At 43.9% G+C, this 108,382-nt stretch overlaps 3 protein-coding genes and 1 non-coding gene across 9 annotated transcripts; 1 reads left to right on the forward strand and 3 right to left on the reverse strand.

Annotated features, from left to right (window-relative positions):
* Positions 1-1,179: 1,179 nt before the first annotated feature.
* Positions 1,180-29,371, reverse strand: FBXO31 (F-box protein 31). Of its 6 annotated transcripts, none has more exons than XR_012044056.1 (11): positions 28,959-29,371; positions 21,492-21,563; positions 18,869-18,955; positions 14,254-14,330; positions 12,705-12,872; positions 11,912-11,986; positions 10,077-10,186; positions 9,184-9,337; positions 8,173-8,537; positions 4,007-6,980; positions 1,180-2,038 (listed from the first exon to the last, which is right to left on the reverse strand). XR_012044056.1 is itself a non-coding variant. In XM_072871848.1 (11 exons), exons 4-11 carry the CDS (start codon positions 18,921-18,923, stop codon positions 6,758-6,760), a joined length of 1,227 nt encoding a protein of 408 aa, XP_072727949.1. In that variant the 5' UTR covers positions 18,924-18,955; positions 21,492-21,563; positions 23,327-23,686; positions 28,959-29,085; the 3' UTR covers positions 1,180-6,757. The 6 variants fall into 6 exon arrangements, 5 of the variants coding, with proteins under 5 accessions (XP_072727949.1, XP_072727945.1, XP_072727950.1 ...); XM_072871848.1 differs by adding an exon at positions 23,327-23,686 and having other exon boundaries at positions 1,180-6,980; positions 28,959-29,085; XM_072871844.1 differs by having other exon boundaries at positions 1,180-6,980.
* Positions 29,372-29,732: 361 nt separating this feature from the next.
* TRNAM-CAU (transfer RNA methionine (anticodon CAU)) lies at positions 29,733-29,805 on the reverse strand. Its single transcript has one exon. It is a non-coding gene; the product is annotated as a tRNA-Met (tRNA).
* A 7,669-nt stretch (positions 29,806-37,474) lies between these two features.
* On the forward strand, positions 37,475-47,218 carry MAP1LC3B (microtubule associated protein 1 light chain 3 beta). The gene is made up of 4 exons (XM_072872522.1): positions 37,475-37,615; positions 40,489-40,544; positions 43,050-43,156; positions 45,273-47,218. The coding sequence occupies exons 1-4, from the start codon at positions 37,576-37,578 to the stop codon at positions 45,445-45,447; spliced, it is 378 nt and encodes a 125-aa protein (XP_072728623.1). The 5' UTR covers positions 37,475-37,575; the 3' UTR covers positions 45,448-47,218.
* Positions 47,219-48,145: 927 nt separating this feature from the next.
* Positions 48,146-104,006, reverse strand: ZCCHC14 (zinc finger CCHC-type containing 14). Its single transcript, XM_072872250.1, has 13 exons — positions 102,809-104,006; positions 88,916-89,039; positions 65,726-65,799; positions 62,861-62,932; positions 62,541-62,650; positions 60,531-60,625; positions 60,384-60,438; positions 58,625-58,898; positions 57,156-57,247; positions 55,607-55,734; positions 55,066-55,206; positions 53,515-54,987; positions 48,146-52,391 (listed from the first exon to the last, which is right to left on the reverse strand). Exons 1-13 carry the CDS (start codon positions 103,370-103,372, stop codon positions 52,336-52,338), a joined length of 3,258 nt encoding a protein of 1,085 aa, XP_072728351.1. The 5' UTR covers positions 103,373-104,006; the 3' UTR covers positions 48,146-52,335.
* Positions 104,007-108,382: the final 4,376 nt, after the last annotated feature.

Consider the following 108,382-nt stretch of genomic DNA (forward strand, 5'->3'; position numbering starts at 1 on the left):
TAAACATGTTTTACCATTTTCCCTTGCTAAGGCTTGAACGACCGTGTCATCATATGTAGAACACTTCACGTAAAAGAGTAGGGTCAGATGTGCCTTCAGCACCAGAAAATTAACACATGGGATTAGGGGAAGGTATTGGTGGTAAAAAAAAAAGGGGGAAATGGAAGAGGTCACACATTCACAGAGGACTGCACTCGAGGAGCTGTAACAGCGCACTCTGGCCTTGATTAACTACTGGCATTAAGGCAGAAGCATTTCCAGATTAGAAGTTCATGCGTGAACTTTGGTAGTTTAGTGCTCCATAGCCAAGGTTTGTTCTCAAAAATAATAATGTGCCAAGAAACTTACTGGCAGAATTGGGTTGCATAACTGGAAGCACAACATCCACTCCAGCAAAGGCAGGACTCGGGCCATTCACACCGAACTGGGGACTGCTCCGTACGTCCTGGCACACGACCAGGCACGAGACCTGCTGCACGAGGACAAATGACTCCTCGGTGGCAGCTGAGCTCACGCCACAAATTCTCCCATTTCAACATAATCACTCTTGTGGAAAAGCAGTGAAAGCAGTTCAGATCCGAGTGGGCGTGAGTTTGAAGGGAGGGGGGGAAAACGTGGAAAAAAGGCGTAAGAAATACAGACGACTCTCGGCCCGATTCCATAAAGAAGGGGGCTTACACCATCATGCTGCCTCCCCCTCCTCATTCCTCGTGTTAGTTTTGTGCCAGCTGATCTCTTTCAGGCTAAGTGGAAGGAAGAATTAAAAAAAAAAAAAAAATCAGGATTACCACGTGCTTCCCTTCAGAAAGAGAAAGCTGTGGCGGGGAGGGCAGAAAGACATCATCGGGGCTCAGGTCATTAGCTCTGCTGGCCCCAGCATCCGCTGCGGGAGGGAGCCAGGCACCAAGCACCGCGGGGCAGGAGCTGTGTGTGGCAGATGCAGGGGGAAGAACAGAAAACAGGCACTAGGGAAGAGTTGGGATTTCACAGCATGAGGTGTGGGGGTGTGTGCCTCGCATCTTCAAGAAATCAGTTTAACTGCTCACCAAGTACCCAAACAAGGGAAAATTAATGGTGGAAGACAGGCTGCTGCACATCAGAAGGGTGGAACTCACCCGCTGCTCTCCTTTGGAACAAAAGAAAAAAAAAAAAGGAAGCAAACAGAAGTAAGTTCACAAAACTTTCCTTTTTATTATTTGAAACTGGAAAAGGCTCCTTGGGTAACAATGATCAGGTGTAAAAGTAACACACGCGTTTTGCTCAGCTTTCCGATACCTGGGATGAAGTAGGCCAAGTGTTGCAAAGTCACATCTGGCTTTTATACAGCCTGTTCCCCTCAAACCCACAAACAAAAGTACAGGTAAAACCCCATCCCTCAGACAGGGGAGCAGACCGGGCAGGCGAGTTGTTTAAACTACAGTTAATCATGTTCCACATGGATGTTTGTGGCATGAAACCGAGGTGTTTGATGTCAAATGGCATTTTAGAAAGAAAAGCTCACCTTTTTCCTCTGCACTACCCTCTGTGTCAAGCAGGAGTCTGGTGTTTCACCTTCATTTTTACTAAGTACCACGGGGTAATTTATAGAGACTTCTTTACACTCAAAGCCTACAGGAGATGCCCAGATTAATCCATCGGTGTCATGTTAAAGTGGTGAGTGCAAAATACACACAGAAAACAGGGTACACCTGCTTAGGGGAAGTAGGAATATTAATCAATGAAAAAAGTGCAGATTGCTTTAATCAAGCTAATGAACACAGCCAATCTGAGTGCTCTTTGCCTCAAAAATTAAAAAGACTGCAATCCAAACAAAAACCAGAATCATAGATTTTAATTTAGCACACAGAAAAAAAAAAAAGTCAGTGGCACTCACAGTTTGGTAACTTATCTTCCACTCTACCGCCTGATCACACATCTCAAATATTTCACTGTCCAACTGGTAAGTTATGCTGTCTGTCTGGCCTGCAGCGCGAAGGCCAGCACGCAATCCTTTGGCAGCTGAACACGACAGAAGATTATTGGCCATGTGAGCAACCAGCTACAAGACAGAGTTAATATATTATCATTTCCTAAACTAGCAAGTTGAGATTATACAACCCATTTCCACACAACACCCAACACTCCCATTAAGTTCCACTAGTTTTAAATTAATAAAAAGCAATAAAAAGTCATCTTTGTTTAAAAGTAAACATTGAGCCAGCTGCATTTTGGTTTTTTTTCCTGGTAGCTTACACCTCCAAGCAAGCTTGCACATGAATTTGCTTTCTTCCCCACTGCAAGTTTCCTAAATAATTGCCATCCGGCCTCTGCTGTCCCATTCCAGAGCAGCCACAGCAGCACTGCACTGCTCACTCCAGAAGTAAGCTGACAGCCCAAGTTACAAGTAATTCCGTCCCTTTTCCTCCTCCTCAATTAAAAAAAAAAAAAAAGCCTGACAAGTCCACGTGGACTGCAGTGAGTCTCCTACAACCACAACGCCTGATCATAGCACATTTATAGCTATGAAATCAGGCCCAAGGCAAACAAACTGGCTGGATGAGGATCTTTGATGCTTCTGTTTTCCAGCTGGCCAAACCCATGTGTTTTGACAAGACAGAAAGCGTGATCTATGAGCACAACACAGCCCGAGCACGTAAGCCAGTCACTTGCTTATTGCTCCTGAGCTAGAACTAAGCCCTAGGTTTTGCCGTGGCTATTGAGGCAATACTGCTCCGCAACCTAAATGCAAGCGCTCTGTTTATTCCAAAAGGCTTCTGCCAAGAGAGTATTCCTACCCCTGACAAGTTGTTTGCATCTTCCCCAGCACTTTCCACCCATCTGGGATCAAGAAATAAAGCCAATTGTCCCCAAGATTTTTCTACAGAGCAAACGGGACGAGGACACGTCAGCACCAGAAATTTATCACCATCTGCAAGGCACCACCACACATTATCCCTGTCAACAGCTCACAGAAATATCCCAACAAGCTGGACAACTAGGGTTCAGGAAACAAGCAGGGTGCAGGGTACGCGCTGAGAAATACTGCGCAGGGGGGTGGTACAGCCCGTACCAAACATGAACAAGTACAGCACAAGATTGTACCGTTAGCACTGCTTCCCACGGGTACCACGAGGGAAGGCAGGACCGGGGCTGCGGTTGCATCCCTCTCGGCCACGGGCGATGCTCAGATCCAAACAGCCTGCCACTAAATCTGGCTGCACTCCTCTCGTTCGTTCCCCTCTCCCAATGCTTTCAGAGCTGCAAGTTATAACTCCTCATCGTGTTATTCTGCTTTTCTCTGAAAGGACTGATGTAGCCACGCACAAAGGAACGAGCAAAGGCAGAGGAGCACCCAGAGCGTTTATGCCAGTCTCTCCAAATTCGCTGTCCTGACAGCTTTCCTCACCCAAAGCCAAATCAGAGGGAATTTTCTTCTGAAATGCCACAAAAGCCTGCCAGGCTTTGAGGAGCAGAAGGTGAGAAGAGAAGGCAGAGGAGGAGTATTAGTACAAAATTTGCTATTTTCATTGCCTTTGCTCTAGACAGAATAAAGCCACGGTGTATCAGCAGTTTTGCCTTTAATCGGGACTAGCACATTCTGACATTTTGAGGCCAATCAGGTATACTATAAATAAAAAGATGCTACTACAGGGGCAAAGCTGAGCTGTGAAAAGTTCCTGCAGGGCATCAAGCCTCTTCAAAGCCCTTCTTTCCAGCCAGCCACGCAGGTCTCACCTTTGGAAGGGAGACGCTTAACACAGCCACTGAAAAGGTTCAGAAGGGACAAGCCACAAGCAGAAGAACCGCTTTAGCCTGGAGAACAGGAGATGCACAGCCTGTGCCAACAGCCAACCAACAGGTCCTCGCCCAAGTGACAAAGCAGACCTGTATTCAGCACCGAGCAAAACACTCCTGCCATCTGCTATCCGTGGGTTTGCGCTCCCCAGCAGACTCCTGATATCAAGGGGAATTTAAGCTGCAGGTAACAACTACTAAAAGCATTTTATGACACAGCAGTGGAACATACCTACACCACCTTTACACACTCAGCCAAGCCAACACAGCAGGTTACAAGGAGGAGACTGGCTACAGAGTCAGCGTCTGTACTTAGGAGACAGTGACTTGGGTCTCAGGCCAAGTGCTTGTAGTGCGTTCAATACTGTCTGGATTTTCAACCTGATTTAAAAAAACAAAAAGCAAAAACTATTAAGTTACTTATGTAAAACTTCAGGATTTTTATTTTTTCAGGTGAGTGGGGACATTGAAAGAAGGAGAAATCCACGATCAGAACTATGTGTCCATTTGCAGCTGAAGCAGAGCTCGTTTTAAGGACAAGTGATCGAAACAGCTGCCCAAGGGGACCTCTCTCATCCCTTTGGGCTGTTAGGGAGAATACAAAGCAGCCACACACTGGCTGCGCCAGCCTAACAGCAAGCTCCAAGATAAACTGGCCACCCAGATGCCAACCAGACTCCTAATGTCTTTAGGTATCCCAGAAATCTGCATCATCAAGCTGGAAATCTCTGTCTGCACGATTAAGCACACGCTCTCCTCCTGCACACAGCTCAGCAGCTGCAGCAAAATGCTGAGATGCCCGATTTTAGCTTCAGCTCACATCTCTGCCCACACACTCGGAGAACTGCCACCCTTCCCTTCTCCCGGCCCTGCGTGATGGGGTGAGATCCAAGTCAACTCTTCCCTCTGCTGATGCCGACAGGAATACCTCTAACAGGCTGCGCAGAAGCAACCTACTTTTTACAGCTTATTCACTAGAACGGTAATAGCACTTCAGATCCTCACCTCTAACACTGCGGCAGGTTTTCCGCTACTAACAAAGCGGTAGGAAACAAAGAAAAAAGTGCCCCAAATCACCTTCCAATTTCCAGAGGTTTGTAAAACTATATCCAAAGAGACAGGAATTAATCCTGTGAGTGACGTGACCTTCTGCTCAAAGTCTCTGCTGGAGACTCGGTTCTCACGCAGCTTGAGGGAACGCTCAAGAGCCAGAAACAGCAAAGAGCCCTTGTGAGAGTGAGAATAAAAGCTGCTCGGAGTCAGTGAAACCAGGCAGTGACTGAAACTTCTCCACAGAAGGGGCCTGAATCCTCCCAGCACAACACATGTACAGACACATTTACAAACCAAAACCTGAAGAAGATGTAAAGGCAGAGTTTTGTTAGACACTGATCCGGCTGGTAGCAGGAAAAGAAACCTGGAGTTTATCATCACAGCCAGAGAGCAACTGCAACAAAGGATGTATTTTGCCTGTAACCAAGAGCTTCTTTACAGTGCTCTTCTCTCCACACAAGGGTCCCTATCGTCTCTTCCTACACAGGATTAATAACACACGCTGATGCAAATGCTGATGGTTTATAGCACAACTCACAGTATATTAGCACTGGCCAGGATTTTCCTGCATAGGATAGTCTATGGGGAATCTGCTTCCTCGCCTGCAGCCCACACTTCCCAGTGGAGCTCAGATCTGCCAGAACACAGGTATCGTGGAAAGAAATTAAGCCCAGGAGCTTTCTGTGGAAGCAGCAATCATCTGGGATGAAACAAGTGCGACCAGAAAGGGAACAGAAGGGTCCTGTGAGTGGAGCAGCAGCACCCACCTGTCAGCACCAACCGTAAAAGGTGCCAGAACAAGCCACAGCAATATTAGGAGAATCTCCCATCGCTCCTTCAGACTGCATAGGGCAACCTGATACAAGAATGACACTTAACTGGGGTGACATCAGTACCAGCAACACATGGCACCTTCTGCTGCCCATCACAGACAGGAGTCAGTAGGCTGCATTTGGGTTTATTTGATAGTTTTCTTTTTTCTCCTTCCTTTACATTTTCAGGCCCAGTTTAAAAGATCTGAGGTGAACCTTTCAGGTACAAAACCAGTTCTGAATGCACCAGCTTCTGCAGTTTACACTCATTTCCAGTTCCCTACCCAGCTCCTATAAGAAAGAAGAATCACATCCTCTACACTCAGGGAAACACCCAGACCTGGAGCCCCAGGGACAGCACATCCACTAAGCTCTAGAAGCCAGGGCAATGCTACGCACACTGTCATTTACAGTGGGAATCCTCCCCTTACTGCCAAGCTGAGGGCATTTCTCAAAAGGAAACCACTCACTCCAATTACTAAGCCAAGGACGCAGGTATTACACCAGCCTCTCTTGACAATGCTGCACCCAGAGAAAGGTTTCCGGAGAGGAGGACGTGCTTTGTCACTGCTGATGCAATTTATCATTAAGCAGCCAGCCAGTCTGCAGTGGTGGACCACACAGGTTTTCAGGAGGGTAAAGCAAGTCTCCCAGGAGGACAGATCAGCCTAGAGCACAGCAAAGGCTTAAATGAGTCCCTTCCCTGAAGAAGAGCTCTTTCCACAGGAGACTGCTAATGGTCAGAGCAGAGGGCTTGTGTCCATCCAGTCAATTAGATGTTCTTCTGATCCAGCTCTGACCTTGAGCTATTTTTGTTCCAATACATTCTTTCTGCAATAAGAAAGGTCTGTTTCCTCCTCTGCAGGATCCCTTCAGCTATACAAAGCTATGTGACAGACTGGGTAACGAGGACTGCTAGGGAGCAGTGTGGGGTGGCAGGGAGGAAAGGGCAGTCATGGATATTTTAACCGGGATGTGTACATTTGGGGTAAAAAGGCTTTATTAAAAGTGCATGCTTTTTTTCAGAGGTACCGAGAGCAAGGAATCCCCATCCCAGCCCTGGCTGGGGAGTGCAGCAGCCTTTGCAACCCCGAGCCCTGTCCATCACCAATCACCCGTCAAGTAGCCAGCGACTGAATGTTCTTCAGCATTTCATCAAAAGCCTCACGGGAAGGCGCTTCGGCATTCTGGAATGAGACCTTGATCCGGCTGTAGAGACTGAAGGACTTCAGCTCCAGCCAGATGAATCCAAAGCGATCCTCATCAAAGAGAACAAAAACACCTGGTGTTCGCTCGGGGCTGGTGAAGCCATGGCCAGCAATAAGCCCCGTCCCATAAAAACTGCAAGGAGAGAAAAATAGCAAAAAAGATGGGAGAACAGCCATAATTACCCAACATTTAAGAAAAAAAATTTAAAAAAACCAAACACAAAACTATGATCAAGCCACTGTCAAACACACTGCCAGGTGCTACAGAACAGGGAGTTTCACACTCAGTCAGCTCTTATCACAAAGCACAAAACACCGTTGATACCACTTTAAGAAAAGAAACTCTCCACTGCTATTTGGAGGTTGCTGCTTTTGGCTATTCTAATTAGCACCTGCACACCAAGGCTGAATTTTTCTGTAGTTCAGCCCAGTAATCCATCTGAGATTTACTTCTGCAACTCAAGGATCAACCCAGGCCCAGACAATCCTCACAGAAAAGGAAAGGCATGTTGAGAGGGTGACCAGAGAGGCAAACTTTGCAACGAAACCCAGGGGAAGGCAGAGAAAGAAAAATCTAAAAAAAGAAAAATCTAGCTGGAGCTGGGGAGGAGTAAAGGTCAGCCTAATCTCCAAGCAAGCAGCAGGTGGAGCAGGGTTTTATTCAAACACAACTCGGTTGTGACAGCAAGGGCCTTCTGGGATTAACCAGCTAGTGGCAGGTTTTTCCACGAGGACAGATGTTTGGCTGAAGGTCACCTGCCTAAGCTTCAGTTTTTGGGCTCTTTCTCCACACTTCATTTAGTGTGCTGCTTCACTGACTCCAGGTCCCATTCAACAAGGCTCTCTGCATACTTGCATCTACTGCTTAGGGTGCTCAGCACCTTCCAGAGCTGGCCCCAAGGCACCAGAGGCCAGGGAGGGGTGGGAGAGAGCACTGTGTTCTGACAGCCAAGGAACACAAATGACACACACAGAAACAGGAAGCAGCTAGAACAAATCTCTATATATACTAGCTGGGCAGCTCTGGGAAACAAAACATAGGAAAAAAAAAGGGGGGGGAGGTGGAACACAGGAGAGGTGCTAGCTTTAGAATTAACAGGATAGAATCTAGCAAGGAAGTGGGACAGCAGATGACAGTGTGAGGAGAGGGAGCAAACAGTGTGGGAGACAGGGCAGCAGCGGCAGAAAATCTGAGCACAAGCAGCCGGGAGATCCACATGCAGGTGAAGGGCAAGCAAATACAGAACGCGCCTCAAAGACATTCCTCCTTCCATTTCAAAAGGTGACTGGCATGACTAGGCTATAAAACCACTAGTCCTTGTTACCAAATTCGGCAGGTCCGGGGATAGTCTTCATTCCTCGATATGACTCCCATGGGCAGCACAAAGGGCTGGGAAGCTGGTGCCTTGTCCTGGGTCGTCCCCTCCGCCCCAGCTGCAGTCTCTTCCCCCTCGGCACCTTCTCCTCCCAGGGGCTTTGCAGCAGGCTGGGAGGCAGCCTGCTGGGAGCGGTCCTCTTCCTCCTGCCGGTGTTCCTGCTCTTGTTCCTCCCGACGCACCTGCTCCTGGACCTCCAGGACGATGCGAGAGAGCTCACTGAAATCACGAAGGTTCTCGATGTCGGGTAGCTGAAGAGGATGCGCCAGGTCAATCTCCACAGTCTGCTGCCCAGCTGGGATGTTGGGATCTCCCTAGAGAGAGGAGGCAACAGCATGGCTGCAGAGGCAGGGTGCTACAGAGTTCAGACCTGTATCCTCCCCACGTCCATCATCTGACTTCTATATACTTCACCCCATCCTACAATCACCAAGTGGGCAACAAAAAAAAACCCCCTCGGACCTTGGTCATTGTTCCCTGAGCTGTCTACTTGACCTCTGCTTTCCCCTCCCAGAAACAGGATTTTGAATCAAAAGCTACGAGCCAGGCTGTACTTGCAAGGGTGAAAGAGAGCGAAGTCAAAGCTGCAACTGCATTTTGTCAGAATCCCTCCCTGCAGAGAGGAAGGAGCTCGCTAGCCTGGCTTCAGTGAAGAGCTGCCAACATTTGGTACCTGCTCCTCAGACACGTGCGAGTGATGTCCAGTGACCTGCTACCAGCTGCTCACAGAAAGCAGCTGGAAGGGAGGGAAAAGGAAGGGGGAGCCAAGGTGGCATCATGAGAAACTTTGCAGAGCAGGTTCTAGCTACTCTGCATGTGTTAAGATTCACCCAATGCCACCAATCCCCACGAGCAACACAGTTTGGGGTGGCAACAACTGACTTCCTCCCAGACAGAGATCCATGGCATCAAGAAGAGAATACTTTAACAAGCATCTGAGAGAAAGGAAAATGCACTCACGGTGATTTTAGTCCCCTTCGCTTTCTTTCCATGAAAGCTCAACATGACAATCTCGAGCCCATGGCTCCCATATGTTCCCTTGAAGAGACCTGGCTTTATAAGGTCATCAGGGCTGCTAGGAGGGAGGTAGATGCGTCGGTATGTCAAGCAGTTGCTGTGCACAAAACAAAAGGTTAGAGATGTTAAGAGAGAATCCCTCGACACAAAGAATGTGTTTGCAGTCTGCTCCTCCACACAGCTTTGGGATGTCGTCAAGAGATAGGCAGGATCTCTGTTTTTAGCAATATCAACAAGCTTAACATTTTGCTTTAGACCTATGCAAGCCCTCCCTTCACTTCTCTCTACCAGTCCTTGTTAGCACGCCAGGAGGCTCCTGCAGCAAGGTCACAGTAAACCTTCACATTCCCTGGGATTTCCAGAGAACCTAAGAGTGAAGCATATTTAAACACCTGCTACAGCAAGATGGCTGCTACTAGAAGTTTGGAGTGATGGTTAAAAAACCTCCCAAGTTCTCAGGGACCGTCTGATTTCTGCCTAGCGCACTACAAAGCATATTGCTTACTAATACCGATAATAAGCAGATAGCTCCTTGGGATCACGGGTATTTGCTCTGTCTTCAAATTAAACACAGCTAAATCACTCAAAACGATCTTACTGTGCACAGTTATTGTAAAGAACTTGGAACCTTATTATTACTGCTGTCCTTACATCTCATCTCTCCGTACAACTGGAAAGCACTGTACTTCACCATATCTTTGCACAGAGCCTGCAGAGACAGAACATTCCTCTGGCTGTTAAAGCCCACTGCAAGCACCCCATCTTTGGAACAAATGATCCACTGTGCTCTTGAAGTTGCATCAGCCTCAATACCTAGGAAGAGCTGGTGCCCTTACTCATATTGGCTGGTGTAGATGAACTTCATCAAGATGAGCTCTTGCATGTGTTCATGGAAGATGTCTTCCAGAGTCCGACCCCATTCTTCCCTTAGCCACGTCCGGAATTCCTGCAGCACAAAGAGAAAAGGGGGAAGATAAAGGCATTTCATTTGCGACAGTGATGTACGCCAACGTGACTTCGCCTCGTCAGCACGATTCACTGGCAGAGCCACAGAGAGGGCATATGCTCTGCCAAAGACAGAGGATCATGGCTGGATTTGGGAACAAGCACGCGTTGCTCCAGAGCTGGCTGGGAAATATGCTTAACAAGCAGTGATAATGGTAACTGCCCTATACTTGCTGGACTCCACACGATAAACATGCTTCCCTTCAAATAAACTGCAGTTAGAACCAATATGACTCCTCAGAATGAAAGCATAAGCATCACCTCTTACTGCAAAGTAGCTGATCTACTACTTCTTTACGTCCTGACTTACCTTGCAGTAACTCATTCGTGTGCCCAATAAGCTGACTCCTGTGCCCTATCCTGGCATGTTAAACATAAAAGGGGAAGCTTTTGAAAGGCACTGAAGATTTAGGAGCTTAAATCCTGCTGATTTAATACTGATGCATCTAAATCCAAAGGGTCCTTTGAAAACATCTCCTGAAGTACCTCTACACCAGCTCTGACAAGTTAATACCCTACCACGAGTTAGCATGAGAACAGCTTACACTAAGATTGCAGCCTACCAAGTGATATTCCAAACCTGCTTTCTTTATCTTCTAAAGCCAGATCCTCCAATTACCATAATGCCACGCACACTTAACGCGGTGCTTTGAAAGTATTAAAGCATTTCTCATCTGCTACAGAACCAGAAAACACTTAACTAAACCTTTCACCCAGCTGTTTCCCATTAGTAGACAGACATTTTAAAGCATTTGTTAGAAGCAACTGAACTATCAGATTTGTCACGTTTAACTAGCTGACAGCAAACACCACTACCTGGAACAGGTATTAGCTGAAGGTTTTCATCCTGACATTTATACCTGCACCTTAAAACATGTAGTTTGAGTCAGCTATACCCAGCAAGGCAGATTCCTGACACAGACACGGAATAAACAACCAAATGAAGCTTTTAATCCCTTGACCAAGACGACAAGCAGTAGAAAGCTGTCCCACTGACAAGCAGGTATTCAAATGCAGCTGGTGCTCAATATTAGGCCTCTGTCTGAAAGTCTTAATTATACAGACAGCAATACCACAGAGATCAGTGTCTGGCGAGTGCTGCATGGTGTACAGTGCATGCTGCTGTGGACAATTCTTTGGACAGGCCTGCTGTCGAACAGGAATGGTGTCACAGCACAGGAAGAAAAAGGGTGCTGGGGCTCAAAGAGCACCTTGCCACACAGAACTGCCTAAAACAGTTTTTTGCTCAACAGGATGGACGTAACAGCCTGCTCCAACACTCTGCTACACATTGAGGTAAGGCACAGGGTCTCCACCCAGACATTCTGCAGGTGTAACACTGAATTGATATCCCATAGACTTGAGCCTTAAACCACACCTGGGCAAGTACAGAAGACATTCCCCAAGATCCTGCAATTCTTCAAATGTGGCCACTTGAAGTTTTGTTGCAAGTCACAGATCAATTCTACTCACTTAAAGAAGATCGTAGTAAATTGGCCAGAGGCTACTAGCCTGGGTTTTCATGTATGTTCAGATATAGAGAAGGCAGAAGATCACCTCCCAGACCCTAACGTTAGCTAAGAGCTTAGGTAGGCAGCAATGCTTTATCTTCAGAAAGGGGACATACAAGCAGCCTTAATGCAGACTCTTGGCAAAGCACTCTTACCTCTTGCCTTCCACCTGACATCCGATGATGATCTGTCTGGTTGCATTTCGTGGAGAACTCATCCTTCTTTACAATCTGTAGTTACCACAGAGGAGAATTTAACAGGTTACAGACCTGTTTAGGGATGCCTCGGATGATGTAACTAAGACTGCTTAGAGTAAATGCTTTACACAACAAGCGTTACTGAATTTGCTACAACAGAGAAATTATAAAGTGATACCGAGTGCATCAGCTACAGAATAGAGGAATAAAAGCAATAAAACCCCAATGCATTCTAATGAAAGATACTAGTTTTAAGTTGCTTCTCTATTTTAGCTTCCTTCTTCAAAGAAGAGGAAACAACCTCTCAGGAAGCTTTTCAAAGCATCCAATGTACTGAATGGATGCTACATCACCTTCTCAAAGTCTCATCTTAAGAGAGAGCTGTAAAACAGAACAGGTCTGTGTGTCTGCTTGGACACATTCACCAGCTGCACAAGGCCATTTTATGTATCCTTTCCCCCAGCCTGCACACATACTGGTGCTTCCACCCCGTTCCAGCTCAACAGAAGACAGTATAACAGCCTTGCTGTACTATTGCCAGTGAACAAATTCAGAGTGGGGAACAGCCCACACAGCTTGTCAGACACATAATGAGCGTAAAGCTGGCATCCACACATACTACAAAGTGGTGAAAGCTACGTCCCTTAAATAAAATTCTCATACAGTTTTTTGCTGAATCCATTTCCAGAGCCAATGTGCATGCACGCATACTGCACCCAGGACAGATGTTGAAAGTGCTAGAGGAGCTCACCTGGATATGGCCGTTATGAGGTCCCTTATGACCATACATACACTCAACCGTTGCACATTTCCTCTCCATGAGATGAATCCTGAAGAGAGGTTTGAATCTCATGGGATCATCAACATGAGGGTCATGAGGTGGCAAGTACATCCACCCGATGATGAACAAACCGTCTACCTGCAGAGCGATGGGAGACAAAGCATACAAGATCAGCCTCGCACGCTTTCGGTTGAGTTTGCAGCAAACAACCCCAGGGCCTATTCTGCAACAGGACAGGAACTGTAGAACAGCTTGCTGCATTTCCAAACTGCTTTCCAGCAATTAAATCAGACCATATGCACTCACAGCACACCCTTGGTGAAGAGGGAGAGGGTTTCTTTACAAGGCTTTCTGCACCACTGGAAAATGATCAGGCCTTTATTACTGCAAACGACTTTGTGACGGATGCTTGGTGCGCAGGATCCAGAGGGAGAGACTGCACTGAAGAGACTACACAGCTAGTCAAACTCTAATTGGTTTGAGAGCTCATGCTGGCAGATACTCGAATTGACGAATTCTGCTTCTCATGATTATCCATGCCTTTTGGACAAGGAGTTATTTGGCTCTATTGCTCACAGACAGCACAGAAAGCAACAGTCTCCTCTGCTGAGAGGTACAAGTTCCAGCCCTCTTCCTGCATGCCTAACAGAATCCTTCCCCTCAAGCCCCGCAATTCCAGAGAAAGGGTATTTTCTAAACAGAGGGATCTGAGACAAGAGCAGAGCAGTGCCACAGAGGCACACTTGTCTTTATAAGGTCACAATATCATGTAAGTATTGGTGCACTTAGATGCACTCTTATACCAGTTCATGGAACAGAATCTAGCAAAGCCCAAAGGCCTCGTGATTTGTTACGCTTCAACCTGTTAGCTATTGAACCTTGGTGCAAAGAACAAGGGCTTCAGGCAAACTTCTGGCCCAGCTCTCACCAATGCAGAGTCAAGCGCTGTTCATTAACTGCTCTCCCCAGCAGCATGAGAACTGACAGACTCCACAGGTCTTACACCAGTCATGCACCAGTATCACTACATCTGATGGATTAGTCTTAGACGCAGCTGATGAAAAGTATAGCGAACTACAGGAAGGAGAGGTGCATGAACACAAATGCAAAACCCTTTGCAAAACGTTCAGCCGCAGGCCAAGATAATGCAGTAAGTGACAGGCCAGTGCTGAAACCTCTGCTGTACTTGATGCACAAGGAATGGACTCCTGTGCCAGCCAGACTCCTGTGGAATATCAGCACTAAACTAAATCAAGCCTCTCCCTGAAATATTCCTCCTGTTTTCTGTGTGCTCCTGTGGCTGTTTGGAGTACAGCTGAAAAACCATCAGGACTGTCTGGAGAAAGGTGGTGATGATTAAAAGATCCCAGAAGCAACCCCTGGGTCCCAATCACTTGCTTGAGGGTTGGCCGTTCAGATTTCTCAATAGCACGGAGATGGCAACCAGATCTAGAAAGCAGTATACAAAAGACTCATCAGGCCTCGACACCACAGCCCCCAGAATGAGGTACTCACTCACCACCACGTTCAGCAGTCCCCCATAGGGCCCGATGTCCGGCTGCCATAATCCCAGGATGTGTCGGTATCGGTGCAGCACTAAGGAACAGGGAGACACTGAAGTGAGCACATCAAGCTAAGGAATTGGGATTTGGGGAAAAGAAAGAAAAAGGAAGACTGCTACCAGACTGCACACAACTCTGACCAATACCACCCACAACTGCCTTTACTAAGGAAGGGAAAACTGATTACACCCAACCACAGCCAGGCAGTTCTGAACTGAGGTCTCCCACAAGCTCGCACGGATTTATGTTGTTCTCTGCAGCCCTGCTCCTGGCCCAGTGCGGGGGCAGGAGCTAGTTTCCAGAACTTTACAGAATCAGATACCTCACCAGGAATTCTCAGAAAACTTTTGCAACACGGTCCCGTTAATGCAAATCACATGATATACCCAGAGCTAAAAACAAATAAAGTATCTGCCATCTCCAGTTACCAAAAATGTACCCGATGCCTCAGACTGCAAAGCAACAGAAAATAAGGAAGGGCAGAAAGGCAGTAAGGAACATGGAAATTTGAATATTTTGGAAGAATTTCCCTGCCTTGTATAGACAAACTTGTCTCCAGAGTTAAGCGTCCTTAAAAACAGCCACCGAGAGAGCACGGGCAAAGCGCACAGACCATGCCAGCTCAGGAGATCTGGTGGTGTTACCAAGTCAGTAACAGCCTTAAAAATTCTAAGTAAGCAGCTACATTTCAGCAGTGCCCAAAAGCTGCTTCAAAGTCCCCCTCAAAGCCTACTGCAGCAGGTGAGGCTTCTCCATTTCTCATATCAGAGCTAGGTGCACTTTCAATCCCACCAAAATTGAAGGACAAGAAGGAACGTTTTCAGCAAGCAGGAGAAAATGCCTATTACAGAACAATCTTAACAAACCTCCACTCTTGAGGAAAGCTTAGAGATGCTACTTGCCTCCAGTCCGTACACAGTCAGCCATTAATTTTGTCCATATAATTTCCTGACAGTAACCTTCACGTGAAGACATCACACATGATCTGGCATTTTGGGCAGGAACAACAGGATGCAGATTATTTCTACGAAGATGGCAAGAAGATACTACGCTTGCCTTACAATGATGTCCATGGCCAACTCAGAAGGCCACAACAACCCGTTTTAACCTACAGGACTGGCCTGAATAATGGTTTTTGCTTTGCATCAATTTATAGAAATAATTGTGTTTCAGTGCAGCTGTTACAACAGCTTTGTTTCATTAACTATACTTAAGATAGCAAGAACTATAGGAGAGTTTTTATTACACCAAAGTAGAGAACTTCCACAGAGGTTTAGGACAGCAGGGCGGCTTGTCCAGAGCTGCTGCCAACTGGCCTGGAGGAGCCTTTTTCCTGTGCAGTAAACAATTTAAGATTGATGGCCTGGTTTCACCCAGTGAACCAAGTGCAGCACAAACAACACTAAGGCAAGCAAGCAAACCACATTCCCAGTCTTCTCGTCTCAGTGCAGTAATTACATATTAATAAATGGTATGTGCCTAAGCCGCTCCACCCACCACAATCTGCCTTCTGCCCTGTCTGGCATGGAGCTGATAAAAACTCAGCTTTTTTTTTTATTTTTAGGACAGAAAACTTGATGCTAAGCTATCCAAGAGTGATAAGGATGTCCCTCCTCCCCCAGCTCCTGTCGGAAGCACTTTCAGAGCTGTAGCTACAATCGATGGACTTTAACAGCGCGGAAAGTGTCTGCTTGACAAGGCAAGCCCTTTCACTCCAAGACACACGCCTGTCGAGGGCAGTTTGTGCGCTCACTCTGAGTAAACAGCCGGCTCCAGCTGCAGCTCGGTTCGCCAGGGGCCATGGCGGTTCAGGAAACGTGGCTGAGTCACAGACAGAGCCTGCTTCACCATCTGCCCCGACCACCCGGACACCTGGGGCTGCAAAGGAGGGAGGAGACCAAAAAAATCCCATTCATCTCCAGAAGAATCCTACCCACTGGATAGCAGCTTCTGCGCTTAGCTTGCACCACTACTGTGAGCAGCTCTTCTTTTTTCACTGTTTAAAAACCCAGCTGGTTGGCACTACAGAAGTCTCCAGATGAGCTGATGGGAAACAGGCTGCAATGTGAGCAGCACTTCACCCAGCCTCACCCTCCCTACACACCAACGCCCATGGCAGGGACACCTTAACAGACAGGTTGTCTCCCTCACTTGCTCAGGGGACTGTGGACTCCTCCTCCTGTTCTTGCAGGAAAGGAAGTTACTGGGGAAAATGCTGGTACTTGGCCAAAGGCCCAAATGAGTCTCAAAGCAAAAGCACAGCTCCATTTTCAGGCCTGGGGTGTTTCTGGGCTCCAGCGAGCCAGCAGCTATATTCATTGCAGGGAAAACCCGATGAATTCCAGCTCTGGCTCTCCCTGGCAGGAGACAGGATGGATCTGACAGTTGTTTCCCCTCCCTGCTCCTCGAAAGAAAGCAGCACTTGGGTCTTTCTCCAAGGTTTTCCTTTGCTATGCACACTGCCTATTTTTCTCAATCCTGAAGAAGCCTCTTGCCTACCTGAATTTCTGAGCCCACATCCTGCCAAATGGAGCAAAAATACATCCCCGAGGCACTTCAGTACAACCCCCACCCAGCCTGGATATTACCCACATTGCCACAAGCAGCCCTGCACGCTCTTCGGATGGGAAGGTGGCTTGAATCCAGCTGGGGGTGGGCTAGGAAAAGCAGTGAATGCCCAAGCTCCCATCAACAGAAGGCTGCCTGGGAAAGGTCTAATGCCTGTGCTCTTTGTCAGTCAGACACAGGATAAGGAAGTGACGCTAAGCAAATGCATAGCGATTCAAGCAAGCATCGCAGCGCTGGCAGACCACAGACGCCATAGGTAGAAACAGACAAGTTACAACCCCAGAATGGGTTATTAAAACAGGAGGAGAGCAGATGCTTTCAGATGTTACTGTTTTAGCTAAATCTCATGTCATTACCTGTGTCCAGCTTGGACAGCACAGGCAGAGAAATGCAAAAACCTAACATGGGAGTTTTCAGTGAAATCTGCAGCCTTTAAAGCAGAGGTAGCTCACTTTGACTGCAAAAGACCTGATCTCCACTACAACTCTCTCGGACTCTCAGGATGCAGCAAGGTATCTAGAAGCAAAATGAGTTGGAACAATGTAAGCAGTTACTGCTCTCCAGCTGGTGATAACTGACCTGCTAGTGGAAAGAGCTAAGTGTCAGCCAGGCTAGTTTAAAACCCGGGGGAAAGTGATCTGAGCTGACCTGGCTAAGGCTGCATGAATATGAATTAGGGAGCACTCACATGGTAAATCCTGGCAATGCAGCCTTAATACACAGGAGGGGAAAAAGGGGGAAATAAGCAATCACATCTTAAACCACACTGGCTGCTCCCCAAGTAATACAACACACCCCTAGAGAAAAGGGGCATGAGACATCAGAAGTTTGGGGCTGCAGCTAAAGAATTAACAACTGAGGGAACAGCACAAAATGCCATTTCAGAGCCACCACAAACGGCACGTTTGGAGCAAACACCCAGGTAGCAATCTACAAAGGAATCCCTCATCCTGCGGGGCAGCTTGGACGTGCCTCTCCATCCCATCCAGCTCCAGAACAAGGCTGGCGTTGACAAGCAGGACTGCCAAACCTAAAACGCTCTACTGATTCCTGCTGTAGCACTGCTGCTTGTCTGTCATGACTCACGTTAAAGACACCATCTTCTCTGCGTGGCCCACGCTCGACTGCTTTCTTTAGCACAGGTAAGTCTGCAGCATCCACTCTGCTCATTAGAGTGTGCAAAAAACTCCATTCCCAAGCAGCAGCAAGTTAAGAACTTGAGTCTGCAAAACTATGCAGACCCAAAGCAGCATTAGAGACAGCTCAACACCCCCTCCAAGTACCAAGCAGTACTGGCTTCCTTAATTGATGTAAACTGATCAGTACTTCCCCCCAACTTCTGCAGAACAGTGAGCCTTAAACTGCAATGTTTTACTATTCTTCCCTCAACACAATGTCTGGAGGGAAAAAACAGTTTACCCAGAGCAGCTTCGTGACTGAGAAAGGCAAATCACAATCTCTGAAACACCAGCAGAATGTTTGCTAGAGAGGGAGATGGTGGTTAAAAGGATTCACTGTGCAGGGAGGGAATTAGTATGGGAACCCTCAGCATTTTTCACTGAGAAGGGCTGTGGAACCGAATGCAGCTCATCTGGATCGAGACAAAGCTTTTGCCAGTCTAGAGCCTATTTAAACTTGCTTTTGGGAGCCCTCACCAGGGTATCTGAATACTTCCTTCTAAGAGAGGAGCAATGCCTGAAGAGCAGAGCAAGTGCTCCCCTACTGTGAACACAGGCCCTCCTTTTTGCACCCAGTCAGGACAATTTTCTAACTTAAAGCACTTCAAAAGGAGACCAACATACCTCACTGCCTGCCCTACTCACATTGTCACTCTAAAGGGTCAGAATGCTCCACTAACGCACGACAGAAAGAACAGACTAGCCAGCACCCTCTGTACTGTCCCAAGGTCCACCCCAAAATAATTTGCTTAAAGCAACGTCACACTCCATGCAGCATCTTGTGTGTGCTTAGTGCAGGAAGCATCAACCAGCAGGAGGTACGTACGGCAGGTGTAAACATCTCTGTACTCCATGTGCTCGTAGTCGGGAAGGATTTTCATAAAACGCCCCGACTTCACTCGTGGGTTTATACCTGAACAGACACAGCAGGGTAAGTACCAGCAAACTCTGCTCCACTGTAACCAGAACGTAACAGTACGATGAGTCTGGACCAACCACGCAGGAAAGTCAAACTCTCTTTTGACTTTACTTCCAGTTGTGGTGCACCATTTATTTCCATCAGCCCCAGTCTCAGGTACACTCGGTTAGCAGGATTACTCACGCGGAACTTGGCACGTTCGAGATTCCCACAGACAATATTTACAAATGGCATCCACTGAATTCAAAGTGGAATCAGGGTCCCCCCTCAAACTCTGTAGTGTGACTGTAACGAGCACTGCTGTCTCAGTAAGACCACTTAGGCCAAGTAACTACATGGATGGTAGCCCAGGCCTTGGATTAGTTATGCTTTCTAGCACTTAAGCTCAGTTCCCCATTTCCCACACTACCTCTTACAGAAGCACATTCAGTGGACAGAAAAGTGCATGTGAGTCCTGCCAGTAGCCCCAAATTAACTCTTCTGCAATGAAAGTTTATGGGACAGTAGAGAAAATGGGGTCACACCACCAGGAAACTGTTCCACTAAGTGTTTGCAAGAGGGCAAACTGTTGAATCTGAGCAGGAGAGCCAAGATGGTGCATCCCTGAATGCCAGAAACAGCTGCCAAGCATTCTGACTAACCATTCTGAGTAACCATTGCTTCTTAGGATTGCTGAATGGATATGGACACAGTCCTTACTCCGAAATGCAATAAGGTCTGTCACAGAGGTGGTTCTCACACGTCAAGTGCGACTCTTTGGCAATGGATGCTATGGATTCAGAAACTACTTTGGTGCAAAGGAAGGCTGGAAACATACATGTAAGACAGATCTATTGAGGGCTATTAAACCAACAAACTGCGTTAGACTCTGGAAATCCCCCAACCTGAAAACAGTCAGAAGCTGAGAGAGTACTTTGGAAAGCATCACATAGGCTTGGCCTCTTCTCGGTCTTCCCTGGGTGACTGCTCACAGCCATGGCTGGGAGATACGGTACTGGGCTAGAGAGAGAGCATTGTTCTGAGCCAGTAAGGCCATTTTTACATATAACTTGTGTATAAAAAAGCACTAAATAGCGCTTTAATATATCTGAACCATGGAACTATTGTAGTGAAAAGACTACAGGTCATGAAGAGATGTTCCGCCATTTAAGACTGGCAATGCAGGATTAAGATCCGGTACGGTATGTGCTGTACAGCTGTTACCACACCAGTGTTATACAGAGATACCGGATTGAATGGGAAGTAAGGGAGGCCTCAAGCGTTAACGAGACGTCTCTGTGGACATCTAAGTGCTGGCTCAGCATCACTCAGCCCTCCCTCCCAGGAAAATTAGGCAGTTCCAGTCCTATAGCACAAACAGGTAAAGAGGGGCACTAAGTGACGAAATAATTTGCCCGTGGATGCTCAGCAAGTCTGTTAAAGATGGGATTAAAACCCTTCTACCTGTTCTTTTTTCCAGCATTAAGATCAATGCTTGAGGTCCTCACTGCTTCAAGGTTCAGCAAATACAGTACATGTAGAAGCTGAACTAGATTTTGGATCTGCAAAGCCTACAGAAACCTCTCATGACTGTAACTTGGGACAATTACAGCTTTTGTTTCATAAAGCAGGACCTTATTTGAACAGCCAGAAGCCACAGTTCATGTGCTGCAGGTTAAATCTTGTTCTTTACCTTACGGACCACAGGTAACTCCCTTACAAAATTTGTGGTGGGGAACCAAGACAACACAGCCTGGCAGCACTGGTACGGCAGCTCTTGGGGGGCTTCGTGAGGCTCTCTGAGCAAGCAGCTCAGCTTCTAACTGCAAAGGGCAAGATTTGGTGACAGGGGAGACAGCGTCACCATGAATCCAGGCCCCCATTCAGTCCTTAGTCTACCTTGGTTTCTCTCCTCTGATGATGCCCCTTCCCCACTCTAAGGCAGAAGATGTGCATCTGCCTTGCAGAAGGCACACTGGGTCTAAGGAGCTGGGATCCTGCTCCCACAGATGTTCCTAAACCACACCGACACCGCAGCAGAGCCCCAGCCCTGCCAGGCTCTCCTCCTTCAGGAGCAGCCCAGAGGAACGCTCACCCCTTTACCTACAGCACTTTCCCACTGTCAGCATACAACGGCGTCCTTTCACTGAGATCGAGACTGAGCTACATTAGGACATAGGAAGCCTCCAGCTATGAAAAATATCAGTTAATTCCTTAGCAAGATCTAAAAATGGCAAAATAAGAAAGGATGAAAAACTCTCAACACACTTTGCTATAAATTTAAATACATGTTTTTTTCCTACCAAAAGCTTGGAGGACATAGACATCCTAGTTCTTGGCATCTGCTTAGTATTAAAGAAAACCCCAAAAACGTCAACTTCACAGATGAACCCCCTGCCATTAGAAAGTAAGTCTGAGTAACTTTATTTTCATTTAACTTATTTAATTTACATTTATTAAAGTCAAAGTTTAATAAATACTCAACATGTATATGCTTTCAAAATTGGTACTCAGCAAGGCCATACAGATCTATATCAGCTTTATCACTTACGCTTGGCATAAACATCTCGACAGGACACTCCTGTGATCTCCAATTTCCGCAAGTTTTCACAGACGCCATATTCTGCAATGACACAAATAATAATGTCAGCTCTGGCACAAAGGCGTTTGCTACCCATGATCTTGATATCTACTGTTGGAGCAAAAATGAAATGTTATTAGGTGCATTCTTGCAAGCTGCCACAGTAGTCCAAGAATCTTAATGCTGCTTTGAAGAGAAAACAGAAAACTAGATGTCATTATATTGCAGTTTGGGAATCTAACACATTTTACAAACAATGCCTGCAACAAACACACCATAAGGAACACACAAACACAGCAAAGTTACAGATGTTTACACCTAGACCAGAAAGAGTGTGAAATGTGGAAGATGTACTCATTCCAGCTGGAATTGTATGCCCATTTAGATCAAATCATGATTGTGTGTAGTAATTATCTACTCCCACTGAGGTATCCAACAGGGAAAACTGCTTATTAGGATCCTAAAGAAAAGGTCACAGACTTTAAAAAGAATGAAATGGAGACATTAAACAGGCATCAGCATGTACAAATATGGTTACACTTGAAAGCAGATCAGATTGAGATGGGTCTGTTGTACGCTCAAATGCCTTTGATTGCTTACAGAACACCCTGAAAACAAAGCAATCCAGAGATCTTAAAGGCAGCTTTGAAGCAGAAAATGAGATTCTCATTTCATTTTCAGGAAGTCAATGCCAAACTTCTAAGAAACTTAAAAAAACATAAAAGCAAGTACTAACGTCTCAGTGCAAGAAATCCTTAGAAGACCGGAGGGAGGAAATGAGAGGAGGGAGATCCCAAAAAATCATCAGCAACCAAAAACACCCTGCTGCAGTGACCCCGTTAGATCTCAGTACAGAAAACTACCCGCCTTGACATCAGACATCTATACCACAGATCAAACACCAGCTTTCCTTAGCAATACCAAACACCTGCCAGGTATTTGATGCAAAAGTGTATCTGTGAAGACCCTCATCAAATCATTAAATATGAAACTTACCCTCAGTCGAGCTTCCTTGCATTAACAATCTGCTGCGGCTGCCAAATACCACTACCTAATGCTGGTGAACTGCCGCAAACCGAGAATTCATTCTTCATATACGAGAAAAGCAGAAGTTTCCCTGAATGAATTCAGCCTCCTCCTGTCTATAAATACACTTGTGGTATATGTACACGATGATAAAGCACGCGCAAAGCTTACTGTCAGCTCACCTACGGGGAATACACGTTCCGCATAACATCACTTCGGGTAAGCAGTGAGTTCAGTAAAGGTAAGAGTGGGCAGAAGGTACAACACACACATTGCCCTTCATTAAAAGATGCAGAGGTCAGTGGCGAAGCTCCTGCTGACTTCCATAGCAAAAGCCAGAGGAAGCTCTAAGTGTTATCAAACACAAAGTGGGATGAGGAAGCACAATTAGCCAGAGAGCAGACAGACGAGCTTGCAGGAAACTACATCCAGCCCAGCACAAACAAGCTATTTAGCGCTGGGCTACAGCCAGCTGACCCGACACAGCCCTTCTGCAGATTTGTGAAACCAGAGCTCTGCCGGAGGCTGGAAATTCAGACCCACCCTGCAGGTCACCCCGTGTCTATCCCTCCTGCCAGAGCTATCAAGGCTTTCAACCACTGCTCTGCATATGTACCCAAGTGGGTATGTGTTTGGTAATTACATCAAAGGGATGGAGGGAACAGTATGTTTCCTCAGCTGATCAGAAAGTTAGAGATCTTTACAAGATGACAGAAACAGCGTGGTCATAAACCGCTGTTTGGAAACAGCCAACTCTTTCCATGTAAACAAATACTCACCTGGCCACAGACTCAGTAAGATGCACACTTTGCGCAGCAGGCATTGCAGCTAGATTAAATTCAGTGCCATTGAAGATATTTATACTGCATCGGAAAGGGAGGAGACATGCAGAGGATCCTGCCCAAATGGCATTTCTCCGTGTTGCTCTCTAACAGCGGTACTAGCACAGTGACGTTCTCTCTTCCTCCAGAAGGTGCTGATTTTTCGCAAAGCATTTTCCCTAGTAGATCTGTAAATCACTTCGAGTGCAGTCTCAGTGCAGTGCCACTACCAGCAGGTATCTTGGAACAACAGGGTGGGGTGGGAAGTGGTTTGATGTTAAAGCTCTATCCCAGTTTCATGCAAGTGCCCTTGGTAACCTGCAGTGAAATTTTATGAAAGCAAAACCACTACTAAAGGTGCACTTCCTAACTTTTGTAGTTCAAATCTTTCCTGGAAAGATTCAAAGTTCTCCCAAGTAATAGCAAGCTCCTTTAAAAAAAAGAAGACAAAAATTTAGAATTTCAATATTGCTACACGCTATTTGACATTAGACATCCAAGGCTTATAAGAAAGTATTATCAAGAAAAAAAATAATCTCATTTTAGTGTGCTTAAACACTCATCTCATTTTATGATAACTAGTCCTTATCCTGTTTTGTTCAGCAAACAACTACAAAGAGTCAAAATCCCAGAGTGATGGCTTAACTCCGGGTAAGTGCATCACTTAAGCTCTTCTGACCCATGAGCTGTTAACACCATGAGGGCCGCTTGATGGGAAAAATCAGTCTCTCGGCTCACAGTGCCTACAAAACCTCCAAATATCAAAAGCAAGAAAGCTGGCCATCTCTTTTTAATCCAGAAGACAAGAGGGACGTAAAATTAACAGTAAGTAGAGCTTCAAGATAGTTACAGAAAAATAAAAGTGGTAAGGTTTTCTTCACAGAGAATAGAAAGCTTTTTCCAAGAAAGCTTTGAAGGGCTCAAGCTTCCTGGGAAATTCCACTTTGGTGCCATTAAGTCTATTTTAAGGAAACATATCTCTGGGCAACAGCTCACTGAGCAAAGTATTTTAAGGAGTTAATAGTCATGGAAATCCACACACGAAATTTATACCATTAGAAAATGGCTACTTAATCCTGCTTCAAAAGCAAGGATGGAAATTGGGTTTAAAGTTCTTACTTGACCAGCTGGAAAGCCTGTTTTATTAGGTTTATGAGGAGTGCTTGGAAGATTTACCAAACACACAGTGACACAGTGCTGTTTCCATGGTCACATGCACTGGAATTTAAAGGACTTGGAAAGGCAGTCTCCATTTATTGTGAACTGCACTGATACTTTTGCAAGTGTAATTTACTCCCTGGCCTGCTCTCACCATATGCTCTTCTAAGCCTCACGTTCCCTTCTCCTTTGTACAAGAAGCCATGCCGCACACCTCCCTCTGTGCAAGTTTAAAAAACCAAACCAAAACAAACAAGGGTCTTTAAACTCAGGTAGGGAAGAGCCCCTGTATTCATATCAAAGACCAAATTACTGCTTTTTCTTTCTCAGCATGGCAATGCCAGTAAGCAGCTGTAAGCACTGTATGTGGACATCTGCAATTCAGGGGAAATTAGAATGTCTGGTAGAGCTTGACACTCTTACCATTACTAAGTTTCCACTGTGCCCTGACTAATCAAGTCCTCCAATTATTCCTGGATAAATGCATGTTTACAAGGCTGTACACAGAACAGAAAGCATAGAACTTACTGGATTATTTCAGAGACCACAAAAATGGGAGATTCTCAGGCTAGCATCTCCAAAATACCAGGTGGACACATTTGGAACCAGCTTCTTGTTTCCAAAGGCTGAACTATCAGATTAAAATACACCAAATACTTTCCCAAACAGTTCTCCCAGGGGAAGGCTTGTAGTTACCACTGAGATATTTTGCAGCCGCAAATAAGGAGCTGAGCAAAAGGAGAGTTGATCTGCAACAAATGAAAGCATTGCAGATACCCTAAAGCAAAAGATGTGTAGCTTAAGATCTACAGCTTACAAACAGATCTAAGGAAGACCCCCTGAAGGATGGCTACGGCTAGCAAGCACCTGCCATTAGCAGTGAGAAACAGCAAACCATTGCCAAATTGTAGCCTAAAAGCCCAAGAACGTGCTCAGAGATGAAGAAAAGCCCATGATGGTTCACCAAAGAAACACGCTACACAGTGCTTTAACCTCACACAAAGGAAGATTAGAACCTTGTGACTTATTAAAACCACCTTCGCATTTACTAGGGTGCAGCACTACAAGAAATTATTCCTGTTGTGGGAGCAGTTGAACATCAAACTCCTGCGTGGATTCTCCGGAGTCTCGTAAGACCTGAACTCCATGCAACAGCCCCCTCACTGAGTGTATAAACCAAATTTCCCACTCTTCTCCACAGGCACCTCTCTCTATAAAACTTGCTGAAGGTTAGCATCTTTAATACCTTTAATACCTTAATACCTGACATTTTTCAGCAGGTCCAAAAGCTGCTGGAGGTTGTTTTCACAAACAAAAGCCTTTTCATCCAAGTTCTAGACCTGGTTATTCTGAATTACTGGTCTGTTTCCAGGTGTTCTGCTGCGCTTGCGCCGTTTTATTTTAAGATGAAAGCGGTTACCATTTAAAATGGACTATCAGGTGTTAATCAAGGTAGGTCACGGCCACCAGCCAGGGTGAAACACGCTTTAATTCTGCTCCCACTGCAGAGATCAGCAATCTCCTATTTATAGAAAACATGAAAGTGACTGCAATCCTCTTCTTGCCAAAGAAGCAATTCAGAGACATTGTTTACCCCAAACAGTTGCAATGATAAAAGGACAACAGCCCTAACAGCCACGCCAGTGTTACACAACTACTTCTGGTTAATCCAGCACTTTCCCAGTTCACCATCACCAGCAAAAGCCACTCCACTTCCAGGAAAACAAGCCCTATGGATGCTTGTACTAATCACAACGCTTCTCAAGGCTAATCTACAACTGCGTCGGCACACAGCAACGCAAGAGCAAGATACCAACGCTCAAGGGATTGAGTGCCCCATCCGACTTGGGCGACGGCAGGGCTTTTGCTTACATTCGGCACTGCTCCTGTCCAAGGCGAAGGTACAAAATGGCTAAAATAAAGCACTGCAACAATCAGCTTCTCTCAGAGAAGAGCTCTTCTGTTTAATTTTAGGATTGTCTTTCTTGTCTCTTTACTGTTGTGCATTTCTGAAGACACAAATAGTTTTGCATATGCAACCGACACAAAGTTGAAGTCTACTAGTTACTTCCTCAAAGAGCTCGGCTCTGGAATATCATCAGTAGGCTTCAGAATTAATAAGTTATCAATACAAGGAGTGTGCTAGGACATTCTACATTTTATATGTGCTTTTATATACTAATACCTGATGTCCATATACGTCCTCAAGTAGTTGCCTCATCACACAGTTGCACGCTCACATTTGAACACACTCAGTAGCTGAGCATGTGCAACGTATCACTGAAATATATGCAGAGAAATTAACTGCAAAGTAGCTTCATAAAATGGTGACCATTTTATACTCCTGTGTACAAATACTCAAAGTTACAGTACTACCACAACGGCAATTACTTACAACTGCCGTGCAGAGCAATGCAAAGCACTACGAACAGTGCAAGAAGTCCAGATTAGGAACCGCTTGGAGAACCATGACTGGTTAAAAGATTGCAGTAACGGTTTCAGAGATGTAGTAAGTTTTTCAGCCAGGAACCTGACCCTTATCTGTCCAGCACAGCTTGCACACCACGCCTTTGGTACAAGATCTACCTCAATCACACCAGCAGTCCACTAATACGCTCTCTGACAGTGGCTGGAACAGATACATCGGGGAAACATAAGAAACTGTGTGCAAAAAGAGAATAAAAATTTGATTTTATGCACCTCTCAACTTGTAGCTAGCTAAGGGCCTTGAGACAGGAGTCTAGTCTTAATACTTTCCCTTCCTGTCCAGTTTAGCTTTAGCCAAAGCCCACTGTTTATTTACATTTCAGCCAAGCTTTTGAACACTGCTTTATCCACTGGCAAGAAAATCCAAGGAGCAGTCATGAATTTAATAAATAAATTTATTTCCCCATCAGGCCTAATTTAGTGGTTCCTTTAGAAGACAACCTAGCCTATATTTAAAAATTATATACATTTCTATAGAAACATTTTGCCAGGATCATAACCCATCAAAATAATTAACCAGCAAAGTTTTGCAAACCGTTCATGAAATACACAAACGTCCATGAGGACTCTATGTCAGTAGAGGAGAATAAGGAAAGAATGAATGCCATTTTATTAGCCTGTCTCCAAAAAACAATGTTCAGTTACTGGGACAATGGGATCATCCCATGCTGAACTAAGAAGTAAGAATGCTTTGGTATACATTTTCTAGGTACAGCCTTTGTACTGTCCAAGGGTTCTTGGATAGCGCTGATAAGGCATGAATTCATTCCTGCAAGGTTTAATGCATCTGAACAGAGCCCGCTGCCTATGGCAGGCAGCCACTCTGACATACTTAATTTCTTCATCCCGATGCCCTCACTGGTATTAAAAACAGAAAACAAACAACAACAACAAATACATGACTTCATGTGCTGGCAGCAGATGCACCTGGCAGGATCACACTACGAAGAGAGACGATGGGCACAGCAAGACAGCCCTTGGAGGGTGGGACAGCTGCTGGATTAACAAACAGGACAGAGAACCACACTGATATGAGGAAAAGCACGAGGAGTAAAGAGTGAGAACCGCAACCTAACAGAGCAGGGCCACAGCAACACAGAACTGAGGCGCTACCGAAAAAAAAAATGCCCCCGAGCCTTTGCATTAATGCAGCACAGCATCCTTGCGACAGACACTCCCCAGGAAACACACATGCAAACCAGGAACCCCTCCGAACCTGGCACTGTACTTCCCCAGACAGGACAAGAATGGATAACCTTACCCAGGCCTGCCCTCCTCCATCCACTCACTAGACGCCAGCGGGCTCCCCGCTCCCGCTTTACCTGCTGTGCCTCCACAGCTCCGGGACCCCCAGCTGCACACCCAAGGGCTCCTTTCTTCCCCAGTGCAGCCCCGTTCTGCTGGGACTGATCATTCCTTTTCCTCGCTGCCTGAAATACTCCATCCTCAAGATCCACCCAAGGACACCCTACACGGAGGCATCATCTGCCAGGGCCTGGGCCTGGTCCCATCCCCATTCCTCCTCTCCAGCTACCACCCCAGGGAACAACCCCAGATTGATGCCCTTTGCTAAAGCTGCTCACACCTCACCCCTTTTGCAGCAAGTGCCACCAAGAAGGGACCGTGCCCCAGCGGACCCGGGATCTGCCCTCTTCTCCACCCTCCACACACGGAGCCCTGCATGCACCCCTCATGGCCCCACAACCCGCACCCCCTCGGGCCCCAGCCCTCTCCTGCACCCCCAGACCTCACACACCATCTCCCTTCTGCACCCCTTCAGCACTCCCGCTCCACACCCCGTCACCTCCCCACACCCTCCGCGACCCTGACCTTGCACCACCCCCGGCGCCATCTCCTCTCTGCATCCTCCGGGACGCCCACCCTGCACCCCCCGGGGCCATCTCCTCAGGGCGTCCCCGGCCCCCCACCTCGGGGCGGGCGGTACCTTCGCGGCAGCGCCGCCGCCAGATCGTGTCGGTGCGGAGGATGCGGCGGAAGGTGGTGCAGACGCGGGCCAGGCTGGGCAGGTCGGTACCGGGCAGGGAGCCGAAGATCTGCACCAGGAGCTCGGGGGGCAGCTCCAGGAGGGACAGCGGGGCCCGCCCGGCCGGGCCGGCCTCGGCGGGGTGCGGCGCGGACCGCCCGCCCTCGATGCGCTCCGCCGCTTCCTCGTCCTCCGTGGCGCCGCCGCCGCCCGCCTCCTCGGGGTCGGTGTCGGGCTCGCTGTCGCCGGCACCACCGCGCCGCTGCTCCCGCGCCGCCCCCCGCCGGCGGCACCCGCGGGCCGGGCCCACCCCGCACAGCCGGGCGCACACCGCCATGGCCGCGGCCGCTCTGCCCGACGGGGCGGTGCGCGGCGCCGCGCGGCGCCGCCGGGCCCGCCCACCGCCCGGCGCCGCCAATCGGCGCCGCCTCCGCCGCCAACGGACGTTCCGCGGCCGTTATCCCGCCTCCCCGACACAACCGGCAGCGGGAGGCTGCGCCCGCCGGGGCGGCGCGCCCCCTAGCGTGCGGGGGGACCCAGCGCCTGGCGGGGGGGCCGGCGGAGGGGTGCCCGTGTCCGGTAACGGCGTGCGCTGCAGCCCGCTGCCAGCCCTGTGGGGCTCGCCCCCGCCGCCCCGATCCCGCCCCTGCTGCAGTTCCGTTAAAAAAAAAAAAATGCCTTTCCCTGGGAAGCTCCCGGCCGCCCGCGGGAGGAGGAAAAGGAGGAAACCACTGCTGCCCCGTGTGAGGATCGAACTCACGACCTTCAGATTATGAGACTGACGCGCTACCTACTGCGCTAACGAGGCTCCTCGTGAAGCACCTGCCCGCGCAGCGCCCTTCTCCCGGCCCCCGGCCGCCCCCCCCGCCGCCGCCTCCTCGGGACCTTCCCGGTGCTCGCACCCTGTTAGTGCTATTCTTTGGGGTGCTGCCTGAGAAACCTCGTTTCTTTGCAAATGGCTCCTTTCCTGCAGGAGATACCTAGAGGTTTTTTTGCAAATTCATTCTTTTCCCATGCTTTTCTGCAAGGCAGACCTGACATTTTTTGCAAATGGCTCCTCTTTCCCAGGCTGTTCTGCAAAACAGCTGCATTGCTGAAAGAGTCCTTCGGGGTTCCTCAACGTCCTCATCCAGCTCCCCTGGCCAGGCATGGGCTGCGAGGGCTGCATTGACAACACGCTCGCTAAGAAATCAAGTTGTTTCCACATAATTACAAAAATTCAAGCCAACCTCATTTGCCTCTCTGCTGTGAAGAGTCGCTGTTCAGCTGGGATTTCTGCAGCGAAATGAACTCTGTGCATTCGCTGAAGTGCTCAGCAGAAGAGAGTCCCCTGCAATGTCGGCAGAAGCGCTGCCCTGAATCCTAATCAACAGGCCTCACCCTCAGCGAGGGTCTCAAGGCAGCAGTCACCGTGACAATCAAGCTACAAATAACTAAATTGGAAGAAGACAGGAAAACAGACATTTAATTGATGCAGAAAGTCTCCAAACCTCACCCACAAGGATCACTGTAGGGAAGCTGTTTGCCTGCAGAGTGAGCAACCAGCAGAAGATGAAGGAGGAACAGACCTTTGGACATCAGTCCCACCAGACAAGAAGACATGTCTGGGTTCCCTTGGACAGCCCGAGGATTTTGCCAAGGGTCTAGTGGGCAGCTCTTGTTGTCACTGGGACAATACCGTGGTTTCCAAGAATCCGGCTGGCCGTGCATTCGGGACGATCAGATGATGAGTCCAGGCTGCGAGGCTTCTGGTACAAACAAAATTGCTACAACCACAAGATGAGTAAACGCACGGCTTCTTACAGCCTGAACTGCTGCATTCCTCCCTCCAACACTGCCGGCGTGCAGAATGAGGATGTCATTTTTAACAGTGTGCTAATCCTTCGGGGCTTCAGTGACGGATGAGTTTAGTGCCCACAATTCTGATTAAATTAAGAAAAGCTGCTCCAAGCATCTAAAACAAGGCACATGGACAATGAGTCACCTAAAGCGAACATCAATTGTTTGGAAATATGTCTGTAGCTGTTTTCCACCTGTATTGAATCACATGTTTTTCCCCCACGTTACCTTACGCTCAGCTGGGACTCAAAGTTTCTGACACAGCTCTAGAAGGCCTTCTCGTGCCTGTTTGGTTAGGAACTGATAGATTCATGGAGAGGACAGGAAAAGTACTGATGGCAAGGATTTTTGTGTGAATGAAACAAAAGATGTCCTTGGTGACATTGCCTCGAGCAGAAACTCAGCAGTCTACAGCACACACATGCGTTTCCCTCTTTTGCATTTTCTATTTTTATCTGGACTTTCTTCTTTCTCCTTTTCCTCTGAATGCCCCCGCTGTGCCTAATCACCCTACAACCTTCTCTCCCTTTCCTTCACCCACCTGACCCCTATAACCTTATCCCACAGCCTTGGCTCCACGGATGCTGAGCCACTGGGTCCTGCTCCATCCCTCAGTGATCAGACTCTCCCCCTGGCCCACTGACCCCCTTTCCAGTCCAACCCAGCAGAAGGCAGGACAGCCCACCATAAATCTATGCCAGTTCCCACGGAGCTCCATCGCCCCGTGCCCATTCCCTCCAGATTAAGAGGAAGAAGGGGAAAAGTCTGTCTGACTGAAAGGCAGTGCCCACCTCCATGATGCACTGATATCGCCCGGCAGGGATCAAAGCCCAGCAAAGCCAGAGGCAACGTGACAAGCCCTGTAGGCTCTCAGTGCTCGGGGTGACGGCATTTCCCCTTCCCACGGAGCAGAGTGGGGGAATCCCAGCCTTTCATCACATTAGAGAGGAGAAACAATCATTGTCTCCACTCCAAGTTTCAAGACCCAGACAGAAAAGTTTTCCAGTGCTGTTCTTGCGGAGCATCGCACAATAGTTACAAGCAGAGAGTCTGGAGGCTGGGCACAGGGAAGCTCCTTGGGGCCCAGAAGGCAGAGAGCTGGTGCAGAATGCGGTGCTTATAACTGAATGGAACTTACAACTTCAGCGTTTACCACCCTGTCATCAGACTATAAAACTGACACTTGCTCCTCTAAGTTACTGAACCCATTATCTGAATCTACCAAGCTTTATTTGTGACGATAGGGAAAACAGTAAAAGCACGTTATCATCATCTCCCATCCCTCTGTGGTGCTACCAAGTGTCTGAGCACCTTTCTTTGTAAACATCACCAGAGTAATAGCCCAGAGCTTTCCAGTCCTGCTGTTTCAGGCAGGCAGCTTGCAGCCATTACCACAGGGCTCTTGAAAAAGGATGTACCGAAACGGGAAATTTTATTGTTTTATTTCCCTTCAGCAATTAAGGAGCTGATGCAGCTCTCGCTATAGTCAATTAGTCTTCACGCTCGCTCTAAAGGGCTTTGGATTGGTCCCAAAGTTAGTGTCCTCATTTTCTGTAATCCTGGAAGGGTTGACGCCTTCCCAGCCTCTGAGCGGGGATGAGCCAGCTGATGGCATATCCAGCCAATTATAACCTGAACGGCTAGGAGAGAATTATTTATTTTCCATTTGGCAAGCGGGACAGAAAAGTATGGCAAGGCAGGCCGAGACAGATGAACAAACCCTCTTTGCAAGCCCTGTTTGCCACACAAAGTATTTGCAGCATGTTTTTTTGGCATAAGCCTGCAGTGCGATTTCTGCTTTGTAATAAGCATCGCTGGAGCAGGACACTTTGAGGAGAGAATATTTCAAGAGAAAGACCAAAGAATTTTGCTTTGGTTTTTGTGATGTACGTATTCTCATCTCAGATATTCTTTTCTTGCTATTTTAAGCTGGAAAAGAGCTCTTCTCATCCTGATTTTAGTATTTCCCACCTTCTTCCTTTCTGTCTGGACATTGATCTCAGCAGATATTGCAGGATAAACTGATCAGTGGACAGACTGGGCTCTTCAGGGAAAATGCAGAGCACTGCAGAAAATGCTGCTGATGACTCAGGAAGTGTTTTGCATCCTTCTGCTTTAGAGCTGAGCTCGGTGCCCTCTCTTTATGAAAGAAGGTACGGTCTTTCTTCAACATACTGTCCTTGCAATGAGATATTAGTCGATCTAACGACCAGCTGTGGTCATGAGTGCTGGGGGTCACTGAAGGCTTTATAGCACTTCTACAAGAAGCAGTTGTTGTTCTTTCTGCTCTGGCCATGGTCCAGCCCGAACACTTTCATTGTGCCCAACACCTCTGGAAGCTCAGTTCGCAGGAGCATTATCCTGTCCAGGACAGATCACGGGACAGGCGGTCAGGTGTTCGAGGTGCTGTTACTGGTTCGGCTGCTGAGCAATGGTTGTGCAATCACAGGCAGCTCACTGAACCTCTGCACGCCTCAGTTTCTCATGATGTAAATAAGGAGGGTGTTTACTGAAGCCACAGGCTACGTAGTACTTGGTTAATATTTGAATATGTGTGGAATTGCTTAAATCCTAGGAATATTAAAAATCAGTGGCAGACTTTGTTGCATGCTGCATCATTCCACAATTTCCCTGCTATGCCGCCCGCACTCGCACTGTCGTTACTGCTTGCCGAGAGGTTACGGATCTTTTTGAGTGAAAGGCAGTACATAAACATAAGTTATTGTTGCTTACACCGACTGATTTACTGTGTTTCCTTGTGAAACCAATGGCTCCTGTTTAAAACTTGATCCTGAAGCCAATAAATGTTTGCTGGAACAGCAGCAGCAGCAGTAACTGATGTCAGGTTTACAGTACATAGCAAAGATGTCTTGGGCAATACTTCTTGCAGGGAGAGCGCAATGAGTTTTTGGGCAAACATTCTAAGAAAATGATGGTTTTGTGACGACATTGCATATGTCTGTGTGTTAATTTGGATTTACCATCCAGAAAAGCATCTGCCTAATAATCTCAAAAGCGTTCTGTTCCAAAAGTCTTGTGAAATAGGTGGCCAGATAGAGGAGAGAGACAGTGTTGGTGTTCCCGCTGAGGGACAGGCTCGTCTGTTGTTGACCTCAGAGAAAACCCACCCAGGGAAAATGTTCTGCGAGTGGTTTCTTTAGTTTCACTTTTCTCAAATTACACTTTTATATCCCCACAAAAGAGAGATATTTTGTCATTCTCATCACTTCTTGCTAGAGTTCTCCTAACTCAGAAGGTGACTTCCACGGAGAAATTTGAAGTTTGGGAATTTGTTCATAGGGTAGTCACCATCTTAAGACAAACTTCAGAGTGAAACTTCTCAGAAGAGTTATTTTAAGTCATTGCAAACAACTCACTACAATCTGATTCTATCTGAAAATCTCCAATAGTAGCTGCGTAATGGCTGCACACTGTGTTAAAAAAATCAAGGCCCACATTGATCTTTAGCTGAGCTAGATCAATAAGAACAATTCATGAGAAACTAACTGAGGGAAGGTATTTTTGATTCAGGTTTAAATGCAAGTTAGTCTCAGCACAGTGTCCTTCCTTTTATTTGATGGGGGATTTCTCTCCATGTTTCTGGTGAATTTAATACTGCTGACAGCTGCTGAGCTAACAGCCCTGGACACTGAAGTGCTGTCTTCCAGCAAGGGTGTAGCACTGCAGAGGAATAGCTTTGTCTGTTCACTGTAAAAAGCCTTTTCAGTGCTGTTGTGCCAGAGAAATGAGAGGCTGGTTTGTAATTCTGATTGTGAAATACCCTCACTTTGCTGTGAAGCAGCTCATGTGGAAAAAATAGAAAAAGTGGGAGTTTTTCCCCAGGGAAATGCTGTAAATATCGGCTGGGGTTTGGAGTCACCATTCATACTGGCTTTTTAATGAAAAAAACCCCAACCTTCTGGAAGATATAACAGTTGGGAAAGCCTGGCTTTTCTTTACTTCACACTTAAGATTTAGTATATCCTGCTGTATAGGGTACAGACACGAGGATCTGAGCTGGAATCTAAACCCAGCTTGTGCTCTAACCTGCTTTGTAAGTTTGGGCAAATCCCATCTCTTTTGCTTCATTAAAAACTAGGGCTGACAGTGTAAGAGATTATTTACCCCATCCTTCTCCCTGAGGTAAGAACAATTCTCCTTAAACTGTTCAGAACATATGTTTTACTAATTTCTTGTTAAATAAAAGTATCCGATGATGACTATTCCACTGCTTTCCTAGCCAATTTGTTGCAGTGCTCAACTATTCTTGCCCTTAACCCCACATCTAATTTCTATCGCCTTTTCCAAGATGTAAGCTCATTATTTCTTGTCCTAGACTCACTGCATGCAGAGAAGAGCTAATTCCCTCCTGCTCTGCAGCAACCTTTTGCATATTTGAAGATGATATAATGTCTCCTTTCAGTTACGTCTTCTCTTCTTCAGACTAAATGCTTTGCAAAGTGTTCTAAGACTAGAATGAAAATGCTCTGCAGGCTAGATTTTTAAAGGGCTCTGTTCCAGCGTAGTCACTAAGTTTGAAGCAAAAGCATTTTCAAAAGCAGCATTTTCTCACTAGGGGTGGAGAATCGCGCTTAGGCAGAGCTGGTCCCAAAGGCTATGTCCATGCTGTCATTCCAACTGCGCCTAACACCTTTCTCAAATCCAGACTCGCCAACTGTCTGTACTGTCGACATGCAGACATAAGCGAAGGCTGAGCTGAAGAGGGAAAGGTCAAGAGAGTCTCGGTGTGGATCTAAGTTTTCCTTCTCACAGTCTCTGCAGATTATTCATGAGCGGAATATGTGATAGCCCAGCCTGTCAGCAGATACTCTGACTGTGGCTCTTCCTAAGCACCATATGGATGCTTTCAGCCTGAGCTGCAGCCCTGCTAACAGTTGGTAGCGTGGATGAAAACCGCACGACACGCAGAGCTCGGTATCGTCGGCCCTGCCACCGGGGCTCACCTGCACACCCCAAAAATAACGCTACGTGGTTTCACCGGGGCTAGTCCTCCTGCCCGCAGCCACACAGCCTGCGGCAGCCCCTGAGATACAATTCTGAGAGCGTGGCGGGATTTCCTTAGCCCAGAAAATGTATTTTTTACAAGGCATTCATTTAAATAAGAAAGAATTCTGTTGAAACAGAAATTTGGGATTGCTAGTTTACGTTTCAGATGTATCAGCCTTCTGATGATCATCCACTATGTCTCACCTGCTGTCTCTGGACAGTGATGTGATGGATAGAGCATTCATAGACCTTTGGGCTGTTTTTGTTTCCTTGGTTAGTCACATCTTTAATGGTCTCCTCCTATAATTATACAGCCACCGGAACTGTATGACCTTGCATCACAAAATGAGGTAACGAACCCTCATTCCAGCATGTGAGCGCAGCATCGCTCTAACTCCAATGCATCGTTCCACCCCAAAAAATGCAAAACGCCTGATAATCTCTAAGCCGGTTAGAAACTGTTCCTCCTCCCTCTACTCTCCTTTCAATACGGACACCGTCGTCTGCGACTCCCTGTCCCTTCAGCTGCAGAAGTTGGATTGTACAGTGAGATTGTGTAGCCCTATAGCTGCAAAATCACTCTTATATTTCAAAACATGGTGCCGGGAACATATGTGAGAGAAAGAGAAAGAAAGGCAGCTGAAAGTCTACAGCCAACAGCTTGTGTCAGAAAGCTGCTAAAGGAGGAAACAGTTGGGCATTTTTAATCGCGGCGCGGTATCTGCAGGATGAACGTGAGCAAACTTGGCTTGCGACTGAAATTGTTTGCGATCTAATAAATTCCTGACAAACAGCATGAGCCCAGGTGGTGGGCTTCCAAGTGAATTGGAACACCTGCCCCTAAAATTTTGTTTCCCGAACGTAAACTTTGCCACGGCCTCCTCATACTCACGTCTATGTGTGCTGAAGGCAAACTGAAGGCAAATCATTAAACTTGCACCCTTGCATGGAGGCAAAGTCGCTTAAGAGCACATGTTGTTGAGGGAGACATGGTACATGGAGGGCCACTCTGAGGTGGCCGTGGCTGGGTGTTGCTGAGGGGGAACATGGCAGGGCTCTCTGAGGCGGCAACGGCCGTGTGTTGCTGAGAGGGGGACATGTCAGGGTGCTCCAAGGTGGCCATGGCCGTGTGTCACTGAGGGAGGACACTGGCAGGGCACTCTGAGGTGGCCATCAGCATGTATTGCCGAGGGCGGCCACTGGCAGGGCGCTCTGAGGCGGCCATGGCTGTGTGTTGCGGAGGGGGAACATGGCAGCGCTCTCTGAGGCGGCCACGGCCACGTGTCGCTGAGGGTGGCCACTGGCAGGGCACTCTGAGGCGGCCATGGCCCTGTGTTGCTGAGGGTGGCTGTGGTGGGGTGCTCTGAGGTGGCCATGGCTGTCTTTCGCTGAGGGTAGACACCGGCAGGGCATGTTGAGGCAGCCATGGCCGTGTGTCGCTGAGGGGGCACATGGCAGGGCTCTCTGAGGCAGCCACGGCTGCATGTGGCCAGGAGGACCATGGCAGGGCACTGAGGCGGCTATGGCTGTGCACCCCGCGGGACCAAGCCCCGGGCCAGCCACACTCAAGATGTCGGCGTCGCCGCGGCGGTGCCCGCCCCGCCGTGACGCGCGGCGTCAGCTGACGGCGGAGTCGCCGGTGGCGGCGGCGGGGGGCGGGCGCCGGCACTCGGAGTTGTCCGCCGCTGCCGCGCAGAGCCGCCGCCGGGCCTGAGGCCGAGTCGCCGCCGCCATGCCCTCGGAGAAGAGCTTCAAGCAGCGCCGCACCTTCGGTGAGCTCCCCGGGAAGGGACGCGGCGGGGCAGGGTCGCTGACAGGGCCCGCCGGCTACCCCGGCCGCCCTCCGGGCCTCGTCGCTCGGCGGGCGGGCCGCGGGGGCGGCTGGGGGGGCAGGCCGGCGGTGGCTGCCCTCGCTGCGGGGCGGGGGGAATCGGCGAGGCGGGGCGGGGGACAGATCTCGTTAGGAGCCGCGGAGATTCCCCGGGCCGGCCAGGCCGGGGCCGGCTGCTGCTGACAGCGGGGGTCCGCGGCCGGAGCGGGCCCGGCCGCCCTGCCCCGGTCACCGGCGTCGCCGTGCCGCTCCGCCGAGGGCTGCGCCGGTGTCCCCGGCCGCCGGGGCCGAAGGGAGATCGCCGCCTGCTCGGGGCTGAAATGGAAACAAACCCCGGCTCGGCCTCCGCTCTCCTGCGCGGCCGTGGGGCTTGTTCTGCCCCGGCAGGGCGGGCGAGCCTCGGCGCTGTGGGGCGAGAGCCTGGGAGTTTGGGCCAGGGGTCTTCTTTGGGTGTCCGGGGGGGCGAGCGAGGTGTGGAGGTGGGCGGCAGTGCTGCGCCGAGGTGGTGAGCTCTGCGCTGCCTTGGGAGAGGAGCTTGGGGTGGGGAGATCGCCTCTGTACATCATCCATTATCGACTGCAAAATTCCCAGGAGCCTGGAAACATCCCTTTGCGTTGCGTGCCAGGAGCTGGGCCTGCCCTTCCCTCCCGACGTGTCTGCTCAGTGTCCGGCTCCATCTGCGCTATTGACGGGAGAATTAAGCTCCACTCGCAGTTTGGTACTTGGAGCGGTGTGAGGAATTCTCCACCCGGGGGGCTGGGATGTATGCCTCCTGTCTCTGGTTATTGAAAACTAGCAAGGCATCGAAAAGAGCTGTGTAATGATGGCTGGGGAAATGAGATTAGTCTCTTTCTAGAAGGAACAGCCTTGATAGAGCGGTGCCAACACTTCTTTCTGTGCTTAGGATGGGACCAAAGCAATCAAAGAGCTCAGTATCTGTTCATGTGTGTCAGTGAGGTAGGCTGAAATGCTCCGAGGGTAACAAGAACTGGCAGCATAACCTATTTCTGCATGAACTATAAAATCCCGTACGTAAAATGGAATTGGTGGAAGCAATTGATCCAGATTTTCTTTTCCTTCTGCCTTTGGGTTCAAGTCAAGCTGCTTAAGAGAGCTTTCTGGCGTGCCCACCCTTGCCTTTGCTGTTCTGTTAAACGCAAGCTGTTCTCCGCATTGAAGAGGACAGAATTTTGATCTAACAGAGTCTGTGTTTAAGCTGCCCCTTTTCTTTGAGTCTTCCAAAACTGTTGTTGACCCCATTGCCTGTCAGCAGCCTCTGTTGCAGGTATTAAGTTGAGCTAGGATGGCAGCCAAGCAGTTGCCACTGCAACTAATGTCGTCAGAGAACAGTGTTTATCCGTGGCTGACTGAAGCCTGATTTTGAACACGCCATATACAATAATCTCAATGATTTGTCCCATTTATGTTCCTTCTACTCCAAGGAGTTCTGCTGAATAACACTGCTGTGAACAAACCTGTTTCAGCTGAAAGGTTAAACTTCTCTGTGCTTGCTAGGTTAACGGTTGGTCTCATTCACTCCCCGTATCTCTTGTGTTTCTGGTTAATCTTAAAAAGTATTTTAATTAGCTAGTAATCTCTGCCCTTGAAGTGTTAATGCTGGTCTGTAAGAGCGCGGCTTGGGCTGTGGGATGTGAAGCAGGATGGCTTTCAGGTTCTCGGTCTTGCAGTCAGGTGAAGGCTTTGCATACTCCTTGCCTTAGTTCTGCTTGATTCACGTCCAGCTTAAAACCGTGATTCACGTGAGTTGCATTTCCTTACTGGGCTCATAAAAAGGCACATGGATGTATTTCATGCACACAAACTTAATAGGGACTAATGGAGAGCTGTGTGATGTTATTGCTGAGTGACGGAGAAGTAGTGTGTCCTGTGTATTAGCATACCAGCAATGAGTTGGGCTGCCGGGTGCTGATCTAAGCTCTTCCTCTCCCATGAGCAGCACCTCTCCCTAGGTAGGTGTCTGTTAAAGCTGTGATGCAACACTAAATCTTCTCTCTGAGAGGTGTTTGTAAGATGGAGATGGCCTGGAAAGCCCTGACCCTCTGAAAAGAACTGCAGAGGTTAAAATTGAGTTCACTGAATCTGAAAGTAGGCAGGGTGTAAGCAGATGCAACTGCCTCTAAAAGCAACTGCGTCTGTTTACTTTGGCTCGGACATGTACTTTAGCCTGGTTTATAATATCTGTGCTATTAATATTTATGTCTGAGGAGAGGTGAACTTTATCCTGAAAACTGGCACAGAGAGCAGTGAAATGTCTAGGTACACAAGAACCTACCAACAGCTTCTGCAAAAATGGGTGTGGCATAATCAAAATAGAAAACACTAATTCGGTAATGCTAGAACGCACAGCGTAAGCTGATGCTGCCAGGCTTCGGCTGGTCTTAGGTCTCAAGTAATTGTTGACAACTTCCTCTTCTGGGATCTCGCAGAAATAGTAAAGGATATTTAGTCATGAACTTGGGTGGTGTAATTTGATGACATAAATTTATGAGATTAAACGTCTGCTTTAGTGGGCAGAAAATGAAGGGGGGGGGGGGGCGCATCTCCTTTAACACTTTCTAGGAGTCCCAGGCAGCGTGCATGCAGTACTTGTCACCTTGGGTTAAAGAGCAAAGTATCATCTGTCAAAGGAGAGGTTTTACTTGTGACAGTGCTGTCTGTTTGAAAACTGCTTTGCCTGAATTTGCTTTTGTGGCTTTTACTACCATGCAGTCCCCCTCTTCAGTGGTGGAGAAATAAAGTAATAACAGTATTCAGTGTGGATGTTTGAACAGGCTTTTTTTTAATCTCTTGCAGAGCAAAGAGTGGAAGATGTACGACTGATTCGAGATCAGCATCCAACTAAAATACCAGTAAGTCTGTTTCTTTTCATTTTTCACTTCAGTTTCCAGTCTCATGTTCTTTTTAGTAGTTAGAAACCTGTAAAAGAGCTGTCCTGATGAGACCAAATTAAACTTTGGCTGTTCAGGGTCATTAAGCCTGGATTTCAGAAACATTCTCAAACTAGTAACCAGCAGTCAGTGTGACAGAGCAAGGTGCTAGCTGGGGACTGGAGGAAATGGGGTTTCCTGTGTTATCGAAGTTGCGCTTTGTAACTTCAAAGAAAACCACACCCCAGCTGAGCTCTCAGATTCTCCTGAGTGTTCAGCTCTTCTCATCTCAGTGTTTATCTTCTCCAAAAGAAGAGTCTGCAAAGGCTAACCAAGAAGAATACACAGTAATGTAGAGACAGATATGGCTTTCGTCACCAATCTGTGCTGAGAAAGACAGAAACACTTGCCTTCTGGGAAACAGGGCTTTGCTTCAGGTCTCCAGAAATGCTGCTTGGCTGTCAAACCCTTCCACCTACTGCTGGGCCACCTCAAAGAGGGGATCAGCCCTCACCTTGTCACTCTTCTTTAGCTGGTGAGCTCCAAATGCTGCCTAATTTTTATTTTATTTTATTTATGGCATCCTCAAGGTTACAAATGCAAAGCAAAGCATCCTAGGAAGCAAAAGGCATGGGTTGTGATCTATTGCTGATGAGTTCTTCACAAGTAGTGGGCTTTTGTGTGACGGCTGTCACCGCAGTAAGCAACAAATGCAACCATCCTTATGGCCATTTGGTGGAACAGGGAAAGTCTCAGGAGATCTTGGGGGGACAGAAGAGAGAACTTAATCGGACGCCTCAGCCGTTGGTTCTCAGTGATGAGAGCTGGTGATCCCTGTGAGTGGAAATTCTTCTGTGAACCAACTGCTTGCAAACTGTCTGCAGTTGCAATGCAAGTTCATAAACAGAAGCAGTTGTTGCCTCCATGTCAAATCAAAACCAGAAGGTTTTCAGTTTCCTTTAGCTTTAAAGTACTTCACCTCGAAGCTGCTGCTGCTGGTTTACTGTGCTGTTGGGCATGGGAACAAGTAATATTTTATAGCAGAGATTTTCTGACTTTCTGGAACGTGCAGTTTTCCCAAAAGGCCCTTTCCTAACAAATCTGTTTCCTGACAGAAGATTGCTTTTTCACCCACCTTTCACAGATCACTTAGCTGTAGTCTCCAAGCTCTGTGACCACAGATTGAAAGCCATTGATTTATAGCAAAGCTCTCGTTTTAAGTCAGCCATGGACATATTACTAGCAGAAATTCAGAGGTACCTAAGCAACTTGCTGAAGATGTAATGATGCAAACTCACGACTACGGCAGAGGCCTGCTGGGATCCCTGGAGGCTTGCTGTGGTTGCTGGTCCATGTCCTAGCTTGAGTCACTGCCTCGTTATTATCATTAGCGGTTCTGGACGAGTTAAGATGGCAATGTCACGCTAGATGGTAAATCCCTCCTGTCCTGTCAACATCCTTCATTTTGCTGTTGGAAATGTTATCTATTGGTTATGATCTACCTTTTTAAAAATAGTGTTGGTTTTTTTTCCAGAATGAGCCAGCATTTATTTAAACTGGTGTAAGGAAGTCTTTCTCTGATATAATTAAATTGGCTCAATATCTCTTCACCTGTGCAACTTTTGAATATCAACACAGCCAGACCCCGTGAGCATGGAAATGATCCAAGTGAATGGTGTCACGTAGCTACCGTTGATATAAAAACAACAAAACCCACATGGCTGTGCAAATGGGAGTGCACAAATTCTGAGATCATTTCTTAAAAGCAGGAACTATACACAGTTGCTGGGCAGGGTCCTACTTAAATTGGGAAATCTGCAATTTCCTTGTGAATTAAGTGGTTACTACATAACAATCTTAACAGAATTACTAGTTCCTAAGCATGCTGTCTTGAGATTAAGGAGGAGGAAATTCTCTCCTTTGAGGCTTTATAGCCTTCAAAAGTAGCTTTCTTTTGTGCATTAGAGTAACCATGGAAGGTGAATGGAATAGCATTACTAATCTGGAGGTGGAGTTCTTAGAAAGCGATGGCCTGAAACTGGAGAAATTCTAGTGAAAACTGGTTCAGTTTGCAAACTTCCGTAGCAGCCCAAGCCCCTAGTCAGCCACTGTAACGTGTTAGAGGGAAGTGTGCTTTATCTTTTCTTGGGTTTCCTTGTTGCTGGGTAGTTCAGTGCTAGATTAAATGATTCCAGCAAATGAACTGTTCTAAAACTGCACTGAAGCTGTGGATATTTGCTGTTAAATCCCTGTTTGTTACCCCCTTCGTGCAGTGACTCTTGCAAGCAGAACAAGAGGGGCAGGTGAAGATAACTAGAATTGTTCCTTTTCAGTTTTGAGGTACTGCATTCACAAATGAAGGGAAATGGAGTTTAGCAGAAATGCTTGTACTTTGCTGTGTGTAAAATGGAAGGGGGAGATGAGGGTACCAGACACCGTTTCTGCCTTTCACATCTTCTGCTCCTTTCTTTTTGTTTTTCTTTTCAGGTGATCATTGAAAGGTACAAGGGAGAGAAGCAGCTTCCAGTTTTGGATAAGACCAAGTTCCTGGTGCCAGATCATGTCAACATGAGCGAACTAATCAAAATTATCAGGTAGTATGCTGTGATTTCAGTGTAAGCTGCATCAGCCTCAGACTATGATTCTGTGTTAATTCCCCACCCGCTGTATGCATGTGGGAACTCTTAAATGGAAAATTCATCTAACGAGCGCTTGGTATCGTGACTAGGACAAATTCATGACACGGTGCTTTTCCTTTGGCTTTGCTGGAAAAAAACTCTGAAGAGAGCTGAGCTGGTAGTCTGCTTTCAAGGGGAATAACTGGTTCCCAGAGATGTAGGAGGGAGTCTGGGGCCATGAATCCCTGTCTAACATGGGTGCTTCTGGCCCAGGGCCCCAGCGCTTCCTGCTTGGCTATTTTAGGATGCCTTCTTGGTGTTCTGCCTGGGAGTCCCTCTCCGGAGTGCCTGCCACTTCCCACCCACCGGAGGGGGAGTTTGGGCTCATAGCCAGAGCTCCGAGCTGTTGCTTAGGGTCGATGTTTGCATCCTTTGATCGTGAAATGAGGTTTCCCTCAATGACAGAGTTGAGGCCTGAAAAACACACGTTCAGACCAGTGTCTTTTTGTCCCAGCTGTTTGCACAGACTGTGGCTTGAGTACTGCTCCGCTCTGGTGCTTGAGCTTTCCTTACAAGAAAAGGCAAAGGGGAAGTAGCCATGGAGTGGAAGTTGTGTGGTCTAAAATTGCGGTCAGAAATTCTGCTAGAAGTGCGTTTCTCCTGGCTTAATGTCAAGAAGGAATATTTGATCAGTAAGAGATCTCAAGCGGTAAACTTGGAAGTAAGCAGCAAACCAGAGTTTGCTTTTTGTTGGTCACGGTGTAGCAGGGAGCTGGTTCTTGGAGGCCACAAGCTGTACAAACCGAGAGTTGTCCCACGTTTCCAAACAATTCCCTGCCTCAGAGGCTTGCACAAAAAATGTCTGTTGCAAGCAAATCCCAGCTCTTACAGGAGTAAGAAAGTGAGATAGGGTTTGGGAAGCAGGAACCGGATTGCTCAAGTCTTCCAGAGTTTCTCATGAACATTAAAGGCCCTGGGCAAAAAGGTTAACGGCAAGATGAAGGATTTTCCCCACCTTTTTTCTTTGGCTTCATTGTTAATAGGTGACTTGGTACCAGCTGGACTTGGTCCTCAGCCAGCTCCTCGTGTGCATAGCAAAGCCTGTCCTTCCCAACCCTCAGATGGCTGCTGCCTTCTCTCAGCCTGCTGTCTCTGGAGTGATCAGAGCTTGGTTTTGGAAGGGTCCCTTTCCCGGGCTGTGGCTGGGAGGCTAAATAAATCCTTGTTTCCAGCTGCTGCTGCCCCTCAGCAGCGAGCGGAAACGGCAGGAAGCTCTTCTGATCTGTTGGTCTTTCCTTCTTTCTTTGGTTGCACCTCCACATGTCTGAGTTCCTCTTGCTTACTTGGTTTATGAAGTAGTAAGAGAGCTCCTCTCTGCAGACCTGCTTTCCAGTAGGCAGTTTAGCACAAATACCTATTTCCCCCCAGCCGGAGTGAACGATCCAAGGGAAACCCCCAAGTTAGATATTTACTGTGCCACGCACTCTGTGAAGTCTGTTGCTCTCTGCCCTTCCCACGATGCTTCTCCTGGGAGGCAGGAGAAGAGGGGGCAAGATGCTCCAAAGGTTAAACGCAGGCTGTTACAGAGCTGCTGACAAAGTGAGTTTAAAAGGTCCGGGGCCTTCTCATGGAAGCTCTGCCTGTCCTCCCTCCCCGTCTTCACACAGATCTCTCAAGGTCAGCCTAGGTTTACATTTCCAGTGAGATGCTGTTGAGCTAAACTGCAAGCCAAAGGTCCCACAGGCCTGGCGTGTTTGCTGGTTGTGCAGGGATCATCCTGGCAAGGAGTACCTCTTCCTTCTCGCTTCGGTTTCACACCCTTCTGGAGCGTAGCTTTCCCACTAAATAAGGGCTTCTGTCAGTAGATGTATTTGACTGGACTTAGTAGATGAATTTAATACAACTTGGAGGTGGGAAGCAAATGCCTTCTCCAGTGGCAGGGCTGCTTTGGGTGGGGACATCTTCCTGCAGTCAGTGGTGGCGGACTTTGTTTTGCCATCTGTCCTAAAGCCTTTGTTAATGTCAGTGGAAATGCATGGTCATCACTGTGAAACTCCTTCCCCCCTCCACTTCCCCAACCTCCCCCCAACAGGCGACGCCTGCAGCTGAACTCCAACCAGGCGTTCTTCCTCCTGGTGAACGGACACAGCATGGTGAGCGTTTCCACACCCATATCCGAGGTGTACGAGAGCGAGAAGGACGAGGATGGGTTCCTGTACATGGTGTACGCCTCTCAGGAGACTTTCGGAGTGCAATCTTCTGTCTAAGACACGCGAGCGGCTTCTAGCCTAGGATCTTGGTTTACCCTTGGCCATCACCCCCACTCTTCCCCACACACACCCCAGGGAAAGAAATGGATGTCACCTACGCTCTCAGTACCTTAGCATAGTCTTGCTTTAGCAGGTGTCTCATCTTACCTTGCCTTGTTTGTGACTATTAAACAGTACAGACGAGCACCTCCAGCTTTGAAACCTGCTGTAATATTCCACACAGGCACATTTACATTTCTGGACTTTATGAATGGAACCCAATTGTGCATGTGACAATTGCAAATGAAGGGACACTCGATTGACTTTTAACAAGCAAACAGGCACCAGGGAGGAGCTAACGTGTTTCGTGTGACAGTTTTTCTGGAAAATCTCCCTATGATTCCTTTAAAAAAAATCTATTTTTTTTTTTAAATGGGAAGGCTTCTCATGAGAGCAAATACCTTTTAACGTTCCAAAGCGGAGCTTTGTCTTCTGCAGCTCGATGAGACTCGTGTCAGTGCTGCAGCCAGTTAAGGCGAGTGCTTGGGGTGAGCTGGGGGAGTACGACTCTTTTTGTCTCTGTTTTTTGTGGCACCGCAAACTTAGGAACGGTGCCGGTTTCTGAAATACTCATACCAAACACCGCAGCTTTATTGTAGTTTTAGGAAGTGTTTAACTGTAAAATACATACCTGGACAGGTAACACTGAAATAAACTCCAGTCTGTTATGAATTTCCAATCCCTGTGTGTTCAGTGAAACACTGTTGTTCATATGAGCTCGCTTCCAAAAGATCACCCCCCCCAGCCCGGAGGTTTGCCGTTCCCTCGCCCGGCAGGGAGTCTGCTGGGAGAAGGTAGTGGGGGGACCCGCTGCCGGCACACGGGGCTGCCAGGATGCGTGCAGCCGGCCACAGAGCGGGCTGCTGCAGTCTGAGACACGAGCAGTGCCCGTATCGCTCGCGGTCTTGGGAGCGCCGCCCGTCCCCGCCGTCTCCATCTGCTCGGCAGGGCGGGTGCGTTGAAGCTCTCCGACGCGAGCGGGCGAACGGCTTTGTTTTACACGCCTCCGTGCCGAACGTTGGACTCAGACGTGCCGCTGGAATTACCAACCCGCACTGCCTAACCAGTCTGTCACTTGTTTTGCATGTTACCACCGAGGGGGGAGTCAGGGAGAACCGCTTTTAGAAGCAGCTCACGTCCAGGAGTTGCTGTCGAGAGTTGACGAACAAATGATTTTTTTTTTCCTTCGCTGAAGTCTCCTGCCACTTGCATGGGGTTTGGAACATCTTGGTGTTACTACTGTCCTAAGCGGGAAGGCAGCCTGTGCAGAGGAAAGGTATCTCGTAGGACCTGTGTTTTTTCCTCTAGAGTCGTCGTCAAGTGAAGCGTAGCAGGATGAGATTACTCGTGTATATTATGTGTCTGTGAACTAACTACATCTGTTACTGGAAGCTAACTTACTATAACGGGGGAAAAAGAAGCAATACTACTGCGTCTTGGCACTCTAGCTCAATAAGGTGTACAATTTGTACCTACCTACACCTTTGCATGCATCTCGTTCACAATGCTTACTTCAGATTTTTTTTTATTGTTCTTTGTGTTTTTACTCCAACGTAAACTTTTAAATGCAGCTTGTTCTATGTTTAGTTTTGTTCGTGTAAGAAATTGTTTAACTCATAACTGACAACCATACTTGTAATTACAACGTGATTGACTGATATTCCTGTACAAATGTTGCTTTTTTAAAATTAATACAGTGCTGATATGGATGGATTACATCCCAACTTCATTATGGCTCGTGTGGTTATTTCGAGACGGCTTTCTTAAATCGAATCTCTGTAGGGAAGGGCACGGAGAGGTCTGTTCCGCCTCTTCGGGACGCACAAGGTGGCGAGCTGGGTCCTGCTGACAACGACTGGACACTTGTCCTGAACCCTCTGATACTGGTTGTCATTAACAGCTCGGAGAGGGAGCGACGACCCTCCAGAGGGAGGAATTCCAGGTGTAATTGCCCTGTAAAACAGTTCTGCTCTCTAGATGGGCACGGACCGGGCGCGCCTGCACACGGATGGGTTTCCATATCCCCATTCTGTTTCTGCTCCTGCTCAACCCAGCCTCTCCCTCACGGCTTCAGCATCCCCACGCTCTCGCACGCAGGGCTCTGCTCCTCAGGAACGACCCCCGGCAGCGGCCACAAAAGGTTTAAGGACGCAGTGAGCTGGCCGTTCCTTTTGCTTACCCCAACCTGCGGCTTCCTCTGCAGTCAGCGCGGACGTACCCTGCGTGAGGGGCGAGCCGGGGTGGCGGAGCGGAGCCCGGAGGCTCGGCTGCCGCGTTCCTGCGGGACGGGGCGCAAAGCCTCCCTGCTCGTCCTCCCTGCAACTCCTCCTTCCCTGTGAAATCAGGCAGGGGCTTGGGCAGGCAGCTGGAGCCAGGCTGCGGCAGTTCTCAGTGACAAACAGCGAGCGCAAACCCTTTCAGAGCAGCTCAGACGGGAGCCGAGTCAAGGAGAGGAGAGCAATTGCAAGGACTGTAATAGAGCCGTGATTCACGAGCAGGTGTCTGTGGGTGGAGAGACGGCAAAAGTAATAAAGGGAGTTAAAACAACAAGAAAAATGTCCCTGGGAACTGCCACACTGGAGAAGCCCCCACACAGATGAAGCCCCTTTAAATTAAAAAAATACAAAGGGGTTCTGTTTAACTCTTTATTTTCCATACATTAAATTTACTCAGATAAAAACATTCTAAAAATGTACAATTTTACTTTTAACAAAGTATAATAAAACATAAAAATCCCAATACCAGAATACTTGACATTTACAATTCAAAATCAAATTAGCTGAATATTAAATATTTACAAAACTATTTAAAATATTTATAAAGTTACATGCACAATTTGTAATACTAGAATTGACCGAAGTAAAAGAAATGGCTCAAATGGGAGCAGGAGTTTCCTTCATTCCTAGTGGAAAGTTATGTCCAAGAGAAGCTGTTAATCTGCACTTGAAAACACACAGGATTTGCTTTCTGCTTCAGTACCAACACGTTTCTTGCTTCCGTAAGAAAAATTGAAGAGAGCAAACGGGTAGTTCCAAGGGTTTGTTACAAGAGATGGCGGTGGGCAGGGGTACCGGGGCCTCAACCAGCAAAAGTCTTTCCCAGACTCTTGCAAGTGCTCAGTTAGGTGGATTTCTGTCCAGCTTTGCCCCCTTCCATCTCATTTCAGAGGCGTTGTAGCCTACCCCGAATCCACAGCTCCGAGTGTCCGTGACCTCCAATAAATAGCCAGCTAACCCATATGCAGGGGTTTCGGATGATGGCATTTGTATTTTGGGGAGGAGTGTTGCTCTGCCGAATGCCACAGACTACGTTTAATTTTTGAGTACCTTCACCCCGAAGCGTGCCAGCGAGAAATACCATGTAACAGAATTTTGGGTAATGGTAAAGGTCTAGTGTTAGACCGTTATTTTTGGAAGTCTGGCGCTTAATTTGCCAAGATTTAATGACCGTGGTATGAAAAAGTTTCACAAAAAGTGGAGTGTGACATGTTATTTTAAGGAAAAGTACTGTGGAACTCTCTGATCGATACCTCGCTTGCTAAAATGAGGCTTCCCTCTTCGCTCTCCTGCTGTTTAGCATCGAGCCTGGCCTCTTCATTAATGCTTAATTTGCAGAATGCCAGCGCGAGGAGGAGTTTGCTGGAAAACCATCCTATTTCGAGTATTTCCACCACCACCACTCCCAAATGGAAAACACTTCTGAAACCGCACCGCACGTCGCTCACTCCCCCAAGGGAAGACTCATCGCCAACTTCTCCGTGCCCCTGCAGGGAGATGACTTGGGATTCCCTTCCGCCTTACATTTAAAAATCACTTCTATTCCACAGTGAAATCCATTTTGAGAACTAATTCTTTTTATACTTTTAGGACAAAGATAGGAATAAATAGCGTTCTTTGAAATCTCCATCTTTCAATGTACAAAAATAGGTTTTAAGAACTGGTTCTTTCAGCCAGTGAAGCTGGAACTACTATTTTAAAACAAGCTGCCTTACTTTTCGGGGGAGAAAGATGGATTTGTGCCTTTTAAAAACAGATTAAGGATTATTTTATGGAACTAAAGTGCTCTGTTCGGACTTACCAGCTTTGGTTGTTCTTGGTACAAAGCGGACAGCGTTCACGAGCAGATCTGAAGCCACAACTCGCTCTGATTTAGGGAAGGCTCTGCAATTGCTGCTGGCTCGTCAGACATTTCTCTGTTACACTCATGTTGCTTTAAGGTACTCAAGACTTCTGAATTTGAACTTAACTCTAAAACCAGACTTCACCATTTAAAAACGTTACCTAAAAGTACACATAAGCCACTTTAAGAAACATCAGCCTTAACTTTACACAAAGGAAACAATCCCAAAGAAAGCTCTGAAGAAAGGAATGAAACAGTTTGCTGGACAGAAGTTCAGTTTTACAGTCCTTTTGTTACGGTTTCAACTCTGTGATGAATATTAGACGAGACTATGTGCCCAGCCTTGGGCATTAAAACAAAATGCAACTGGTACAGAAATTTTTTTTTTTTTTTGCTGTGAATTTTTGCTAGTTTGAGAGGGTTTTTAACACTCGCATGTGTGTTGAAATACAGTTTATTTAAATACAATTCAGTTTTAAAATATTGTTTAAAAAAAGTGGAAAAAAAAAAAGTTAAGGTTTGGCTTTCAGCACATGTTCCAGGCCACTGGAGAGACCCTCAAAGCTGCAAATAGTAAACATCGTCACTGAAAACTGCACGTTTCCTTCAGCGTAATACAGTATGACAGATTGTTCCTACCATTGTCTCAAGCTCATTAAGGCAAAGTAAATTGCATTGTCAGTTTTCATCACTTTAGTGTTGTAGGTCTGAAGGTTGTTCATGAGAATACAGGTAACCTCCTCAAACGCAGGCAGAGCGAACAGAAGCATTTCAACAGTGTGTGCAATACTGCGGGTAGTGCGAGCTGGGCTGAGAATACACCAATCTGGGGTTTTTTCATTGCATAGGAATCAAAATTATCTTTTTTTTTTCAAACCAAACGTTACGCAAATTTACATTTTGGTTTCCACGAAGCCAAATGTGCTATGAGCTGCAGATCGCTACCTGGACCGAGTTTGGTTTCTTGCCATCTCGCGTTACCGTGCCTCTCCGGTGATGCTCATTTATCCCGCTTGCCTCCCCGGTGAGGCTGACGACCACCCGCCGAGAAAGCGGGACTGCAGGACGGCCCAGAACATTTCTTTCCTATGAACATGGTCCAGGAAGGTCTCGACTGTCAAGCTACTGCGTTACCCCCTCACACCGCCGTTTCACTGCTAAGGCCCGATCTCCTTGGGGCAGCTCTGCACCACCTCAAAACCTCCTTCTCGGATGTGACTTCCCTCACTTCCAAGTGAAAGTCAGCTGCGCCACTACAAATACTATTCATCCTGGTGTGGTTTAAACTGGTGTAAGAAATACCTCCAAGTGTAAACAAGGCTTCAGACTTTAAAGGTGTCTTCCAAATTACAGTATGCAAATATCTCTATGTCAGACATTTTAAAGAGAAGGCCTCACCCATTTAATGCTGTCAAATTCCTCGGGTGAGCCGTGAGGATTAGTATCTTCTTTCAACCAGACAGGACCAAACTGTTTCAAATTAGCAGTTCAAGATTTGTTTGGCTTTCTCTCAAGTCCTAATTTAGATTTGTCACCCACAAATTATGTACGCTAAGTAGTTAACACCAAAGCTAGTCATCTACAATCTATTGCAACGAAGGAGGCTGACAATAAATCCTTCAAAGTCTTGATAATAATGAAGTTTACTACCTTTTACATGTTTGACTTCTACCACTTCTGAATCCTGTAGCAAAAGCCTTGGGGTAGGAGTCAAAGGGTTTTTTTATATAAAGTAAAGCAAAAGCTTACAAACTCTGCTGCCAGAGTTCTTTTTTTTTTAGGATGGTTTAAAATTCATTTACAAAAGCAGAATAATAAGGTTTCTGTGAAAGAGACCTATATACAGTAACAGGACGTAAAGGTTGGTTTGTGTATTACAGGAAAATATCCTTGAAGCCTTTATGACTCTGGAGTCTCTGGGACTTGGACCCTTGGAAACTAAGTTTATTCCACTGCTGGGAACCCAGCACTATCTAGTAAAATAAGTGAGACAATGAAGCACAAGTTTGTTTCCAGAAGGAACCGAAACTGCCGTGTGTGTTCTTTTGGAAGGGAAAGGAGAGACTTACTTAAGATTTTTAGTGTGTAGTTAAGTCACATAGCCTGCTGGTGCCAATTTTTAAAAGTTGGAACTTCTTTGCCTCTTGCACTGGTCTCAGAGTGACACTGTCTGCTAAAAGTGCAGAAAGCTTGAAGAGTTTTACATTCTTCTGTAGTGCAATCCTTAAAAATCCCAGAGATTAGTGCCTGATCACTTTTGAAAAAAAGTAGACATTTTACCTAGCCCAGGGGTGCCAAAGTCCTTCTGGCGAACGGCCACTCCTACCTTCAGCCTCCAGCTTCCACTTCAGAATGTAGCTGCCCTGGAGTTAAGACGTTTCACCTTATAAAGTCCACATATGGCAACATTCTCCAGCAAAAAAAAGTACATCGGATGTTGTACTTGCAACAGAAAATGCAGCTGGCCAGCTCCACCATCCATCCAGTACGCATCGGGCCTATGACACGTAGTCAGAAGTTCCAACAACAAGATCCAAGCTTGAATTTGGCAATCAAAAATGGGTTTGATGCACCCCTAAGCTAGATTTCCTACCTAGTCTAATAAAGTAAAGCACCTTTGGATTAAAAAATACATTAAGCTTAACAGCAACTGGACGTCTCAGTTTTGTATTTCAATCTCCTTAGATCTCCATGGCTTACAGTATTTTCTTGCCAGATGGTAAAATATCAGTCTGTGGAGTCAAGACTTTCAGAGGGAGGAGCGTATTTCAGCCTAAACGTACCTGGGGGAGAGGAAACAGAAGAATTAACCAACATCAACCTGGCAAAAATTTGTTTCGGATAGTTTAAACGGAAATGTAACTAATGAAATGAAATTCAGCTTAAAAAGACGGGAGATTACGTTTCTGAAGTTCTCTGAATTAGGACTGACGAGGCAGCGTCACTTCTTCCCCATTGGCCACTATCAAAATATTAGCCACAGAAGCTCCACTAATTAGTTACATTTTAGCACTGCTGCAAATTGCTGCCTCAAAACCAGTCACTTGTTCATTTATAGTGGTCAAATACTTGAGACCTTGTCTGCACCGTATAAAAACGAATACAGACATACACTATAGACAAGACACAATGTAAAATATAAGACCTCAGTGCTGTTCGCTCCAATCAAAAGTTTGTATTTAATTTTTTGAACCTACACCACATGCAAATTATCTCAACACAATATGTCAATCAAAATCAAAAAGAAAAACGGGACTAGAAAGTGCTCTTGGTAAAGTAACATTTCTCTCTTTGTTGTTTCCCACCCGGAATGAAGGATTTCAGCTCTCTCCTGGAGAAGCCCGTGCTGTAACCACGTAAGTAACGTGCCCTACAAAATAAGTATAGCAGCAAACACGGGACCTTCAAGAGCATTTGAACAGTAATTCTTCATTTACGTTACTATTCTGGGGAGAAAGGGAAAGGGGGAACAGAGATGTTCAGTCTGTAAATTTCCCGGGGAACTTGCAATTACAACCAAAGATGACCTGGATGACAAGGTATAAGCAGCAACAATTCCTCTTCCTCTGCAACCTGCCCACAGAAGCTCCCTCCCTCCCGCGGGTGCTTCTCCCCTTCCCAGAAACCAGCGCAAGCCCCGCAGAGCACCCGGGTCTGACCCCGGGCCTTACTTGGGCCCTGTCCTCGCGTTGGGTCTGCACAAAAGTTAAGTTTCAACTTTCGTAAATAGAGCTCAAAACCACCAGCTTTCAAGAACAAGATTTTTTTATGCAAGTCAGAAATTAAAAGATACGGCGCTGCCATCAGACTCCCTCCTGCCCTCGGCTACGCAGGCGTTCCCCTTGGCTAAACGCAACGCGCTGCGCGTCAGCCACGTCCTGCATCAGTCCCTCCGCCTGCTTTTACCTTGTCGATTGAAATCCATCGGAGGCTGTTTGCAGTCCTGAGCTCTGTGACCACTGGCCCCACAGTTGTAACAGGAGAGATTCCCATTTTTTTTGTGACTTGAACCATTGCTGTTTCCCATCATCCCCTGTGCCTGATACACCCCTGCTGTCCCTGCCATAAAGTTCTGCATTGGCGGTACCGCAAACGTCGACTGCCCAGTCATTACGGAGTCCGGTGCTATACCGCTGTTGTAGGCGGTGTGGACCACGGGGAAAGTCGTGCTGCTGTTGTACTGCTGCGTGTTGATGTAGCCGTTACTACACAAAGGGTTGAAGGGCAGAAATGGAAAAGTAAACATTGAAGGTCCTGAAAACGGGTGCTGGAAATAGTTAGCGTAGCTGACGGTCATACCACTCGAACCACAGTTCCCGCTACACCCGCAGGAGCTGCACACCATGCACCCGGGCGGCTGCGGCTGCTGCTGCTGGTGGTGATGGTGGTGATGGTTCTGGTTTGGTACTGGGATGCTCCCTGCGGATCCGCTGCTGCTGCTGCTGCTGCTACTGCTGCTGTTGCTGCTGCTGCTGTAGAAGTTGTTCTCAGCAACAGATGAGAGCGTGGGGCTGGAGCTGGGTGCGGGGCAGCTGGGCAAATTCGCCATGGTTGCAAATGATGTGGAGGGGTGGCTGCTGGAGGAGGCTGCGTTACTGTTTGCGCAGAAGCTGCCTTGCATTGGCGCCACTGGCACGCTGCTCATTGCAGAAAAGGCAACTTTGGTGTTGGCTGTGTACAGAGCAGTCCGGGGATTTATTATTGCAGGGGACACCGTTATTTGCATATTACTGGAGCAGGAAGTCTGTCCGGCAATGGCAGAATCGGTAGGAAGAGACGAAGACACCAGGAGTTTGATGGGTGGACGAGCCACAGGGAAGACTGTGCTGGATGTTACAGTGGCAGCAGTGCTTGTTTCTACTATTAATCCTGGCTGCTGAGCTGTTTTTATCACTCTGTCCAGAGTCGAAGCATGTACGACTTTGGTTCGAGGACCGAAGTTAATAGTAGATGTGGGTGAGCTGTTCTCAGCAGCCCCTGACAGCACTTGCAAGGGCTGGTGGGGAGAAGATGCAGACATTACATCCACCACTGCATTTCCAAAGCTCTTTTCCATTTTTATGCTGCCCCTAGGTCCAGGAGAAACTTTATTTCTTTCTTCTAAAGATAAAAGTGAATGCATAGACGATGAAAGCAGCTTCATGTCTGCATTGCCACGGTCTGATTTATGCACTGAATTTAGCATCCGAATGGGGGTGATATGAGTAGAGGCCGCTGACATCATTTGCATTGGCAGAGTGTGGTGGCCGGACGGATTGGAGCCCGCATCGTTTTGCACTGGTAAGACCTGAGCCGTGGGTCTGGCAGAGCTCGAAGTGAAATGATTCAGTAACATCACTGGCTTCTCCTTTTCCGAACCATCTAAGTGAATCTCTAAACCTAGGGATAGAAACATCTATAAATACAACTGCTTCACTAGACAAGGCTGGGCAACACTCTTTGGTTGTTTCTGCTTACGTCTCTCATTCTCCTCGGCGCTGTCTGAGCTCTCTTCCCTTGTCTGGATCCCCATGGGGCTGGAAGAAGAGCTGGAGTACTCGGAAGAGCTGCCCTCCCGGGGCAGTGGATGGGCTGGCTGATCCACATCCACTCGCAGCTCTGCAGATAAAGGGTGTGCAAGCAATCAGGGAATGCAAAAAGAGGGGTAACACCTACTTGACAGGACCTAATTACAACTGTTTCACGACACCATCTAACATACAGTGATGCTCAAGATTTACAGAGATAGGCATCGGCTAAGAAGCAGGACTCTGCAGGCGTAACGGTCGCTGACCAGTGCAAGCTAGCCATTCACACACAAGCCGTGAAGAGGCAACTACTTTTTATTGCACTCCATATACACAGGAATCAGACTTTTTGATTGCTCCCTATTAAGCCGATGGCATTTTGGAAGATAAAGCTTACGACAGGTTGGTGAAAAAGCACAATGAGCTTGCTCTTGTGCAAGGACATATTCAGCCCCGAGAGTACAGCAGTGTCCTCTGCTCCTCTTTCTTACCTGCAGCATGGTTGCCACGAATACTCTGGATAGGCCCTACATGCGTAGTAGGGGGAACCCTTGCCACACCGCTGCTGGTAACTGAAGAAGGTGTTGTGGGGTTTAGGCACCGTTTCTCCGATTTTTCTCTATAGGGTGATGGAGAAAGGTATGAAGAAACAAAATCTGGCTAAAGCACAATAGATAAATCAATATCTGAATGAAACTGAAGCAGACAAAGCCCAATAAATAATCCACTAAATGCTATGCTGATTTCAAATGGAGACATTTGGAAACGACATCAATCTTGACCATAGCTTCTTGCCAGCAGTTACATTTGGACTGTTTGCCATCTGATTACAATGCTAATGCTCTTCTTTGTACAAGGTCAAACATCACCAAATGGTGACTAAATTCTATCACACGTTACGTAAGCGCGTCCCAAACCTAGCCGTGCACACCAAAACCAAAGAGAAGCCAAATGCAGTCCCAAGTTTTCATTTTGCAAACAGACTCTGGGAAAACTAAGACTGATGAAAAATGCTGTCAAGGAGCTTTGATAAATGGGCATGGATTTGGATTTTTTAATTGCTTTTTAAGTAACTGCAGTAGCTTCAGAATAAACATTTCCCTCTAAGTGGAGATACAAAAAATAGGACAATCTGTTGCATCAGTTTCCCCAAAGGGCTATTAATATTGCACAGAGCACTGGCCTTCTTTATATCACCTTCACCACATAAAGCTGTGATCTTCCTGAGACCAGGGTTACCTGTGACAGCCCTGACTTTCAGTGCTTTGTCCCCATATGAAGTTAGAAGTCCAGATCCTGTACAGGTATCATCTGGCAACCTGCACCCCAGCTCCGGCAGACAGCAGAAGCCTGAGTGGCTGCCACAGCTGGTTTGGGTCACCACGGAACACCAAGGAAGCTCTCAAAGTACCTGTGCTCCGTCTGCACTGACTGGAAGCCAAAAAATTGTCAGGTCTTACGAAGAAAAAGGCCTGCTGGGCATGCTGACTGGCATCACCTGAGTGTGCAAACCCTACAGCTCAGTGGCTTGCTTGCCTGATTCCCTCCTACCCCATGAAGCTCAGGTAGGTGGTAAGCCCAAAATCTAAATGGGCTTCGCACACCTGCTTCACAATACCTATTACACAAGTTAAAAAAACCCCTAAGCAACAAACAGTATGTATCTTTTCTAAATTATTTTTAAAACGTCCCCCTCCTCAGAAGAGCTGTCAACGTGACAGGTGAAGACAGGCCTTTATGTTACGATTGGGTAGCAATATCCTTTTAAAACAGAGTTCACAAATTCTTTACATTTTGTTACCTTTATCACAACCCTAACAGGCAACAGTAAACCAGTAAGTACTAAATATTATCTAATAAGCCTCCGTTTCAAGAGCTTTTCAAAGTAACTGACACAACTGCAGAGGAAGGGAGATAAGCATTATCCGTATTTACAGGTGGGAATCATGGGAGGTTTATGGTCTGGAAAGCAAAGACCATTGTAAAACTTGCATTAAATACCTTATGACCTTAAAAAGACAGTTTTTTCCCGCCACTTACTTCTCCAACTCTAGCTGGGTCTTGAGCTTCTTCTTTGCTCCCATGGTGAGGGATTCAAACTTATTCAGATCTTCCTCAGTAAGACTCAGAAACTTGTAAAGAAAAAACGTGTGCTTAGTTTTACAGCCTGAAATATTCTTATTTACATTTTCAGTACAGATCAATTCTGAAAGAATTGATTTTTTTTAACATATGTTAATTCAAAGCAGCTCTCTACTCCAGTTTTAAATTATAGAATCAGAGTAGAATAAAAGTGTGGGGGACTGGAATGAAAGAAAGAACACCCGTAGATTCAATTTAATTAGGTGTGTGCTTATATTAACTATTCACAATAAAGATGAAATAATCCGTATACATATTAAAATAGAACTTTGTGCTATAAATGAGTTTAAGGATCTGGTTCTCTTAAAAAATCACTCTAGTTTTCCTAGTTGCGTCATTTAACACAGAAATCCATGAGCAGTAATCTCATCAGTTTAATTGGAAAATATACTCCAAAATTAAATTTTATAATAAAATATAGACATAGACTATGAAAATAAAAGAGACACATTTATAATATAATGTGATGAAAATTAAAGCCAACGAAGTATGAATAATAATACATGCTTTTTTAAAACACACTAGAATATGCACAGTTTTGCTACTTGATTAAAGAAAAAAACACTATATATTTCCTCTCACATAACGAAGAAAATAAAATCAGAAGACTCTGGTCACAAGATTATAATTAAATACATACAACATACTACAACCAGCACAAAGCCATCCCAATTTAGACCTGGCTCAATCTAAGCACTTAGTCCACTGGAGGGCGTTCAAGGCTAAAAGACAGTAAGAGGACATGAATTTTACAGATGGAGCTGGGTAAATGCTGTAAAAGTATTCTATTTAGGTAAAATCCAGCACACGTCGGTATCCTTCGTGACTCTTACTATGCAAATACTTAAGTGATTATTTTTCCACCAGAATTTTTGCAGAAAACAAAAGCCTCACATTCACTTGCAGGTACGTGCACATGCTTATGTTCATGACAGAAGTCTCTGTAAATCTATTTTTTCAAATAAGGATAACCAAATATTTTGGGAGAAAAAAATCTATCAAGAAGCAGAAATAAAAAAAAAAAACAACCAACAAATTTTAGTTATCTACTGCACGTCAAAGGGATGAACAGGGTGCCAAAGCAGAGCTCCTAAGACAGCATGCAAGTTGGATCTTCAAGCATTCGGTGAAGAATTCTGAAACAGGCGGCAGCTGTCGAACAGCCCAGGCCCCGGACACAACACAGATCGAAAATAGGAAGAAGGTTTTCATCAAAATATTATTGCTTCAAGAGAGTGCAAACCTTCACAGCATTTGCCAATAACTTCTGCAGTTCTCAATGCAGATGCTTGCAGCCTCTCTCTCCACGCTAAAGAATACAGGGATAATTTAAAAGCTGGCTCCCTTTTCTTAATCTACTGCCCTACCTTCTCCATTGTGAGCTGTTTGAAGACAGGATAGTATTTGTGCAACCGCAGTTTCCTGAGCCAGTCTAAGATCCCGTTTTGCTCCTGTGTCTGAGGGGTCTGTGGACTGGAAGACATTAACATGGGTGAAGAAGAGGCGTCCATCTGGGTGCGATAGGCCAGCGATGAGCCAGTACCTCCTGCGTGGGAACAGTGGGGTAGTGCAACGGGAGCAGCAGCCGAGTGCTGAACGTGATTCTGAGAAGACTGAATGCCAGCCACTCCACATATAGGTCTGCAAAATAGTAACGTAATTTGATTTAGCACATTGAACCTGTGTCACCCAGAGTTCAGCTACTACGGCCATACAAATCTACCACTTCCAGGATTTCTGGTAAAACCTGCACTGTTTGATCCAAGTTACAGATTTGTACCTATGCTGTTCAATAGCACAATAAAAACAGTGCAGTTTACAGCAAATACTAAGCCTTATCTTCAGCTTAAGCAGAGGTTTCCTTCTATAATCACAAACAATGTATGTTCTACTACCTCTCTGTGATTTAAAAAAGGTGTAGAGAGAATGGCCGTGGTTCAGCTTTGCATTATTAAAACGAAGAAAAGAAGCCCAAATATAATCCTGTGGAAATTTTTTTTACATGTGGAAGTGGCAAAATAACCCACAATATTGGCTCCTTGGAGGGTTCTGGTTTTTGTTGGAGAAAATGAAAATTGCCTCTTAAGAGAATGAGTTCCGAGTGAAATCCTAACAAAAGGCAAGAGAATTTCTTTCCTTCTTTTCCCAAGGTTGACTTCTACCTCCCTTGGAAGAGGTCTCCTTCCTCCCTCTGAAAGGAAAACCCCTGCTGTGCAAGGAGACATTCAAATATGCTGTAGAGAGAAAAAACCCTTGCAGAGATCCTCTAGTCTCGCTTTGCCCACGAAGACTTATACTAGGGATGACCAGATCTGTGCCTACAATTCGGATGATCATTATTCCTTTTAAGTATATGACTGAGACCATTATGACTTATGCAGTAAGCAGCAGATCACAAAGAAATCATCCATCACCACAGGTCAACATTGAAGCGTTGATGCCAATTAGTAGTTACAGCTTTAAATGTTTTAAGAAACGCTGCTTAGAACAAGCGTTCATAGGTTTTACTGCCAGCACAACACTGCAATTGTCTGATCTCACCTCCCATGTAACGCTGGTCAAAAGGTTTCCCTAGATTCTTCCCTGAACATACACATTTCTTAGGGTAAGAGAGCCACTGCTGATTTCATAACCTTCAATGATGAGAGATTCCGTCACAACGCTAGAAGGTTTGGTCCAATGGTAATTACATTTTATATGCTTTAATTTTGAAGCTGAAGTTGAATTATATCTCCCATTTCCAGTAATTATATCATGTTATATTTTGACTCGCCAACTGTCTGTTACCTAAGTTTTGTTGTCTTTGCAATCAACTCACTACAAAACTTTTCTTCAAGCAATTACCCATACTGAGCTCTTGCAGTTATTATTGTAAGATGTGTTTTCTTAAGGCATTTAAAGAATGAACAAATGACAACACTAGGAATGCTAGTACCTTACACCAATATTCTCACCATTTGTCTGTTGTGGGCAGACCACACACTAAGGCTAGAATTTCTTAGAATCTTCTACAGATGAATATGAAAGTGTAGACTGAAATAAACCCCCAAGGGGAGACAGATAATTACCTACATAATGGGGTTTTGCAACTAACCAGAACAAATGTAGACAAAACAAATATTTCACCTTCCAGATGTTCCCAGCGTAGTTCCTACTTTATAAAGGGAGGGGTTGCCAGGATCTAAAAACAGGGAGCAGAAGTTACAAATGGCATCGGTTTATGAAATGTACATCAGTACTAAAAATTCATTTTTGAACTTTATTTAAACTTACTTGAACTCTGAAGTTGCTGTGAGGGAGATGAAGTGCTGAAGAACTTTCTAACGTGGTCATTTTTCACCACATGGGAAGGTAATGGTGCCAAATACCTGCATGTTCATCAAAAGCAAACAAATCCCCCCATTCTGTTACAGTTGATTTGCAGCTGCCTATGCAATCATGATTGTAGACTGTCCGTGAAATTTTGACATCAAATTTGAAATTTTGAAACTAAAACATAGAAGACCTTTCAAATTAATAACACCACGCAAATCTGATTCAAAGTAGACTCGAAATGTATGGATATTCTTATCCTTACTACTACTTAAACACGTTACCATTGTGTTGCTTTCACTCTGTTTAGTGTTTCAGTAAAGATGCTTAATTTAGGAACACAGAACACTTGTAAGGCAGATAATGTTCAAATATAAACTTGAAAATTTCCTTTCAAATTCATGAAGACCATAAAATATAGATCTATCTGTTATTTAATTTTCTCCTCTTTGAGATAAACAGCAGATGCAGAGTCTGGCAGTATAGGGAAAAAGGCTGTAAAACTTATGTCACATTTTCCCTGGGATTGCTGTGCCTCTTTTGGGGGAAAAAATGGCAATCTCCTCAAACTTAGCAATGTGTAAAGTGTGTTCTATCAACATGACTAGACTTCTTGTTGTTATGCAAACTTGGCTGCCTTTTGCCAAATCTTCTATAGATTTGAAAAGGTATAAAGAGTTGTTAAAAAAAGAGAGCGTTTTGACCATATCTTTGTATTCGTCATTTTTAAAGTCTTTGAGTAAAAAATAATTCAACTATACACACACTCAAATGTGCTTTCCACCTTGAAAAATCACAGCTCCATTTCTGAATTTTTCAAATACGTAGCACTTAACAAAGCAGCTTCTTCTTCTGCTCCAAAGATACAACCGTTGCTGTGTAAACGCAGATTGCTGTTCTATTAACCCAGATTTGTAGAGACTGTTGCTAGCTAAACAGCAGCAGCAGCAGCAACACGCATTCTCTCTCGCCCTCTCTAATTCTCGTCAATAGGCTCTGATCCTCAAAGCACAGAAGGGACCGTTTGAAATGTTAACGCTGTTTGCCATGAAAAATAATTGAGGCATGCACCTGCTGGCTCCGACTATGGAAAAACAATATCCACTGTGGCTCTGCCAATGGTGGACAAAAGTCTGTCTCGACTTAGGCAAAATAGGTCTTTAGCAGAAGCTCTTAACAAAAGTCAATTACTATTTTAAAATGTCATTTAATACTTTGCATAGATAAAGACAGTAGTAGCTGAAAATACTTTTAGTCCCTCAAATTCTCCTAGCAGAAGCATTTCAGTATTTAGAAACAGAGAACTGATGTGACCTGCCACAGATGATGATTTTTAAAAGGCTGTTGTAGATTAGATAATGGCCAGGTGATTTGTGATAATGTGAGGAGGTACTATCTAAGGCTTCAAAAATTTCTTAGCTGTTAATGGCTTCAAAAAATTTAATGGCTATAATATATATATACCTACCTTTTTAAAATTAAAGTAAAATGAACACCACAACAACCTAAAACAACTGAGACAATAGAAAACTCTGTGAAAGGGTAGGGGGAAAAAAAATCCCCACAACCCATCCCTCAATACAGAAGGATGACTATTCAGGCAACTATTTTTTCCTGAGTTTTGGGGTTTTTTTTAAAGCAGTTTTGGCTATTTTTTGAGCCCAAACCAAGCTTCTGCAAAGCCAACGATCCTCTATTTGTTTTAACAAGGAATGAGGAAATGTCAATTCTCCAGGAAGCTTAACGTAGAATATTATTACCATATGTATATCTGAAGAAAGAATTCCTGAAAAATTCTTCTTCACTGGAATTAGTAGAACATCAAGAAATAATGCTTAAGATCAGGCTCTAATTTCTTGAAAGTAATTTAGAATATGAAAAGAATATTTCTATTTCCTGTTTCTTTCTTCCACTTGGTGCAAAAAGTCATGTGTCAAGATAAAAAAACACAACAACAAAAACCCAGCATACCTAAGGTCCGATTCCAGGTCCATGTGGTTCCGTTCTAGGTAAAATGAATCTGGACCAGCTAGGCAAGGAATGAATTTCTCCAAGTTTTCTTCTGGATACAGCTGAGACAGCTAAAGGTGGAGGATATTACAAACAATAAGCGAAAAGAAGACTTGTTACTCATATGAGATTCAAGGCACAGCAATTCATAAGTCAAACATTTTCTGAAATTTGATCTATCTATATCACCTTAGTAGATTTTGAAAAATGTTATTGAACAAAATTACATATATGGACAAAACATCTCTCCGTTTTCAAAGTACTTTTCATATTGCCTTTACCTTTGAAATAAATTCAGTCACTTCAGTGGAAGATTTGGTTACCAACGTCACTGAAGAATCAGACCACAGGACCTTAAGAAGTAAAAAGCATTCAGTTTAGTAACGAATAGTCAGGGATTTAAGTTTGGTTCCAAAAGATCAATAATAGGTATCAAATGTCTCCCACAGAATGCGAGAAAGTTTGTAAGGTGTGACATCAATAAGGAAAAACTTTTTGTGCACAAGTAACTATTACTCATTCCTCCCTCGCTGCCCGATTCTTGCTGTTATTATACTTAACAACTATTCTGAATGCTTAAAAAAGTACTTCATAGTTTACACAGCCATTGCACACTGCAGACATCCAGTATTAAGGAACAGACTACTAAGTAATGGAAATTTTTTTTTCTTATTATTGTTAAAGAAAACAGCTGGTTTGTAGACTGATGTACAACATGAACAACTCACCACAGCACAACAGTGCCTATTTATAATTAATCAACTCCATATGCCATGCAAAGTTGAAGATGGCAGCAAATCACCCCACTGCAAAAAAAGGCAAAACCTTAGAAATGAAACCCGCAGTTACTGCTCTAGCTACGCTCTTTAGACACCATCTTGTATATGCCCTAGAAAAGGGGAATAGTTCAGTATCTCTTCCCATACGCTTTCTGCATTAAGTCATTACATTCTTAGATACAGAGGCATTTATTGGGCGGTAGATGATTAGTTTAACTGAGCCAAAAGGCAGGATTTCTTGGCACAAAGAATATCAGCATGAGACTGGCGGATGAGAAGTCCCTTCAGACTTAAGATATCTATTCCAAGCGTTTGGAAGGCATATGGATCTTCAGCACTTCTATAGGGGAAGAAGCTGGTTTTATGTGTTTAAGAATCAGGAGGCCATCTTCTCACATGACACTAGTTTCAATGACAACTGAAAACATACACAAAGTTTTTCCAGCCATCAGAATGCTGCCAAAAAGACTGGCGAGAGGAGAGTATTTCAAAATACATTACATAATGGAGGAATTTCCTCTCTGCAGAGCTGTTACACAAAAAGTAAGGGGGAAAAAAAAAAAGAAAAGAAGAAAGAAAGCTTAAGCAGTTTCTGGTTTTACAAAGCCTGTGGGGTTTTTTGTTTGTTTTTTTACAGTTTGTGATAAATTAATAGTTCTTTAAATTAATGAGAAATCTCAGAAAATATAGGATAAATTTCTCTTTCTTTCTAGTTTTTTAATAACCTGACATTTGTTACGACTTATGTTTTGCTAACTTGTTATAATTTTCAATACTTACAAAACAATAATGTGAACTGTAAATGCAGGGGGGAATAGCATTGCCAAGCGATGCTGAAAACACTAAACTGCTCCATCTATTGACCTTCTATTCCCAAGCTACTAAACAAAACATTTAATAGTTGGGTTTCTAACCCAGCAAACAGCAATTTATTAGCTCAGCTAAACTATGTACTGTTCTTTCAGTTACAAACTGTCAAGTGAAATACTGGTAAAAGTAGTTTCTAGTATTTACAGAAAAATTTATAATAGGAAAAGATGTTTCACACGATACTAATACGTAACTGGAGTCCAGACAACTGCATACTTCATAAACATTTTTAAAACCCCTTGAAAAAATTCTTTCTAATACTGATGACATTTGGAACAATCATGGGATTCAGAAAATTCAGAACATTATCCATGAATCAAGTCATGCAGAGGTTAATGCTGTCAACATCACAAGAAGATGCTGAACCGATGCTCTATCTTGAAGGTAGTTTTAAAGAAAAGCTTTTTTTTTTTTTTTTGTAAAAGTTGTAGATAATTGAAATTCTACTGTCCATTTTCTTTCGGGTTCTCCTTTTCTCACCAACCGTTTGGCTCTGTTGCCTCATTAAGTAAACCAAAGACATTTTCTGGGCTTTGCATTCTGAATTTTGGAATACGTTGTTCCAGCTAGATGGGAGAAAAGCAGTTTGTCATTCTTTCTCGCCAGCACCCAGAATCCAGCCTCTGCTATTAACACAAGGTTTCACAGAATGAAGTCATCCCTCCACAGAAATTGTGAGCAATGACCGAACCTGCAAAAGCTGTGTAAAAACGGGGGGAAGCCACTTCTCCTAGCAGCTTGTGGCTAACCACTCTCATTACAAAGAAACTATTCTCACTTCCAGTTTGAATTAGTCTGGCTTCAATTTTCAGACAACGGTTCCCATTATGCCTTTCTCTGCTAGATTAACGCTCCCTTTACCATAAAATATTTTCTTCCCTTTGAAAACGCTTTTATATGATACTCAAAGTCATCTTTCAGTCCAGTTCTTTTAACTCTCTCACTACATGGCATTTTCCTCAAGCCTTGAATAATTTCCGTAGCTATTTTCTGTATTCTTCAACACCCCTTTTAAAACCAGTAACACCTGAACCATATGCCACAGTCTCACACTCCCCTCAATGTCAAATGCAAAGATAAATGACCGTCCTACCTCTTTTCCCATACGTGCAGCACTGATCTAGGAGTCTAAATTCTCTTTGGCCAGATGAAGACTTAAATTCTTTCTAGCTTCTGCATTCCAGCACACAGATACCCATTCTGTAAGCATGGTATGGTATTTTCCCCCTAAATATATACTTTGCCACAACCTGCTGCATTAGAGTGAATATTTTTATCTTGCCTGTGTCCCACTCTGCATCATCCACAAATGTTCATCAACAGCAATTTATGACTAACTTCCAAATCATTGATTATACAATATGACTAGCTTCTATCCCCACAGAGCTCCACTAGACCAGTTTCTGGGATCTAAAAATAAGGTTTGAAAATTTAACTCCTCCTTAAGTATTATCCTCCCTTCTTTCATAGTAAAAAAAAACAATCACAAAAACTTACCTCAAAGGAATACTCAACATTTCTTTCATTCTTCTTGTGTGTCAGTCCCTTTAACTCCACTTTTTCAACACTCACTATGAAAAAACAAAGAGATAAGAAGAATGAGGAGGATATTCTTAAATGCACGCAAACGTGATGACTCTTCGGTCGTGCCAGGACTTGCTTTGAGAGCATCCGACGACTTGCGGCAGCGCTACAGGTGCAGAGCTCAGGCTTGCCTCACTCGGCAGATAGGAAAGTTGATACCACTGCTCCGTGATGCTTTCAATTCTAGCCTTAGCAAGGCTTCGTTTCAACCCGTATCCAAACAATACACTGAATGCAAAGTTTTTTATTTCCTCAGGGCTTTATCATACCACTAATCAGCGTAATAACAGAATGCCACACAAACATGCATGGATTTATCTTAATAACATCAAGTAGCAAATACCATCCCTCCAAGCGAAAACTGGCGCACAGAGAAATGAAGACGGGCAAAAGTCTCCATGTTTTCAGGAGCTGATTTTGCAAGGAATTTAGTGTGGTTTTATTGCTGTGTTGACATCACGACTCCTCCTTGCCTGCAGTTTCCTGGAAAATTTCAGCCTCAATTACTGCAATTTGAGTAAGTTGTAAGTAAAAACAGGATCTTACTGTGGAAAGGGTTGAATAACGGTACAGGTCACTGCTTCCATCTCTACACATGACATGCAGCCTTTAAAGACACAATCTTATGCATCAGGTATTTGATAGGCTAAATTCTTGGAGACTCATTTCCCAATACACACAAATCAGAAATTCCACCATGCTAAACTTTATGAAGATTATTTTACTGAGTTCCTATTTCTCTTGCAAATTTCTCCTGCCTTTTGACTGCACGCACGGGGATACACACCCAGAATTTTTCTCATAAAAAGCCACTTTACATTGGCTTAAAGATTCAAAAGCAATTATACTAAAACAAAGTCACTAGAATTTTACCTCCAAGCACCAGGTGCTTGAAGGGATGCATGCTATGTATATTGTGTTTTCACTTAGGAGTCCTCATGAGCAAAACCCAGAGCCCTACCATTTTGTTTCTGGGGAATCACTATTTACACGATTTTTACCCATTTTCAAGACTATTTATACACTGTATTACCTGTAAGACTCAAACGTATGTTTATCACATATACATTCCTCATAACATAACTGCATGACAAAAGAGTTGCAGTGCAAAAGTCACAGCGACAACATTACAACAGGCAACCTGTTTCATCAGCCTCACATCTCCCTGTTCCCCACAGCGGGACTTCAGCCAAAGCCACCCTATTGCCAGTCTGAAGCTTGATTTTCCTCTACCTTAAAACAATCATGACCTGAAGTCTTTACCGTGGCCATTTAACAATTTTTGTTGCATCCTGTTCATTTAAAAATGTTACAACCTAGGTCTTGGCTGTTTTAAAGACCTCCTCCTTGAGTCTTATTTATTTGCAGTCGAAATTTTTAGACTGGCAAGTTTTAAATAGATCTACAGACGTTTGTGCCCGCCTTTAAAATACAGAATTAACATTCCTTTTATGATCATCTCAACCGTTCCTTCTCCATGTAACTCCCAATTACAATAACATAAATCCCTGAGCTTATGAACAATGTCAATTCATTACTTACTACTTTCTCCTGCATATTAGGCTTTTTGTAGAGACTTGCTCCTATTAAAGTTTTCAGTGGATTCCTCTCACGCTTCTGAAATGATTTTACAGTACTACCGTGCTGTTATACCACATACTGAGCATCACAGGAATAAATCTTTTGCACGCCAGGTATTGATGAGCTATCTAGACAGTCTGTAGTGGCACGAAGATTTAAACATGCCCATGGTTCAGAGGTTTTCTTGCCATTTTAAGAAAAATCTACCTCGGTACACTTATTTAAGAGAATTCAGGGCACCCTTTATTGTGATCACAGTTAAAATATACTGAATATTGATTGGAATTATATGTACTTCAGAATGACAATTAGAAAGAACTTGTAAAGTGGATACTGAGAGGGGGTATCACCATACTGTTGGGGAAACAGCTGAAGGATGAGCAAATAACTTATAGAAAGCCTAGTGTCAACTGCTGCAACATCTGGTTTTGGAGTAGGACAAAGAAGCCAGAAAGACATAGCAAGTGTTACTTAACATTTGTCATTTATAGCAAATGCAGTGTCACTTTACTGAAACCGTTCTTATCAGCGGCATTTCTACAGTACACAAATACCATCTCTTCTATCTATTCATTATTCCTCTACAGTAATTCAAGCAAAATAGGATTACCTATCAATATAAAATAAAGCTATTTCTGTTTTACTATGTGGGTTAATAACAAACTTTAAATCACCTCGTGGATTTTGTTGTGCTGACAGTTACATGACCTTTTCATGCTAAAGTTCTAGTCTGGACTTGTCCAGTTAATATAATCTGCTGCAGTGAGTTTATCCTCTGGAAAATGACTGCAATTAGCAAAGTGAACCACTAGGTAAATATCTCTGCAGTGACTGCAGTGATCCTAAACTGAATCTTGTAAGATTAGGTCTGTTCTAGAGCATGAAATATAGCTCACTGTGCAGCAGCAATATGCTTCTGGGGACAATTGACTGGATAATTTCTGATGTTATACAAAGTGCTCCAGTAATTTTCTCCCAATACCGTGAAAAACATCATCCATCTAAAAAAATTCTAGAGTTCTCGTTTAATTTGTCAAGTTGTGTGTTTTTGTTATGTGGCCTCTCACATACCCTTCGTATTATTTAACTTGTGGTTGATTTTATTAAAATAGCCTTCCTAAACCTACCATGAAGCTTAACTTTATTCAGAGCAATCAATCATCCAGAACTCAGGAAGAAAAAGGTACCATCGACCCAGCAGGAATGAGTGGATATTAAATTTGCTGTCTAACAAATTATAAAGTAAAAAAAAAAAAATAAAAATTTAAACTGTATTTACTCTCAAACGCATGGGAAATTGCTCAAAGAGCTGACTCTACCCAATATCACTATAAATTATTCCATGATTAGAAAAACCTTTGTGCAGAATTAAGGACACATGATACTGTTGTCTCTTCAGGATGCTGAATTCAGCAAAACTCAAGCTTCCCAACCCAGGAGATTAAAAAAAAAAAAGTTAATGTTTCTAATTCAGGAGATAGCCAGAGGAAGTATATTTGCACTACCATAAATCTGAGCTTTAGGTCTGGAATTAATCAATGGGAACTCATCCACAAGTAGTCCAGCTATGCTTTCCACATTAGGCTTTGTTGTTGTGCATGGGACAGGAACCGACCAGAGAAGCTTGGCAGGATATCAGTCATGATACACGATCTCGGAGACATACCTTTGTCTGCTCTTCGCTCCCAGCACTTCCCTGTAAAATGATCCAAGAAAAGTGCTAGCGTGCGTATGCATACATGCCACCCTCACTGCTAGACTTCCTAAGCTGCATTGGCAGAGGGGCACAGAAGACTTTTCGTCATGGAGATTTATCCGTAATTATCTGGGAAATTAAGGCAGGTAAGTGAAACAGTGGGATGAGATCACAAATGACATATGAAAGGGGTACGGAAATACTAAGGAGGTTTGTGGAACTTCAGTGCTGTAGGAGAGGCTCCCAGCAAGGCCCTGTGGCACCATTCAGAAAAGGGCAGAGTACTGGGACATAGCCACACAACCCTAAGGATGCGTTTGTAGTTACTAAGAATCAGATTTTTAAATAGCTGAACCTTTGTCTTTTGCTGAACTCTACGTTGAAAGGGCAGCAGATGGTACAAAAACATCTCTGCAAGTGAATGAAGATTTGCTGTAATCAAATTTCCTAAGGTTTTTAAATTACTTTAATTGCTACATTCATGTAGTTTTCAACTGTAGATAGAATTGTATCAAGTATGGAAGCTTGCATTTGAAATACTACAGCACAGAGGCAGAGTCAGTTCCTCTAACAGGTGTGAGGTCCAAGTCATCTTCTCTCCTTTTCAAATAGTGCCTTCTCCCCTCCCGCTGTTCCAAAATGTCCAGGTAAAACAGATCCATTTAATTCCATTTTATTTTCCTATTCTAGCCTGGGATTTTTACCCATTTGGCTGATATTAGTGCATTTGTCATCTGATCAGTTGAGTATTTCTGTGAAGGCACAGACAACTCCTTCCCTCTCCCTCACGACCAGGTATTAAACCCTCTGGCTTTCTTGATGTCAGCCATTGACCAGCCTCTCCCTCTGAAAAAGCAGGATCTTGGACCTCCTCCTCTTCCTCAAATGTCAGCAGCTACATAAAGTGAAAGACTGATTCTTTAGGATTAGCTTTAGGATTAAATGCTTTAGGATTAGCCACTCCTGTAAAACATGTAGTGGAAAAGACATCATTTTTGGAAGCTACCTTAATATCCCATTGTAGGTTGTGTTTCTTATGACTCCCTTTTTTCAATTTCTGGATCAAGCCACTGTTAACCAGTAAAAGGGCTAGACAGATGTGTGTCTCAATCCACACTGATAATTTTTGTGTTCCTCCTGAAAAAGTAAAAAATTCAAGATAATCACAAGTGCTGATTGAAGGCTAGCCCTTTTTCATAATATCCAATATTTCAGCACTAAAACCAGCACTCTGAAATTAAATCAGAACACCCATTCCCTCTTTCACCAGTTTTACTGTGCATAGCAATATAACTTGTACCGGTATGTTTTTTCTTTGATTTCATGAATAGCTTTACACAGAGCTTTTTTTTTTTTTAAGCAGTTTTCTTTACCAAAAATAAACATACATGAGCATCTAGAGGGTTTTTTTTGTACAAACTGGATGAAAACTACAGATAAGAGTGCAAGCCAGGAGTACGTCACGAGAGCTGAGCAACTGGATTACAGTGAATGACACTGAAACTACCAGGAAGAATTTACCACAATCTGAAAGAGTTATTTCTACTCCATACCTAGCTAGTAATTTTCCTTTTTATTAAACCACTGCATGTAGGTTCAGCTTGTGTGGAAATACTGTTCTCCAGCATTCAAGGTGGTAAAATGTGAGTGTCATGAGACTGGGTTGAACCTGGGCAGCTCTTGAGACATGGTACTTGACAAAAAAGCAGAAATGCTATAATTTATTTTTAAGCAGGAAAAGAAGTCATAAGTAAAATTCTTTAGTTTGTGTTATACAGGAGGCCAAGTACATAATTGTAATTGATGCTTCTGGATTTAAAGATTTATTAATTCTCATTCATGAAGTTGTGCCTTCATGGAAATAAGCACTCAAACACAAATACAGTACTTGAAGTTTTGCTGAAAAGGTCTACCTAACAAAAAGAAACTAATAAAATACTTTCCACATCCTTGTTTACACAGAAGTGGTAACCAAAAAACACACCACCACAACTTTCACATGCCATCTCCTCTTGTTTTTCTAGAAGAAATACTTCAAAAGCAGCATTACTCAATTACTGTTGTCCATTAGCCATCAGAAGGTAATCCCAAGTGAGTGCACAAAAACGGGAAGCAAAAACCCACAAAGTCTCCCCGCTCAACCCTCAAACCCACCAGTATTTATATTCCCATACAGACAGGCAAAAGTGAGGGAAAACAGGAGAAAGTTTATTTGCTAGTTTCAAAGCATATTTACGGCAACAAAGCACATGAAATTACAAAGTTTGGTGGTTGGTTTTTTTTAACAGAAAGATCAACCGAATTGAAGCTGAGAAACTGCTTATAAGTATCAGCTTAAGAGTGGGTTTTTGCCTGTTTTTCAGAAAGCTTGCTGCTTTCACATTTCTGATCTTTTTAAAGCTTGTTATCTAGGCTATGATGGAGAGTGAAAAAAAAAAACCCCTAAGATACACTCTTCTTACCAGCAAATATACATTGATCCTCTTCTGCCACAAACATACAAGACCAAGTTTTCTAATCAACTAAATTTATTTTATTTCCCTAGCCTCATACTCTTCAAAACATAAATTATTCATTAACTGGAATACTGGAGGCCTGAAGAAAACTTACAGAATCCAATATTAGTTTTTCAAAGCACATACAGAAATGGTTGGCCAGAGTCTGTAAGATTAACAGCAAGCTGAAATTAGTGAGAATTGAGATCTAAACTCAGGTATTGATCAGCATCTTTCAGGTTGCCGAGAGCTTGATAAATCCCAGGGCCTCAAATCAGGTCACTCTCATGTTTATTTACTACAATTCCTTTCAATAAATCAGACAACTACAATATTAGCTTGTAATAGTTTTGTCATTAAAGCCAAAAAAGAACTGGCTTTATTTCTGGCTTACTGTTGATCTGTCCCTGAGACTTCTTCAGAGAAAGATTTCACTGGACAAGTGTCCCCGAGGCTTCACTTCATAAAAAGCTTAGACAAACGTTCAAACTTGGACCTAATAGGCTCTGAATCACTAAATACTAAGAGGATGACACTGAAACCATTCAACTTGAACTTTGCTCTGTTCAACAACCAACAAAAGCACACCTTGGATTGTTTCATGACACATTAACTCACAAACTATTCCTTTTAGTTAAGGGATATCCAATCTGCATCAAAATATTGATGGGCCAGCATCCAAATAATGGAATAACAAGAGATGCTCACTGGTCTAATGTTCGTACTTACAGAAACTGTGCTTCTGGGGAGTGAAAGAACATGAAAAGGCAGGTCATAATATATTCTTAAGATGCAAATACATCGAACAATTAAGAAGTGTCAGAGAAATTTAAGTGACAAGTGCACGATGCAGCTACGAGCTTGTCTATCTATAGCTGTACCAGATGGAAAAATTGCTTCCGCTTGAGAGCATCAAGAACTGTTCAGAGTATTTCCTTAAAAGTGAGGGAAGACAGGTAAGGGAATAAGATCACTCTCCAAAAGGAACATGTATTTTACTACCTCTAGGAAAAGTCAAATATGGGAAAGGATGAAGCAATTCTCTCTATAGTTCACTACATTGATTTGTCACGTAAGAATGACCTTTCATTATTATATTAGTAGTGAAGAGAAATGACATCTCATTCTCAGAACGCTCCAGACACAGCAGGGTAATTTATTAAGATATTAACCTGTTTTCACATAATCCAGTGGTTATGGATTGAAAAAACATCATGTGAAGAGGTATAATTGGGACACTTAAGTGATCCCAAAACCTTTATGGAAATATAAAACTGCTGCTTGCTAAGAAACATTTAAACATGGTTCAGTTTAAATAAGTTCATAAGTTATGTAGAATTTACATCCCCCCTCCAAAAGAGGGCAGGAAAAAATTGTGGTTGGTGTGACAGCACAGTAAGATCTTTGCTTATTCTTCCCACATCAGGTATCTTCAAAGTACTCCATGAAGCCTGACCCATCCAGGAAATCAAAGACTGTGTTCCAGGGAGAAGCCTACTACAGTTACAGTATCTTTGAAACTCAGCAATGACCACAGCAATACAAAAATCATTGAAATAGTCTTGAAGAGAAGTCACACATTCACTTGAGACTCCAAATGGAGCAGTCATTTTCTGGTTACCAAATTCTTTCAGCCAAGTATCCTGCAGGAACTAATTCTGCCGAGCTAACGCAAATTCAGGAGACAGGACTAATTACCATCACAGCTTTCATTTAGAAAAATAAGAGGGAAAATTTAGCAGAGGACAGAAAGGGGCCTCTACTTCTCCCTCATTCCTGTGACTGAAGCTGATGAAGCAGGGTCTGTCATAGTACCTGACCCAAGAACTACTGGCTGGCAGTGATTGAGCACGTCGTATCACTTGCTGCCCCCTGCATCTCCACTTTTTGGCCTTTACTTCTCCTAAGATTAACAGCTTGCGGTTCCTTAAAAGTCAATGCTAAGTTGATCTTCTTCTCTTCATAAGACAGAAGGTTTTGTGGAGAAAAAAGGAGAAAACAGAACTCAAGTTTAAGCTATGTTGGACTTGTTAGGACCCAGTTCAGCCTCATAACAGGGTCCACCAGCCGGTTTTCTGCTGGTATCTCTTAAGACTAAAAGTAGAAGAGCAGACAGCAGCTTTTCCATGGTGCCTGCTTAAAAAGGAAGCTACAGCTAGGAAAAAACTCATAACCAAACAGAACAGTTTTATTAGTTAGCAAGAAAGTCTTCTGGCCGGCTGTTGCCTCTAAAAAAAAAAAACCCACACAGGAAGACACTGGAAATTAAAGCTTCACAGACATAATGAAAAATTTCTGTTAGCAGCAACATTAGCAGAAGAAACTCTTAGAACTGTCATTTTTCTTTGTAATAAATACAGATTCTCCCAGTTTAGAGAATACTTAAGATCAAAACCAACAATTACTTACAACATGAGTTTAAGTGACAAGTTAATCCTACTTTAAAAGCAAGACTATGAACTGCAATATTCCACCAGAAATAATTACACAGCTTTTTTAAAAATCAAGGACATTAGCTTACTTTTGGCAGCATATAGGAAGCAATAATATGCTGGGATTGTATTGCTCGCCCCCAATCAAACTAGTAGTTTTCATGTTCCTGCTATTTCCTCAGTTTGGCTCATTTAACTTGCCAACTAAGTGACCTTCTTATGTTTCTCCAAAAAAGACAGATATTAAAAAATGCCTGTGTATCTTAGCTTTTAAGGTTTTAATTGAATTCATACATTGTTTTGAGTAATACTGACTGATACTGTCAGCACTTTCAGCCAACCACAAAAGCCAATCAACCTAAAGAATGGTTTTGCAACTTCACTGGATTCAAAAGCTTAAATAAAACAAAAAGCTGTCTGCACTGAAGGCTGCAGAAGACTCCCATCTGGACAGGAAAAGATAAAACCCAGAAGAATCAGTTAGCTGCTTTCAAAAATCAAGATACAGCTTCAAACACTAATTTGAAGGGTTTTCTCACCAAATACTTCAGGGCCAAGAGTACTAACTTTGGCATTACTGCTGCTGAGCTGCCTGCCATTGCCACTGAATAGACAACTGCCTTACAAGTTGCCTTTTTTCTTTTCTAATGCCAGAAAAAGCTTTTACAGAATAAATTATCCAGAAAGGGCTGCTGTATTGGACATATTTGTGTAACAGCTCCACTGCCTTACTAAATCTGAGCACCAACACATGTCACTAAACAGGTGCTGTGCCTTGAAACATATACTTACCAAGGATATGCTGTTGAAATACATATAATAATGCTCTGGGCAGAAAGAGAGCTATGATAGAGAGCCAAGAAAGGCTGCAAGAGTTTGACATCAGTTAGGGACAACTGAGCAACAGGTAAAACATATTCCTTAATTCAAATACTCTAATCAAGCAAAGATTTCTCTCTTTATAATGTCAGGCAGAACATATAGTTAAGGATTCCTTTCTGGATGTTTTTTAATACCATGGAAACACTTTGGCATTTTCAAGTACGATTTTAGGTAAACACTTGCAACACTGAAGGCTTAAAGGTATCCTACAACAAATTCAGAGACACTAGTCACAGTATTTGAGATTCAGGATGTGCTCAGATTTTGTTGCTTGGGGCCTGGGGGACTGCTTGTTTTTTAAAGGACTTCAGAATTTAATTTGTAAAATATATTTACTGCCTAATTCCCCAAGCTGGCTAATTCTACATGTAACTGCATCTAATTAACTATTTTCATACAACTGAGAAAACCATGTGTAAGTTATGAATGCAGCTGTGTACTTAATTTGCTTAGAAATCCGGCCCAATGACTCATCTTCCTTCTCTGATTTAACTAGAGTAGACTTCTCGGAGGAATGCGCAGCTCATTTTGAAAAGTACTCCTGCAAAAGTGACCATAAGCCCAAACACTCAGTTTGAAGGCAGCTTCAGTAACCACTAACATACATTCTTGTATAAGCAATTAAAATAAGCAGGCTGCCCGTATCTAATTACGCAGCCCATACTAGTAAAAATACCTCTGCAATCAAGAGAGATGTTCAACTTTGTATATAAATACTTCTTACTGGGTAAGTAACATCTAGTTGTATATTTAGTCTAGTTTTATCTGATCAAGTGATTATTTTGTTTACTGTTCTTAGATCACTTTTAAACAAAATCTTGGCTTTGTTTCTTATTTTTAAGAGATGGTTAGCTCATCCTAGAGAAGTCTTATGCTTCCCTAGAAAGGATTTTCTCTGCCAGATAATTCACCGAACCCCTGCAAACCCAAGGCGAGACAGATGACTAGTTCTAATCTGAATGCTATATTCACCTACAAAGCTAAAATGCAAAGTCAGTTTTCCATGGAAAACACTCTTGGTAGTGTAGGCCCTTTCCCTAATCACAGTTTTTGTGCTGAAGTGCACCAAACCCCAGAAAACCCAGGCTTCACTAAATCCTAAACATCACCAGAGGAAACAAACCCCATTCAGCTGAAGCCTTTGAAGTTCCTAAGTCTGCATGGAACAGACACATACCCTGAGCTTAGAAAGAGAATACAAACCTTGCCAATGCACCCTGAAAGGAAACCAGATGGGGAAAACATGACACATTCAGGTAGTCACCGCAGCTGGGAATCTGAGCTGGCATTTGCTGTGAAGTTTTGAGCAGTGTCCTAAATAGAGATGGACAAACCGAGTCTCCCACCAACACACCAGACCCACCAGTGAAATAACACAAGATGCCACCTTGGAGTGCAGTCTGAACTAACAACAAGCCACCTTTTTTGGAGGGATGAGGAAAATGGGAACTCATTAAGGTTGCCTACTACCCATTAGTTTTCCTTCATCACACGAGATTTTATTCATTTAAGTCTTCTAGGTCCCACTTAGATTTATAATCCACTGTTACTCTTCATTAAAAAGACCCAGTCCCCACTGCCTAAAAACAGTTACAGTTGTAATTAATCACAATTGCATCCAACGAGGACTTGCCCAGCAACACTTTATGCTTAAAAGTAACCGAGCTGGGACCTGAACATTACATGTATATATATTAGTTATACATATTGTATAAACATGTTTATATTTTTTTTTCCTACAGCACAGTCAAATACAGATTGTGGGCTGCAGCATGTAACCATATATCGGCATAGATGGACCCCTGTCAGTGAGATTATAAGGCAGCAGCTGCTCAGCCAGCATGCCCTGGCTTGAAGGGCAATCTGGTGATAAAACACCAGAGCGCTGAGATCAGATGGCCGGCTGCTCCAACCTTGGCCGAAGGATTTCTTCAGCTACCTAAAGGAGTTAAGAGTTTCCAACGCTGAAGCAAAAATACAGCAGAAATGTGCATTTCAAACTCAAAGGCACATGAACACACTCAGCTAGTCTTATTTGAAAGACAGCTACTCCAGACCAGCATAGTTTAATGCTCATGTAAATAAGCACGTGCTGTTTTCTGCATTTTTGAGAACCGTATCAGCATCTTGAAACTCATGACTAAGGCTGCAATAACAAGCAAGCATGAGCAGCAAGGACAAAGTAATTTTATATCAGCTTCATTTTTTTTTCCTAAAGAATTCTAGCATGAAAACCTTGTTAACAATGAAAAAAATATTCTGTTAGCATACTATGTAAAAACACCAGACTAAGGGACTAATCTAGAATAGGCAAAACCTTGAGTACATTCAGTCTTGCCAAGAGCCACAAATGCATTCAAGTGCTTAGTTCAGTGAGAAACAAATATCCCTCTGCACAACCACTTCTGTGAGGTTCTCCTTTTGTTGGCAGTTACGTCCTCGTACATTTTCAGGTCTCTGGTCTCAGGCTTTAATATTCTTGTTCCCTTTTATACTTTTGTATAAATCATTGTTCCTTCATTCTGGATCCCAGACAGGATTTGACCAGTAATTCAAAGAGACAGAAAAAAGTCTCTTCAGCATTTAAGCTTATTTTGAGATACTGTACAACTATTAGACAACTGCTTCTGTAACACATCTATGAAGCAAATACAAAAGGGAAGAGAAGACAAAAGTAGATTTTATTAGTATTTGCCAAGGCAGTGAGAATGCCCAAGAACTCAAGTAAAAAGAACAGAAACAAAACCAAAACCCCATCCACTAAAAACCTCAAAGCCTTGAAGCTTTGACTCTCCTCAGTTGCCATTAGATTCTTCAGCGTGCAGTACAGAAGGAAGCAAAACACACTTCTGTGGTACGAGGGTACCTAGCAAATCCCTGAACTACTTCATAACAGGGACAGGAAGGAACACGAACTTTGAGCTCCCCAAGCCACTAATACCTATTTCATACCTAGTGTTTTTGCAGACAAAGTTCACTTATTACTCTCTTCCACAGGACTGTTTACAAGAAAACGAAGTCTGAATGCTTTGCAAATATGGTGATCCAACTGTATCCCTGCTTGAATGATACACATTGAATAATTCATCCACAGAAGTGGAAAACACAATGGAGAATCTTCTAAGGCACTGTTGTGTTTTATGCCATTTCCTTTCAGCTGTGTATATTAGTGATGTAATTTTAGCAGGGCTACCCCTTTGAGTTACCGTTAAAAATAGCATCCACACCATACACTGATGAAATGCATCAACTCCAGGCAGTGAAGTAACGCAGCAAGTCCACTGCTTTTTTTCCAGGGAGATAAAAGAACAAGTCAGAAAGCAAATGAAACATTAACCTTTTAGCTTAGCATTTCCATGCACCTGAGAAATAAAATTTACTTTAATCAAAACCATTGTTTTGCATAATCACAGCCTATGACTTTCCAGCATAAAAGAGCAAGAAAAAATGAAATGAGAAATGAAATCTGACAAAGCACCTCAACAATGCCAAAGCTGACTATTTGTCTCCTCCTGTACTTGCGTGGCACACAGTAACAGATATACCACATGGATCAGAGCCACAGTTCCTCTATTGCGGGAACACGTCTGATAGCACTAGCATCAAATGCTTAAGGAAAGTACGTAAGACCCTGCTATACGCAGATTTGGGGCAGTATGGCCCCTTAAACTTCTCCCAGTTTCCACTATCTGCAATCCCCAAATGAGATTTCATTCTCAACTTACTTCTTAGCATCAACCCACGAACAACTCTAGATGCGTTCATTACCCATACAGCTGTCAAATCTCTTAATCCAGGTCTCAATATCTGGCTCTGCTTTGGCATTTTTCAACAGATGCAGTTTATGAAAACTACATTAAGCCTGCATTAAACAGAAGAATCCAACTCTCTTTAAACAACCCCAAATAAAATTGAATTAATACACAGAATTCCACTGCTTTGACTGTTCTCAGCTTCATTCTTTCTTCATTTTGATCCTATTTACAATGAACCCAATGGTAATAGCAATGGTTTATTGTTTGGTTATTAGCAAAAGGAGATATAAGTTAGTGAAGGCACATATAATTTAAGAAATTATATCTAACTATTTAAGCAAAACAAAGGAGAGGAACTTGCTTCTGTCTACAAAGACTGTCCAAAGAGCCTTTCTGACCACCAATTAGAAAAATCCCAAACATTTTGACATAAACCTGAGTTTTTTCTCAGAGAGCTATACAAATATTAAGCCAGCCCTGATGTCAAGCAAGAACTACCCTAGCTTGGTGGATATGTAAACAAGACTCTACAGTAAATCACAAAAAAGCCCTGTCTAGAACACAAGAATCAGTAGCTCTTGCACAGTGATCCTCAAAGGACACGAGGCACCAATTCCTTTCGAGTTTGAATCTGCACTCCAAAAAAAATAAAATAAAATCACCCACTGTCTTCTGACCTGTGAATCAAAGCTGGCATCAGCTGGTAGTCAAAGTGCAGGAGAACGCTGTTTAAAAAACACAACCAGTTTCCTCCCCTCTAACTGCACGTCCTGCAGTTAGACTCATGAGTTACCATTTGCAAAAGGTCTCTCTCACTAGCGTAAGTATTATTACATTCGTTGTTTCTTCTTTGCAGTCCATCTGTTCCCTTGTGCCAGATACTGAATGTGAGAAATCATGATCACTTCCATGGAAGCAAAGTGCTGTCATTTACTAAATAAGGTCACTTCCAGATTAGAAAGAAGGGAAGCAGAGTAAAGAAATACTTGCTGTAGTAGTAGGGGAAGCAAATAAAACTGCTGGCAAAGTAAACAACTTTGTGTGACATGTTCTCATCCTTCCTCTCCACCCACTTCCTCATTTTCAAACCAGACCAGTATGTCATGTCAGTGCTCAGTACTAAGCATAGTGCGTCTCCTCCTGTGACTGACTGCCCTACTTGAAACTAGAATTTAGCGTTTCCAATTCCCAATACCACCAATTTCTCTAACGTAATCTCAAGTCCTACAATGTCTGGTATCTTTTCCCTGCTGTAGTCTGATTCTTTTGAAAATTGCCAGCCTCCCATGTCTGCAAAGAAAAGCCCCAATGTGAGAATCCTAATGCTGACATAGGAAGTCAAGCAAGAAACCCAAGATTTACTTCTCATTAATTTTCGGATCTGGACCCAAAAATCTGTGAGGGATAACAACATTCTAACTTGTATATGCAACTACCTGTAAAAACTCCAGCTACCTATTGATAAAATTATTGCACTTTAAGCCTATTACCCTCAGGGATCCACCTTTTGGGGAAAATAATTAATCTAAATGTAAAGGTATACAAAAATGAAAAAATGTGCTTTGGAAAATGGGGGATTTAACAATAAAGTGATAAGGGAAAGGAAAGAACATCTACCAGCTAACAACTAACCAGCTATAAAAGCTTCTTAAGCATGCCACACACAAGAAAATTGCCATTTAGTTATTAGTACACTTGTGACAGTATGTAAAGAGATGGGCAAGGACATTATGGTTTTCTAGGAATACATGTGAATCACTCCTATTTTCTTCTTTTAAGTGGTATTTTTTTGTCCAATTTAGTTTAGGCGAAATGTAAGCCTAGACAGGATAAGCAAGCCATTTATTTTAAATTCTTGCATCCCTCTGTTTAACATGGCAGTGAAATGGGTTATTTCAAAACAGACATTTCCAGATGTTAAAGGGTGTTAAGTTCTAAAGAGGTGCAATGAACAGCTGAGCATTTCTGAACATTTCACACATCCCTTACTCAATCTTCAAGCAGCAGACACAGAAATGTCCAGTCCTAGTGAGCTGTTTGCCATCCAGGTTGCAGCAGGAATTGCCAGGAGACAAGAATCAGCAGTTAATGTTCACCTTCGTTTCTTCCTTGAAGTTCTGCATGACATGTTTTCTATCCTTCAGTAAGTTTTTTAATTTTAAATTTCCTCTCCCCCCACCCTCTGCCTTTATAAAGGATTTTCAGTATAAATGCAGGTTTAAGCATTAGTTCCACCAAAACGTACTCAGGTAAAGTTTTCACAACTCCTTTTATTCTGACTCTGCTACATTTTTTCAGAAGATGTGCTGCATTAAGCCATTACCTAAAGATTTGAGAAAAACTGGTTTTGCTCATTTAATGCAATTTTAATTAAAAGCTCAAGTTGCTTATGTTGTTTCCATTACTGGCAGAAGGTCATGCAATTGCTTCCCTATCTGTTGAGGTAATGGCTATTAATTTAATCTGCATTAACAACTAACGTGCCATAGTACGCACTTCCAGGACTTCATAGACGTGAACTGGCAATACAAGAGAGTCCTTCTAGAAACGTACATGCCTAAGTGGTGCTGCCTGTGCTTCTGAAGAGCCACGGAAAAAGGCAAATAGTATTAAATATGAGTTTATCGTCTCACATTTGACATTGATAACTACATTGTCATTGTCTAAGATCAGGAATCTGCCTGAGGAATGCATTACAGCAAAGTAAGCTCCTTGGCACGGCTGAATTTACCAGCATACTATTCTTAGAATTTTTATTTTTCAGAGTAGCTTGATTCTAGTTCATTATAAACAGAAGTATCAGCCAACTCCCACTAAAACCAAATTGAACAGGCTTCAGAGTACTCAAAATCAAGTGCTTCATTGTCAAACCTTACTTTAACAGAAAGCTGGTCATTTTCTAATGTTTAATAAGCAAGTTACTTTGCCTAGTACACAAATTCAGAGCAAGTCTTTATATTACATAAGAATAAATAAAAGCAAGATTAATTAGAAGGAGCAAAATGAAGCCTTCTTTCCCACAGACCTATGCTGTATATCTCCTCTCTTCTGCAGAGACTCCAGCCCCATATCCCCCTGTGACAGACCTACAACAATACTACTTTCCATATCTACCACATCTACCTTACATTTTTCCAAATTTTCCACACATACACACATAACTAGCTACGTTCCTTCCCCAGGCACACTTGCCATGGCAAGTCACCTGCCTCTCTCGCACACCCATTTACTTCTGCAGGATGCCAGTTCAGTCTCGCATCCCCTACAGTGATGTGCATAGGACTCTTCATAGAGCTGAAGCTGGGCAACAATCAGCACATGTTGCCTCTAGTCCAGAAAAAACAAACACAATGAGTGGCTGGGCAGACAAAACAGGATAAGGGCTGAACTGTTCTTACCTCTCCTCTTGATGGAAGCATGAATGAGTCTCTTCTATCCAGAAACTACTGTAAATAAAAACTCCAAATGCCTCTGTCAAATTTCAAATCATTTAATCAACAGGCTCAACAGTTAATAAGGTAGGGACTGACAGAGCTGGCCAGAGTGATTCCATCACCTTTACTGAGGAAAGACAAGCAAGAAGCCCAAACAAGACTAAAGAAAAAGAACCACTCAGCAGATTCAAGATAATGCCCTTAGGTAGACACTTGATATGTGCATTATTTTAGGTGAATATATGAACATGGCATATGGTATATACACAATTAAAACTGCTTATAGAGAACGCGCATTAGAGAGTCTTCTGTCATACAAACTCAAACAAGAGCCATGGGTAAATATATACAGCATGACTTTCCACTGAAGCCAACTCACTGCAGCTCTTGGCCAAGGGGTAGACCTTTCAGTCTTCACATAAAGCACAAAGGGCTGCCCGCATGAAGGGATCTAGGCCATGAATTACCAATTTCAGTAAGAAGCACCTTTAAGTATTTGCACAAAAAGGTTATGACAATTATTGCATGAATAGGCAGATCAGAAGCCTACTTTCATTCAGTTAGAAGAGTCCCCATGCCACTCTCCCCTCCTCTCCCTTCATAACTTGTCATAACAATCCCAGATCTCTCCTGACAAGTCTTGTTATGTCGAACGGGAGGTAACAAGGATGACAAAGAAATACTGACTCCAACCTCTAGAGAGTACAAAAGTTAACTTATTAACAGTTAACAACATAAATTTGCCAGAGTCCAAGTGCAGCCCTAAGAGCGGGGCTCTACTCCCAGCTCTGGTACAGCCCAAGGGTGAGCTCCTTAACCTGGCCTCTGGCTTTGGGGACATAAAATGGCCTTCTATGCCTGCCTACATAAGCACAGAGTACAACTGCACAATCAGTAAATGCGTGAGATGAAATGCAATGTTTTTGAATTTTTTTAAAGCTAAATTTAAAAACTCATGAGTATTGTCTTTATTGCAAAATTAAACCTCCAACCTTAATTGAACTCCAACTCCAGAAGACCAAGCTGCGCGATTTATGCAACATTCAGGCTTCAAGAAATTTCTTAATATACAATAAACTCCTAGCACAGGGGAAAATATGGAATATCAAAACATTTTTTTAAGTACAGTAATCCTTGGATTTGATTGCTAGAATTAACTCTAGATACTCATAAAACAACTAGTATATTAGAGACAGTAAGTCGGGAATGCAATGCCTTGTGTGCGATCTAACAACCTACATTGCTGAAGTTTAGAAGCAGAGTTCTACTTCAGAGATAAAATGAACAAAGATATATACAAACAGCTGAAAAATTATACGCAGTTGGTAGAGAGAGATTTTTCCTGAAGGATTATCATAGCCTAAATATTTCTTTAAGCCCTACCCCAACAGTAGTTGACCCAATATTGTTGGCGATGATGTATTTACTTAAAAATAGAATAATCCAGCTACACAACTGATGCAGAACAAGGCACTATAAAGTCTGGACCCTGAACCAAAAGGATTTCAGAGCTTTTTTTCTCCCCCTGTATTTTCTCCCTGCCTTCAATAGGCTGAACAACTGGTGTCGACATTTCAGGAGGAAAAGACTGTTGATTGCCATTAACTAAGAGCTCCTGCAATCTAGTTTCTTGTGGAAAAAGGATGAGTCAAGGAAGTGGGAGACAAAAAAGGTGCAAGACCGTACAAATACATTTTGCCAAGGAAAATAAATCGGGTAGCAAAAATAGTGGTTAGAAGTTCTGGATAGCTTACACCACACATTTCTGCTGACTATTGTTAATGAAACAACTTAGATACCAAAGCTTACTGCACATAACAATAAGCTTAACCTACCTGCAACTCATATCTGACCTGAGGTCAACAGGATTACTGCAAACAGGGATATGTTTTACATCCTAGTATTAATCCAAAATTAAATCAATACATTACTGAGATGCATTCTCTAAAGTTTGTTTTTCCTCATGTCCACAGACTGCAGCTCCTTTTGTCCAGTAAGTCATGTGCTATTCTACGTATTTATTCCAGCCCAGAACACTGTCGAGGCTTTGCAGGACCCTGTATGTGGACTAACAGCATACCTTCAATTAAGCAAGAAGTTTTACTGTGCTCAGCAGGAGTACTAAATGGAGTACAGATTGTAGAAAAAAGCCTACTGCACCCATTTTACATCCAAAAGCTTTACTCCTCTCTGTCCACAGAAAGCAGTTTGTGCCTATCATTAGATGCATGTGTTGCAAGAATTGTGATTTAGCTTCGCTATATAAGGATCATATTTCAACAGTTGCTTCACTTTAAATCAGACTGGCTTGGAGACAATTTTGAGGTTTTGTGTGGCAACAGCGGAAAGGCAAGATAAATATACAGGAAACACAAGAATAGGGGAATTTTTGTCACTTTGCAGAAAATGAGACTTGTTCAGTCGAGGAAACCACCTTCCAGACTGCTTTATGGAGGAAAACAGTGGTAAGTGCCACCTGCAAAGCCTCATAGCAGGAATGAACGTCTTCTAAATACCAACACAGAACTTCCACTGCAGAAAGTTTAAAACAGAGGCTGTGACAAATCAAAATTTTACTCTATTATGAGAAGTTACAGTACGAAGACTGTGCAGTCTTCGTACTGTAATGTTTTGCAACTTACATAGCCATTATTATAAAGATTCTTTTGTTCTGCACTTCAACATCTGGTCTAATGTACTTTATTCCACTGTGCTTTTGGAAAATATGCTGTGGTCACTGACCATGTTTAACACATTGCTAAAATATGTCACATGCACAGAGTAGTACTTGCCTACAGTGCTATCCACCTAATGGCTAAATCGTTCTGCTTGGAACCTTACAGTAAGGGTAATTAATAACATCTCGAGTGTACGGGAAATTCCTATCGCTTTTTAAAAAAATACAAAATAAGCTGAATTTTTCATTCAGCTTTGATAACCATAACTACCCTCTTCTGGGAATTGCCACACAAGGTCAGAACAACTCTACATCCATAGGCTTGTTACAAATTAGCTCTGTGAATGGGACCTCCCATAGGTCAGATAGCTCCTTCTGGACTTTGGAATAGTAACTGAATTTCCCTTAGCTACCAGCACAGGATTGCCTGCAAAACAAAAGTTGCTGGTGAATACGCTATTTTTAACCAGTGACCTTCTTTAGCCATCTGGGTCACTTGCTACTGGGAAAAGGTTCTGAGGTGGCTCCCCAGAAAACGTAGGGTAAAATCCTAAATTTAAGGCAACCAGCCTCAGTGCCTTTATCAGAATCCCTCCAAGTAAGTTTGCTGACTTTGTTGGCATTGTGCTGGGAAACACAAACCTGCCTATAGAAGGGACCATCACTACACAGCTGCACTGTTGTTAAAGTATGTGTCTGTCAGGCAAGCATTTGCAAGCATGAAATCTCATCTTTGAAACTGGAATCAACATTTCTGACACTGACACTTTCTGCAGCTGTATTTGCACTGGTTCAATTCTTGTAGTATTGTAGAAAAAAGCCTAGGGCAACACAAGGAAGACAGTGTGACAACTCAACTCACACAGTATACAAAAAATGCCCAACCTTCATTTGAATTTGATTGTTTTGTTCGGATCAGTGTTAAACCATCGTTAAAACCTGACTACGTTCTAGAAACAGTGGAAAAAGACAGAAAGATCTAGCAACACATCCCTCCTGGAATTTCAATTACATGTAACAGAAGAATCTATCTGTATTTGCCTCTGTTCTCCTTGACCAGTGAGATCTGTCAATACCTTAAAACCTGTAAATAAGCCTGTCTGCAGCTTATAAGCACAACAACAATAGCCAGTCCCTGAGAACAGGGGAAGTCTCCACTTCCCAATGTTACCTCCAGTTGAAGTAACTTCCACATCTGTGAAAACAGGTTTGAACAATCCTAAATAACCAATCAAAAAATATGAGTAAAAAGTACAATTTACGCTGCATGTTACAGCTATTAGACTTCAGAAGAGGTCCATACATTTATGTCAACACCCATCGTATTTTTTCTAAACTTGCATAGGCCAAGTCTTTGAACTTTATTTTACAAAACAAAAGTCCAGATCAAACACAGATACCTGACATGCTTCTGTCAACAGGTACAGGATCTTCCTAGTGTCACAACTCTACTTTGCAGAAATGTCCATCTGGTTTACCCTGCTTTAGCACTGATACATGCAGAAGGGAGAAGGGGCTTTACCTAAGACTGAAGGACTGGCATAGAAAAATCAGTGAATTTTGCTAAATATTGATAGGCACATCAAAATAATGATTCTCCCCCAGCTGGTCACCACTCCCAACAACTTGGGCATTACAGCATGGATCCAATACCCCACTGCCCAAGTGTTCCCACAGTTAGCTGGGCCTCTGAGATAAAAGGAAAGGTTTACGGACTTCTCAGACTGCCACTCATTTTATAAATTTGTTTCCCAAGGCAGCAATATTCTCTGCAGATAGCATGGTGAAATTAGTCAGAAGTTATGTATCGGACAAGTCTCTACATGAAGCATGTATGACTGTTTCCAGCTAACCACTTAATGCAAACACAACTGCATACAGACTTCCACCACAGTTTGTTGAAGAGTATTCAGCAATATACTCCACTCTTCTCATCTCTCTCCCATGTAGAAACTTGAAATATTTTATGCTAAAAGCTAGTTTCAAAGTGTGGATTAGGGAAAATACAGCCACTGATAGCTTTCAGGTCCAAGCCTACTATAAACCCATTCACTGTTCAGCTGTGCACAGAGTATGTTATATTACTGACATTTCTACAAATCAGGATTAAAACCATTCACTGGATTAATATAAACTGTCTCTAATCCAACTAACCACAATGGATACTGCACCTTTCGTGAGCTTTCTCATTTTTCTTCTGTTTCAGCTACAGCCTTTTTAACTGAGACACTTCCAGCTCCAGTACTTTGCCAAGAGAGGAATGACAAACTTAGGCAGCTCACTATTTCTGACCACAAGTGAGAAGAAATCCTGTCCTCTCAAGCTGTCTGAAACAAGACTCACTAGAAAATACCAACACAAGAATTACACAACTGGTCAAGCAACCTGGCCATCCCATACTCTCATGGCTGAATTTCATGTGCTCTAGGTTAAAAACTTAGCGGGTCCTGCTAACTTAAGAGATGTGTCTGTCTGCTACGAGAATTAGAAATCTGTAAGTGAGCAACGGTGACTCCAGGCTGGCAAATAATCTTCAGTGGTACTCCAACCTGAAGAGGCAGAACTCCCTACCAGACATATCATCATACATCAAGGAGAACTCAACACAATATTTGCTGCTGGTGAACCAGAAAGCAGAATATCAGTTAGTAAGAAAACTGTATTTGTTCCACAGTTCCTTTTACCCACTATCACTAAGGCAATCTATAAATTAAAAAGCTACATTCTCTGAAAACTAAGCAGGTATTCTATAAGAGAAAAACAGATCAGAGGAAAACCTAATTAATTTTCAGTGTACTATGACTAATCTTGGCATATATGGTACTGGAATAGCAATCACTGAGCACAAATGAAAACAGTGTTGAACTCTGTCCTATTTTTAATCAGATGAAAGCCGCAAACCTAGCCATGCTTCTGCTTAGTGTTGCATTTTTTTCTACCCTGATAGCTTTTACAGCTGGAGAAATAGCTACTTACAGCACTATTCTGCTGTAAAAAAATTATTGCTACTTACAGCTACTGGGATTATAGTTGAGTATGTCACAGAAACAGAGGTCTGGTGGAGGCAAGCTAAGAACATTTATTTGGGACATTTAACCCTTTCCAATCTGTATCAGTTCCTCGCAGTGCAGATGTGCTTTGAAATTCTTGCTCACCATTTACGTAGTATTAAACTGTATTTGCAAGGTTATGCAGCAAGCCAGCGGCAGAGAAGGAAACAGAACTCTGAAGACCAATTCCAAATAAAATAATTTATATGGTCTATGACAATATTTTTAATGACATTTGAAGGCAATATAGTAGTGCTGCTAATGTGATGGTATATTTCCCCTGCATTAGTTCTGCCATACAGGGCTATTTTTATTAATACCACAAAAGCTGTTCTATACAAATAGCAGCTCACAGTTCAAAGACTTTCCTCACTTAGCAGTGCCTTTTGTATGCATTAAACAAAAATACTGTTAGTGACATTTTAACCTAGACGTTTTAATATTTGTAATCATAGCCTGGAGTGTGGAAGTGGAATGCATACTTATTAACTCAAATTTGCTAAGCCCAGTTTTTAGCCAGGTCAGCATGCAATATAGCATTACAAAAATAAGACTTATTTTGTAACAACATTCAGGGTGCACACGTATTCTGAGAAAGGTGCGAGCTCTCTCTCCTATCTTGCACTCCTCTTCCCTCAGTTTCTCATTTCCACACTCTTGGGAACCAAGAGAAAGGTGGAAGTGGAAGCCTAACTGCTGTTTTAAATACCTTCTCTTCTCCCCAGTAAAGCAACACTCATCACCATATGCTTCATCCAAGAAATAACCTGCTACTATAAGGATGAGAGGTGGAGTGTCAGAGATACTCACTCTTTGAGAATATAATATTTCATGAAAGCTAAGCTAGTATTTCAACTCATAAGGAACTTCCTTGTTTATTTCCCAACAGAAGAATAAGCATACTTGTCTCTCGCTGACCATTTTTCACTGATACACTAACACTTCCTACAAAAACCCTTCTATGACTTCCTTTGCTCAACCCAATCCAGAAGTAAAGAAGCAAAATTCCAGTCTCCAATCACAATTATAATAACGCTAATCGCCATCAAGAGACACGAGTTTGTTCCCCCTTTGGAAGTACACATGCAGAAAAGGACACACCTTTGGAGTGTTTCCCTGAAGGCCTCTTGGGTAATGACTCCTCAATGGAATGTGTTGATGTATGTAGTACATTTTCCAAGCTGTTACTGACACTGTTGATGGGGGTCTCGGACCTTGGAGTGACCTGGAAAGAAAAAACACAAAAACACCAACAAAATAAACTGAGGGAATGTGCAAACATCACACCTTCCTCCAGAGCGAGCAGAACCACTTTGAAGGCAGTTAGAAGACGTTTGCTTCTTTTAAAACCAAGGGGTGTTACTACTGATATTCCACAAGTAACAGTTCAGGGAAGTTGTTTTAGTCAGCAGCTATTCACAAATCTAGATTATCTTGGCTAATCTATAAAGCTACTTAAAGTATAATTCTTTTTTAAACAATAGCCACACAGCAGTCAACTGTAGAGATATTGCAAGATCCTTAACCTCTCCACATTGCGGTTCTTAACTTTTCAACAAGAAAACCAGGGGAAAAGGGCTCTTGGAAAAATATCATTTTTATGCCACCTATCTACACTGATACAGACTCAAGGCATTTCAAAGTATTTCCACACAGATTACAAGGAATAAATTCCAATTTAGCAAATTTAACTAATTTTCTTGTCTTTGCCATTTAAAAGCCTGCTATCATGATCATATTTCAATGAAAAATTGCACACTAAAAATGCCCAAGCAGAAGGCTGCATCATCAAAACAGACTTCATGGCCTAATACGTACCTTCTAAACTGCATTTAGCATAAGAAAACATATTTTCACCATTACTGAAGACTACAGAAACAAACATAAGTTGTTAGAAAATGCAGAACTAAAGACTGCCCACTTCAGCTGCTGTCCACAAGAGCATTCACAATTATGCAGCAACACAAACACATCTATTACTTGTAGTACAACATTCAACGCCTGCCTCATAAGCAAGGCAATTATTCTCTTGTTTTCTAGGTAATGAGAAGCAGAAGTGGATGAACAGTTACACTAGCAGTACTGAACACAAGCGTTTAAGTATCTTAAAGAGGAAAGCGTGCTTTAAAGAGGTAGTTAAGACTAACAAAAGTACTCATACTAACTAATGCATTACCCGAATTTCAATTGCTACATTTTGAATCAACGGTGAAATGCTGGTACGGAGAGTTGTAATTAGAATTTAACATGGATTTTAGCCTTTCACAAATCACAGGAGAAAATGTGCATCTCGACATAACAAAAGAAGCTATCCTTTATTCATGGTAACTAACACCAGCGACTACAAGGTCCCTGTAAGGAAAAAGGCTCATTCAGATCCTGATTACTTGAGCCAGTGCCATGAGTTAGGACAATTTACACTGAAAATAATACTTTGCTCACCCTTCCATTAGCCTGACACATTGACATCAATCGGAATACACAATGCAAGTCAAAACCAGCACATCCCTACCTCTATACAATTACCTATTGTAAGCTCCATTTTAAGACTGACACCTACAGATTTATATGCAGTTTAAGGCAGTAGCACAAGTGAAAGACTTGGTATACTTGACATCCATAAAAAAGCTTATATGTGCAAAGAAATCAATCCAGAAACAGATGAGTGTCAGAAGAAAGTGGGATTACAAGTACCTGCTTTCCTTTTCAGCACTGTTAGTCTACTTTTTGATCAAAAATAAAGCTTACTTCTATGCTTCTTCAGCACAGCTTTCCACCAGTAACAAAAACTTAGTATCAAGCTTTCGCATGAGAAAGACTAGCCATTAAACTTTAAGGTTGGGGGGAGGGTGGGGAAGAGTTTAAATCTCCTTGCCAAAGTCAGTCTTTACCAAAGCTTGTATCACACGGTCTCTCTCCTGGAGCTCATTAAACTCTCCCTCCAGTGCACTGCTGTGAGATGAAGTTCCAGCGGACTGAGCAATGACACCACCATCCTCCTGGTAATGGGAGATTTCAGAAGAGCAACCGGGTAACGGAACAAGCTAGAAAGTTAGATTCGGGCAAGACTATGTTATCCTAAATAACCAGGTTCCAAATATTCGGAACAATCAGCAAATACAAATACTTACAGTACTTGAAACTGAGTAAGAACATAGCCACATGCTTTCAGAAAAATCTCTACACAAGCAGTTTGTTACAATATATTGCCTCCTATCTTGTATTCCCTCCTCTCCACTATCCTTACAATAAGCATTGCGTGCAGTTTAAAATTTGCATTTTGTTTATACATAACCTCCAATTCTTTCCATAAAGATTTAATTTTTATATACTTGGTAAAGATTAATTTAGCCCATATGTCGACGGACTGAGCTCATATACTATCTGATTCAGTCACACATCAAAGCAAAGCAGTTTCAAATTGGCCTAGAAAAATCACAAAGCTCTGATTAGTTCCAAATGGGGCGCTTTGTTAGTGAGCTGAATGGTGTTATAACCAGTGAATCTGACTGCTTAAAGCTTTCATTCCAAATTTTAAATATTTTTTTCCACTGACTTAAACATACCAATACTGCAAAGGTTTGGATTTGTTTAGGAAAAGTAAAATAATGAAAAATGTTTTGCAAATCAAAGTTTTATTTCCAAAATAGTAACAGCCTTTTTTTTTTTTTTTTTAAATTCGAGGCCAAGCAAAACACAGAAGAACAATAACTCATCAGCTGTGAAATGCAGAAGATCCTGTCCTGGGAGGGCTGGGAGAAACACTGGCAAAAGCTTAACAATAGATGCCCACGAAGGACTTGTCCAAATTCAACTGTCGAAACTCAGCGTCAGGTAAATTCTGGGAAGAACATTCGCCATATCTGAACACTACTGCAATCCCTAGTTTGAGCTCAGCACAAACAACTACTAATAAGTAGTCACTAGATTCTGAATAAAGAACAAGGCATTCCAGTGATATAAACCTTCTGAGAAGTGGTAAGCAAATTGCTTTGGACCTTTTAAGATCTGTGACACCTCTGAAGAAAGCCAAGATGCCATTAAAGAATAAGCATCTGCTGTTCAAGAACTGTTAAAGGCTTGTTTTCTAAAGCAGTAGCAGTCCACAGTAAAGGTGGATAAGCTGGCATCAAGGAAACCAGAAATGTTCAGGCTATATATCGTAACAAACCACAGGAGTGACATTTTATAAATGCAGAAAAATTCACGCATAATTCAAGGTCTCAGAGGGCACAGCATCAGACATTTGAACAGAAGACTTTGGATTTTTCAACTTAAATTATTGGAGAACAACAGCAGAAACAGTCCATGAAGACTAATCAAATACAACTGCAACCCCTGAAAGTTAAAGCAATAGAAATATTCTTCACTATACCTAATCTTTTCCTTAGCACAGCATTTTGTAGAGGGCCAGGGAGAAGGAAAGCCTTCTGTTGCACCTATCCAGTTTCATTAGATTATTCATAAATTGTTTTAACAGAGTGGCCTGTAAGCTTATTCAATGACTCTAGAAGATGCACCACTCAAATGGGTGCAGAAGAGATTTTTAAACTGTTCTTACTCAACCCTAATGTTGCATCTACTCCCTCCATAGCAAAGCATCTGGCTCACAGATGAAATTCTGATTTTCCAGTTTAAAACCTGGCTTCTGTCTTGAACTGCAAGTTAAAGTAATAGCCATAACCAAAAACAACAAAGAAAATTCATCACTACCTAATGACTAACTGAGGCTCAGCCCGAGTTCTTCTGTGCCTCATTCTCCACAGTAATAAAGACAGTACCAAAACTGGTATCAGCTACTGAAGAGCGCATCCTTCCCAACAAGGGCTAGACAGAAGGATCACAGAATGCCACCCTGCAGCCCTCCACCCCCAGGAGTTCACCAGGGAGAGAAACAGTTGTTTTGATTCAGCGGTCAAGGACAAACGTGTCGAGGTCTCAAAAGTCATTGCTAGAATTTTAGCCATTATCACATTTTTCCCTTTTCACCTGCCAAACAGTAACATTTTTTTCAGCAGAGTGCAGTGATTTTCTTCTCAGCACCAGAGATGTACTAACAGGCATAGAGAATCTTGGGACAGTGGAAAAAAAGAGTTCTAGAAAGCTCTCCAAAACCCTTGATCCATCAAAAAACACACAGAAAAAATTAAATCGCACAACAAAAATCACCAGGAGCAGTTACTTCAACAGGCGGTGTTTCTCGTCCAGCCACTGCTCCCTGAAGTGGCTCTGCCACTCTCCAAGACAGTGGACGTCAATATGGAAAATGGTAAATCCGTGAAGTCAGATTCAGTAACGGTTAGCTTTGCTCCCCAGGGACAATGCCTAACATTTAATAGAGCAAAGTCTTTCATAAAAATAACAGGACTGATAGAAGTCAAGCTTAATGTGGTAAGAATTTTACCAAAACAGCAATTATGTGTTCCTTTTAAAAATAACTAAACAGAACACAGAAAATACATGGTTTAATAGTGAAGTATTTGCTGACTTAGTTTGAAATGGAGCCAATACTAACAAATCAACATAGCTTACTACCTAAAGTGTAACATGACTTATAATTTAAGGAAACAATGATATGGGATCTGAGGAAATAAAACACTGACTTCTATACCTAGTTAGGTATGAAATTTCGGTCATGAGTTACACAGGAAAAGCAAACAAAATATAAAAGCAATGAGTCAGTCAAGTGAGATACTAGGGCTACAGCTAAAAGCCACACTAACACATTCTCCTATTGATTACACAGGAAAACTTTTTCACATGATGTTCAGTTTTCCAAAAGTGGCCAATGATATACTGGGGAAGTCCCATAGATAAATGCTTCTGCAATGCTGGCTTTGGAAGTCTTCATTAAAAAAGGTTTTTCATAATCATAAACTGACCTCCATGTTTGAGGCTGATGCAGATATCATGTAAGAGTGCACTCAGGAATTGGAGTACTGAAGTCTGGGCGGAAAAAAACCAGTCAACTCCATTCACTCCTGCCAGTTTCATATTAGTGAGTATTAACAACAGCTTATTTTGAGGTTAACACCAAGGTCTTTAACACAGTGCAATCCTGTTTGCAAAAATGCTCCAGCAGAAGCTTTATGGCAAGGATACAGTCCTTGCATGCTTAGGCAGATAAGCTGCTATTTCCCAACGCAGGGACATAACTCAGGTTCCCAAATAATTTGGAAAAAAAAATATGCATTGCTAACACTCAGATGTCAGTCTACCAATGCATGAGATTGTTCAGTAGGCTAAGTCTGAGCCAGAAACAAGAGCAACCAATGCAAGGACCTGAAACTCAAAATCTACCGAGACTACAAAACCAGGAGGAGCAAGGCTGAGGAAACAACTTCCTCTTAGTAGCAACAAGCCATTAGCCTGCCCAGCTGCTTGTGAAACCATAGCCTCCAGCACCAGTTCTCATTTACTTATATATGCAAATACCTGACTGTTCTCCCACTAGAAGAACAAAATTAAGAACTACTCCTTTTGAAGATCTGGGCTCTTCCACAAGGATACTTAAGGAACACTCACAAACACACCCGACTTTTCACATACCTAGCGAAGTCCTCAACACTGCTCCACACTTAAATTTGCATGTTTAGTTGCTTTGTTGGACTGGGACACGAATGCCACTGAAAGTGTGTGGTTTGTGCTAGAAATTCATGCAGTTCCAACAGCCAGGGTCTACCAAAAAAAGATGTAAGCACCAGGTGCAATCAAGTCAGGTGTGTCCATGTTTCTCAATAGCTACAAGAGGTCCCACACCTATTCTCATAGGAAGTTGGTAAAAAGGTATCCATCTTTAAACACAAAGGGTGGAGAGGCAATTCACAGTGAAATGGGATAATAGATTAGATGCTTTTGTCCTGTGAGACTATTACTGGAATGAAATGAGGCATGAAGCACTTAAATGCTATGGGACAATCACACCTGCTACAAGGCTCTATTACAAATTCAGTAGAGCAGATGAACCAAAAAAAGTCTGGGTTGTATTTTATAGACGAAGTCACGTCCACTAAAAATCCTTTAATTAAAGAATTGTGAATACTTTGTTAATACTAGGAACATAAATCTACCATAGAGTAACTGGACTTCAATTCCATTGTGCTGCATGGAATTGTTTGTGCACAGATGTACACTCGCCCCATAAGCCAAACAAGTGAAGCTGCGCTCTGCAAAGAAGTTTCAGAATTCTTTAATATTAGCTAATGCAATGGTTTCTGCCACTACTACACAGCCTCCAACAGTTAACCGTATGAGCTTGCCAAGCAGGCAGAATAGGTGGGATTTCCCGCTGAAAAGATACACTGAGTTAAAGTTTGAACTCTAAAGGGAAAAACTCTCTATAAAAGGCAACAGAAAAAAACAAGTATTAATACAAATAAGCTACAAAACAACATCCTGTTTCATTTACCTGATCTTTCATGATTTACTATCGCTTACTGGAGAGGCACAACAGCAACCACCTCACTCACACTGTGCTAATTCAAGGCACTTTAATTCTAGACTTCTGGTGCATCAGGCATATTTCAAAGAAAGACATGACAAGAAAGATACTTTTGTTTTTTCTTCAAAACAAAAAAGAAATCAAACCTGAATTTTATAAACCAATCATTAAAAACACCTCAAAAATGAAAACAGGTAACTGCTTATAACCAGACCTTGGGATGTAGAGCAGAAGTATCTCTCCCAGTACTGACGTTTCTTCACCTGAATGCTGCTAAAAGCATAGCCACCAGAAGGGAAGATTACATTAAACTTCCCAAGAGAATTCAAAGTATAGCATGGTCCTATCTGCTATACAAGCCTGAAGTCCTTAATGACATCTGCCTTTAAAACATTAATATTATGTTGACTTCAGAGCTACCATGCTTATGTTGCCAGCGTATGGGTGGGAAATTGCCCCCACGGGGCCAGTATATACATTTGGGAGGTAAAAGGATAGTCAAAGAAGCTATTCTAAAATCTGCTGAAGTATAATCCAAGCAGTGATACCATAAACCCTTCCCTGGTAGAATCATTCATTGCCACCGTGGTCTCTTCTACAACAATTCACGCTTTAACAAGGTTGGCAGAAGTTATCTGACAAGTCACAAATTCACTGAATTGTATTCCTCCCTCCTTCCCCTCCTCAATATCCACTTAAGTAATGGCTTCAGTGTAATAAAACTACTTACGGTGGAAAAAAGACACTGGAAAATAATTCATAATATGCATGAAAAATGTTCACTTTCACTATTTATCATCATGACTTGGCAGGTCTTTAATTAAAATTAAGATCTTACTCTTAAGTAATTGATCTTATTATTTCTGGATCACTTCAGCTGTTTACAAAAATCCTGAAACCCTACACTGGCCAGAGCACCTGTTAAAAAGTTTATCCCTTCCAATGCTTATTATTGGATAATCATACCAATGGAACCAAAGGAAAAATTATATTTTAGCATGAGGCAAGAGCAAGGAATTTAGATGTTTGCTCATTACAAAACCCATGCACAGAAATACAGATCTGGACCATATCAATGTCTCTTTGCTAGATTTAATACCCATTTCAAATCTAAATGGGGAGCAACTTCATTTCAACTTGCTTCAATTCTTCTGCCAAAGAGTAAAGTCAAATTCTAGTTTAAGTGTCACAATGGTTCTCATTTCTACAGATTAATTGGGTCTGGCATTTCTATAGTAAGATTCTGTGTATTCATAGAAACTCTTATCTATATTCTTGGGAATAACATTCCTATATTTGCCCCCTTTTTTTTTTTTAGGCGAAAAAGCACTCAAGAGTAAGTAGTAAAAGGGACACTGCAGTATTTGAATGTAGAAGATGACTATACAAGTCCCTTTACCAGAGCACACTTAAAAGTATCACAGGTACTGCAGCACCAAGAAGTCCAGAGAAGAATTAGAGCTCTACCCTGCTAGAAAGAGGCAGTGCTGTATCCAATATCCAGCTCAAAGATGACAGGATCTCAGTTTTAGCAATTCAAACATTTTTTTTTAAAAAAAAAGCTAAACCAAATGGTTAAATACTTCCAAACAAGGATGCTGTTCAGTACCTTTGAAGTTAGACACTGGAATGCTTGTTAGGTGTGGTTAACTACTGCTGGCTCTGCTTTTCCAAGCAGGATCTGCATACAGCTTGTGCACTGATTCAATTAAAACAGTTTAAAGTCTTGTACGGTTCAAGATGTCCAACACCTTACAATAGGCATTTTTATTCCAGAAGAGATGAGGCCTACTTCAATGTTGCTTAACTGACAACTAACAGTTACAAGGTAATTAGTAGGAAAAAAGAGTAAATTAAAAAAGTGAAGTGGAACACCCTCTTAAAACAAAAACTTCATTCAGCCTGCGCAAAAAATGGGAAAACAGTTCACAGAAAAAACATCATTATTAGCTCAACACAAATTTTTTGGCTGCTCTGTCCCTGATGTTTGGATGTACAGCCCATTTCCCAAGCAAACTAATTTAGGTTCTTAAATTCAAATTCGTCATGTAACATATGATTAGGCAAAGTGAATTTGGCGGTAATTAATACTGTTACTACACGAGACTGTTGTCTTCCAAGGATTCCTTTATACGTTAAGCTCATTTCTGAAAATATTGCAGGTTTGAGACTCAACCATTTTATCAGAGTCACAAAAACTTTCAAACAAGAAAAACAATTCTGAAATGAGCCAGAACTGGAAGACTCACATTTCTTAACTGGAACATCAAGAAGCGCGTGTAACCCGTGTTGCCTCAAGTACCCAGAATACTAAAAGGACATGCAAAGATTGGCACATGTCACCAGCTGGAAGCTACAGGACCTGCCCCTACAGCTCCCGAGGTTAGTTTCATCTGTTTTTGAAAATGAGATCATTCCTCAGATAGCAACTACTGATATCAGTGAGTAAACACCTCTAATCCTAGCTAGCAACTGCTATTAACATGGTGATCTACTAAAGCTATGAAATACCTTCAGTGGGTTAGGAGGCTAAAAATTAGGTTTTTCATTATTTATTCTATCCCGACAAAGCTAGCATAAAAGCCATAAAGGCAGCTGGCATAGATCACTTAAAGACTAGGACTTAAAGACTCTGTTTCAACCCAACAAGTTAACAGTTTTTTCCAACTCATCATTCCACAGATGAAATAAAAATCTCTGAATATTTCTGAAGATAGCACATGTAACTTCATTCACCTGTAGCAGACAGTGCAAAAATGTGAAGGTATTTGAAATGGACCCCTCAAAACATCAGCTCTACACAGCTCCCAATACACAGTCTTTAGTTATTTCTAAGTTTTAGATGAGCCTATGGAATTAGCACGGGTGAAAAATAGCATCTTATGCTATAAACTTGAAATAGCCATTGGTGCAGTATTTGGAAGCTGACTAGGCAAGAGCCCCTTTTCCCATTCACAAGATATCAACCTGAAACAGCCACATAACTACAATGTCACTGACTCTTATTTCCTTTCAGCTGCAAACTGTAGTCAGACCTATTTATGACCCTGGTTCTGCAGCTGAAGGCACAACCAGATCATCACACTAATTGCACTGAAGAGCTCTTGTCAGTCAGCTAGCAGAGCAGGCCCTAAGTAGCCAAAGCATTATCTTATTTCCCTGTTTTTACAGAATGATCTCAATAAGTAGATGAAACAACTCCAAGAAATACAAGGTGACAGATCCACAAATAACTTCTCCTCTAGTTCTGGAAGTTATGTCCTCAGTGTTAGTAACACATGTAGACTTCTTGAGAGAAAAAGTTCCATGCAGAGATTCATATTATGATGTCTAGATGAGTGCCAGTATCCAAGTAGGTCCTGGAATGTCATTATCTACAAGACATAAGCCTAAGGGTTTCTCTAAAGACAGCATCACTACAGCCTCAAAGCAACCAAGAATGAATAAAAACATTAGGTTTTCACCTATAGCATAAAAAAGATGTTCGCTGTCACAAGTCGTACACAGTAAAGTCTGAATGGGTGGTTCAAGATGTTGGGAGACAGTTTTGAGACATTTCTCCCTTCTCTGTGGGTCACAAATTCAGCCGTGGCAATTTGCCTATCAAAGCACCCAGATTCATACACACACAGCAAGAGACATTTGGCTACTGGTTTTCATGTGCCCTGATGCTTCCAGCTCCACCTCCTCTATGAAGAGAGCAGCAGTTTGCAGCTCTAAGCACCATACGTCAGCACAGAAATGAGCCTTCAGATGCTAGGCTCTAAGTGCTGGCCAGAAAGCCGTTCCACCTCTTTTGTGGTGAAGGTATCGAACACAGGTGAATGGGTATCTTAAGGTACAAAACTAGCCTGAAAACTCAGTTGCATCATTTCCAGTTACAAATAAGCCCATTACGGTTAATCCCAGGAACAAAAGTTTTAAAAGACCTGATTCTTTAGATGTATGCCTGGGCTTCATTTGAAGACAATTTGTACTGTTTCAATTTTTAAAAACTATACAACCACCTTAGATTTTATGCCTACAAGCAAAACGTTTGAAGAATCCACAACCCAAGTCCTGCAAGCATTGGCACCATTCAAAACCAGAAGAAAATCAATCCTGAAAGGAGGTTGTAGAGAGGTGGGGGTCGGTCTCTTCTCCCAGGTAAGAAGTGCTAGGACGAGAGGAAATGGCCTCAAGTTGTGCCAGGGGAGGTTTAGACTGGATATTAGGAAGAATTTCTTCACCGAAAGGGTTGTCAAGCATTGGAACAGGCTGCCCAGGGCAGTGGCTGAGTCCCCATCCCTGGAGGTATTTAAAAGCCGTTTGGATGAGGTGCTTAGGGACATGGTGTCGAGGTGGTCTTGGTAGTGTTAGGTTTACGGTTGGACTCGATCTTAAAGGTCTTTTCCAACCTATACTATTCTGTGATTCTGTGAAAATACAGGCCAAGACAAGGGGCAGAAATGATCATCCCTACAGACACCAAAGCAATAGTCTGCTGTAGAGAGAGGGCAGTGCTCTCCCTAGTTAGGGCAAGGAAACTTAATGTTCATTTTGTACTATCAAGTAGAAACCATGAATCTAATAATTACTGACCTACTTAAAGCCAGCCACAGCCACCTTTTCCTGTAAAGTTAAGATTCATATAATCCAAGAATAATCTCAAAAAGCACAAATTAAAGCAAAAAATATATGGGCAGCTGTTTTGAGCCTCCTTGTAGTCAGCAATTGCAGCAGACAGTAAAAGACAACAGCAAAAAGCAGTGGTTTGCGTCACTAACCAACTTTAAATGTGTTCACCTACCCCAAAGGAACTTGAAGAAGCATTAAAGGTTTACAGTAATTTTGTATCAACTCTTCAGTCTCTTCACTGTTATACAGCAAAATCTCTCAAAAACAAATTGTGTAAGATGTGAGAGAGATTGGAGACAAAGAGGATTGCAAGCTCCAATCCTCTGGAAAAAAGTTGTAGCTAATATCAAGTTGGGTCATATTTTAATAGGACTGACTAAGCAGAAGCAGCACATTTCCATTTGTTTCTGCAAAGAGAACAAAGAGCACTGTTCAACTTTTTTGTTGCATCTCCCTGAACAAACAAGTTCAATGTAAATCATCAGGAATTGTAACGGACCTCTAGTTATACAGAAAAACAGGTAGTCACACAAGTGTTAGCCCCTATTCCCACACTCAGCACAAGGGCAACGCTGAAGGATAACTAGCCCTGTTCACAAAGAGCTCCCTATTTGCATGCCATTACACATCCACTCCATTCCAGCTTCCAAAAGTTTCTCAGGACCTCAAATGGCGACCACTTCTCCAGCCGATGGGCTCAGAGAGGTTTGCGCTTGAGAATTTAGGAGCAGCGTTCATACAATTTAACACACAGCGCTGACTTCAAGTACCAGCTTGGCATAGCTGAAGCTGTAGTAAAGCAACAAGAGTGATGAGAAAGCGCTCTGGGGAAGAAATTCTCCTCCAATTCTGAAGAGGACGAAGAGCGCAGGACTCTTGGCAGGCAGCAGCCCAGCACAGCTCACTTTCTCTTGACATCCGCATTGTTTTTTTTCTAGGTGATGTTACAACACAAGTATTGTCACAACATAACTTGGTAACATCACAAGATCTAAGTCCACGGTGTTGGAATTTATTTCTGCGTATTTAAACAGGGCTGAATGGAGAAAGACATTGTTTTTTCCATCTGTTTCATCCAACTCTGGTTTTAAGCCAACTGCTTACTCTAAAAGTAGCAAAATTACCCAGCTATCAACATCAAAAAAATTTAACAATCTTAAAAAAGGAAATCTGCATCTGTTCAAACAAAATGCATAGTCCAGAGACTGTGAAAGCAAAGTCACTTTTTTTGTTCCCTCTCAACTCTTCTGTACTTAGCAACCAGTATTCTTCAATGCCAATTTCTTTAAAAAAATAGTATTTTTAAAGACACAACCCTTCAATGAGTTCAGAAGAAAAAAAAACAATAATCAAATGACTGTCCTGTATGCCTTATTGCTGGCATGAAAAATGGTAGGATGGATTCTCCGTCCATCTTAGATTGACATAAATAGTGCTGGAGTTTTTCAGCTACATAAATCGTGCACTATTTGTGAAGCTTTGAAAGCATACTCTAAAAAATGCCCCTGCCTGCGTAATTCTGTCTTTTTTTGCTCATCTTATTTTGGGAAAACTTGTATATGTTTTACAGTCTTTCCTTTCAAACCTAGGGTCCGTGCATCTTTTGAATAAGGGAAGTTGCAAGCAGTTAAGTATCTGGAAGGAAGCTTTTTCTGGTTTTAATTATACTCTTCTACATTCTGTGTGAAAGATTCTTTCCATCTATATTTTATTCATGTAGAGGTTTAAACTGAATAAAGAGGCATTCCCATACCCTGTTCTTTCCCCTTAAAACAAAATGTCAGGAACAAGCACTGTTTAAAGACATAGGAAAGGAAGATTAAGAGAAATAAGAAGTTTACTAATACCCATCTAGATTTTACGATTAAAGCAGCGGTATTCAAAGAAACATGAAATTGGATGGAAATTTGTATTCAGAGGAAGACCGAGCGTACATTTCTGTCTCAGTCTGAAATTCAATGCGCAACTTAATGGAATCTGTACAGAGCCCTCAGAAACAGCTTTATTTAGGATACTACTCCAATACAGGGATTTCTGTAGCCCTTACGTGTAAACCATCTTTCCCAGCATAAGGGTAACATAGTTATTTGCTGACTGAGTCCTACATCCTCAAAAGCTAGAGCCTGTTAACTGATCACATACACCCACTTAGCCAGTACTTAGTTTGAACTTTAAAGCAGGTTAAATTCAGTCAAGAATACAGTTTGACTCCCTAACTGGTAGCAGGCTAAGAGCATTTAAGCAGTCAGTAACACATCTAATTACTAACAGCACGTCTTAAAATGTTACTGTCTAGCTTAACTGCTGGCAATTGAATGAACGAACAGCAAGTTAATGACGGTGAACCACTGACACCAAGATCAATACCCGAGAGGTTCAGGGTGACAGGCAACCACTTAAAGAAAAGCCAAGAAATGCTTTTCTTTAAGTTTAGGATCAGAAACTCAAAACGTTTGCCATCACATTCGTCTAAACAACACCCAGACTCACCAAGATGCCTTTGCCACTGGACAGCTACTCCCAAAGCTGATCCTCCTTTCCAACTTCCTCCAGGGAAACTTTTAAACAGATGCTTGCTCCCAAGATATTACATGTCGGTTTTCCCTACTAAATCACTGGTCTTCCACGCAACTGGCAGGACTGTCCCCTCAGCAGATGTATTGCCAGAAGCAATCAGTTAAGGTTTATACCACTGCCTGTTGATCAGCTTGTGAACCCCTTCTCACTGAAATGTCAGGAGCCCATAAAAACTCCACACATCCCCTCTCTTCACCCTCAGTTGACCATGCCCATCATCAACCAAGCAAGCCATCTCTGCCAGTCTCTTAGTCTGCCATTTATCACTAGAACGCCTGTACCAGAAGAAAGGTTTAAAATCAGCGCTGAAGACACACCCCAGCACCCTGCAGCAGTGCCATTATGGTGTGGATACCCACCTTATGGCAGCCAGGATAGGTTGCCATGGTGTTGAGGGTAGAGGTGCTGGGATTCTTGCTGGTGCTGGCCATGATATTCTGGATCTGGGTGAGCTCTTGTCTCAGCACCTGCTTCTGGTGGAAGCTGAAAGCAGGGTGGTTGGATGCCATCGTGAAGAGCAACAGGAACTCATCCCCTGTGCGGCCCTCATTGAGTTGTAGCCCATAGTTGTTGATGACCGAATCGATGTGGGTGAGGGTACGGAAGAGGACCCCGGCCGCCTCTCGGTGGGCAGACCCGAGCAGGGCAAGAGAGACCAAAAGTTTGCTGCGTACCACCTCGTCCGTCAGGTTGGTGAGGCTCCCCAGGTCGGCGGGGTTGTTGGCCTTGATTTCAGAGTCGCGCAGGGAGTGGTAGTCCTTGCGGGCCAGGTCCTCCAGGCAGGCGCCCAGGAAGCGCAGCTCCAGCGGGATGCAGAGGTCCAGGAGGCCGCAGAGGAACTCCACACGCTGCGGGGAGGGCAGCTCGGAGAACCAGCGGTACACGCCGTCCCGCTGCAGCCGCGGGCACCGCTTCTCCACCATGGTGCTTCGCCTACCCCCGGCCCGGAGGGAGCACACCCTTGTGGGGGCAGCGGCGGCGAGGGCGGGCGGCAGCGCCCCGAGGGGGGCCCGCAAGGCCGGCGCCCCGACACCCCCCAAGCGGCCCCCTCCGCGCTCCCGCCCCCCCGGCAAACCCGCCCCCCGGGGGGCGAGGGGGCCCGGCGGCGAGGAGCGCGGGGGGCAGCCCCCGGCGGCGGGCAGGGCCGGGCCGGGCCCCCCCGAGGGTGGCCGCCGGCGGCGCCGGGGGAGCAGGCCCGAGCGCTGAGGCGCGGCCTGGCCGCGGGGTCCCCGCCCGGCAGGGCCCGGCGGCCCCGAGCAGGCCTCTGAGCTCCCGCGTCCTCCCTCACGGGGCGGCTCCTTCTCTCAGCCGGGCGCCGGCTGCCTCCATCCTCCGCGCAAGCCCGTCCCGCCGCGCTGGGCCCCGCCGCCGCCGCCGGAGCCGCCCCGCTGCCGCCGCCACAACCGCGGGAAATAATCCCTCGCTGGAAGGCAGCGAGCAGGCGGAGGGGGACGGGTCCGCGGCGGAGGGATCCCGCGGTGAGAAGTCCCAGCCGGGAGCGGAGCGGGGGGGAGAGAGAGAGAGAGAGAGAGACGAAGGAGCGATGGAGCGCCTTCACTCCCGGCCTGACCCCGCGGCGGGCCTGACCCGGCGGCGGGCCCCACCCACCGCCCTGCCGATTGGCCGAGCCGTCTACTCGCGCCTGGGGATTGGTTGCCAGCACGCTTCCCCCACCCCCTTCCTCGCGTAGAGGAGCGGGGTCTAGGGGGCTTGTCAATCGCCAGCTTTTAGCCCGCCTCTTTAATCCCTCTCCTGGCGCTGATTGGGCGAAAGGACGCTTAAATAGGAGAGGGGCGGGAACACCGCCTTTTGTGTGCGGGCGGCTGCTGGCGGCGGCCGGGGCTCCCTGAGGAGGTGGCGATGGGCAGGGTCACTGTTGGGGGGTCTCGGTGCTGCCACCGCCTGCGGGGGCCAGGCCTGAGGCAGTGACCCCCCCTTAGGACAGAGCTGTGCCTTGCCCCGCTCCAGGCTGATCCCGCAGAGGGGCTGTGGTGACTAATTTGGGCCTGGGGCTCCTGTCCCCTCCTTCAGGGCAAGGGTTGTCCCTGGGGCCTGGCCAAGGGCCAGCCTGGAGAGACACCTCAGGGAGCTCTCCTCACTGACTTTAGGTCATATTTGACCAGCTTCATTCTCTCCTTCATGGTAGGTGCATTTGCGGTCTGTCCACTGACTCCAAGAGCCCTACCCGTGCTCTTCACTGCTTCCAGTGTGGTACATGCCTTTTCCCCGATTTTCCTGTCAAAAGCATCCTCATTTCAGCCACGAGGAGCCTTACGGAGTAGAAGATGGAATGGCCATGATGCCCTCTTTCCTTAGCTGTTGTTTTAGGACGGCAAAGAGCCTCAAGGATGGAATGGAGGGGTGCAAGTATGGCATGAACTGCTGTCAGGGGCATGATGCCAAAATCCCAATAAAGCTTTTGGCACCAGCGCTTGCCTGAGCAGTCTCACCAAACCAAGCCGCGCTCTGCAGTCAAGGCCAATTTGGCAGTTGACTGCAGATTGTCTTTAAATACAGTGTGGAAACAAAGGAGACGCTAAAGGCCTCTTAAAATGGTAATTCTTCCCCCCCCACATTCCCACTCTCCATTCTAAACTGGGATTCTGGCTGACAGCAATGTAGCAATGCACATTTTGAAGCAGTTTTATCGTCTTCACATTTCCCTACGGATTGCACAGACGGCATCCAGCAACCAAGAGGCGGACACACAATTTCTTTTTTTTTCATAATGTTTTTCCATGGGACTCGGCCGTGTGTCTGTTGTAGCCCAGTAGCCAGACTGCGCATCAGCTAGATAAATGATACGGGTGGAGATCTTTAAGTGGAGCAGGCCAGGAATAACATTTTTAAATGCAGCCCCAGGCAGGCAAAGGATGATTCCAGACTTGATTTTTATATGATTGTAACCTTCTTAGAAGATGGTCCGTGTCTTTTATTTTAGCAAGTGCAATATTGCTGCAACGCAGATAAACGAAAGAGCTAACGTTGATGTTTTTATAAGCACAATTGCATTTTGTCTTGAGTTGATCTTTATGGGGTGTACACGATGCCCAAATGCAGGCTGCTTTCCGTCACGTGAGTTGTGTGAACGCTTTGTGTTGGTATTGTATAAGAGAAAAAGGCTTATTCCTTTGGGTGACGGTTTATTGGAAATCTCATTATACACCTTGCTAAGACGAACTGCTGCACCACGAAAATTCCAAATGCTGGTAGTTTATCCTTTTTTATTTCCCTGTGGAATATCGTAGACTATCAACTGCGTTTATTGAAGTCCTACTGAAATGCAAGAGTAAGCAGTCAAAGGACGCTTACTGGGGTTGCATAATGTCATATATTGTAAAGCTACACAACTCTCCTTCTGTACTGCAGACTCCTGCTGTGAGAGGGTCCTTGAAAATCCCACAGCCTCTCCGGGTCCTTTCCTTGTAGTGATCCGTCATTGAGTGCAAACCATATGCGCTTCCTTTTCCTGCCGTGCCCAGTATTGTCCATCGGAGGAAGGCATATGTGGAAAACAGAGGAAGTGCTGTCGGTCCCTTAGGAAAGGTTTCCATTGAATTGAAGCAGAGGCCAGGCAGTCGGCGTAAGGACGCCAAGTTCTTTGGTGGCCTTTCTGCTGACATTGGTGTCTTTATCCCAGCATTAACCCATCCTGAAAGCACTACACTGCGCTCCAAGTCAGGTATCTGATAGTTACCTGGTCTGTAGCAAGCTGAAGGTTTAAACTTTTCTGCTTGGGAACCAGGTCTAAGCCTGAGCCCAAATGAAAGTTTGAATGAGAATTTTGCTGCTAAAGAGTGAGTCTGTGGTTTACAGCCAGAGCAGAAATTGTTTGTCTTCAATGCCAGACAGTAAGACTACACTTCTAATCTGAAGTGTAGTAGATGAACTGGGAGCCTTTTCTCTGATTAGAAGTGGCTTTGGGTGAAGCCCAAGGAAACCAAAAGGAGCGTGACATATAATTCTGTCACAAGCCACCAAGAATTCCTGGCTAGCCAGCGGGCAAAGCAAGGAACTGCCTTCAGCAAGATAAATCAACTTCGTAAGAGCTCGTGTTACCACTTGCTCAAGACAGCAGGTTGTGAGTGAAGGTCGTTCTGGGGTGCCTGTACAGCCATGTTCCCCGTAAGAGCACAGCCCTCGGGACGCCGGAACGGGCTCCTTGTTTCATCCCCAGATCATCCTATTTCCTGCATCTTCTCTCTTCCTGTAAATTCTCCTTGTGCATGTTGGAGACGAACAGCTGGGGAAGATTTCTTGTCAGAGTAATCAGTAAACAATAACTGAGAGTGCAGTTATTTTCCTCTTTTGGTATTTTCAGAACATGCAGAGGCTGTTACTGAATGTCTCAGTCAGGAGAGGGTCCATTTCTTCAGCACTGGACACATCGACTTTAGTTCTCACCTGCTATCCTGAGGGTCTGAATTCTTGTACTTGGATTTCCTCAATCCTGTTTAACCAAGGAGTCGGGCTGAAGTGTTTCTTTTCCTTTAAACAGCATGTCGGAGCAAACGTAGCCAAATCCACCAAGATAATTTATTCTTTATGTGAGTTTGACTTAATGCAACACGGAATGTCCAAAAGCGTCTAAAAATTAACTGAAATAATTCAGTGTGAAGTGGGCAACTGAGTCCTGTGTGAAAGGAGCTATTTCACTTCTTTATCCATCCACAGAGTCAACAGGAGATAAGAACCTCTACCACTGAAACAAGAGGGGAAGCATTATTTAGGGGAAGCTTTTGTCTGTCACCAGTTCCTTTAGGAGGCTGTTTAATGCTTGTCATCAAATGGGAAGAAGTTTTTGCATGTTTGGCATTTTTTTGGCCTCCTACATGTGGCTTAAATCTTAGCACTTCTGGCAGAAATTAAACCTGGAAATTCTAAGTCTTCTCCCAAAATGACTTGCAAAGCCATCGATGAACCTCTGCTGTCTTGGTCTCACGAGGTATGAGTTAGCTGTGATGGGCGTCCTTCCCTCACGTGGGTTCCACCCCAAGCCAGCTCTCCTCCCTTTCTGGGACTGAATGCTGTCCCAGGCCCATATGCTGAGAGAAAGCATACTTCTGTATATCGATGTACATAAAACCTGCCAGACCAACTCTGTGTTGTTTTGAGTGGGACCTCTGTGGACTTCCACCTTGGAGCTGCTGGCTCCTTTCGTGGTGCTCAGCACTACCTCCTTGCATTTCCTCTGCTCTATCCCACCTCTCACAAAGTTTCTGCTGCTGATCATCCCCTGCCTCTCCCCACATGCCCTTCCTGGCTGCCCTCTTCCAAAACCTCGCTCCCCATTGCCTGGTAAAACCGCCCATTCTGACCTGCCTGCCGTCCGCCTCTCGCATTCCCCACTCAGCCTCAGTGAAGTCTTTTGATCCTGCAGCTCCATCCTAAACTCCCCCGTCTCCTTTTCTGCTGGGACGCAGTGAGCGACAGGAGCAATAGCGTTGCGTGCCATCTGCGCCGTTATACGGAAGGGAAAGATAAATATTGCTATTGCATGTTCACTCAACTACTTCTGTGCACACGGGTTATTTCCTGTAAGGTTTCTCGCAGATGCTGGAATTGGAGCTCTTGGTTTTGAAAAAACAAACAAACCCCAGCTTTGAAGCGCGTAGAAAAATATCACGTGGGCTTTGGGAAAAGGCAAAGAAAAAAAAAAAATGAAGCCAGATGTCGGGCCTGCAGCATCCCTTGCAGTAATGCCTTTCAAATAATAAACCGAATGCGTTTGGTTTGGACAGGGGTGGTGGAAGGTGTCCTTGCTGTGCCAGCAGCCAGAGCAGGATGGATTAAAGGCTGGCAGTGATGTGTCGGGGATGTGTGTGTGTGTGTGCACGCGTGTGCGTGCGAGTGTCACTGCCCTCTGCTGATAGACTCTGGCAGGCACAGACGTGTCTTTAAATAGGGATTTTTCAGGGGTTTTGGCCAGCTGA

This window comes from Ciconia boyciana, chromosome 9, assembly GCF_034638445.1.
Source record: "Ciconia boyciana chromosome 9, ASM3463844v1, whole genome shotgun sequence".
Classification (NCBI taxonomy): Eukaryota; Metazoa; Chordata; class Aves; order Ciconiiformes; family Ciconiidae; genus Ciconia; species Ciconia boyciana.

Bases quoted from the DNA above. Each gene is read 5' to 3' on its own strand.
- FBXO31 (XM_072871844.1), bottom strand. From the start codon at position 29,334: ATGGCGGTGTGCGCCCGGCTGTGCGGGGTGGGCCCGGCCCGCGGGTGC. The intron at 18,956-21,491 runs GTAAGTGATAAA...GTGTCTGTTCAG, and splicing joins TCGAGATGTTTATGCCAAGC to GTATAAACCCACGAGTGAAG. The intron at 14,331-18,868 runs GTACGTACCTCC...CCTGTTCCTTAG, and splicing joins CAGAGATGTTTACACCTGCC to TGCTGCACCGATACCGACAC.
- MAP1LC3B (XM_072872522.1), top strand. From the start codon at position 37,576: ATGCCCTCGGAGAAGAGCTTCAAGCAGCGCCGCACCTTCG. The intron at 40,545-43,049 runs GTAAGTCTGTTT...TTTTCTTTTCAG, and splicing joins AGCATCCAACTAAAATACCA to GTGATCATTGAAAGGTACAA. The intron at 43,157-45,272 runs GTAGTATGCTGT...TCCCCCCAACAG, and splicing joins GAACTAATCAAAATTATCAG to GCGACGCCTGCAGCTGAACT.
- ZCCHC14 (XM_072872250.1), bottom strand. From the start codon at position 103,372: ATGGTGGAGAAGCGGTGCCCGCGGCTGCAGCGGGACGGCGTGTACCGC. The intron at 60,626-62,540 runs GTATGCTGGGTT...ATGAACATGCAG, and splicing joins GACCTGGAATCGGACCTTAG to GTATTTGGCACCATTACCTT. The intron at 54,988-55,065 runs GTAAGCAGAAAC...TTCTATCCCTAG, and splicing joins CGCCGAGGAGAATGAGAGAC to GTTTAGAGATTCACTTAGAT.